This window comes from Zingiber officinale, chromosome 1B, assembly GCF_018446385.1.
Source record: "Zingiber officinale cultivar Zhangliang chromosome 1B, Zo_v1.1, whole genome shotgun sequence".
NCBI classification, from domain to species: Eukaryota; Viridiplantae; Streptophyta; class Magnoliopsida; order Zingiberales; family Zingiberaceae; genus Zingiber; species Zingiber officinale.
In genome coordinates this window covers 12,331,976-12,476,154 of record NC_055986.1, presented here as the reverse complement: position 1 = coordinate 12,476,154, position 144,179 = coordinate 12,331,976, and the positions used below count along the sequence as shown (strand labels likewise).

General features: G+C 40.3%; 4 protein-coding genes and 2 long non-coding RNA genes across 7 annotated transcripts; 1 reads left to right on the top strand and 5 right to left on the bottom strand.

Annotated features, from left to right (window-relative positions):
- Window positions 1–10,850: 10,850 nt before the first annotated feature.
- Window positions 10,851–11,170, top strand: LOC122040799. Its single transcript, XR_006128730.1, has 3 exons — window positions 10,851–10,927; window positions 11,010–11,067; window positions 11,152–11,170. It is a non-coding gene; the product is annotated as an uncharacterized LOC122040799 (long non-coding RNA).
- A 49,813-nt stretch (window positions 11,171–60,983) lies between these two features.
- LOC122040708 lies at window positions 60,984–62,453 on the bottom strand. The gene has a single exon (XM_042600168.1). The coding sequence runs from the start codon at window positions 62,357–62,359 to the stop codon at window positions 61,187–61,189; it is 1,173 nt and encodes a 390-aa protein (XP_042456102.1). The 5' UTR covers window positions 62,360–62,453; the 3' UTR covers window positions 60,984–61,186.
- Window positions 62,454–81,863: 19,410 nt separating this feature from the next.
- LOC122040659 lies at window positions 81,864–83,932 on the bottom strand. The gene is made up of 2 exons (XR_006128692.1): window positions 83,208–83,932; window positions 81,864–82,503 (listed from the first exon to the last, which is right to left on the bottom strand). It is a non-coding gene; the product is annotated as an uncharacterized LOC122040659 (long non-coding RNA).
- A 7,790-nt stretch (window positions 83,933–91,722) lies between these two features.
- Window positions 91,723–93,577, bottom strand: LOC122051137 (heat stress transcription factor B-4c-like). The gene is made up of 2 exons (XM_042612095.1): window positions 92,903–93,577; window positions 91,723–92,814 (listed from the first exon to the last, which is right to left on the bottom strand). The coding sequence occupies exons 1-2, from the start codon at window positions 93,164–93,166 to the stop codon at window positions 92,026–92,028; spliced, it is 1,053 nt and encodes a 350-aa protein (XP_042468029.1). The 5' UTR covers window positions 93,167–93,577; the 3' UTR covers window positions 91,723–92,025.
- A 4,457-nt stretch (window positions 93,578–98,034) lies between these two features.
- Window positions 98,035–101,499, bottom strand: LOC122051127 (CST complex subunit TEN1-like). The gene is made up of 4 exons (XM_042612088.1): window positions 101,331–101,499; window positions 99,693–99,837; window positions 98,417–98,570; window positions 98,035–98,337 (listed from the first exon to the last, which is right to left on the bottom strand). The coding sequence occupies exons 2-4, from the start codon at window positions 99,797–99,799 to the stop codon at window positions 98,227–98,229; spliced, it is 372 nt and encodes a 123-aa protein (XP_042468022.1). The 5' UTR covers window positions 99,800–99,837; window positions 101,331–101,499; the 3' UTR covers window positions 98,035–98,226.
- Window positions 101,500–102,844: 1,345 nt separating this feature from the next.
- On the bottom strand, window positions 102,845–143,449 carry LOC122051113 (probable serine/threonine-protein kinase SIS8). 2 transcript variants are annotated; one of them, XM_042612074.1, is made up of 13 exons: window positions 142,680–143,440; window positions 140,564–141,001; window positions 137,193–137,296; window positions 109,296–110,620; window positions 109,120–109,160; window positions 108,468–108,536; window positions 107,190–107,290; window positions 105,331–105,409; window positions 105,119–105,217; window positions 104,874–104,942; window positions 104,154–104,203; window positions 103,886–104,062; window positions 102,845–103,491 (listed from the first exon to the last, which is right to left on the bottom strand). In XM_042612074.1, the coding sequence occupies exons 1-13, from the start codon at window positions 143,184–143,186 to the stop codon at window positions 103,374–103,376; spliced, it is 3,177 nt and encodes a 1,058-aa protein (XP_042468008.1). In that variant the 5' UTR covers window positions 143,187–143,440; the 3' UTR covers window positions 102,845–103,373. The 2 variants fall into 2 exon arrangements, 1 of the variants encoding a protein (XP_042468008.1); XR_006131328.1 differs by lacking the exons at window positions 102,845–103,491; window positions 103,886–104,062; window positions 104,154–104,203; window positions 104,874–104,942 and having other exon boundaries at window positions 105,149–105,217; window positions 105,331–105,438; window positions 142,680–143,449.
- Window positions 143,450–144,179: the final 730 nt, after the last annotated feature.

Below are 144,179 nucleotides of genomic sequence, written 5' to 3'. Positions count from 1 at the left end.
TTGGACTAGGTCCACCTGCAGGGTTTAACATGACAATCCTTATGAGCTCCTCTTGGGGACATTCTCAACCTAGATAACTAGGACACAGATTCTTTCTATAATCAACAACACACACTATAAGTAATATCATTTTCCAACTTATCGGGCATATTGATTTATCGTGCTAAACCTCATCCTTTGATAAGTCAAAGAAATAAATATTAAATATATGTGCTTGTTATTATATTAGGATTAAGAGCACACACTTCCATAATAACTAAGGTCTAGTTCTTTTATTAAGTCAGTACAAAAAGAACTTACCTAAATGATCCTACTCAATACACTTAAAGTGTATCAGTGTAATTTATTAATCAAGATAAAATAATAATTAATTACACTACGACTATTCTGATGGTTTGTTCCTTTCCATTTTAGTCGTGAGCAACTTGTTTATAATTTATAGAGAACCGACAACATGATCTTCTGAGTGTGACACCACACTCCATGTTGTCTACTATATAAATTAATTGAACAATTGCATTTAACAAATAAATGCAGATATTGACCAATGTGATTCTTTTATTTCTACAAATAAATGTTTACAAAAGCTAGGCTTTTAGTATACACTCTAACAGTTTCCACGTCGCAAAGTCTCCGTCGAACTTCGGGGGATCAATGCTTGTTTCTGCCATCATCTTGATCTTCGTGCTTCAGTCAGCAGTTAGTCCTTCTGAGGCGGTCAGGCTCTGATACCAATTGTAGGTGTAGCAGGGGCCGGCAAGAGAGGCGTGAATTGCTGAAAACAAAAATAAAATATACCCTCCTCGTGCTTTCAACTCAATTAGTGCAATAGTAAATAAAGCAGTAAAGTAATAAAGCAGTAAACAGAAAAGAAACAGGAATTTAACCTGGTTACAACCAAGGAGATTGTTAATCCAGAACAATGAGAAGTGCACTAAAAAGAATCTCCTTTACTGAAGGTGGAGAAGCCTTTTACACTTTGGAAGCTTAGAACTATTGCTAGGAATGACTACACAATTGATTGATTAAGTTGTTGTTGAATTCCTAGCACCAGGGGCCTTTAAATAGCCTCTGGAAATCTGATCTTGAGGGTCCAAGGCGCCTCCAACAGGGGTCCAAGGCGCCTCCATCGAGTAGGCGGATAAAACTTTATCCGCAGCGCAAACGGTCACTTTTGACCAGTCGGAGGCTCCTTCATCAAGACTGCTCCAAGCTGGCAGCTCGAAATTCCAGCTTGTTTCTTTGCTTCGCTTTGATTTCCGTCGCTCCGATCTTTTGGGTGATTGCGGCCAACCAGAATAGGGCTCATCCGAACCCAATTCCCGGCCTTCTCCTCGAGCAGCCTTCCGTCCTGGCTTAACGTCCCTCGAACGCCGCACACGTTCTTCACGCCCACCAGAGTACTCTTCCGCAGCTCTCTCATCCTTCGGACGTACCGAGCCCGTCGGCTCCCTTCCCGTGCCGTCCTTCTCGCTAGATGCGTCTTCCGCTCGACTTCCTGCACTCCTAAGCTCCTGCACACTTAGACACAGGGATCAAATACAAAGCAGGACCTAACCAACTTGGTTGATCACATCAAAACTACCACGGGGTCCAACACAATGGAGGTTGAGCACACTACTTTTAATGATCTAGTAGAGTAATGAGTAATACTCTTAAGAAATCACCTATGTGAGAAAGAAGTATGTGTTGGTGCGGTTAGCACTAACGGTCTAACTCAGGTTTTGATGAATGACAAATCGGCTTAAGTTAGGTTTGTTGTGATCTAGCACTCTGACTGAGTGTGTAGACGAAGTCCAGACAGGTCGACGGGCTGACCGGATGTCTGGCAAGAAGTCTAGCTAGGTTGACAGGCTGACCGGATAGCTGGCGAGAAGTCCAAGCGGGTCGACAGGCTGACCGGACGCTTGGCGAGAAGTCCAGACGGGTCGAAGGGCTAACCGGACGTCTGGCAGGTGAGTAAAGGTAAGTCACTGGAAGGGAGTGACTGTGAGGACGCGTTCCCGGGAAGGGAACATTAGGCGTCGATCCGACTTAGATCCATTTCGGATATCTAAGTCGAGATCGTGACTAGATTCCGGTCTCGGAAAGACGGAATCTAAGTTATACTCTTTTTTGCTAAACTATAAATTGAACTAACACTCTGTTTTACAGGTTATAATCTATATATTTGCCTCGGACTAACCTTGTTTTGCAAGAAATGTGCTCCCTGGAAAAAGGTGGTCCGGGCGCCCGGGAGGCAAGTTTTATCCCGATCGCGCGTCGCCACGTGGAGCTCACTGGTTGGACCTGCCACGTCCCACCAGGGCGCTCGGAGGGGATTCGGGGCGCCCCGAGCTTCATATAAAAGAAGGGGCAGGGGTGGAGCTTCAACAGTAACTCAGAATCCAAGATCTGCTACTCTGTGCTCTTGCGACGCCACGAAAAGCTTATTTTCTTTACCTGTCAATTCTTGTACTTAACTTTGTAATATTCGAATTGATAGTGATTGCCCACCGAAAGCGGTTAATGATCGTGGGCCTTGGAGTAGGAGTCGACACAAGCTCTGAACCAAGTAAAACCGAACTGTGTTAGCCTTGCCTTCTTACTTTGTCTTTTCTTTTCCGCTGCGCTTACTCGACGAAAGTTTTATTCGATATTCACCCCCCCCCTCTATCGAACGCTTACGATCCAACAAGTGGTATCAGAGCAGGTACCGCTCTGATTTGGTGCAACGACCAATCAGACAGGGGGTGAACTTTCTGTTAAGTTTTTTTTTGGTGTTTATTTTTTTTTTCTCTCACATAATTCCAAACCGGTAATCTTACCTTTTTGGAAAGATTTTTTTCCGTTATCCAAATTGGTGCAACACTCATTTAGATCATTCTATCATTTTTTTTTCTTCCCACACTACTAATCCAAGACCAAGTCTTGGGACTTTTTCTTGTCTATTTTTTTCTTGTGTGCAGGATTAAAATGTCTCAACTTGAAGGATTCAGCACAATGCGTCCTCCCCTTTTCAACGGGGATTACTTCCCGTATTGGAAGAAGAGAATGAAAGTCTATCTCAAAACGGACTTCGACCAGTGGATGAGCATCACCAGACCATATAAAATACCAGTAGACAGTTCCGGAAATCTACTGGACCCAGAAGATTGGACGTCAGACCTAAAGAAGACCAGAGAAGAACTGAACCGGGTCGGACCACATAAGAACGTCAAAGAACTGTGGGACAAACTGATCGAGCTGCACGAAGGAACAAGCGACGCTAAGGTAACAAAACGAGACTTATTATTAAATAAATTATTTAATATAAAAATGCAGGAAGGAGAAACTGCAAGTCAACTTCACGCGAGGATCAAGGACATCCTCAATGGGCTCCACGCCATCGGCCACCAAATGGAGAACCGAGACTTAATAAGGTATGCATTAAATGCATTTCCACGTAATAGTTTGTGGGCATCTATCGTAGATGCCTATAAAATTTCTAAGAATTTATCAAAACTTAAATTAAACGAGTTGTTTTGTGAATTAGAACTACACGAACAAACTAACGTCGGGGCCGAGAAAGGAATTGCTTTGTTTGCAGGTCCCTCCAAAGAAAAGAAGAACAAACTTGAGCCTGAAGCAGATTCTGACCAGGACTCTGAAGATGAAGAGCACCTGGTGAACTTGGTAAGGAAAATGTTCACCAGGAGAAAGAGGGGCTTCACCAAGAAAGACCTTCAGAAAATCAACTCCCCCGAATCAAGGAGCGTGATGTGCTTCGGATGCAACAAAAAGGGTCACTACAAGAACGAGTGTCTGAAACTGAAGAACGACAAACCGAAGCTGATCAAAAAGAAGGCGCTCAAAGCGACGTGGGACGACACTTCCTCGGATGAATCGGAAGCCGAAGAACAAAAGAACCAGAGTTACCTCGCACTGATGAACCCGAATCAAACCACGAGTCTGTACTCGTTTCCGAAGGTTCCGAAGAGGTATACCGATATCTAAACAGAAAATTTTTTAAAATTATTTCCTGCTTAAATAATAAATTAGTAAAAATAGTAAATGAAAATAAGTCACTCCTCGAGGAAAATCAAGACCTCAAGGAACAAATAAAAAACTCAAGTCCAACTCAAGATCTAACACTTGAGGAGGAAAATCTATCACTAAAAATAGAAATGAATAATTTAAAAGAAATATTAGAAAAATTCACAACGAGGTCAAAGAACTTAGATTTAATTTTAAATAATCAAAAAGCAAGTTACAACATAACTGGACTTGATTACAAATCAGGTTCAACTAAAACTTTTAAATCATTAATAACCCAACACAGACCAACAAAACAAGCTTGGGTTCCGAAAGCGTGTTTAATCACGCAAGTAGGACTTAATCAATACTACATCCCTAAAGATAAAATACATTATATAAAGTCAAATAAATCAAATAAACCAGAATACAAACCTAAACCAAAAGGGTTAAAATCTAAACATATTAAAACTCAACAAAATGTAAACTATCATCAAGTGAAATTTAATTATAAAAGAAATAGACACAAACCGAGAACAAAGTTAAAATAAATGATAATCAATTCAGGGGGAGGCTCCAGAGTAGCTGGCACCTCCAAAACTAACCTACCCGGCAGGGTAACCCTAACCAACCTACCCGGCAGGGTAACCCTAACCAACCTACCCGGCAGGGTAATTAGGATTAGTTTAAAAGGATTCAAGTTTAACTTGAAAAATGGTACTGGTGAAATATTGGATGATAGTACGTTAGGGAAGCTTAGTCTATGCATGTCTAGGAAGATATGGCTTCGACCTGGTGCATTTGGCTAAGTGGAACTGACCAGTTAGACCAAGGTTTTGTATTAAGTCCAGTGGATAGGACTATTTGGAAAACCTCGAAGGCATGGTTACTTTAATGATGCCCGAGTGACTCACCATAGCCCAGAAGTTTATCCAGAGAACGTCTATTTGTTGAACCCAAAGCTAAACCTGAATCTAACACAAGTTAAAATGAAACTCCAAAATTGAATCTAATTCATCTCACAAAATTATAGGATTCCCTGATTGAAAACATAGATCGGGTGAGATGACTAAGAAATTTAAAATTAAAATTAAAATTAAAATTAAAATTAAAATTAAAATAAATTGAATTGAATTGAATTGAATTGAATTGAATTGAATTAAATTAAATTAAATTAAATTAAATTAAATTAAATTAAATTAAATTAAATTAAATTAAATTAAAATTAAAATTAAAATAAAATTAAATTTAAAATTAAATTAAATTAAAATTAATTTTTTTAAAATTAAAACTTAATTTTTTTTTAAACCTAAATTTTTTTTTTAATCTTAAAATTTTATTTTTAAACTTAATTTTACTTAATTTTTTTAAACCTAAAATCTTTTTTAAAACTTATTTTTTTAAACTTAAAAATTTATTTTAACTTAAATTAAAACTTAATCTTTTTTAAACCTAAACATTTTTTTAATCTTAAATTTTTTTTTAAAACTTATTTTTTTTAACTTAAAATTTTATTTTAACTTAAATTTTTTAAAATTAAAATTTGTTTTAAATTAAAACTTAATTTTTTTTTAAACCTAAAAATTTTTTTCTTAAAATTTTTTTTTAACTTAACAAGTTATTAAAACTTAAAACATTTTTTTTTCAATAGTTAGACTAACCTCAATTCCTACTTGTTGTAGGAAACTAAGTGGATTTTGGATAATGGTTGCTCCAAACATATGACTGGAGATCACACACAATTCACTCAACTCACCTACAAAAGCCTAGGAGCAGTTGCCTTTGGGAACAATGGAAAACTCAAGATAATTGGTATAGGTAACATAGAACTAAAAATTGACTTTATTATTACAAATGTTTTACTTATTGAAAATTTCAAATATAATCTCTTGAGTATCGGTCAACTGTGTGATACTAGGTATAAGGTTAGGTTTTTATCTACAGAATATTTAATCAAACACCTAAACAATCCTAACATAAGCCTAAAAGGGTTTAGAAAAGACAACATCTATGCAATCAATTTAACCACTTCTTCAATTGAGTGTCACTTAACACAAAAAGAAGAAACCTGGTTATGGCATAGAAGGATGTCACACACAAATTTTAGAAATATAAGTAAACTAAATGGATTAGTTAGAGGTCTACCAAAATTACCTAACTTAGACTCAACCATATGTAATGCTTGTCAACAAGGTAAACAGACAAAATCCATCTACAAACCAACTGATCAATCACAAACCAACTCAATACTAGAACTATTACACTTAGACCTATTTGACTCCCATGGAGTCAAATCAATAAATGGAAGCCTATACTGTCTAATGATAATAGATGACTACTCTAGGTTTACCTGGGTAAAATTCTTAAAAAATAAGGATGAAACTTTTGAAATTTTTTCAAACTTTTGCAAACAAGTTGAAAATGAAAAGGACCTTAAAATTAAAAGGATTAAAAGTGATAATGGGGGAGAATTCAAAAATCATAATTTCAACAAGTTCTGTCTTGAAAATGGCTACCATCACGAATTTTCGTGTCCTAAAACCCCCCAACAAAATGGGATTATAGAAAGAAAAAATAGAACCTTACTTGAAGCCTCTAGAACGATGTTAAATGAATACAACCTACCTAAATACTTTTGGGTAGAAGCTGTCAATACAACTTGCTACGTACAAAACAGAACAACTCTAAATAAAATCCATAACAAAACATCTTTTGAAGTTTATCATAATAAACAACCCAATATAAAATGCTTTAGAGTATTCGGGTGTCCCGTTTTTATCCTAAACACAAGAGAACACTTAGGAAAATTCACCTCTAAAGTTGAAAATGGAATCTTTCTAGGCTACTCCCTAAATAGTATAGGCTACAGGGTTTACAATAAGGTTACCTTAAGAATTGAAGAAACCACTAACGTGAAATTTGAAGAATCCAAACAAAATCCAGAACAAACACAACTTCAACCAATTGAATGTGTTCAACAAAATAATAATTCTGAAGGAACTAACCAAACTCTAAGTCCTGAAGAAGAAGAACAACCTCAGGAAAGTCAACCCCCTAGAACTATAAGAGTCAACCCAAATCACCCAACTGATCAAATAATTGGTGACCCAGATCTTAGAGTTCAAACTAGATCATCCTTCAGAAATCTAAGTCAAATATCTTTAATTTCAAATTTTGAACTCAAAACCATAGCTAAATCACTACTTGACCCAGACTAGGTCATAGCTATGCAAGAAGAATTAGCTCAATTTGAGCGAAATGAAGTTTGGGACTTGGTACCACCACCCAAAAATAAGAAAATAATAGAAAAAAATGGGTATTTAGAAATAAATTAAGTGAAACTGGAGAAATTACACGAAATAAAGCCAGGCTAGTTGCTAAGGGGTTCAGTCAAGTAGAAGGACTTGACTATGATGAAACATATGCCCCAGTAGCTAGACTGGAATCCATTAGAATGCTACTAAGTTATGCAGCACACAAAGGGTTTAGACTATACCAAATGGATGTTAAGTCGGCATTCCTAAATGGACTAATAAAGGAAGAAGTCTACGTAGGACAACCACCTGGGTTTGAGAGTCTAGAACACCCTGATTATGTCTATAAATTGAAGAAAGCCTTATATGGACTTAAACAAGCACCTAGGGCATGGTATGAAAGATTAACATCTTACCTAATTTCTAAAGGATTTAACCAAGGACAAATTACCCAACCTTATTTGTCAAATTAATAAAGGAAGATATCTTTATAGCATAAGTTTACGTAGATGACATATCTTTGGTTCAACAAATTCAAATTTCCTAGATGAATTTACAAGTTTAATGGAGCACGAGTTTGAAATGAGTCTGGTAGGCAAATTAACCTACTTTTTAGGATTACAAATCAAACAAACAAATGAAGGTAACTACATTTATCAACAAAAATATACTAAGGAATTACTTAAGAAATTTGAAATGGAAAACACCAAAGAGATGAAAACACCTATGGCAGTAAACACAATCCTAGACGATGATCCCGATGGAAAACCAGTTGATCTAAAGCATTATAGGAGTGCCATAAGTAGCATACTATACTTAACTGCAAGTCGACCAAATATCTTATTTGCAGTTAGTATGTGTGCAAGATACCAAACTTGTGCTAAAGAATCCCATCTGACTCAAGTCAAAAGAATCTTTAGATACCTTAAAGGAACAACAAATGTAGGCATTTGGTATCCTAGGACTAATAACTTTGAATTAATAGGGTACTCTGACTCAGATTATGCTAGATGCAAGTTAGACCGCAAAAGCACAAGTGGCGGATGTCAATTATTAGGTCCATCACTTGTCAGCTGGTTTAGTAGAAAGCAATATTGTGTTGCCCTTTCTACAACTGAGTCAAAATATATAGCAATAGGAGAGTGTGTTGCACAATTATTATGGATGATGCACACCCTAAAAGACTTCAACTTGAACTTCACAAATGTCAAAGTCTTAATTGACAACATTAGCTCAATTAACCTAACAAAAAATCCAGTGCATCATTCCAGAACTAAACATATTGAAATTAGGCATCACTTCATCAGGGATCATGTTACTAAAGGGGACATTGAACTCAAATACATTGAGTCAAAATCCAATTTAGCTGACATATTCACAAAACCACTCCCTGAAAGTGAATTTAGCAATCTGCGTAGACAGTTAGGAATGTGTTTAATAGACTAGAATTTTCAAAATTCAAATTTGCTTTCAAATTGACTGTTTTAAATTCTAGGTTAAAATTATTTTCATTCGTTTTAAAACCTTCCAACTTTTAGAATTTCAAAATAACTTTAGCCTTAGTCTAGAAAAATCCCCTTAGAAATCATGTTCCCCCAGGACTAGTATTTGAGCATCTCACCAACACCCTAGGATTACCTTGCTTGTGATTGACAAACTTAGAAAGGGGTGAGATGTATAGGCCAATTGCCTGGATTTAAGATGCTTATGTCAGTGCATCGATATAAGTCTGGGCGTTAAATACAAAACCTACATTAATCAAGTTAAGTTATTCAGCTTAGTCAACCACTAACTGATCACAATGAACTTAACTTGACTAACCAAGTGAAAGCTGTCATCTTCTGATAGTTAGTAAGTAACTAATTGGTTAGACAGCTATTTTAAATGTCAGGTTTAGGGGGAGGATTAATTTTTCCTTTACTAAAATTGATTTTTGAAAAATACTTTCTTAAAAATATTTTAACAAATTTGACTTATCTTTGTTAACTCTAATAAACTTGGTTTTGAAAATCTTACTTTTACAAAATTATCTTTATAAAACTTATGTTTAAAAAGGTGTTTTAACTTTACAAGCTTACTTTGAAAATTTCAATAATTGGATCTAGCTTTAAAGTTTGATTTGAGAATTAAACTTCACTTCATTTTGAAAATCTGGATTTTGCAAACTTTGACTTGAAAAATAAATTAGCTTTGAAAAGTAGATTTTTTCAAACTTAGTCTTAAAATAAACTAAGGGTTTAGTTTTGAAAAGTAGATTTTCAAACTTAATTTCCAAATTTTTTATTTTGAATGGTTGTAAAGAATTCCAAGTTAAAACTTATTTTGAAAATTCAATTTCTTGAAATTTGGATACTTATACTTGAAAATTAGCTTTTAAAAGTTTGCAAATTCATACTAAGCAATGTTGCTAAATAAATTATTTTTCAAAACCTAGTTATGTTACAAATATTAAATTACTTGGTGAAATTTAAAACTCCCCCAAGTTAACTTGACATCATTTCCTACATTTTTTTTATGTAATCTGTATTTTTGAATGTTTTCCTTGTTTGATGAATGTCAAAGGGGGAGGGATAGGTGGTTAAATTAGACAAACAAAACAAAAATCACTACAACAAAAACCCTCATAGACATCAGTGGAACAACAACGGTTTTAAGCAAAAATCGATGTCTTTGAATATTTTACACCGGTTTTTCCAAAAATCGGTGTCTATGAGCGCAGATTTTCGCTCATAGACATCGGTTTTTTAGGCGATGTCTATGAGCGTCCGTTTTTTCATTAATAGACACCAATTTTAACATCGATTTTTAAAATCTGATGTCTATGATAATTTTCCCACCAATACTTAACTAAAATTTTCAACTCTAACCTAACCCTATATGATGCCGTCCACGGGAGGCAGAGAGAGAGAGAGCCGTCTTCGGGCGACTCACCTTCTCCGCCTCTATCTTCTCCTCCCCTCCCATCGCCGACCCAATCTCGACCTCTTTTATTCTCCCAATTCGAAGCAGACAGAAACAGAGATCGAAGATCTGTGCTTCCGATTCACCGCTCGATCCGCCAAGATGCAGATAGCTTCCGAGAAGGCGTCGTCCCTTGATCTCTTGTCGGTCGTCGTCGCCTCCCTCTCCGACGGATATGGGCTCGATTCCAGCACCGGGGATGCGTTCGTGGAGAACCGGCTGCTGATCACCGTCCTAAGCATAGTCATCGCCGTGCTTGTCGGTTGCGTGGCAATCTTCTTCGTCCGGCGATCGAGCGGAAGGAAGCCAGCCGAAGCCGCTAGTGGTGAAGACCCAGATGGATACAGAGGAGGACCAAGGGAAGAAGAAGGTCACCGTCTTCTTTAGGACGCAAACCAGGACGGCTGAGGGGTTCGCAAAGGTTAGGGTTTTTATCCGAGTAGTTCATTTTTTGAATTTTTCTCCCATGATCTTAGATTCCCCCCCCCCCCCTTCTAGGCGATGGCTGAGGAGGCAAAAGCACGGTACCCTAATGTCATATTTAAAGTCATGGATATCGTAAGATTATCTTCCTTCTGTTTCAGATCATTGGAAATACTACTGATTAATTGACTGATCTGTAGTTAGTTTCCTCAATTATAGGACGAATATGCTACTGAGGATGATGAGTACGAGGAGAACCTGAAAAAGGAGAGCTTGGCTTTGTTCTTCTTGGCTACGTAAGTTGAAAGCCAGGAATTTTTTGTTTTTATAAACGATAAGTTTCCTCAAAGTTCAAGCTGATCCCTTTGTTTTCTTTAGGTATGGAGATGGCGAGCCTACTGATAATGCTGCCCGGTTCTACAAATGGTTTACAGAGGTTCTGGAAACATGCACATTTAGTTAATCTATTCTACCAATAATCCTTTTGCCTTGATCGATTGCTGATTATTAGTTTTTATAGGGGAAAGAAAGAGGAACCTGGTTGGAAAATCTTCAATTTGGTGTGTTTAGTTTGGGCAATCAGCAATATGAACATTTTAATAAGGTTTGGCATGATGAAATTGTCAGTATTCTTTTTGTGGGAATTGCTTGGCTAATATATTTGTGTATTGTGTCCTTGCAAAGGTTGCTGTGGTGGTCGATGAACTGCTTTATGAGCAAGGTATATAGTTGATTTATTTAGTTTGTGATTTGACTAAGTCACATATGCTCCTAAAGCTGATTTTAAATCCTATCTTCAGTTGCAAGCTCAAAGTTCATGCATTTCATTTTTCTAGAGAATTTAACTTGTTTTGTAGACTAATTGTTACTCTAAAAACTTGTAAAGTCAACATGGTATGAGGAGTTACTAAGAAACAGTTGAGTAGTCATGTTATCTGTGAGTTTCATACATACAACTGTAATGTAGTAGTCATGTGCAAGTTTGTAGATGTGTTTAATGAATTTAAGCATCATTCGTACTTGGATATTCTTCTATATTTTTTTTCCTCTGCATAGGCGCTAAGCACATTGTCCAAGTGGGGTTGGGAGATGATGATCAGGGTATTGAGGATGACTTCTCTGCATGGTATGTAGTATCAGCAAACTTTTATGCATGCCATCCAAATTTCAATGTCGGCTACTGCTATTTTTTAGTTTTCTATTTTTTTTCTCTTTTGCCCATCATTATCTCATTACTCCTGTGTGGAATATGAAATATCAACTGTACTTTCAGGAGGGAGCTTCTTTGGCCGGAGTTGGATAAGTTACTTCAGGATGAAAATGAGACGGGTGCATCTACTCCTTATATAGTTGCCATTCCTGAATACCGGGTTGTATTTGTCAAGCTTGAAGAAGTTCCATATCTGGACAAAAGTTTGAATTTTGCAAATGGCCATGCTATTCATGACATACAACATCCATGCAGGTAGAGATGCTCTTTACAAAGACAAATCTGTTGGGTTACTCTACAAGCCTTTGTTGTCATTGCTAGTCTTTTGACATCCTTTGGTATTCATGCTAGCCTCTTGGTTCATCTTCAAGTCAGATGTATATGAATGCTTACTCTGTGATGCCAAAATTTGACTGTCTTGGTAATAATGCTAAAAGAATATAGCTTACTGAACTCCATTTTGCTTCATCATGCTTTAGTTATTCAGATGGTATAGCTAATTTACTCCTTCAGCACACAATTTTATGGAAGGTGGCTGGAAAACTAATCATGCCAAAACCAAAGGGCTTAACATCTGAGATTAAAAAAGCTCCGTCATCTGGACTTAAGTGGTCCTTTTCTCCTAGGACTAACCTGCTATCAGGTGGTGCTGCAAAACTTGAAAAAGAGTCTAGGCAAAAACTAAATGAGTTTTCCAAGGAACTTAGAACATTCAGAAGTGTTGACTTGTCAAGTTAGCACACTAAACTTGTTAGAATGTATCTACAGCAAGTGATTACAATTGTTCACTCTATAACTGATTATTTCTAAATCTAATATTTGGTAATGAATATGCTGAGATAACTTTTTCAGGGGATTAAACTTACATTTACTTTACCAAGGTAATGGAATACTTGTAGATATTTAACAAATTCATGATTCTATTAGGTCGTAACTTTGGTGATGATGGTCTATTTTTTCTTGCTGAAAGCCTTGGTTACAACAGGTTAGTTCTTTTCCTTCCTTTTCCATAACCTTACTTTTTTCTTTTTCCTACTTGTAAACTATTACTGAACCAGACTCTTAAAGGTATGACATTACTAAAGCAAGACATTTAAGCATAACTTTTTTTTGTGTCGTTTAGCATCTCATTAGTTTTTTTCCTAGTCTCAGGCAGCAGAGGAAGTTGATTTTTCTGGCAATGGGATTACAGCAGTTGGCCTAAAGGCACTTTATGGTGTTCTTCAGACGAATACCATGCTTAAAACTCTGAACCTATCAGGAAATAATATTGGCGATGAAGGAGCTAAGGTAAGTCCATTTTTTATTTTTAATTTTACTAATTTTTATGTTTGCGCCTATTCATCTGGAAATAAGAAATTTGATTCTGCTGGAAGTACAGTAGTGTATTGGAATACAAGAAAAATTAAAGTTCATTATCACCATTAATTGATAATTTGATATTAGATGATTTCTTTGACGGTAAATGACAAAATTCTTTAATGGTATCAGAAAATATGCCTTTCTGTTTTTTTTTTCTCAAAAGGTCTCATTCTTCTTGAAGATTTATTTCACATTTTATATGGTTTTAGTATTTGTTATCTACTCTAGAATGTTAATTGTTACATGGATAATTAGACCTTTGATGAGGTATTGACATCATATCGTGTCAGCTATAAAATGTATGTATATATGTCATGGATATCCTTTACACAAGACTCTATTTTTATTATTCTTTGTGTCAGTTTAGCAGTCAGTAGAGGCACTGTACTATCAATAATCTTTTCAATTTTGGTGAATGTTGAAGTTTACACCTGCTTTCTTTTTCAGGAGAATGTGGATATTAAAATTTTAACAAATGATGATGTTCTAGGTGATGCAATACCTTATGATCAGCAAGATGCAATACGCCACCTCTGTTACCAATTCCTTGATTTAATGCCGCCTACGGTATGGATATTTCACCTTGTAATAGTTGTTATTTCTTTCAATTATATTATACACATTAAATGGTCATTAAATAATACTGCATCTGTAATAGGAAGTTGCTGCAATTACACTGGAATTTTAGATCATAAGCTCTACTTTTTTTCCCTTCTTCTAGCACCTCTTGATTTATGATTCAATTTTTTCTCAGTTTGCCACTTTTCTTTTATGGTCTTTCTTTATGAATTTTATTTTTCAAACCTTTATGAATCTCTTATACATAATCAGTCAAGGAGCCTCTGTTATTTATTGATTCACAAGTACTTGTTATTTTGGTAACTAATATAGTTATACTTTAGATCCAGCCCTACTAAAATTTTCAATTAACAGTCACATTTTCACAATGTGATTTGGTCTTATTTGCTGTAGTTTTATTTGATCGTATTAACTCATTTATATTTTATTTCTTATTAGTTCTCTGTTTCTTTTTCTTGGTTATTAGGGAAGAACAAACCCACAATTTCCTGGTTCACATCCAGTTTCTCTTAACAGGTGTGTCTTTATCCTTGTCAATATATATATATATATATATATATATATATACATACCTTATTTATTTAACATCTTTAGCCTGACGTGAAAGACAGCTAGTAGTTCATTGTGTTTCAATGTTCAAATCTGCAAAATTATGAATGTATATTTGGATTTTTGGAACAAACAATCTATTGGTTTACATATATTGTGTTTCCATCTTAAATTCCCATGTAACCATGTTTTGGCTGGTTTGCATTTTAGAATGAGCAACCAAAAGCTTTTATCATTCCTTCCCTTTGAAACATTGATGTAAAACATGTATTTTAAAACATCTCCAGATGTTTGTAACTTTGTGTATTACTATATTTTGCTATGACCTTACTGTTCTAGCCTATGACCTATTTAGTTATCATCTAGTCTCGTGCCATACAGTTTTCATTTTTATCCTTCTCTACCAGCTCAAATCCTATTCTTTTCTAGTGATTACAATTTCAATACATGTCTGTGTCATGAATTTCCACTGTATATGCTAAGTGTGTCAAGAGTTATCTCATGTTGCTTTTTCTGGGTGGTGTAGTTGTCGTTTTCTGAAAGGTGGAAACTACTTGAAGAAGAAGTAATTCGACCAAGGAATTATGAGAGAAAGCAATTAGAATCTGACAGCAAGGGACATCCCATTTATAGATATGATATGGAGCCATTTTCAGTATGTATATGTCAAGATACATGAGTTAATTAGTATGGCATGTTATAGATATTAATTAGTATGGCATCAGTTAATTAGTATGGCATTTTCAGTAATAAGTTGGGAATTTTAGGCAGGATCATGTTTTGGGTGTTGGAGGATTTGGTAGAGTTTACAAAGGTTTGATCAGTGAAGATCTCAGGGATGGGCTGCAACCCCTTCAAGTAGCAGTGAAAGTCCATGATGGTGATAACAGTCATCAAGGTCATAGGGAATGGCTGGTATCCATCTCCAATAACTCAATTGTTGGTTCTGTCTCATTGCTTCCGATTCCTTCATCAAGGTAAAAGCATCGCACTCTCGATTCCGGTTCCTGCTTTAATCTCTTTTAGTCTTGATTTTGATCATTTACTTGCATTGAAATCATTAAACTATTCGTGAATTATCGATCTGCTGTAGTAATGCTGGTGAACTTGATGAAGGACTTGTTTTTATGAGGTCTTGTTAAGTGATGAAACCTTCTACATTGATTTAAATGCAAGCAGTTGGTTGATTATTCAATTAGTGCCCTGTAATTTGTATACGGTTCATTAGTACCACAATGATTATGCGAGCATAAAAATGAAACAATAACATATTTTCCAACTTGTCCAGTAATTTTTCATTCTTTAATTTGTTGGATACAAGTTCAATTGTTAATTAACTTCTATAATAGAGGAACAAATGGCCATCTTTTGGATTTGCAATTCTATTTGACGTCAGCTATCATATTACTAAACTTTCATTCTGATAATGCCGAGGCACAAAACTTCCAGATTGCTAGTTTTTTGTTTTCTCTCTATATATTTTTTTCATGGATCATGAGTTACCTTGGACTTTTGTTATCAATAAACTCTTGCAATCTCCTCAAATACTCCTTATTATGTTGTTATGTATGTAGAAATATGAGCGGACAACAGGAGAACGTTGCAGCTCCAAAGTTGAATGAAAGGATATTGTCGTCATTGTCCAAGAGATCAGTGGCTGCCCATCCTTGGCATGATCTTGAAACAGGTAACCGAAAACGAAAGAAACAGTTCCACTAATATTTACACATCTATTAATTTGATTTGTCTCAGTATCTGTTTCTGAACATGAATTTGCCTCCAGGTAAAGAGGCCCCTGTTGTGTTCAATGTGGTAAGTGTACTTTTTTCCTTTTAACTGATAAAATGTACAAAATAAAGTATCAGAAGTGATATTGTTTTTTACAAATGCAAACTAATTTTGAGTAAATCATCTTTTTGCTCATTTATCAAATTAGATTGCCTCCCAAAAGGATGTAAGGGTTAGATTTGAACTTGTTATTCATAGATCTATCACTATATGATGTGGTTGAGATAATTGATGAATGTTTATCTTTTTAAGCATTCCAATTAGTCATCTTGTTACCTGGTGCTCTTATTGCATTTTCAACTATGATCTTTGGTCTTGGTTTACTAATATATTATTTATGTGTTTTTACAGTTTACAAATCTCAAGTACTCCAGAGTTGAAATTGATGAAGTGCGGTTCGAGTGGGTTGAATGCATGCTAGATTACATTTGAAGTGTGGTTCTACCTTGATGTGTTAAAGGAATGTTCTACCTTGATTTTGATATCTATTAGCTAGCTTTTGATGTAAAAAGAATGTTTGAGTATTTTATGGATACTGTTGTAAGAAGATTATTTATATAATTTGTGAATATTTGTATATTTTATGGATATTGTTGAATGAAGAATATTTGTATAATTTACGAATATTTGTGTTTTTTTTTTATTATTGTCGATTTTTCATTGTTTCGGAAATCAAATTTTTGCTGTTAAAAATATACATATTACATCTGTTTTCCACCGCTGTAAAACCGATGTTATTAACTAATATTACATCGGTCATTTACCACTGCCAAAACTGGTGTTATTAACATACAATATTACATCGGTTTTACACCGTTGATGAAACGGTGTCGTTAAGTGATACTACACCGGTTAATAACCGATTCGAAGACCGGTGTCGTTAAGTGATACTACACCGGTTTTAACCCGATGTCTAAAATGGCAGACTTTTAACATCGGCTTCATAGACATCGGTCGAAAATGAAATAGACACCGGTGGAAAACCGATGTCTATGAGGATTTTTGTTGTAGTGAATTAAAAACTAACTTAAACCTCATGGTAGAACAAAATGTTTTAAATTTTTTCTCGCATATTTTTACTAACTTAACCAGGTTGTCATTCCATCAAAAAGGGGGAGATTGTTGGTGCGGTTAGCACTAACGGTCTAACTCGGGTTTTGATGAATGACAAATCGGATTAAGTTAGGTTTGTTGTGATCTAACACTCTGACCGAGTGTGCAGACGAAGTCCAGACAGGTCGACGGGCTGACCGGATGTGTGGCAAGAAGTCCAATTAGGTCGACGGGCTGACCGGATAGCTGGCGAGAAGTCCAAGCGGGTCGACGGGCTGACCGGACATCTGGCAGGTGAGTAAAGGTAAGTCACTGGAAGGGAGTGACTATGAGGACGCGTTACCAGGAAGGGAACATTAGACGTCGATCCGACTTAGATCCATTTCGGATATCTAAGTCGAGATCGTGACTAGATTCCGGTCTCGGAAAGACGAAATCTAAGTCATACTCTTTTTTGCTATAAATTGAACTAACACTCTATTTTGCAGGTTATAATCTATATATTTGCCTCGGACTAACCTTGTTTTGCAGGAAATGTGCTCCCTGGAAAAAGGTGGTCCGGGCGCCCGGAGGGGATCCGGGCGCCCGGGAGGCAAGTTTTATCCCGATCGCGCGTCGCCACGTGGAGCTCACTGGTTGGACCTGCCACGTCCCACCAGGGCGCCCGGAGGGGATCCGGGGCGCCCCGAGCTTCATATAAAAGAAGGGGCAGGGGTGGAGCTTCAACAACAACTCAGAATCCAAGATCTGCTGCTCTGTGCTCTTGCGACACCACGAAAAGCTTTCCGACTCAGTGCTGGTTTTGTTTTAATTCTATTGTCGGTATTTTCTTTACCTGTCAATTCTTGTACTTAACTCTGTAATATTCGAATTGATAGTGATTGCCCACCGAAAGCGGGCAACGACCGCGGGCCTTGGAGTAGGAGTCGACACAGGCTTCGAACCAAGTAAAACCGAACTGTGTTAGCCTTGCCTTCTTACTTTGTCTTTTCTTTTCCGCTGCGCTTACTCGACGAAAGTTTTATTCGATATTCACCCCCCCCCCTCTATCGAACGCTTACGATTCAACAGTATGGTCACTTCGAAGAGAATTGGAGATACAATTCTTAGAGCTTTTCATCGAATTAGGCATGCTCATGGCCAAGAACGAACACACTCATGAGAACTGAGTTGTATCAAGGAGAGTCTTGGGTGAGATATATCAATGTTTACACAGACGGCAAAACAATTCAAAGACATCGCGTCTACTGTCAACTAGTAAACAAGCAAATCTTCATAAGGGAAAGTTCAAAGGGAAAAACCTATCTATCCTATACTGGACTCAACTGCTAAATGCTATCACATACCCTATTTCCATTCATATGGGGGGTTATTGAATATATGTGAATGGAGAAGAGGTGGAAGAGGAAAGACGCTTCATTGTGAGTGGGACTTTATTCCCACATTGGGAGTTTCAAGGCATATTGGTTGATTTATATTGATTCACATGCATCGATGATGTGAACAAATGAGAGAGACTCTCTCTCACGCGTAGGTACGCAAGGTGGTACAAATCTCGGGCCCGAACTGCACTGAACCAAATTAACTCATATGTGAGCATGACCTGCACGGGCCTGCACACGCTGAATGTCGGACCGATTAGGGCAAAATTTGTCCAAGTGGAACAACCAACAAGGTAACATAAGCATTAACTATTGTTAATGGCGATTGTATCCTGCTCGATGGAGTACCCGTGATAGCAGTCGGGTATCTCTCAGTTCACTGTGACCACCACGGTTAACCATTGTATCCTGGGAAATAGACTACCCGAGAAAACCTCGAAGCACAGCCGGAGGTGGGGTGAATCTATTTCAAAGAAACTGGGTCCATTGCAGGCCTCGGTTCGCTTCACCTGCTCAAGCTACTCTGCCTTTAGGCCACCCTATCTTCTACTGTTTGGCCTGATCGATCGCTCTATTGCACTACCTAGTCGGCTGATATACTCAGTCTGATCTGTGACTTAGCCGCCTTGCTCACTTGGCTACTCTGCGCCACTCAGCCTGATCAGACACTCTACTGTACTACCCACTCGGGAGCTTTACTCGATCAGCGACTCTGCTCCACTCATCCACTAAGACTCATCATTCGGCGGTCTCCACTACTTGACCTCTTAGTTGCCTGAACGTTAGGCCAGTTCAGCCGATCTATCCGCTCGACCGTTCTATCCATTTGACTATCATGTAATTTGCACTCAGTACTTAATAGAAATTAGTCTCCGTTGATAATTTAAGGTTATTTGTTTAAATCAGACGGATAAATTTAATTTAATTGAATGTAATTTAAATTTGACTTCGACGGATTGTCCAATAACATGTGAAGTAATTAGAATGTTCAGTTTCGCACCTTTTCCCTTTTAGCGCATGGTGAAGCAAATAACCACATGTTCACTGGCAAGAAAATAAGTACTGCCGAAACTGGTGAAGGAGAACGACAGTACTCTAAGTAGCAACCAAGACCGATAAGGTATTACGATTCCTATCTAGCCAATGCAAAACAAAGTATAGGCATTAAATTAGAATATTCGATTTGAAGCATATAATCAAGTGTTCATTGGAAAAATACTGCCGAAAGTGGTGAAGGAGAACGACAATACTCTAAATGGCAACTAAGATCGACATGTTGGACAATCGGAGATATAATGGAAATTTATTGAATTGGCCTGAGTTGGCTTCCTTAAACCACATTCGTTCTACTGTACTTAAGGTTAGGACGACTATTTTTCAAAATAGCATAATCATATACCCAACCAAATACTGATGGTTCACTATGAATTAAGAAAATATCCAATATGAATTTCAACAATTAATATTCAATGCGCACAAGTCATATGATGCGGTGATGATGAAGGACCCTACCCTCTGCCATGGCGGAGATTAAAAGAGGTCAAAGTTAAGGCGATCAACACACAGATGGCATCGGCCGGTCGGGCGAAGTATGCTCCGACCGGGAATAAGGCTCCGACCCGCCGTCGCCTTCCACACGGGGAGCAATCAAACAACCGACGTTCAAGGGAGACAATGTACAGAAGTCAAGCCAAGTGGCTACCCCGCTCGGTCAGACAACAGAGATCAATGTGTACAGAGTTCAACTTCGGTCGAGCGGCTATCCCGCTCGGCCTGGCAGCAGGCTTCAACCGAGCGGCTACCCCGCTCAGCCTGGAAATGGGTCTCGACAGTGGCAAAATGGAACTTCGGCCGAGTAGACACGCACGAGAGTAGCAAGGTTCTGATCGACCGGACGGTGCACCAGAGCGGCGAGATCCAGGCCGAGCGGTCATCCCGCTCGGCCAAGCAGTACAGTACATTGATATCTATCGACATCCTTTTGGGAGTTGGTGCCGCCGACACCGGGCATGGGGCAGTCAGAAGATTGTACGGCAGAAGCTTCCATTGTCACTTAAAAGATATGTTTGCCTTGTTAAGATACTGTGTCAGGGACACTTTACTGACAAGCCTTTTCAGGAGAAGCTTTGAGAAGTGTGCTCACCTTGAGAAGCGTGTACACGCGCTACTAGAGCTCTATATAAAGGGTGGCCAAGCATCAGCGAAGGTACACAATACATGTGCTATTCACTGTTTGAGCTACAATTTTCTTGTTGCTCCGCTTTCCACTTCATCATCGGTGACTGACTTGAGCGTCGGAGGGCCAACACCGGGGACCCCTTCCCTGGCTCGGCACTGACATGGTATGTGTTGTAGGTCCGTGCGGAGTCCACCAGAGGTCAGCATGAACACCACATCCCCAGTTTTCCGTCTCTTCGACATTCGGGCATGATCATATTTGGCGTCATCTGTGGGAACGTCACCTAGATCCGATCCTAGAAGATGGAGGATGCTGGACAACTTACCACCATGACGCTCACCCAAGAAGAGCTCGAGATGCTCATTCAAACCCGAGCGGCGAAGATAATCGAGCAGCAACAACAACAGGTGTTAGCCAATTGGTAAGCACCGCAGCCTGCAACATCTGCGGCCGATAGACAAGCGGGCCCGGAAGACCGAGTGGAGAAAATCTCCGTATATGGGAAGAACCGAAGGCCGACTGGCACACAGGGGGAAGCGTCGCCCGCACCGATCCCCTTTCATCACGCTTTGTTCCAAACCCCCTCGGAGATAGCCTAGGCGCATCAAGAGCGGGGATCGTCTTTGGATGATACTTTCATTCGGGATGCACGGAAAGGCAAGGCGCCCCGAAACAACACATCGCCAGAACGGATCAACCGACAGTTCTCAGAGGAGATCTTAAAGGACCCTCTACCCATGCACTATACCTCGTTAGCGATCGGGACATGCAACGAATCAACCGATCTAAAGGATCATTTGGATCGGTTCGACAACGAGGTCACGTTGCACCAGTATACATATGGGGTGAAGTACAGAGTCTTTCTCACAACACTCTCCGGATCGATGCAACGCTGGTTCCGAAGACAGTCGGACGGCTCAATACGAAGCTTCAAAGATTTTTGAGACACATTCAAGCATCATTTCGCCAATAGCCGACGCTACCAGAAGATGAGCGTCAGCCTCTTTACCCTAAAGCAAGGGCCTAAGGAAGCGTTCCGAGTGTACATCCAGCCGTTCAACCAAGTGGCCATAGACATCCCCTCAGTCTCATCCGAGACAATAATGAATGCCTTCACCCAGGGGCTCGTTGAAGGAGATTTCTTCCAATCGCTCATCAAGAAGCGACCCAAGGACTTCAACCACATGCTCAAGAAGGCCAATGAGTATATAAACGTGGAAGAAGCCCAAGTGGCCAGAAGAAAAGAGGCGACGACTGAACGCCGACCGATAAGCAGCCATCAGCCGCCCAAGGGGCGCGGGCGCACCAGGAGACCAGAGTACATACCGTACAGCATGTGGCGTCCGGTACACCGAAGGCGTGTAAGGGCAAAGTATGGACGCCGATGTTTTGCTCTTTCCACCAGTCGTCGACCCACAACATTGTGATTGTCGCGGTCTGACACCAATCGTCAGCCGACCGGCTCCAAGAGGACACCGCCGCCGATCTCCTTCTCCCGATCAGCATCAAAGACATCGATCTATCGGGCGACGAGGCGAAAGAAAGACGCTCGAGCGGCACAATTAGCACCAATGGAGGGATAGTGTCGATCTGTCCCGAGGCCCGGCCGAGCAAAATAGATACTCCACTCGGGAAGAAGAGAATAGAAACAACGTCGCTCGAGGAGAGATAGGCATGATCGCCGGTGGGTCGACCGACGATGACTCCAACAGAGCCAAGAAGTCGTACGCTCGGCGGCTGGAGATCTATGCCGTAGGATGCGGCATGGAGAATGCAAAAGGGCCCGAGATCAGCTTCAACCCCAACGATTTGGAGGGAGTGGAGATCCCTCACGACGACGCACTGATCATCCGAGAGGTAATTGCTAATTATAGTATTCACCGAACTTTTATTGATATAGCGAGTTTGGTGAACATCATCTTCAAAAAGATGTTTAACCAACTACAAATGGATCGAAGTGAGTTGCTGCCCATGACGACCCCACTTTACGGCTTCACGAGCAATGAGGTACTATCACTCGGACAAGCCTGACTGACCATCTCGCTCAGAAAAGAGCCACTGAGGAGAACCAGGACCACCAACATCATCGTGGTGGACGTCTCGTCGGCTTACAACGTCATCTTGGGCCGACCGGCCCTCAACGAATTTCGAGCGGTGGTGTCCACCTACTGTCAGAAGATCAAGTTCCCGGTGGATAACCGAGTGGGTGAGGTTAAAGGCGACCAACTGGCTGCTCGACGATGCTATGTCGAGATGGTCAAGACCGAGGCGAGAAGCGCTCGGAAGATTCTGCGACTGGAGGTAAATGCAATCACCGAAAAACCCCCTACCTTGGTGTACAAAGAAAAGGAGGTGATTCAGATCCACCCCAGCCGAGCGCAGGCAACAACCTTCATCGTCGCCGACCTGGAGGAGGAGGAGAAGGCAGAGCTAGTCGCCTGCCTTAAGCAAAATCATGATGTGTTCGCCTAGTCAACACATGAGCTGCCCGACATCTCCCCGAGCGTGGCTCAGCACGAGCTTCATGTCTGACCGGATGCTCGGCCAGTGAAGCAGAGAAAAAGGGATTTCAACGTAGAGCAAAATGTGATCATCCGGGTGGAGATAGAGAAGCTATTGGAGGCCGGCCATATTAGGGAAGTTCAATTCCCGAGCTGGCTAGCTAATGTTGTGTTAATCTCCAAGTCAAGCAACAAATGGCGAGTCTGCATTGACTTCCACGATCTGAACAAGACCTGCCCAAAGGGCTTCTATCCACTGCCCAGGATAAACTAAATGGTGGACTCAACGGTGGGATGCAAGCTGATCTGCATGCTCGACGCGTACCAAGGATACCACCAAGTGTCGCTCGACTGCAAAGACTAGGAGAAGGTTAGCATCATTACAGCCGACGGAATGTACTGCTACAATGTCATGTCGTTCGGACTCAAGAACACCGGAGCCAATTACCAAAGGCTGATGAACAAGGTGTTCCGATGGCAGATGACAGTAATATGGAGGTATATGTCGATGACATATTAATTAAATCCCTCCGAGTTGCTGACCTATGCGCAGATATCAACGAGACTTGCCGGACGCTGAGGACTTATGGGATAAAATTGAACCCCGGTAAGTGTCTGTTCGTCACGAAGAGTGGTCGCTTCCTGGGTTATATTGTCATCGAGCGGGGCATTGAAACCAACCCGAGCAAGGTTAAAACTTTGTGAGATATGTCGCCGCCTCAGAACTTGAAGGAAGCTCAAAGGCTGATCGGTCGGATCACAACCCTATCCAGATTCATATCCAAGTCGTCCGATCAGAGCTTGCCATTCTTCAAGGTGCTGGACTGAGCCACGAAATTCCAATGGGATACTGAGTGCCACCGTGTGCTGGAAGAGCTGAAGGAATATCTAAACTCGTTGCCTATATTAGTCAAGTCAGTTGTTGGTGAGCCACTTTGGATTTACCTATCATCCAACGAATATGTCGTTGGATTAGCTCTGGTTAGGCAGAACAGCCAAGAGCAGTAGCCTATATATTTTTTGAGCCATATATTGAAGGATGCTGAATTTCACTACACCGGTCTTGAAAACTTGGCGTAGGCTTTGATTCTAGCCACTCGGAGGCTTCATCCGTACTTCCTAGCGCACACAATCATCATGCTAACTAACAGCGCCCAGGGACGAGTCCTTCTTAACCCAGAAGCATCAGGAAGGCTAATCAAATAGACGACCGAGCTAAGCGAGTTCGACATTCAATATCAACCCCAAGTGACAATCAAGGCTCAGGCCCTGGAGGATTTCATCATAGAGGTCCAGAGTGATGAGCCGGTGGCAACATAGAAGATATATGTGGATGACTCGTCCACTCGGCAAGGCAGCGGAATCGGCATATTTCTTATCTGACTTTGGGAGGACCGGATGCAGCTATCCATTCGGTTGGACTACAAAGCCACTAATAATGAAGCAAAGAATGAGGCGTTGATAGCTGGCCTACAGGCAGCTCGGCATGTAGGAGCAGTTAAAGTCTTCATCCACTTAAACTCCCAGCTTGCCGCCCAGCAGCTATCTGGGACGCTCTAAATAAGCAACACTCAGCTGAGCCTCTATGCGGAGGCTTTCGAGAAGCTGAAGACCAACTTCCAGGAGGTCATCATTCAAAAGATCCCCCGATTGGAGAACCAAGCGGCGAATGAGCTGGCAAAATTAACTAGTTTGCTGTCCTCGATCGTCATAGGGCAGTCAATCGAACAAGTCTCGCTCATGGTGCACATCGACCGGATAGAAAGAATAACCTTCCCGAATAACTGGAGGGCGATCCTAACAGAGTTCCTGCAGTCTGGAGCTACACCTGCCAATCCGGAAGAAGCCCGCTTGTTAAAAAAGAGGGTCAGGCAGTTCACCTTAATCGAGGACCAGCTTTACAAGAAAGCCTTCTCCAGACCCCTCCTCAAGTGCGTTGGATCGGAAGATGTCGAGTACATCCTGCGGGAGGTGCACCAAGGCTCTTGCGGAGGTCATCCGAGTGGCCACGCACTAGCCCATAAGATACTCTTGGCCAGATGTTTTTGGCCGACTCTCCAAGAGGACGTCGCTTGGACAGTGGCCACCTGCTTGTCCTGCCAGAGGTATCACAACCTGCCGCATTGACCGACCGAGGAAATGAAAGCATCCATGGTATCATGCCGGTTCGACCAATGGGGCATGGATATCGTTGGGTAATTCCCAATGACGGTCAGTCAACGGAAGTTTCTGCTCATCGCGATTGACTACTTCTCTAAGTGGGTGGAAGTCGAGCCGCTTACGAGAATAACTGACAAAACATCATTTGCCAGTTTGGTATCCCATGCCGACACGCCGACTAGTATCCGACAATGGAAGACAGTTCGTCGATCAGAAGCTCAGAGAATGGTGCAAGGGCTATGACATCCAATAAGTCTTCACCTCTGTGGCCTACCTTTAGGGCAATGGGCAAGCCGAAGTTGCCAATCGGGAGATCCTCAGAGTTTTACGTGCTCAACTTGGCCACATGGGAGGCAGTTGGGTCAATGAGCTCCCCAGTGTGTTGTGGGCCCTCCGCACGACCCTGAAGGAGGCGACCGGCATAAACCCCTTCCATCTGATATACGACGGCGAAACAGTTGTCCTTGTGGAGGTCAGAGTAGAATATGATCGAGTGCAGCACTACGATGAAGGAAACGCCGAACGGAGGCTCATGGAACTTGACTTGGTGGACGAAATGCATGCAAAAGTCGTGGTTCGGATAACGGCGTACCAACAGTAGATGAAATAGAACTACAACCGGAGGGTGATCCCGAGGTCCTTCCAGGTCGGCGATCTTGTCTGGAAGAAAGTAAAGCTGGTCGGCAACGTCACCAAGCTCGAGGCTCCATGCGCAAGACCTCTCAAGATCGTGCAAAAGCTCCATTCGGGCACCTACTATCTGGAGGATGAAGAGGGGAGGCAACTCGAGAGGTCATGGAGCACGAATCATCTTCAACTCTACCGGGCAGGATGAGAGGTGCGCGAGTGAATACTGTATTTTTTGCATTTCTTGTATGTCTCACGAACGTAGGGCACAATATGAATAAAAAGTGAAGGCCTCTTGAAATGCATATTCCTCAACGGTCGAACGACGACCTTAAACCCGGGTCTACATCGGGTCTACATCGAGTCTACATCAACGATCGAGCGACGACCTTAAACCCTTGTCTCGATCGACGGTCGAGCATCGACCTTAAACGCGTGTCTCCACCAACGGTCGAGTGGCGACCTTAAACCCGGGTCTACATCGAGTCTACATCAACGGTTGAGCAGTGGCCATAAACCCTTGTCTCTATCGACGGTCGAGTGGTGACCTTAAACGCATGTCTCCATCAATGGTCGAGCGGTGATCTTAAACCCTTATCTCCATCGATGGTCAAGCGGCGACCTTAAACCCTTGTCTCCATCGACGATCGAACGACGACCTTAAACCCGAGTTTTCTTCAACGATCGAGCGGCGACCTTAAACTCGAGTCTTCATATATTCTTCATCAACGGTCGAGTGGCGACCTAAAACCTGGGTCTTCATCAACAGTCAAGCAGCGACTATAAAACCTTGAGTCAGAGACTCCCATGTCGATCGACCGATGATCCTGTCCAAAAGTCGATGAGATGAATGTTGGGGATGTGACGCTCCTGCTTACAACACAAGCAACGTCAGTGCGAGCCAGGAAAGAGGTCCCTGGCAATCGCCCTTCGACGCTCAAGTCAGTCTCCAGCGAAGTGAGAAGAAGGAGAAACGAGAACTGTAGCGCAACAGTAGAAATCATGTGAAAAACATACCTCCGCTGATATTTGGACCTCTTTATATAGAGAGCCCCAGAAGCGCACGTCCATGCTTCCCTAGGTAAGCACGCATCTCCAAGCTTTCCTTGAAAAGATATGTCAATAAAGTATCCCTGACACAGTACCTTAACGGGTTGAGCATATCTTTGAAGTGACAGTGGAAGCTTCTGCCGTACGATCTTCTATCAGACCATGCCGCCTGTTAGCGACACTAGCTCCCAAAAGGATGTCGAAAGATAGCCACTCGGCGGAAAGCCCGCTGTCCACATGTTCAACTGTTGCCCGAGTGGTATAGCCGCTTGGTAGATAGTTCAATGTCTGCGTGCTCCGCTGATGTTGAGTTTGTTGCTAGACCGAGCGGAGGAGCCGCTCAGCTCAGCTTCTGATCGGCATATGACTCGCCCGACCGGCCAACACTGTCCACCCGTTTACCATCTTGACTTTGACCTCCCTTGTGGCAGCAGGGTGGGACCCCTCATCATCACCGCATCACAAGTCTCCCCTTCAAGTCTAGTCGAAGGAGATTGTAGTCCGACTGACTTGATAATTGTGTGAGCAGATTCCCTCTCGATTGGCCTTTATCACCGCAAGGTTCGGGGTGGATTAGATCCTAGCCAATCGGCCTGCTGGGCATGTTGAACTGACATAAGTACGCTCCTTCTATCCAATCGGTAGGACGGAGGTTTGTACTTGTAGAAATTTTCCTGGGCTGTCTTGGGCGAGCGCGATGACATCACCTAAATTTCTTGGAAATCATGCAAATCCCTGCGCATTAAGGTTGAACGAGCTTCCATGTCATTCCGTCATTAAATGTCGACCCGTGGTGGCGTGACATGTGTTGTGTCTGTCTCTGTCGCATGCCTGATGAGACAGGCGTGATGCGACATTTGGCGGTTTGAACTCAACAGTGAGAACATGGCCTGGATTTTCGTGACCTAAATCAGACATCTCCGGTCGATCGAGCCCGGGCCTTATAAGCCCACTGCACCACTTCCTTCGCACCTTTCGCATGCGAGTTCCTGGCGTCCAAGTTCTTGCTTCTTTCGATCTCCGGCAATCTTTGGTGCTTCTTCTTCGGCGATCCCAATTTTCTCGATGACCCTTCTCCCGTAAGCTTTCTCACCATCGCATCTGTTTCTGATCCTTTTTCGGCTTTTCTCCTTGCTTTGACGACATTCAAGCAACCTTTTTCTATCTTTTTGATCGCCTTTTTTCCTTTTTGCGTCTATTTTTGCAATGGCCAACTCCTCTCAGTAGCTCGCTCTTGTCACCGGACTCTGGTACACATCCATGGAGTCTAGGTTTGATGGGGGTGACGCTGAGAGCCTAAGAGACATTTTGAAATTCCTTCTGATCATCATATCATCCTACCTTCTTCGTCTGATCTGCCCAACTACCCACCGACCGACTGCATTTATTTCTTTCGAGACCAATTTATCACCGGTCTTTGGTTTCCCCTTCATCCCTTCATTCCCGTAGTGTGTATATATTTTCACATCTCTCTTAACCAACTCATGTCGAACTCCTTCCGACTGCTGTGCAGCGTTGTTATTTTGTTTCAGCTGCACGACATCCCTCTTACCCCCAGATCTTTCATTATTTTTATTATCCCAAACTGTCCGATCCGGGAACTTTCCTTTTCCAGTCTAGAGTAGGTCTAGTCTTCTTCGACAAGATGCTGACCTCCAATAAACACTGGAAGGAATACTTTTTCTTCATGCGCCTTCTTGAACGGCTAGATTTTTCGACCGACTGGTAGCTCGAGGTGGTGCCTCAGCCCCCTCTGAAAAGCTACAAGTGCCAATCGGATTACTTGAACATCACCTCCATGCTGGTCAGTTAAAAGTATGGCATCCATAAGCTATTGCTGGAGGGCGTCTTGTACATCTTTGGCCTGAGTCCGATCTGCACCCGGTTACCAACCAGCCGAGGTATGAAGCTTATTTAATTCCTCCTTTGATGCTAACTAATTTTTTTCTTTTCTTTTGCAGCAGCTGTCATGATGCGAGCATGCATGCATCGACAACGCGAAGCTTAAGGACGTCGTGATCAATGCGGTGGCCACTGAAGAATTGGAGAGCCAAGGCCTTTAGCCGATCGGCTCCCACGAAGATCCGCTCGACCTGAGCAAGGAGACACCCGTGGTGGTGGGCAAAGGTGAGGCTAGCCGCGCACTGAGCGAAGGAGCCACCCCGGGATCGCAACCTTCGACTGGGCAACACCCCCTATTCATGTCAAGGAGCCAGCGAGCTCGGCCTCCTTTGACGTGCCTTGAACTGGTGCAAGAGGCGCCGAGCCAAACCTTCATCGTGCTCCACCACTTCGGGGGTGTAGTCGACCAAGTGGGTAGAGACATCGACCCCAACTCTGGTTCAGTAAACGGTGGCCTCCGCGTCATCTGATCGGACGTCATCCCTTGCTGAGCTTCCACAAGAAACTCTTGTCGTGCCATCGGTGGCCTTCATGCCGCCGACATCGAAGCCATCAAAGGTAAAGAAGTCTGGCATTAGTCTGGAATCCACCTCCCGACCGTCCGAGTGGGAGATTATCATACAGGGGCCGCTCGCCAAAATCTAGGAGGACGCCCGAGCTCGCGCAGCGATGATGCTGCCAGGCGCTCTTGTAAACAACCACACCAAAATATCCACTAGAGTAAGTATTTTAATGTAAATTCAGAATTTACCTCCGATCGGCCTTCACAAACTCCTTATTGCTTGTCCACAGTACTGGGTGGAGAACCTGGCCATATGCCATAGGCTTGCATGTTTGGAGGAGGAGGTGAAACAGCTGAAGGCGTCGAGCGGCCAATCCTCCACTGCTCAGGAAAAGACCGAGGTCGAAGTGGCTAGACTCCAAGCCGCTATGGAGAAGAGCGATAAACTGCTCGAGGCCGAACGACCCAAGAGCGCCAGGCAAGCCACCATGCTGGAGCGGGTGAATAAGTAGGTCGCCACCGTTGATAACAAGATCGAGTCATCGATTGCAAGGAAGAGCCGAGCCATCGCCGACCTGGATGATAAGAATAAGGAGGCTCAGGCCCTCGCCTAGAAGCTGAAGGAGGCCGAAGACTTTCTAGTGGTCGAGCAGGATAGTAGCTCGGTCGAAGAAGCGGCCCTTCGCGGCTAAATTTCCTCCGCCAAGGATGAGTTGGAGGGCTCTTGGGCGTCATTGATGATTTACCAAGATGCCGAGGGGAGTAGGTTTGAGGCATAAAACAAGCCTACATCTGCTCGGATGCATTCTATGATAAGGTCACTGACCATGCCCTCCGACTGTTCGACTTGACGATCAACAGGATGATCGATCAGCTTCGCGAGGGAGGTCATCTGCCGGCCGATCTTACTAGCAAGATTATAAGCCGGGATAAGCTTACAGCCACACTGCCCGACATAGTCCTGAATTTCCTTGAGTGAGGCTGAGGGCTCTATCCTTGTAATCTCCCTTTTATAAATTTTGAAGTATTAATGCATGCTCGTCCGTTCGGACGAGCTCTTCTTCCTTGCACATTTTTCGACTTTTGATTATTTGTCAAAGCTCCAAGCTTTGCTCATAATTTTTCTATCAGCCAACCGACCCTCTGGTAGCCAAAGTTTGTGTTTACGTGACCTCTCGCTCGGTTGAGGCGTGTCCCGAAGGCTAGTGTCAAGCGGCTTCCGCATTCTACGAACTTAGGTCGCCGCTCGACCACTGTTGAAGGATTCGTGCAAGACTTGAGCTTAAGGTCACCGCTCGACCGCTAATGTAGACATGTGTTTAACGTCGTCGCTTGATGATTTGATGTACACTACGTTTTAAGGTTGCCTCTCAACCTCTGATGGGGACAAGAGTTTAACGTCGCCGCTCGATGATTTAGTGGAGACCCGCGTTTAACATCGTCGCTTGATGGTTTGGGGGAGACCCATGTTTAACATCGTCTCTCGACGGTTTGGTGGAGATTCGCGTTTAATGTCGCCGCTCGATAGTTTGGTGGAGACTCGCGTTTAACGTCGCCGCTCGACGGTCGGTGGAGACAAGGTTTTAACGTCGTCGCTCGACGGTAGGTGGAGACAAGGTTTTAACATAGTCGCTCGACGGTCGGTGGAGACAAGGTTTTAACGTCACCGCTCGACGGTTGGTGGAGACAAGTTTTTAATGTCACCACTCGACAGTCGGTGGAGACAAGGTTTTAACGTCGCCGCTCGACGGTTGGTGGAGACATGGTTTTAACGTCGCCACTTGACGGTTTGACGATGACTCGCGTTTAAGGACACCGATTGACCGTCAAGGGAGGTGCATTCGGCAAACATACAACAGATACAAAGTACAGGATTCACTTGCGCACCTCTCGTCCAACCCTGTAGGGTTGAAGATGGTTTGCACTCCATGGCCTCTCGAGCTGCCTTCCCTCTTCATCCTCCAGATAGTAAGCGCCCGAACGGAGCTTCTGCATGATTTTGAACGGTCTTTCCCATGGTGCCTCGAGCTTGGCAACGTCGCCGACCAGCTTTACTTTCTTCCAGACGAGGTCACCAACCTGGAAGGACCTCGGGATCACTTGTCGTTTGTAGTTCTACTTCATCCGCTAATGGTACGCTGTTAGCTGAACAGCGACTTTCTCCCGTGCGTCGTCCACCAAATCGAGTTCCATATGCCTCCGTTCGACGTTCCCTTCATCGTAGGGCTGCACCTGATCGAACTCCACTCTGACCTCCACGGGACCACTACTTCGCTGTCGTAGACCAACTGGAATGGGGTTACATCGGTCGCCTCCTTCAGGGTCGTGCGGAGAGCACATAGCACACAGGAGAGCTCGTTGACTCAACTGCCTCCCATGTGCTCGAGCCGAGCGCGCAAGAATCTGAGGATTTCTCGATTGGCAACTTCGGTTTGCCCATTGCCCTGAGGGTAGGCTACTAAAGTGAAGGCTTGTTGAATGTCATAACCTTCACACCATTCCCTAAGCTCTCGACCGGCGAATTGTCTTCCATTTTCGGACACAAGTCGACATGGGATTCTGAACCGACAAATAATATTTTGCCAAACGAATTTGGTGACTATCTACTTCTTGATTCTCGCAAGCGACTCGGCTTCTACCCACTTCGAGAAGTAGTCCACTACAACGAGCAGAAACTTTCGCTGACTCGTAGCCATAGGGAAAGGTTCGACGATGTCCATGCCCCATTGGTCGAACAGGCACAATACCGTGGACATTTTCATTTCCTCGATCGGCCGGTGTGACATATTGTGATACTTTTGACAGGACAGGCATGTGGCCACCATTTGAGTGACATCTTCTTGGAGGATCGGCCAAAAATATCCAGCCAGAAGTATTTTTTAGGCTAATGCATGTCCACCCAGATGACCTCCGCAAGAGACTTGGTGCACCACCTTCAAAATGTATTGAACGCCCTCTTGTCCGACGCACTTGAGGAGGGGCCGGGAGAAGGCTCTCTTTTAGAACTAGTTGCCGATCAAAGTGAACCATCCGACCTTCTTTTTTAGCAAGTGAGTTTCCTCCGGATCGGTAGGTGTAGCTCCTGAACGCAAAAACTCAATAAGGGTCATCCTTCAGTCGCTTGGGAAGGTTATTCCCTCCATCCGGTCGATGTGCACCACAAGTGAGACTTGCTCGACCGGCTGACCTATGACAATCGGCGTCAATGAACTGGCTATCTTCGCTAACTCATCCGCTGCTTGATTCTCCGATCAGGAGATCTTCTGTATGATGACCTCTTGGAAGTTTGCCTTCATTTTTTCAAAAGCCTCTGCATAGAGTGTTAACTATGTGTTCCTTATCTCAAAGGTCCCAGATAGTTATTGGGCGGCGAGCTGGGAGTTCGAGTGGATGAGGACTTTGAATGCTCCAACGTACTGAGTTGCTTGTAGGCCGGCTATCAGTGCCTCATACGCTGCTTCATTATTAGTGGCTTTGTAGTCTAGTCGAACGGACAACTGCATCTGGTCCTCCCAAGGCGAGATAAGTATTATACTGATCTCGCTACCCTTCCGAGTGGACGAGTCATCCACATATATCTTCCATGTTGCTCTCGGCTCATCATTTTGGACTTTTATGATGAAATCCGCCAAGATCTGGGCCTTGATAGCCGATCAGGGTTAATACTAGATGTCAAACTCGCTCAGCTCGATCGTCCATTTGATTAGCCTCCCCGATGCTTCTAGGTTGAGAAGAACTCGTCCCAGGGCACTATTGGTCAACACTATGATTGTGTGCGTTAGGAAGTAAGGACGAAGCCTCCGACCAGCTAGAATCAAAGCGTATGCAAGTTTTTCGAGACCAATGTAGTGAGATTCAACATCCTTCAATATATGGCTCAGAAAATATACAGGCTGCTGATCCTGGACGTTCTGCCTAACCAGAGCTGACCCGACTGCATGCTCATTGGATGACAAATAGATCCAGAGCGGCTCACCCACTACCGGTTTGACTAATATAGGCAAGGAGTTCAGATATTCCTTCAGCTCCTCCAGCGCTCGATCACACTCGGCATCCCATTGGAATTTTGTGGCTAGGTGAAGGACCTTGAAGAATGTCAAACTTCGATCGTACAACTTGGATATGAACCAAGATAGTGCAGTGATCCGCCCGGGATAGTGCACTTGATGGTATCCTTGATACACGTCAAGAATGTAGATTAGCTCGCAGCCCGTCGTCCAGTCCACCATTTGATCTATCTTGGGCAACGAATAGAAGTCCTTTGGGCTGGCCTATTTAAGATCACGAAAGTCGATGCAGATCTGTCATTTGTTGCCCTGCTTGGAGACTAGCACAACATTAGCTAGCTAGCTCAGGAATTAGACTTCCCTGATATGGCCAACCTCCAGTAGCTTCTCTATCTCCGCCCGGATGATCACATTCTGCTCCGCGATGAAATCCCTTTTCCTTTGCTTGACCGGCCAAGCGTCCGGTCAGACATGAAACTCAAGCTGGGCCACACTCGGGGAGATGCTGGGCAGCTCATGTGTCGACCAGGCGAATACATCGTGATTCTGTCTGAGGCAGGTGATCAGCTCTGCCTTCTTCTCCTCCTCCAGGTCGACGACAATGATGGTCGTGGCTTCCGATCGGCTTGAGTGAATCTGAACCTCCTCCTTTTCTTCATATACTAAATAGGGAGGTTTTTCAGTGATAGCACTAACCTCTAGCTATGGAGTCTTTTGAGCGGCTTTGCCCTCAGTTTTGACCATCTCCACATAACAACGTTGAGCAGGTCTGTCGCACACCATGATCGTCGAACTTCACCTTCCACACATCGTGAAGTCAACACTACTTCTCGGAATACCTTGGAGGCCGGTGACAAGATAATATTATTGTCCGTCACGCTACTTAGTAGTTGGGTCCTCCTCAACGCTCCTCTCCTGGAGATGGCCAACCTTGCTTGGCCGTCGAACCTCGTTCGTGTGGAAAGTCGTAAGTGGGGTCACCATTGAACAGCTCGTTGTCAATCATGAAGGTTCACTGAAAATTTTGAAAATGATGTTCGAACTCCCACGAAGGTTCCAGTTGAAAGGTAAGTAGTTGGTGATCGTGAGTAATTCTTTACTACTACTACTCTCTAGTGACCGCTTCTTAACTACTAACTCTACTTAGCAGTACTACTTAATCTCTAACTAACGAAAGTCTATCCAAAAATTTGACGCAGAGTCTCCCTGCACTGTGACAAAATATCAATACAACAAACTATACTCACCACGTGATACCTTCACAACCACCATTTAATATCACAAAATAAAAGAAGCATACTAAACATGTAAAAAAACTAAAACTACTAAACATGTAAAGCTAAACATCTTGAATAATCTAGTAGCAACAAATAAAACTACTACTCGTACTTGAATAACAAGAAACTAAACTTTCTAATTCTAAAACAGATTTGAAGCTCGTTTCATTTGTTTCAAAACTTATACTTTAATACTTTAAAATAATAATAAACTTCTTTTGGGCGAGGCATTGTACCACTTAGCGCATTCTTAATAAGAATCGAGGGTAGCTAATCCCGAAACTACTAAGATACTTCTAGGCCTTGTGCAGGGCATCTTGGAGCCCATCCCTTGGACCTTGTGTCGGTGACATGCCCCTTTAAAAGTAAAATACTTTCTTTTAACTATAACTTCTTTATACTTGCCCTTACTTGGCATTTAAGCAAACACCTTGCGTGCGCTTTTGATATTCAATCTTAGAATGAAATCAAGTCTAGACCTTAGTTTTCTTATAATTCTTAAAAAACTCATGCTTATGTAATAGCAGAAACTAATAATTGCATGCTCAAGATATTCTAATAGCAAAAGAGACTAGAAAGTATCACCGTGCACATCTAATGGCAGGAAATAAATCATGCTTAATTATTAGCAAATGGAAAATTCATGCTTTACTAACAACAAGCGAAAACTAAGCGACAGGAATAATCTAAATAGCATAGGAAAATCTAAACAACATGCCAAACCCATTCAAATTCTTCTTCTCTTCTTTAACAAACTCATGGCGACAAGGTAGATTAACCAAGCTAGCTAGGCGTGAAATTAACCAACAAAGAAATTATCATTAATAACCAATTGACTCGAGACCGCCATAAAACAATCACATAGCCTAGATTCATCTGATGCCTACCGCCTAAAACCTATATCTACAAGCTTTGGTATTGGCTGAAGCAGTAGATACATAGAACAGTAAAGTCTATCTTGCTTAAGCTACATAGTATAGAACAAATCACCATTACAACTAACTTATCACCAGTTAATTCATAGTGGGATCCTCAACTGCGGCTCAGACGGCCAGAGAGGGGCGTACATGTGAATCAGAGTCGTGAGATCTAGTCCTCGCTGAATAGTACTTCATCTCGTATGTTGATCTCCTCGCTTCTTCCTGATCTGATTCATATACATAGGATTTTATAGAAGAAGAACTTCTTCCTACCAAACCGAGGATATGATGCGAGGGAAGGATGTAACTCAAACTCGTCGTTAAGAGCTCCTACCTCACATTGTGAGTCGATTATCTCCCGTGTCAATCGTGGGTCGGAGGTGGAGTCCCGGTAGAGGTGAGGTCCTCCTACTCCTTGATGAGTCCTGGAACCGAAGAATACAATATACTTTGTGGTTGGAGAACTTGCTAACGCAGCACACAAGTACAAGAGGTACACGGTAGAGTGGGAACAGACACTGAAAGCACTTAATCTTGTCGAGTCCGACGACCGGAATCCGGTCCGCGCTCACTCGCAGCTACGTACGAGGCAATGCATGAAAGCTTGAATCAGCTCACAACACTCGGACTCCGAGGAGAAGAGAGAGTTGTTTGTCCCCAAGATGCCCCTCGCTTTTATTGAACCATGGACACAAATCCTTTTATATGGCCGTTGCGTTGACAATACAAAGCAGGGCGATCAGCAGCAACGGCGCCTCTGCGCTGCTCGATGGAGACTATGCTAGATGATCAACCTGTGGAGCACCGTGAGGAATGCTTGTGGAATGCCCGGGGTGGCGGTGCTCGCCTCACGCGTGCAAACGTCTATGTTGCAGCTCCTGCGCCGACGGTCGGGTCTTGTTAGAACCTCTCAGTCCCAGAGATCGCGTCCTTCACGCGAATTCTGCGTAATCGTCCCCCAGTGACAGGATGTCCACAGCCGAATGGGTCTGTACGAATGCTGCGGTCTACGATACCCGATGGAACATGCACCGCCGGCTCAGACCAATGGTCGACGGATATGGGTGATACCCAGATCTATATCGGATCGGTAGGCCGGCTGCCCAGCGATCGACTCGCAGTCTCCTCTAAGCCCAGTCCGTCGTCAACGCGGACGGAACTTTATATCCTGCCGACCTCGACCGCTAAGACTCTCCACCAAGTGTCGGTCAATCCTTTGACCTACTTGGACTTTTCCACACCATGTGTCCATCATCCCCTGATCCATCCGGATTTTCTTCTTCGTGCCAAGTCATCCGATCACTCCCTTGACCTACTTGGACTTTCCAACACCAGAGTCCGATCATCCCCGATCCATCTGGATTTTCCAACACCAAGTCCGATCATCCCCGATCCATCTGGATTTTCCCTTGCTGGTTTCACTCACCGGACTTTCCAACCCTAACATCCCGTTAGGACTTTCCCACCGCTCGCTTCACTCACTGGACTTTCCACACGCCTAACATCCAGCTTAGGACTTTCCCACCGCCTGCTCCACTCACGGGACTTTCACCGCCTAACATCCCGTTAGGACTTTCCCCCTCTGCTCCACTCACGGGACTTTCCACCGCCTAACATCCCGCTTAGGACTTTCCACGTGCAAGCTCCTCGCTTGGACTTTTCCAGGCCAAGTCTCCATACTTGGACTTTTCAGTGCAAGTCTCCATACTTGGACTTTTCCGTTGCCAAGTCTCCATACTTGGACTTTTTCGAATCAGGTCAACCAGTCAACCTTGACCTACGGTTGCACCTACAATCTCCCAAACATCTATTCTTGTCTCACATCAAGAATAGAACTCTCTCACGAGTGTCAAACATCAACATGCAACTCAACTAGGTCAACCTTGACCTAAAGTTGCATCAACAATCTTCCCAAGTCAAACATCAAAATACAACTCGAGTCAAGTCAACTCGAGTCAACCTTGCGACCTAAGGTTGCACCAACAATCTCCCCTTTGATGTTTGACAAAATCATAATCAAGTTAGGTTAACCCGATAACCCAACTTAGGTTTTCCAACCATCTTCCAATGTCCAATGTTCTTTCCTTGAACATTCTCGGACATTCTCCCTTAGGTTAACCCGATAACCTAACTTGGGTTCTCCAATAATTCTCCCCCTTTTTGACACACATCAAAAAGTATTCCAATGTTCTTCCTCGAACATTCCTTGACATTCTTCCCCTAGCTTAGGTTAACCCGATAACCTAGCTTGGGTTCTTCAATAATTCTCCAATGAACACTCTCCCCTTTTTGACACACATCAAAAAGAAAAGGAGGATATCAAGGTCAAGAGTTTCTTCCTAATGAAAGTCCCATACCTTTCATTGAAACTCTTAATTTCCCCCTTGATACTAAACTCAACAACCAACTTAGTGATAATTCCATATCACTCAAGTCTTTAGGAGTAAAAACTCCCCCTAAAAGTCAACTCCCCTTGACAATTAGGTAAAAACTCCCCCTAAAGGTCAACTCCCCCTTGACCATTGCACCAACAATGTCTTGGAGAGTTTCAAACCTTTAGAAACTCGAAACTCAACTCCAAAAACTGAAATTTCAGACACCTGCTGAAAATCAGAACCTGGCACGCACTGATCGGTCCCCAGACCGATCAGAATCCCCCTGGATCGGTCCCCAGACCGATCCACGCTTCACTGATCGCACTGGATCGTCACTGATCGGTCACCAGACCGATCAGAACTTCCCTGGATCGGTCCGGTGACCGATCCATACTCTGAAATCAGAGATTTCTGATTTCCCTTCCCGGAAATTCAGAAACTCCTAATAAATTCCAGAAAATTCCAAAAATCGTAAAATTTTGAGGATACACTCCTCATACCATATACTATCACGGAAAAATAATTTTCTATGAAAATAGTTTCCATTTTTCAATCTTGATACAAAGTTCAAAAACTTTAAAATAGTTCAAGTTTAACTCAACTTTGTATCACAATGTTCAATGATGAATGCTATCACTAGGAAAGCTTCATCAAGGTTTTTCAAAACAATTTTGAAATGATTTCAAACCCTTTAATTTGGGACCACAATCTTAGGGCTAGATGTACATGACTTGTACACAAGCGTTCCCTATGATCCCCATTTCTTGAATTAGGCTCATCTAGGTACAAGGACTATGCACCTTGATCCTAACTCATGATCCTAATATCTCACACACATCTAAGGTGTATCAAACCACATTCAAGTCAATTTGATGTGAGATATGGGTTTAGGTATCTTAGACTAAGGTCTCATGCATTTTCTAAACACAAATTTGATCTCAATATCAAAATGTGTTTTTCATCCTTAAATCAATTCAATTGATTATTAATGCAAGAGATGATGACATGACATAAAATGGTATCATAAATGAAAACATGTGCCAATGTCATGATGTCATGGCATAAAGTTTGAAACTAAACTAACACATGACATATAGATAACCTAAGCATTATCATATCATGACATTTCAAATGATAATAAAATAAATATGATGTCATGGCATGGCATATGGCAACCAATCATGGCAAGTTAGCACAAATAAAATACCTAAATTCCCTATCTAAGTATCCTTAGCCTTAGCTAACTTAAAACCTAACCCTAGATTGCCCATATATCCCTAAGAGAAAAACCAAAATCCCAATTATGGTATTTCTCTAGGTTTTCTTAAATTGTGCCAAATAAGATTAAAATATTCTCACTTTGGCACACTTTACTCTTCCAAGGAGTGAATGATAAAGATTATTCCATTTCATTTTCAAAGGTTCCAAAAACCTTGAAAATGTTCCTTGAGTGTCAATTTCCTCAAAGTTGAGTTAACTACCCTTCTTATTGGAGTTGACACTCTCTAACCCATCTATGGGGTAGAGAAAATGCTCCTAGGAACCCAATACCTATTAGAGCTCATTGGGTTCACTAAATATTCACTAGGGATAACTTCCCTAGCAACCTCCCAATCGACCCTCTTAGGCTTTGAAGCCTTGGTCATTTGGGTCTCATCAAGGTCAACTATAGGGGTGACTCCCCTTGTAACCTTGGTAATGGTCTTCCTAGCCCTAGGTTTTGTTCCATAATCGAATGGAACATTGTGATAAGTGGGCTTGACCATTTGGGACTTAGGTTTGTGACCCAAACCCTTTTTGTCCTTGGACATTGGTTTTTGACCCTTAAACCCTAGAGATGACTTCTCCATGTTTTTAAGAGCCTTTTCTAAATTATCAAGTCTTGACCTCAAGACTTGATTTTCCCTCTCTAATACCTCAAGTTTTAATTTGTCATTTTCTCTTGAGATATTCCTAGGCATGTGTCTAGTCTTCTTGGGATTTCTACCTAGGTTTTCCTTAACCTTAGAAGTGTTAATCCTAGGGTTAGCATTCCTAGTAGTATCCCTATCTAGGTCGACATGTTTAGCACCTAAGCACATGTATTGATTTCTAGTGTTAACATGCTTGTCATTATTGACTAATGCAATAAAATTACTAGCATGTATCCTACTAGAATTGCACGAATGAGCCTTAAAAGATACCTTAGGGTTTGCCTTAGCTCCCCCTATCGATGTGCCCGGTCTCTTGCCCTTGTGAGGTTGCCTCCCCCTCGGACAATGGCTCCTATAGTGTCCCCGTTGCTTGCATTGGAAACACACCACGTGCTCCTTGCCCTTGCGTTTTGGGACTCCGACTTCCTTGATCTTTGGCGCCGGTGGAGTCTTCTTAGTCTTCTTTGGACATTTACTCTTGTAATGTCCAAATTCCCTACACTCAAAACACATTATATGCAATTTACTTGAACTTAAAGTGTTTGAGTTACCTAGGGTCGAGGATGGATGGATGCTCTTCTTCATCCCTCCCGGAGGTAGAAGCTTCTTCTTCGTGCTCCGATCTTGAAGAAGAACTCACCTCCTCTTCTTCTTTAGATGTTGAGTAGCCCTCAACTCCCAATTCGCTCCCTCCATGATGTGAGCTACTTGGCTCACTTAGCTCCTCTTCATGGCTTGAATTTGAGCTCTCCTCATGGAACTTTGCCAAGTTGTTCCACAACTCCTTGGCATCGTTGTATCTACCTATCTTATGCAAGATATCACTAGGTAATGAAAATTCAAGGATTTTCGTTACCTCGTCGTTGATTGTGGATTGGTGGATTTGCTCTTTCGTCCACTCCTTCTTCTTGATCGGTTTTCCTTCCTCATCCATCGGAGGGGAAAACCCTTCTTGTACACAAAACCAATTTAACATATTAGTCCTAAGAAAATACATCATCCTTACCTTCCAATATGTGAAGTTGTCGTGAGACTCGTAGAAGGGTTGAATTGTGACATCTTCTCCATAGAGATCCATCTCTAGCCCGTGCTCCCCCGGGTGTTGATCCGACGAAGAGCGTCCTCGCTCTGATACCACTTGTTAGGATCCTTCAGACGGCTAGAGAGGGGGGTGTGAATAGCCGACCCCAAATCTCGTTTCTTCCTACAATTCGTTAGCGCAGCGGAAAATACAAAGAAACGAAAGAGAAGAAAACCAAACCTTAACACGAGGATGTAACGAGGTTCGGAGATTAGGGCTCCTACTCCTCGGCGTGTCCGTAAGGTGGACGAGTCCAGTCAATCCGTCGGTGGATGAGTCCCCGGAGAACCGGCTAATACAATATACTCCTTGTGGGTGGAGAAACCTCGCCACAAACGTTTGCAACAGCAAACAAAGAGTACAAGAACAAAGAGTAAGCAAGAAATACAATAAGAATACACAAGCACTCTACCAATCTTGCTTTCGTCGATCTGGAGTCCTGATGAAGCAAATTCAAAACTCTAACAGCAAATTCTGATGGAAGCTCACGCGAAGCTTTGGACGAGCTCAACAAAACTCAAAACCTCAGGAGGAAGCAGGAAGGAGGAAGAAGAGTTGTCCCACGAAGATGCCCTCGATCCTTTTATACCGCCAAGAAGAAGAGAAAACTAGCGCGCCGCGCAGTCGGTGAAATCCTATCGGTCTACGCTGCCGATCGGGAGGAAGTGGATCGCCACCGATCGTCTGCGGACCGATCGAGTGTGGTCTGATCGGTCCACCGACCGATCAGCGCTTTCTCCGAACTCCGCTATCGTGCTCGACGCGGTCGCGTGGGGCCGAGGCCAGCCATCTCGGGGTCCCGGGCCGATCGAGAAAGGCTTCAAGAGTGCCCAACTCTCGTGGAATCTGATCGGTCCTCGGACCGATCCCACTCGTCACCGATCGGTCCCGGACCCAGAATGCCTCGATCGGTCCCCGCCGATCAAGCCTGTAACCATGATCGCATGTTGTTATCCGATCGGTCACGCACGATCGAGATACCCAATCAGATCCATGATCGGTGCAGACCGATTCGAGCTGTTTTGCCCAAACCAAGTCCCAAGTCTCCCAAGCCAACATCCGGTCAACCTTGACTGTTGGTATATCATGCTTAGCATCCGGTCACTCCCTTGACCTAAGACTCTCCACCAAGTGTCGGTCAATCCCTTTGACCTACTTGACTTTTCACACAGATGTCCGATCATCCCGATCCATCTGGATTTTCTTCTTCGTGCCAAGTATCCGATCACCCTTGACCTACTTGACTTTCCAACACCGAAGTCCGTCATCCCCGATCCATCCGGATTTTCCAACCCAGTCCTGATCCAGATTTTTTTCCTGCCGTTTCACTCACCAGACTTTCCAACCGCCTAACATCCAGCGATTAGGACTTTCCAGCTTCACTCACGCCACTGACTTTCCACACCGCCTAACATCCTGCTAGACTTTCCCCTGCTGGCTCCACTCACAGACTTTCCACACCGCCTAACATCCCGCTTAGGACTTTCCCCTGGCTCCACTCACGGGACTTTCACCTTCGCCTAACATCCCGTTAGGACTTTCCCACGTGCCAAGCTCCTCGCTTGGACTTTTCCGTCCCAAGTCTCCATACTTGGACTTTTCCAGTGCCAAGTCTCCATACTTGGACTTTTCCGTTGCCAAGTCTCCATACTTGGACTTTTTCCGAATCAGGTCAACCAGGTCAACCTTGACCTACGGTTGCACCTACAATCCCCCAAACATCTATTCTTGTCTCACATCAAGAATAGAACTCTCTCACGAGTGTCAAACATCAACATGCAACTCAACTAGGTCAACCTTGACCTAAAGTTGCATCAACAATCTTCCCAAGTCAAACATCAAAATACAACTCGAGTCAAGTCAACTCGAGTCGGGTCAACCTTGACCTAAGGTTGCACCAACAGTACAATCAGTGACCAAGTTTAGTATATATCAATCAAACAATGTAATATTTTCAATACTTCTTTTATTTGTTATAGAAATTGTAGTTAATTCCTCATCATGATCAATAATATTAGTTCTACAATAAGATCAGAAGGTCAATGATATCAAGATGATGGAAGGTTAGTATATTAGAAAGGCATCCCTGTCATGGTCAAGAGTTCCAACTAGCCTATCCACATGGATATAAAATTTTGCATTAGCTTCAGAGTTCTGAATATACAATACTAATTACAAGGCTTGGAAGGAATTCTAATCCACCCGCTTGAACTGAACTAACCCTTCCCTTTCTTTCTTTAAGGATCACGGCAGCAAGCAAAAACAACAAAAGCTCCATGAAACATGCTCCGAAATCAACACAAGAACTAACATAAATTCGAAACCACTCCTACAACAACTCAGTGAAACAAAATCACCCAGTCCGAATGAATCTACCAAAATCAAACTACAAATCCCGAAAGCAAACAAAGAAGAATCAAAGCTCGCGGAACTACTCCTACTGCAGGTGAGAAGCAACTCACCGGGATTTGCTTGGACTTACAATCGAAGGAGAGGAAGAAGATCTAGGGCTCGGAGGCTTGAAATACTCGGCTTCTTCTTGTGCTCGCGCCTCTTCTTGACGAGAGGAGCTCGGTGGTGTGATGACCTCTCGGAGAAGAGTGCTCGCCGGCCACCGCAATGCCCTAGCTTTGCTCGCTGCGGTTTCCCCCGTGGAGAGATGCGCCGTCGCGTGAGAAGAGGAGAGGAATCGAGAGTTTTTAGGTCACGGGTGAAACTTAAGTCCTCTTCTTATAACTAGGGTTTTTATCATCTAACTACTGCTTAAGTATTATTCACTCTTTCCTTAATTAACACCGGTCGCTAGCCCAGTTGGTCAGCCGGCTTTTAACCGAATCGAAGGGTCTCGGCTTCAATCCCTCAGCCGCGCACTTTTTCTCAATTTATTCTCTAATCATTAACTATGCTATAAATTTAATTCTCACCATATAAGGTTAACAAAATCGTGTAGCTCAGCTGGTTGGGCCGGTTTTGCTTGGGTCAGTCCAATCCGAGGTCGTTGGTTCGAATCTCACCTTCAACATTTTTTTTTAAAACTTCTTTCTTTTTGTAACCCTACTAAACGACCTCCAAAAATTACGTAAAAATACTCTAAAAATTCCTAAAAATATCTAGAATATTTTAAAAGTATTTCCAAATATTTTTATGGACTTTTAGAACTTGAAATAGGGAAAATTGGGTCGTTACAGATCGCCGCTCAAATGATCAGAGCATCGTCATGAGGGATCTCGAACCCTTCCAGATCTCTGGGGCTGAAGCTGATCTGAGGACCTTCGGCCTTCTCCTTGCTGCACCCTACGGCATGGATCTCCAACCGCCGAGCGTACGACTTCCGGGCTCGATTGGAGTTGCCGCTGGTCGGTCCTTCGATGATCATGCCTATCTCTCCTCTAGAAGTGTTGTTCCTATTTTCCTCTTCCCGGGCGGATGGTCTGTTTCACTCAGCCGGGATCCTGGAGGGATCGACTCCTTCCCTTCATTGATGGTGACGGCGCTCGAGCTCCCTTCTTTCTTCCTCTCGATGCCTGGTCAATCGATGTCGATCTCATCGATCAAGGGATGGGGAGCAGTAGCGATATCCTCTGGGGGCCAATTGGCTGACGATCAGTGTCAGTCCTCAGCAATCCCGCGTGTTGTGCGTCGTCGAATGGTGGAATGAACAGAACATAAGCACCCATACCTTTCCCTTTGAGGCCTTTGGTAGACCGGACGCTACATGTTGTACAACATGTGTCCTGGTCTCCTAGTGCGGTCGTGCTCCTTTAGCCCTCGGTCCCTTAGGCGACAGATGGCTGCTAGCATATCGACGATCAGTCGGCGCCTCCTTTCTTCTAGCCGCCTGGGTTTCTTCCACATTGATGTACTCGTTGGCCTTTTTTAGCATGTGGTCGAAGTCCCTTAGTGGCTTCCTTATGAGTGACCGGAAAAAATCTCCCTCGGCGAGCCCCTGGGTGAAGAGATTCATCATGATCTCAGACGAGATTGAGGGGATGCCTATGGCCACTTGGTTGAAGCGCTGAATGTACGCTCGAAGCGCTTCCTTGGGCCCTTGGTTCAGGGCGAAGAGGCTAACGCTCGTCTTTTGGTAGTTTCGGTTGCTGGCGAAGTGATGCTGGAAGACTGCTCGGAAGTCTCTGAAGCTTTGTATCGAGCCATCCGGTAGTCTTTTGAACCAGCGCTGCGCCGATCCAGAGAGGGTCGTAAGAAAGACTCTGCACTTCACTCTATCCGTGTACTGGTGCAGCGTAGTCTTATTGTTGAACCGTTCCAGATGATCATCTAGGTCGGTCGACCCGTTGTACGTTTCGATCGCCAACGGGGTGTAGTGTCAGGACAATTGGTCCTGCAAGATCTCCTCTGAGAACTTCCTGTTGATCCGTTCGAGAGACGTGGTGCTTCGGGGCGCTTTGCCTTTCCGTGCATCCCGAATGGGCACATCGTCTGAAGATGATCCCCTCTCCTGATGCGCTTGGGCTATCTCCGAGGGGGTTTGGAACAGAGCTCGATGGAAGGGAATCAGTGCGGGCGACGCTTCCTCTTGGGTGTTGGTCGACCTTCAGTTCTACCCCCACACGAAGAGTTGCTCCGCCCGATCTTCTTGCCCCGCTCGTCTATCGACCGCCAATGTTGTAGGTTGCGACGCTAGCTGATCGGCTGGCGCCTATTTTTGTTGTTGCTCTATCATTTTTGTTGTTCGTGATCTCAGAATAGGTTATAGTATCTCGTCTTCCCTTTTCCATTTTCTCACCAAAATTCAACGCAAAACAATGACTATAAATATATTGTGATCATTGAAGCAGTCAAGATAATATTCTAAACTTCTTCTAACCTTCCAATATTACAGTACCACAGATTGAGACTAATAAAGTGTGGAAATTCTTCCTTTAAAGCTCTCCCTAGAACCACGTAATTGTCTCTTATAAAAAATATATATAAAGGCAGGGTATCCATATAATTTCCCAAGACGCATGGTAGAAAAGTGTCTCTGACATAGTACCTTAACGGGCTGAGCATATCTCTGAAGTGATAGTGGAAGCTTCCGCCGTACGATCTTCTGTCTGACCATGCCGCCTGTCAGTGGCACTAGCTCCAAAAAGGATGTCGAAAGATATCCTGTCATGCCTATTGCTTGATCGAGCGGAATGGATGCTCGGTCGGAATTCTGCTACCCCTGCGTTGTTTGTTGCCACGCCGAGCGAGATAACTGTTCGGCTGAAAGTCCACTGTCCAAGTGTCATCCGTTGCCGGGTCGAGCGGAATAGCCGCTCGGCCGGAAGCCCATTGTCCACATGCTCAACTGCTGCCCGAGCGGGATAGTCGCTCGGTGGGCAGTTTAATGTCTGCGTGCTCCACTGATGTCGAATCTGCTACTAGACCGAGCGGAGGAGCCGCTCGGCTCGGCTTCTGTAGGTCCCTTGAGCGTCGGTTTGATTACTGCCTATGCCAAAGATGATGGGTCAGTATTCAATCCCCGATCGACATATGACTTGCCCGACCGGCCAACATTGTCCACTCGTTGACTGTCTTGACTTTGACCTCCCCCGTGGCAACAGGGTGGGGCCCCTCATCATCACCGCATCAGCCGAATTTGAGTTTTATTAAAGCCACGGGATCTAGAAGAGCAATCTTCACTGGTCTTGAACCAGCATATTAGATTTCAAATCTCCCCTATTTGGGGTCGAGTGGTCTCTACTCGGATTTCTTACCTCCCCCGTTCAGCGTCGAGTGATCTTCACTAGTCTTGGACCAGCGTCTGATTTCAAATCTCTCCCATCCGGGGTCGAGTGAGCTTCACTGGTATTGGACTAGCATTCGGATTTCAAATCTCCCCCGTTCGGGGTCTAGTGATCTTCACTGGTCTTGGATCAGTGTCTGATTCAAAATCTCCCCCGTCCGAGGATGAGTAAGCTTCACTGGTCTTGGACCAGTATATCGGATTTCAAATCTCCCTCGTTCGGGGTCGAGTGATCTTCACTGGTCTTGGACTAGTCTGATTTCAAATCTCCCCCATTTGGGGTCGAGTGAGCTTCACTGGTCTCGAACCAGCACACTGGATTCCTTATCTCCCCTGTTCAGGGTTGAGTGGTCTGCAAAAAGTTCGTCTTTAAAATATAGTGACGTTCGTCACTATTCTTCGAAATACTCCAGGATCGATCAAAAATTCGTACAATTTTCTCGTAAAAGTGGAAAACATACAAAGAGGTAAACCTTGTCCGAACAGACAAGCATGCATTTAAACTTCAAAAAATTTTGACATTTTACAGGGACTCTCGGCCTCACTCATGGTAGTCTAGGACGTCGTCAGGCAGCGCAGTCGTGAGTTTATCCCGGCTGATGACGTTACTGGTCAGAGCTGTCGGTAGGTGGCCTTCCTCGTGAAGCTAGTCGATCATCCCATCAATGCCCAAATCAAAGAGGCGTAGAGCTCGATCGGCGACCTTCTCATTGAAAACATTCAAGCGGAGGTAATACTTTTTCATAGCCTCGAAACGGCTAGGCTAGGCTTCTTGGTAGGTCTTCAACATCGCTCGGGAGGCCTCTAGCTCATCCTTGGCGATGGCCAATGCAGTATCCTTGGAGGTGAGTTGGCCGCAAAGGGTCGTTTCTTCGACCGACCGGCTATTTCGCTCGGTGACCAGGAAGTCCTCATCTTCCTTGAGTTTTTGGGTGAGGGCCCGGGCCTCCTTATTCTTCAAATCTAGATGTTCGATGGCCCGATTCTTCCTTGCATTGGCCAACTCAATTTTATTGTCAAAAATGATGACCTGCTTATTGAGCTGCTCCAACATCATGGCCTGCCCAGCGCTCTTGGCTCGTTCGACCTCGAGAAGTTTGTTGCTCTTCTCCAGAGCGGCCCGCAGTTTGGCCACCTCGGCGTTTGTTTGTTCTTGAACGATGGAGGACTGAGCATTCGACGCCTTCATTTGCTTCACCTCCTCCTCTAAAAAGGCAAGCCTTTGGCACATGGCCAGACTCTTCACCTAGTACTGCAAACAAAGCAAATATAAGCGCCGATCGGAAGTAAACTATGTAAATGTTTAACTTACCCCAGTAGCCATCTGGTTGTGGTTGTCCATGAGTGCCCGGGCATCTTCTCATATTTTGGCGAGTGGCCCTTGGATGATGATCTGGTGCTCCGGAGCTCGGGACTCGGCGTTGGATGCGTGCCACTCCTCGGTCGGCAGATGTAGGATCATCGTAATGTGGCGCTCGCCGCTTGGGGCTGACTATGCAGAAGTGGCACGCCCAAACCACCGTGATGAAGAAGCCGGCCAGATGCCTAACTTCTTGGTCTTCGACTTTGGTGGCAAGAAGGCCACCGATGGCGCACAGACTATCCCCTGAGGAAGACCGGATAGGGAGGTAGTCTGATCCGACAACTCAGGGGCAGTGGACTCTTGAATGGGAGCAGGGGTCGACGTCTCCACCCGTTCGGTGGACCGCACCCCGAAAGTGACGGAGCGAGATGAAGGCTCCGCCCGGCGCCTCTTGCACCTGGCCAATGGCTCGTCTGAGGAAGCTGAGCTCGAAGCCCCCTTGACTTCAACAAGCGACTGCTGTTCAGAAGGTTGGGAGCCCCCGATCGCTCCACCACTCGCCAGAGAGGGAGCCACCTCACTCTCATCCTGCGGCTCGTCTTGCGAGCCGACCGACTGCAGGTCGCGGCTCCCTAGTTCTTTGACAGTAACCGCGTTGATCGTGGCGTCTGCGAGCTTTGCCTTGCCGGCTAGACGTGCGCGCAGCATAACTTCTGTTGCACGAAAGGAAGAAAAATCAGTTAGAATCAAAGAAAGGAGTGAAGTAATTTCATACCTAGGCTGGTCGACAGTCGGGTGCAATCGGACTCAAGCCGAAGATATAAAGAACACCCTCCAGCAGCAGTTTGTGGATGTTGTATTTCTGACCGACCAACATTGCGGCTGTGTTGGGGTAGTCTGAGGAGGCTGAGGCGCCACGTCGAGCTGCTAGGAGATGGGAAAGTCTGGTCGCTCGGGAAAGCACACGAAAAAGAAGTACTTCTTCCAGTGTTTGTTGGAAGTCGGCATTTTATCAAAGAAGACCAAACCCACTCGGGCTTGGAAAAGGAAAGTTCCCGGCTCGGAAGATTTGGGGTAATAAAAGTAATGGAAGAGCCGGGTGAGGGGAATGTCGTGCAGACGAAAGAGAACCATCACTCCGCATAGCAGCCGAAAGGAGTTCGACACTAGCTGATGGAGGGAGACTCGGAAATATTTACACACGGAAGAAAAGAAGGGGTGGATGGGAAATCGCAGACCGGCAGTAAAATGATCTTGAAAGAAGGTGATATAGCTGGGCGGCGGAGAATTCGAACGATTGGAAGGAGAAGGAATGATGACTTCATATTCAGGAGGAAGCTCAAAAGCGGCTTTTATACTCTCAGCGTCGCTAGCATTGAACCGGGACTCGGTAGAAGTATACTAGGGCCCCGGAATGCCGGGGGGAGGCTGCGATGAACTTGTCATTGCAAAACAAGAAAAAAGGAGAAGTGGAGTGGCGGAATGGTCACCGGAACACATAGACGCTGAAAAAGACGATGGCGAGGAAACACAGAAGTCAGAAGACACGAAAGCAAAGGGTCGGCGGAGGGAGCTTACTAAAAATGGGTCGTCGGTGACACAACGAAGGAAGAAAAATCGCATGAGAACAAGGCCGAAAGGTCGCCGGAGGCCGAAGGAAACACAGAAAAATCGTTGGAAGATGGCAAAGCATAGAGGAGGAACACGACGTAACTGGCTTATAAGCCTCGAGGTCGGCCGACTGGAGCCGTCCGATCTAGGTCTCAGAACCCTAGGCTAAGATCTCACCGTTGAATTCAAACTGCCAAACGTCACATCAATACCTTGTCGCGTCAAGTGTGCGGCGGCAGCGGGTGTGACACATGGCGCATCGCCATGAGTTGGCATTTAATGAAGGTGTGGGAGTGTGCCCAGCCTTAATGTGCAGAGATTTGCACGATTTCCCAAAAATCTGGGTGACGTAAGCCTTGCTCGCGCTCGCCCAAGACAGTCCAAGCAAAGATTTACAAGTACAAACCTTCGTTGTGCTGATCGAATTGAGGGAGCATACCTACGGTCGAACGACAAACTTCAACAAGCCAGTCAGGAGGAAATCTACTCAGACAATTGTCCAGTCAGTCGGACTTACAGCCTCCTTCAACTAGACTTGAGGGGGAGGCTTGTGTTGCGGAGATGATGAAGGGCCCCACTCCGCTGCCATGCGGAGGTCAAAGGACGTCAAAGTCAAGGCGGTCAACACACAGATGGCATCGGCCGGTCGGGTGAAGCATGCCCCGACTGAGAATAAGGCTCCGACCCGCTGTCGCCTTCGACACGAGGAGCAATCAAACAACTGACGTTCAAGGGAGACAATGTACAAAAGCCGAGCCGAGCAGCTACCCCGCTTGGCCAGACAACAGAGATCGATGTGTGCAGAGTTCAACTTCGACCGAGCGGTTATCTCTCTCGGCCTGCCAACGGGTCTTAACAGTGGCAGAATGGAACTTTAGTCGAGTAGACACGCATAGGAGTAGCAAGGTAATGGCCTACCGGACGGTGCACCAGAGCAGCAAGATCGAGGCCGAGTGGTCATCCCGCTCGGCCAAGCAGTACAGTACGTTGACAACCATCGAGATCCTTTTGGGAGTTGGTGTCGTCAACACCGAGCATGGGGCAGCTAGAAGATCGTACGGTGGAAGCTTCCACTGTCACTTCAAAGATATGCTCGACCCGTTAATGTACTGTGTCAGGGACACTTTACCGACAAGTCTTTTCAGGGAAAGCTTTGAGAAACATGCTCGCCTTGGGAAGCGTGCACGCGTGCTACTAGAGTTCTATATGAAGGGGGGTCCAAGCATCGGCGGAGGTACATAATACACACGCTATTCACTGTTTGTACTACAGTCTTCTTGTTGCTCCGCTTTCCACTTCATTGTCGGTGACTAACTTGAGCGTCGGAGGGTCAACGCCGGGGACTCCTTCCCTGGCTCGGCACTAACGTGGTCTGTGTTGTAGGTCCGCGCGGAGTCCACCAGAGGTCAGCGTCAGCGCCACATCCCTAGCTTTCCGTCTCTTCGACATTCAGACAGGATCATCGTATTTGCACATGAATTAATTTAGTTCAGTGCAATCTAAGTTCTAGATTTACATCCCATGTAGCTCACGTGTGTGAAAGAATCTTTCCTCGTACATATGAATTATTATAAATTAATCAAATTTGACGCCAGACGGGATAGTGATTATCATTTGGGCTAATGAAAATGAGGATTTGAAAAGAAAACAAGAAGAGAAACTAGAAAAACAAAGAAAAATCGATCGTTCTCTATGTTTTACCAAAAAATAAAATTTTATTAAGAACAGAGGATAATCTCTCAAACAGTTAAAGAGATACTTAATTGGATAAATCCTTACTAATAATAATAAGTAAAATGGCTAAAAATAACCAAAATACTAAAAAAAATGATCAAAAAAAAATAGTAAAAATAATGTTTGGACCTTCTGAAAAGGAACTACATGATATTTTTCGAATCCAAAATTTAGGGATCACAGTCTAAATTAGCTTCATTTCAAGACAAGCATCACTTAGTTCTAATTAGCGGTGTAAATACACATGCTCGCTCAGGATGCTGTGATTTACCTCTCTCGTGATGACCTTGGGTCGGGTGCGGCGGGCGCGCTGGGGGCGAACGATTTCACCTTTTGCCACATGATTAGCAGTGTAAATAAATCAAATTGAGTCGACATGAAGATATTGATATTTGAATTCGAACTAATATATATATATATATATATATATATATATATATATATATATATATATATATATATATATATATATATGTTGGATATTGGGGCCTTAAATGGACCAAAACGATTTTGAGGAAGGAAGCCATCAATTGTTGAAAGTCGTAATTGACTTCAAAATTGAAATCTACGATTCGCGTAGATAGATTTAGACTATTAATTTGCTCAAAACCGATTAAGGGTGAATGAGAAATTAATGTTTAAAGTCGGCCCAAAATAACATTTATTATTCATTAATAAAGTGCATGGGAGAATAGTCCCACATCGGAAATTCTCGATGTGTATTCTCTACATATTAATGAAGATGTATTAATGGAGTCAACACAAAAATAAAAGCGGTGCTCCCTTAGCCTGGCGGCAGGTGTCGCATGGACCGGCCCGCAACCCGCCACCCAACCGCGCACGTCTTCCTTTGCTATCAGACACCAGTACAGATTTGTGTGTCGCGTGAGGAGCATTGAGGAGCTTAAATTTATGCTCCAGACATGACAAGGCCTCGTGGCACCCTGTGACGTGGTCGACGTACGACATACGGCTACGCATCCTCGTGGGCAAAGGGAGATTGACGGTTGACTTAGGAATGGATGGCTACCGTTCAACGCTGATCAAATAGGTATGATGGATCGCTTGTGATGCGATCTAGAGCGTTGGATCGCAAAGAGTAACGATCCTTGGGATGAGACTTGATCTGAAGCGTCGAATCAATGGATCCAGATCCGATGGCCGATGACAATAGGCGGGATCTGAGGGTCACAACTCCTCAGATCTGATGGATGAGATTGAAGTGGGCACTCAACCTCTTCTTTCAGTATAAATAGAACCCTCCAGATGATGGAATACTCACTCAATCCTCTCTTCTCTTCCTCAAGCATTCATCTCATCTTGTGCATTCAAGAGTCCAAGAAGTCTACTAGAAGGTTCGCTGGTCTCGGAAGTCGGAGTGCTAATTCGTTAAGCACCGTAGCGGAGCAATATCGTTTACGGAGATAGTGTCGAACACTAGCCTCGACGATCAGTTTACATACTCTAGAAGCTACCCTTAGACAACAGTCGTAAACGATATTTCCTGCAAACTGATATGGCTACCAACGACATTCCGACGGCCGTTCCGACCGTCGTTCCGACAGCCATTCCGACAACCATTCCGCACGGAGAAAAGCCGGAGAAATTCACCGGAACCGACTTCAAAAGATGGCAACAGAAGATGTTGTTTTATCTAACAACGCTAAACCTTGTACGGTTTTTGCACGAAGACACGTCAGCCGCTACGGAAGGAAGTAAGGCTGCTAGCGATGCGTGGTCTCATGGAGATTTTCTGTGCCGCAATTATATACTCAACGCCTTGGACAACACGTTATATAACGTATATTGTTCTCTGGAGACGGCAAAATCTTTGTGGGAATCCCTTGAGAAGAAATACAAGACCGAAAATGCTGGATTGAAGAAATTCATCGTCGGTCGATTTCTGGATTTCAAGATAGTGGACTCAAAAAGCGTCTCATCTCAAGTCCAAGATATGCAATTAATACTGCATGATCTGGACGCCAAGGCATGAAGTTGAAAGAGACATTCGCAATTGCTGCGGTAATTGAGAAGCTCCTCCGTCATGGAAGGATTTCAAGAATTACCTAAACAAGCAAAAGGAGATAGGACTGCAAGACCTGATCCCGAGGCTACGAATAGAGGAGGATAATCGAAAGTTATCCGACTCAGAGGAACCAAGCGGACTATAGACGAAATGTCCAACCTGGTCGAGCCGAACGCTAAAAAGCCGAAGCAGTTCAAAAGAAGGCTCAAGCAAAGAAGTTCAAAGGCTCCTGCTACAACTGTGGTAAGGCAGGACACCTGTCCAAGGACTGCAGACGCCCAAAGAAGCCAACCAAGGGGCCAAAGGATGCTGCGAATCATGTCGCAACCTCTCTTGAGGACTTGGATCTCACTGCAGTTGTATTTGAAGCCAACTTGGTGGATACCAACCCGAAGCGATGGTTCATTGATACTGGAGCAACTCGTCATATCTGTTCCGATAAGGCGGTGTTCTCCAAGTATACTCCGATAAATGGCAGGAAGCTCTATATGGGTAATTCCACGACGTCGCCAATTGTTGGACTCGGAAAGGTTGTTCTGAAGATGACGTCCGGAAAGGAGCTAACACTCATTGATGTACTCCATGTTCCCGACATCAGTAAGAACCTAGTTTCTGGAGCGGCATTGGTCAAGGCCGGATTTAGGCTAGTGTTCCAATCAGACAACTTTGTACTTACGAAGAATGGTGTCTTCGTAGGAAAGGGGTACCTAGAAAAGGGTCTATTCAAAATGGTTGTAATGCCTGTACTCCGAAATTTTGATGGTAATAAAATAAATGCTTCCAGCTATGTTGTTGAGTGTTTTAATTTATGGCATGATCGACTCGGACATGTGCATAATAATACTCTCAAACGTCTCGTCAAATTAAATTTATTACCAAACGTCAATGTTGACGGAACACACAAATGTGAAGTGTGCGTGGAAGCGAAAATGACGAAACTACCTTTTCATTCGATGGAAAGGACAACAACTCCTCTAGAGTTAATACATAGTGATCTATGTGACTTGAAATTTGTGCAAACTAGAGGAGGTAAAAAATATTTTATTACTTTTATCGATGACTGCACAAAGTTCTGTTATGTCTTTCTTTTAAGAAGTAAAGACGAAGCCCTAGAGGCGTTCAGAACCTATAAAACAGAAGTTGAAAACCAACTTGACAAACGAATTAAAATAATTTGAAGCGATAGAGGTGGAGAATATGGTGCACCGTTTGATGAATTTTGTACAGAATCTGGCATTATCCATCAAACAACGGCGCCTTACTCACCTCAATCAAACGATGTTGCCGAACGTAAAAATCGGACACTAAAAGAAATGATGAATGCTTTGTTGATAAATTCAGGCTTACCTCAAAACTTATGGGGGGAAGCAATATTATCGGCAAATCACATTCTCAACAGAATCACTCATAAGAAAAATGATAAAACTCCATATGAACTATGGAAAGGTCGCGAGCCATCGTACAAATACCTGAAAGTGTGGGGGTGCTTGGCAAAGGTCGAAGTACCTAAACCAAAGCAAGTAAAGATCGGACCTAAAACGTTCGATGCGGTATTTGTCGGATATGCCCATAATAGTAGTGCATATCGCTTCCTAGTTCACAAATCAGACATTCCTGATATACATGTGGGAACAACCATAGAATCTCGGAATGCGATATTCTTTGAAAACGTATTCCCAAATAAAAAGGGAAACGTTGAAAGTGATAACAACGGAAGTTCAAACAAAAATGACGTTACCGAACTTAGCTGTTATAAAAGGACTATTGACGATCAAAGTGAAGAGCCACGTCGTAGCAAACGGGCTAGAGTTGAGAAATCGTTCGGGCCAGATTTCATGACTTTCATGTCAGAAATGGAACCAAGAACATTAAGTGAAGCTCTCTCTAGACCCGATGCTCCAATGTCGAAAGAAGCTGTCAATAGTGAAATTAAGTCTATCATGAATAATCATACTTGGGAATTAGTAGACCTTCCTTCTGGTAATAAACCATTAGGTTGTAAGTGGATACTAAAACGTAAGTATAAAGCTGATGGATCAATTGACAAGTATAAGGCCAGACTTGTAGCCAAGGGGTACAAGCAAGAGGAAGGCCTTAATTACTTGATACATACTTACCGGTGACAAGGATTACGTCCCATACGAAAAGCAATAGCCTAAAGCCTTGACGTATGACCTTGAAATACATCAAATGGATGTTAAGACTGCGTTCTTAAATGGTGAGTTGGAAGAAGAAATTTATATGGAGCAACCCGAAGGGTTCATGGCTCTGGAAATGAGAAAAGGTGTGTCGACTTGTTAAGTCGTTATACGGCTTAAGCAAGCGCCTAAACAATGGTACGAAATTTTTGACAAAGTAATGTCAAAAATAAATGAATGTGACAAATGCATTTATGTCAAAAACACACACCGAAGACTATGTAATTGTCTGCTATACATAGACGACATGCTAATGGGCAGTAATCATGATGTAATCATGACTACAAAGAAAATGTTGACGAAATTTTGATATGAAAGATATGGGTCAAGCGGATGTTATATTGGGAATTAAAATTCTCAGGACATCGAGGGATAGTTTTAACACAATCCCATTATGTAGAATCAGATTGAAAAAATTCAATGCGACGATCTCTCTGTGAAAACACCTATGGATCTAAGTCAACACTTAGCGAAAAACCATGGTGAGACCATATCACAGAATATTCTCGAATAATAGGCGCGTTTGATTTATCTCATAGCACTGCCAGATATCGAATATCTGTCAGACGTCAACAAACCGAGTCGTTTACGAGTAATCCAAACGACACCCATTGGAAAGCATTGATGTGAATTCTCGGATATTTGAAATATACTATGAACTATGGATTACATTATGGAAAATATCCCGATGTTGGAAGGATATTGTGATGCTAATTGGATATCGGTACAAAGACTCCAAATCCACTAGTGGATATGTATTCACGATCGGTGGGGAGCAGATCTTGGAAATCCACTGCGGACTTGCATTGCTCGATCAACTATGGAATCCGAGTTTATAGCACTAGACAAAGCAGAGGAAGTTGAATGGTCGAAATTTCTGAAGATATTCCATGGATGAAACCCTGGTTTCCCGTACATCCATGTGGATAGTCAATCGCGATTGGAAGGGCACGAGTAATATGTATAATGGGAAATCACGACATATACGTCGTAGATAATACCATTAGGCGGTTGATCTCGAATGGAGTGATTGCAATCGACTATGTTAAGTCCAAAGATAATTTGGAAGATCCTCTAACGAAGGGGTTGAGTCGAGATCAAGTATCTGCTCATCAAGAGGAATGGGATTAAAATCTACAACTGAAAACGATCAGAAGCGGTAACCCAACCTTGTTGGCTGGAGATCCCAAGATCTTGGTTCAATGGGACAACAAAGTTACAGAAGTTGTGGTCCACCATCAGATAGATTATCTCTATCCCAATCCTAGGATGAATTTGTGCTGTCCTACCTCATGTAGTGATGTTAAGCTTATGCTTTTAGTGACTTCTATACCGATAAGGTGGAGTATGGTAGGATACTCTTGATAGAAGTGTCACCTTTGGAGTGTGAAGACAGGCCGCTTCAATGAAACACTCATGAATCCAAGATTGTATCCATGGTCAAACGGAACCAACCATGAGAACCTAAAGTAGGTGAGATAGATCTGTGGGTGTTATTGTTTAAGTATATACCAATAATGAGCGCTCAAGACATCATCACGCACCTAGTATACCGATACGATGCATTTCACTACTGAAGGTTCAAAGCCACAAGCTACCTCTCCGATGCAAGTGACTTATCGATTGGACTCTTGTAAAGTCGATGCACATGCATACACACAGCATTAATTTCCATTTACGGGGATTGGATATCGGGGCCTTAAATGGACCAAACGATTTTAAGGAAGGAAGCCATCAATTGTTGAAAGTCGTAATTGACTTAAAATTGAAATCTACGATTCACGTAGATAGATTTAGACTATTAATTTGCTCAAAACCGATTAAGAGTGAATGAGAAATTAATGTTTAAAGTCGGCCCAAAATAACATTTATTATTCATTAATAAAGTGCATGGGAGAATAGTCCCACATCGAAAATTCTCGATGTGTATTCTCTACTTATTAATGAAAATGTGTTAATGGAATCAACACAAAAATAAAAGGACAGGTGCTCCCTTAGCCCAGGGCGAGCAGGTGCTCGCACCTGTGAGCCCGCCACGTGCGCAATGGGCGCTTTGTAGGCGCACTTTGCACTTCGCATGTATCGGGTGACGTGTCGGCTCGTGCATGACGTGGCGATGCCTATCTGGCATCCTCGTGGGCAAGGGAGATGACTGGACAGTTGACTTAGGGAATGGATGGCTACCGTTGATCAAATAGGTATGATGGATCGCCAGTGATGCGATCTAGAGCGTTGGATCGCAAAGAGTAACGATCCGACGGCTTGGGATGAGACTTGATCAAGCGTCAATCGAATGGATCAGGATCCAGATTCGATGGCCGATGACAATAGGCGGGATCTGAGGGTCACAACTCCTCAGATCTGATGGATGAGATTGAAGTGGGCTTTGGAGAAGGGTTACAACCCTTCAGAATGGATGATCTAGATCGATCCAGCCCAAGGAACACATCCACTCACCCAAAGGACACTCAACCTCTTCTTTCAGTATAAATAGAACCCTCCAGATGATGGAATACTCACTCAATTCTCTCTTCTCTTCCTCAAGCATTCATCTCATCTTGTGCATTCAAGAGTCTAAGAAGTCTACTAGAAGGTTCGCTGGTCTCGGAAGTCGGAGTGTTACGATTCCGAGACGTTCGTCGTCGTTGTATCTTGGGAACGAATTGCAACAATCCGTTAAGCACCGTAGCGGAGCAATATCGTTTACGGAGATAGTGTCGAACACTAGCCTCGACGATCAGTTTACATACTTCAGAAGCTACCCGGGATAAATAATATATATATATATATATATATATATATATATATATATATATATATATATATATATATATATTCGAACCTCAAACATATAAATAATTTTAACTCGAGTTGAATTCAAAACAAAATTCTAGCTAAACTTAAATTAAGCTCCGAGCATATTCAAACTATAATTTAAAATGATTTAAATTTAAATTTAGTTTAAATTATTCAAACCTTAATTGAAATATATTTAAGATAAAATTATATAAAAATAATTAAAATTTAATTTGAATTTGGACTTATGAATAATTAAATAAAATATTATAAATTTAAATTAGACTAAAAAAATTATAAAACATATTTAAATTCGACTCAAATTCGATAATTTAAAATACGAATCGAATATCTTATTTAGTTTTCACCTTAGTTTTAATATTCGAATAAAAAATTATAACCTCTGAAATTCCGTAAGGCATTTAGTTAATGTCAGACTAAAATTCTCAGACACATCTCTTCCATTCATCTGTCATTTCCATTTACATTTCTAGCATGACATACAGGGAACAGGGAACAGGGAACAGGGAACAGCTGTCGGAGATTTTGCTGTTGAGCTTTAGTGATGAGTTGGTGATCAGTCCATACTCCGCGTTTGGGTAAGTGGCGCATAGGCTCGCTGGTCTATGGCCGTCGGTTAGCTGCAGCTGAAGCACAGCAACAATGTGGATCCGCCTTGCGCGAAGTCGTTGTCGACCGAGCCCTGCTTACACTTCACCTCGTCGTACGACTGCAAGGCGAGGAGGCAGATTGACAATGGGATCGTGATGGGTCATGTGAACGAACCATGCGCTGTGAGGATTTCCCATGAGGTATTAAGGTGGTCGAGAAGGGGGGGAGATGAGTGTAACTACTCTCTTATTCCGTATTTCACTTGATTTAGTTGGATTTGAGATAACCGTATTGTTTTTAGTCGATTCTATAGATTGGCACTTTGAGAATCACCAAAAGGTTTAGTTTGTTTGCATTCCCACATGTAATCACGATTGATTTTCCTGCATATGAAATGTCCTATTCGACATGACAATCTATGCATCTAAATACTCCCAAATAGACATAGAAGAAGTGAACAAAATAACGTTAGAACACATTTTTTTATGGGTCTATATGTTCTGGCAATAACTTCTTTTAATAATTTTTTATATCCTTTTTATAGACACTTTTCTCTCTTTGTAAATGGTAATGAAGAACTCATGCATTTATTACGACTGTTTCTGTTATTTTCTGAACTCTATTCAAATTAGTAACAAAAAACAAGAGCGTCAAAATTAGCCACCAAAATTGCCTCAAATTTATATATCTATATTAACTTAATTCTTTCGTAATTTGCTAATTATTTGGTTAGATAACTAACACATTGTCTTCCTAACCATTAAACTCCAACAGTCTTATTTGAATAAGATTTTTGAGCAATACTAATTTCTTTATATTAAACTTAAATATAATAAAAAAAATTAGAGAGCTATTATGTAAAATTTTGAAGCATGTATTTATCTTAATATGAAATTGTATCTATATTCAAATGTCTTTAACAAGGATTATACTTACATCAATGCTTTCCAGAGGAGTTAAAGTTCTTAGACAGTATGATATGTTCTCATCGGGCCTACTTATTTTTAGTGTCATTCTTAGTTTGATAAGATTGAAAATATACACACAAGCAAAGGTCTTGTACCATCTATAGAACACACATTTTTAAAATTTAAAAATATTCAAATCCAAAATCAAAATAAGCAATTGGAAAGTGTGTTAGGGCACTTTGGGAGCACAGGTCCTATCTTTAATCCGAAGTCAGTAACAGAAGAGATCAAAACAGGAGAGCAAAGATGATTACCTTTTAAGATTTGCAAAAGTGTGAAATAATGAGGCAATCCAGCATTCCAGTAGTATAGAGGGCGCCTTTGAGAGAGGGCATATAATCGTCGCAACGAGAGAGGAAGGCGCGATGAGGAGGGCTTCCATAAGGAGAATCGTGAGAGCACTTCAGCGAGAAGAATGTGGGCACTTCAGCAAAGAGAATTGTGGAGGCTTCGGCGAGAACTTAGAGAAGGAAATGAAGAAAAAATTAATTAATGATATATATATATATATATAAACTAATTAGAAATGACCGTAGGTATTTATAGACCCTTAGTAAGAGAGCCTTGGTAGCCATGGCCAGGCCGAGAGCAGATCTTCTTGTCCGTAAATTGTGGACCAGGAGATGGTCCATTACATGAGGACCTTTGATTTGAATGGACCTCATTTATTTAAAGATGGGGGCCATCCAAATCAAAGGTCCTCATCAATGGACCATCTCCTGATCCACAATTTAGGGACCAAAGAATCCCTACTGGGTCAGGCCGGCTCTATACTATATGTAAGAATCTAAATATCTAAATTTAAAAAAAAAATGAAATATTCATGTTTAATGAACCAGCTTAACAGCGTCACTAGTTGTCCTACAATGGTATATGTACGAACTCCATTGGCTAAGGAATTGAACATATGTTTAATGATGACAGTTTGTTTCTATGCAAATACTAAATCCACTTCAAATTTTTTTACAATGACATGAAATATTATTAGTTATTAAAAGACTTCTATGTATAATACTAGTCTTGCTCGTTTTTTACTCTATTCCCACTCCAACCCGTCGACCGTTACAAAACACCTTTGGAGAGAAAAAAAAAACAAAAGGATAATTAAAAAATAAGAAAAGCAAAATACTCCGCGATTGAGTCTGCCCACTGCGAGTTAGGATCGGGCCACGGCCTCCACCAGCTTCTCCAGCTTAAGCGCGACCGCAGGCGGTAGTTTCACAACCGGCGAGCATCGCTCCCTTCCCCTCGGCCGGAGGAGATTGAGGTCCAGCGCATCGGAGATGTCATCGGAGCTCCACCCTGCCAGGCGGAGCGAGTCGGAGCACCAGCCCGCTTTCACCAGCAGAGCGTCGAGCACCACTTCGGCGTCGATTGCGGACGACGTGTCCGGCTGGTCGCCACTGTCGAAGACCCTTGAGGCCGGCACGTGGACCATCTCACGGATGTCGCATTCGCCCCACCCACCTTGCCTCAATACGGATCCGATGCCATCGAGGTAACCCCCGACCCAGTCCGGCAGCCTCGGGGTGCGGATCTCCACGAAGCGCTCCGGATCTGGAGGAGACGATGGCGATGAAGACGAGGAGACCGCATCCGAAGCTGAGGAGGAGGACGAAGAAGAGGAGTTACGGCGGCGGCGGTCGGATGCGGCGTCGCTCCAGAACTCGATCCAACGGCAGGCGTCGAGGCTGGGGAGAGGGCAAGAGAAATCTGCGTGCGGGGAAGTGGGCCAACGACGCTGGAAGAAGTCGGCGAAGTCGAGGGCGCAGCAGAACACACGAGAGTCGTCGACGTAGAAAACAGGGTTCCCGGCGAGAGACGGGAGGCAGGGGATATAGCAGCGGCCGAAGAGCGGTAGGAGAAGAGGTGCACGGCGGAGAGCGGCACGGGCCCGGCGGAGGGCCCGTGCAGGGTCGGCAGGGCGGGAGCCCCAGGAGCGCGGCCATAAGGTTCCGCAGGCGACCTGGAAGGCTGCGGCTGCGCGAGGGAGGCAGAGGAGGCGACCGGGGCCGGGGGCACGCCAATCCGGGAAGCCAGGGCCCGAGGGGATCCCTAGGGCGAGGAGCGCGCGGAGGTCCGGGGGGATGGAGAAGGCGAGGTCGGCCTCAAGGCAGGCGAGCTCTGGCTCGGAGAGTCCTGGGCAGAGGGGGACGGAGGCGGCGCGGAGGTGGGAGAGGACGCCCTCGGCGATGGGGCGGAGGGATAGGATGCCGAGGCGGTGAGTTGCGGCGGCGTGGGATGCTGTGGCCGCGCGGACGGAGAGGCGGCGGAGGCCGGCGGCGTGGGACGGGCTAAGGGCGGCCATCCGACGGTGTACGTCGACCATGGAAGGTACGTTGGTCCGTGGCGATGCCTTGGCAGCTTTTGAGGAGGTAACTTCTTCCTCTTTCGAAAGCTTTTGCTGTCCACACCGCGCCGGGTGTCCTACGGAACAAGATGAGCTTTTTAAAAAAGTAGGGAGGAACGAGGAGCGTGGGGGATAGCGTTATATAGGCGCCGCAGTGCCAGTGGGGCGTGAGTTTGTTGCATCCCATGGCCCTGCCGTTTCTCTAGAAAAAAATATTTACCACCGTTAAATTTTTTTTTATATAATCGTCTATTTGTCACCCTTTCGACAATTATCAGATTGATATTTTTGTGCTATCAACAGCCTTCTTGATGGAACTCCATAAAGGGCAAAGGTTCCTCCTGGTTTATCCAACGTGGAGCTCATTGATAGAGATCGGAGATGTTAATTGTTATGCACTTTCTTTAAAAATATAACAATATCCATATGCATCTTAAACAAATCCAAAAATTTGAAACCACTGTACTTAGTTTACATGAATAAACAAGGTACCTCAAATTATAAGACCTATGAGCATCCTAGTAAGGCTCTGCACTCCGCAGAATTTATTTAACCAAATGGGGGAAGCATGGGATTTCGGTACAAGGGAATTAGCCAATTAATTAATTTAGTGGGCTTTATTTCACTGGACTGGAACGCCAGTGTGAAGCGGTTGAAAAAGAAAGCAGGCCACGAACAGAGCAGGTAAATTGATCGCAGCAGTCATTTATGACACCGCCCTGCACGTCTTTTCAATGCACGCACGCACGCACGCCTCGCACGAGGGATCGCGTGGACCAGTTTAAAAAAATTGCATTACTTTCTCCTTCGCCACCAATTTGTACGCATAAACTTCTTAATTAAGATAATTGTACATCTCCTTACCTGGGAGGTCAGTCCCTAACGGTTGTTTTTCACCGGTTATGATCCTAGAGCACCTATCCATCTATGTATCAATTGTGTTATTCTTATCCCCTCGTAATGGTACAATTATTAAGACATAAATAATTATCCTATTAGGTTGTAGAGTTGAAATTCGGTATATATATTTTTTCTCATATTTTGACCACGGCACTAATGATTAATAACTATCCATAATTTATCTCTTTCGTGTTGACTTAAAAATAAATTGATAGAGATACTGGGATGAATGAATGACCTTTTATCACATCAATTATGTCAATCTTTTTAAAACAACTTTTAAATATGAAGCTGAGTATATATAATTGATGTGCTAAAGAAGGGACTCAGTTAAAAGTCAAATTTAGCTGAGTCAAAAGTAGAGATGACAACGGGATGAATTCAGACCAAGTTTGACCAAGAAGGGGTTCGGTCAAAAGTCAAATTCGGTTGGGTCAAAAATTAGGGACGACAACGAGGTGGATTCGGGCTAAGTTTGACCAATCCCATAACTCGCCCTGCCAAAAAAAAAATGAATCCAAATCTGGACCTGTCCCGCCTACTTTTTCAACCTGCTTGGCCCCGACCCTGCTTAAAATCCGACGGGTTCAGGGCGGGATATATATATATATATATATATATATATAGACAAGTTCATTGAAACTCACAACCTGCCCTGAATCCACTTCTAAACCCGATCAATGGGTTTAGACCTGCCCTATAAGCTATTTTACCAAGTTTAAACCCACCTCGAACAGGGTGGGTTTAATGCGGGGCCGGGTTTAAACCCGGTCTGTTGCCATCCCTAGTCAAAAGTAAGATCACACCTCCATTATCAAAGAGGGGGGCCAAGCTAGGTCAAGCCAAGCCCGAGTGTGACCTGACCTTCACACCCGGCTCGGCAAACGATCTGACCTTGACACTTGGGTCAATAGAAATCCAACTTCCCAACATTCGGTCATGTTAGAGCCCGTGGTAGTTTTGATGTGATCAACCAAGTTGGTTAGGTCCTGCTTTGTGTCTGATCCCTGTGTCTAAGTATGCAGGAGCTTAGGAGCGCAGGAAGTCGAGCGGAAGACGCAGCTAGCGAGAAGGACGACACGGGAAAAGAGTCGACGGGCTCAGTGCGTCCGAAGGACGAGAGAGCTACGGAAGAGTACTCCGGTGGGCGTGAAAAGCGTGCGCGGCATTCAAGGGACGGAAGGCTGCTCGAGGAGAAGGCCGGGAATTGGGTTCAAGTGAGCCCTATTCCGGTTGGCCGCAATCACCCAAAAGAACGGAGCATAGGAAGCCAACGCAAAAGAGCTGGAAAATAAGCTGTGCTGGATAAACAGCTCAAGGCGCCTTCATCAGCCTACGTTGCACCTACAGGTCACTCCGTACTCCGATACCACTACCACTCGGCGCTCAACTCCTGACTCCAATACCAATATCTCTCAACACTTGTGTAATGAGGATGAGGTCAATCAAGGACATGGAGCACGTGTGTAGGCGATACATCTCCTCAACCTAAACATGGTTATATGGGCCCGCACCCCAATGATGGTGTGAAACCCCTTCAATCCGAACGTGGAGAAAGTGAAGAATGTGGGCTCAGATTCCTTCCCTAGGGTAAGAGTATAAAAGAAAACTCACTCCCACTGACATAAGTATGCTTTCACAATTTCGATTATTGCTTTACTCGATATAACACTTCTCCTTCATAATCCAATCATTGAATTCTGACTTGGGCATCAAAGTGGCCACACTAGAATCCACCTTAGCCTCAATTCTAACTAGGGGTACAAACAAGCTAAATTCAATCGAATAATATGAAAATATTGGCATTTGAGTTCAAACTTGAATATATATATATATATATATATATATATAATATTTGAATTCGATTCAAAGCTCGAAAATACTAATAATTTTGACTCGAATTTAATTCGAAATAGTATTAAACTCGAGTTCGGTTCAAATTGTTCAAACTATAATTCGAGTATAATTGAGCTCAATTTCAAAATGTCTTAAATTCACGTTCAATTGAATTATTTAAACTTTAATTTAAGTATATTTAAATTAAAATAGTATAAAAATAATTAAATAATCGAATAAAATATTATAAGTTTGAATTTACCTCAAAAAAAAAACTATCAAACATATTCGAGTTCCGTTTAAATTCGATAATTTTAAATATGAATCAAATATTTTTGAAACTGGCTCGAAAATCTCACGAACATGTTCAATTCGTTTGCATACTAATTCTAATTCTCTTTAACAATCGCAAAGATTCACCTCGAAGACCTCGGACCCGTCACCAACCTTCTCATTAGTGGTTCCCTCATCCTTGATCTCGGACTGGATCATTAATGATTGCTTAACGCATGCTTAGTTGATAAATGAAAGGTCGTTGTTAAGCCTGTTAATTGGCTGCGGTTTTTACTGCTAGTTGGAGCTTCTGAGATAAGACAACGACCTCCAAAGGATTAAAGATACCTCTTTATTGGTAGTGGGCATGCATTATAAGAGATATATTCGTTGCTTCTCTAATATTTCTGAAATATTCTAACTTCACTATCACTTAATCCTCCCTATAAGAATTAAGGCACTGGTACAATATGAACTTTGCTTTGAGTTGAACTTTCATTTACGTGTTTATGATCATAAGCTTATGGCTTTTAGCTAAACTCAAGAAGTCTGCAATCATTACCCCCTGTGTGCTTCTACAAGAGCAGGTCAGCTTTATCTTGTAGCTAAAGGTCTAAAGCATGCTTGGAATCTTCAAATAGAAGACAAAAAGGGTTTACAGAGTTGCATGGGGATATGGAAAAAATGACCTGACTATAAGATTAAAGTAGAGGACTTTAAATATTTTGTCCATTTATAAACATTTAGACATGCAATGCAGGGACCATAGTAGCTTCTTATCCAACTAGTCATCTCAGGCATGACCAGAAAGCAAAAATGGTGTCAAGGTCCGATAAATTAACTAACCTAAGTTCTAGCTACAGATCGTACCCACTCACAAAAGTAATAATTCAGGGAAATTTAGAGTGATTTTTATACGAGGCCTAACGATATCATGCAACTATAAGATGAAGCCTTGCACCAAGGGAATTGTTCGTAGAGGTGAATAACTTTCAAAGGGTGTGCTTGTGTAGACTTGTCCAAGTAGCTCATTGTGTCCCTAAGAACATTGTTTCTCTCAAAGTTGCTATTCTATGCTACTACCTCAAACTGTCTTTTCTTACTTTGTTTCTGCACGGCAATTAGCTAGATTAATATTCTATTATTGCCAAATATAATATAATTGGTAGACAGCAATCTATCAAGTCCAAGAGACCGGATAAATTATTTTGAAACATATGGGAATAGAACAGATATAAACCTACAGAAACCAGGAAAAAATTTTACTGAAAAGCCCTTGATGGATTTAGAATGGGAGAATCTGAAACCTGCAGCACTAGTAAAAGTTTTATCTATTAGAGATGTGTTTATGAAGAGTACTAAGGCTTGTTTAGCAGTGCTAATCATATAAACATATAGAGCTCCAAAGTGGGAAAGAGAGATATCACTATCAGACACCTGATCAAAGAGAAAAAAGAAGATGCTAATTCACTTTCTTTTTGTTGGTTTGTATTAAATAAAGAAGTGTGTTACTGTGGTACTGAAACTAAATGATGCCTTCTTGAAGGCGCAACTTAAAGTTCAATTCATGCCTATTTCTTGTGCAATCCTGATAATGGGAAGGAAGCCCTCTGGGCTCTTTATTTATGTTAGAAGATAAAAAACACGATGATGATGACAAGGACACATGTCACTGGAAAAGGATCTTACTGCTAAATCTTTATGGCGTCAGGGAAAAGGTAAATTAAGCTAGGTGGTGAATGTTCACTCAAGTCCTTTTCTGCATGAGTAGTACCATCTTCAAAGTGTTTTTATCGTTGTGTTTGATACTGAAATCTACTTTTTTTTTTTCCTGTCTCACTGATGTACTGGGTCACCATTAAAAAGCTTTCTAATGCTTCGTGGAGGATGGATTTTGCCTGAACCAAGCGCACTAAAACGATAACTTTGACATCTCAGAAATGTAAACCATACAATATAAGAATTTTATTCTACCCTGGTATAAATGATAAAATGGTAAGGTCAAGAGAAGTGAATTGATGGAAGTAATCTACTATCTTATTTCCAATATCTTACTGTAAATCGGTGCTGGTCACTTTTACTGTCCTGATAAGGCCTAAAGTACTGCACACTGATAAAGGTCTAAATAAAACTTTGGATCCTAAAATATGAAGATTAAAAAGGAGTTGAGCAGTTGCAACTTGCTGATGAAAAAAATGGCCTCAGTTTGATCATTCAAATGGTGAGCTGCTGTAGCAAGTTGTATCAACATTAAAATTAAGGAATTCTTATTATTTTCCAATGCTCTATAAAATTTAGGCATGCAACAGCATCTCATTCTGCTCCCAAAAAGTAAAAGCAACCTCTTTCATGCACGACTAGGAAACAAAAACGATGGTAAGGCCCACTAATAACTTACCTATGTTCTAGTTACTGACGCCCACTGATAAAAGCAATAAAGATGGAGGTTTAGGCTGATAAATTATATCTGAGTTTCATGGTGACAAGCTGAAGCATTTCTGCTTAGTGCTCAATACCTCATTGGACAACATGTAAGTATATTCCAAGGGAATGTAGTCTGCAGAGGCTAAATAACTTACAAAATCTGTTGTGCTAGTTCGCCAACGAGACAAAAATCTTTAGCCAAAGATGCGAGTAATAAAGAGAATAGACATATTGAGTAGTGATTCGACTTCTGTAATTTAATTCTTGAGCATCAGATAGTTGATCAATCCATTAGCTTGTGAGTATTAACAAATGTAGGTTGGCTGAAATTTAAAATGAATAATCAAATTTGCATCATATTAAAAAACAATCAAATCCAGGACACCAATCAATATTTTCATTCGAGAGAAACAAGAATAAGATACACCTACACCAGTCCATGTGAAGCTTTACAAGAACCTTCTTAGTGTGGACTGGAGATGGAAGAATATGACGCTTATGGCATGAACCGTTGAAGGTGCTCTGGAAAAGTACCAAGTAGGGTCGGGGTGTCATGAAACACCCCATTACATGACGTGCAAATAATCAACGCTTGAGAAAGGTTTTGGATAGAGATGAGTGACTGCGAGAGTGTGCACTAAGGATAGAAGTCACATGTACTAATCATATATGTTTAGCTTGGAAGTGGGAAATAGAGATTTCGCTATCACACAAATTTAAAAAAAAAACACTTGATCAAAGAGAGGAGAAGATGCCAATTTACTTTTTGAGTTGGTTAAAGAGGTATCTTCGTGCAGTGCTACAACAAAATGATGCCTCAGGTTATAAAGATGGATTGATGGAAGTCTCTTTTTTTTTTTTTGCTTTTGAAATCCCGATGGTGTGCGAGAAGTTCTTTTTGTTCTTTAATAGGATAAAGATGATGATGCCCAGAATATTTCATTGTAAAAGGATATTACTGCTTAATCTTGTTGCCTCAAAGAAGAACTAACAAAGCTTCATTTACTGATGACGGTTTACTAATTTCAAGTTCCTAATCCTTTCCAGGATTTGGAAAGGTGTATTTATTGATACAAACCGCAGGAACTTTGAATTCTTGGCAGTTTTGTCAAATTCTGCTCAAGGAAATACAACAACAACAATCACAACCAAGTCTTATCCCACTAGGTGGGGTCGGTTATATGGATCCTTTTACGTCATTGAGCTCTATCTCCTACTATATCATCATCTATACTTAAATAAATTATCTTATTTTATTATTGCTAACCAAGTCTTTTTTTATCTTCCTCTTCCTTATTTGATATGCGTGTTTGTTATAGTTTCACATCGCCTAACTGGAGCATTTATTAGTCATCTAAGTACATATCTGTATCATCTTAAACGTGTCTCTCAGAGTTTTTCCTCAATAGATGCAATTCCGACTCTCTCTAATACTCTCATTTCTTATTCTGTCAATCATCGTATGTCCACACATCCACCTTAACGCCCTCATCTCTGCAACTCTCATTTTCTGCTCATGTGCTCAAGTCATAGCCTAACATTTAGCTCCATATAACATAGTAGGTCTAACTATGATTTTATATATCTTTCCTTTAAATTTTAGAGGTACTTTACGCTCAAGAAAATCTTAGAGCAAAAATAAATGTCCCCTAAAGAATACAACAACAACAACAACCAAACCTTTTCCCACTAGGTGGGGTCGGCTGTATGAATCCTTTTACGCCATTGAGCTCTATCTCCTATTATATCATCATCTATATTTAAATAAATTTTATCTTGTTTTATTGTTGCTAACCAAGTCTTTTTTGGTCTTCCTCTTCCTCGTTTTATATGCATGTTTATCATAGTTTCACATCGCCTAACTGGAGCATTTATTAGTCGTCTAAGTACATGTCCGTACCATCTTAAACGTGTCTCTCTGAGTTTTTCCTCAATAGATGCAACTCCTACTTTCTCTCTAATGCTCTCATTTCTTATTTTGTCCATCCTCGTATGTCCACACATCCACCTTAACATCCTCATCTCTGCAACTCTCATCTTCTGCTCATGTGCTCGAGTCATAGCCCAACATTCAGCTCCATATAACATAGCAGGTCTAACTGCGATTTTATAGAACTTACCTTTAAGTTTAAGAGGTACTTTACGGTCACATAAAACACTCGACGCTCCCCTCCATTTCACCCATCCTGCTTGTATTCTATGTAAGACATCTCTCTCAATCCCTCCATCATTTTGTAAAACGATCCTAAATATTTAAATCTCTCGGTTCCAGTGCAACTCGTCCTCTCCTATCTTAACAATTGTTTCATTACTTCTAATATTGCTAAACTTAAATCTATATATTTCGGTTAGTAATACCAACTGTTTGTTTTTCTTTTATCCTGTTTGTTGGAACCTTGTTCACTGGTATTCCCTCTTTCATAGTTCTGATCCTTAAAACACCAGGACTAATCTCCTCCGCTTCCTTTGCTCAGGAAGCATCTATCTCTAAACTTCTCTTAATGGCCATCTAACCACAGGTTGTGCACCCTTTTGTCAATCAGTTTCAAATACTTGGCTCAAAATTTTCAAATCTTAAATATTGTTTTTTATGACATTTTACCCTTGCTGGTATGAAATGGTTTCAATGTTTTACAATTGAGTCTCAATGTGAAACCAAACAAAGATCAATATTTGTATCTGTATTTTTATAGGATTAAATGCAAAATTCCAGAGTCCATGATGTTAATCTTAAAATTGCTTCTTATATCGAATTTGTTCAGTTGATAACATGTCCAAGGGGAAATGTGTAATGTCGATCATGAATGTCTATTCTGAACAATTATGTGTTCCTTGACCACAGTTAATATGGAGGCATAAATTTTATATGTCTCCTTTGTTTTTATATAAGGAGACTACAATATTTACCCTCCACTTATCAAACACTTTTTCTTTTTTAATATCAAATTGAATAACTTCGTAAGTCATTGAATATCCTACTTTTCCAAGACTTCCATACCTCTATCACAAATATCATCTGATCGTACTACTACTTTTCCATTTTGTATCTCATTCAAAGCATATTCTAGTTCTGAAGTTTGAATTCTATGATAAAAATTTTAATTTATATACTTTTTTGACCTACTTAAATTACCTAAGCTAAGTTGGTCACCTAAACTTCATTAAAAAAATTGATGAAAATATCACTTCCATCGCTCTTTTATTTCTTCATCATTCACTAGTACCTTATTATATTCATCTTTATTGCATTTTATTTGGGCGAGATCTTCCTTTTGATTCACTAACTACTCTCTTGGCCACCATTTTCAACATTAATATCATTTTATCCCATTTTGTATTTCTCCTAATACTTGTAGTTCTACTCTCTCCTTCAAAATACTTTGTTTCTCATCCTCTGACTTTCACCACTTGATTCTAAGAGTTATGCATGTGTTCTTATTGATATTATACTTGAGACGCATATTTGACACTACTAACCTATGTTAGGTAGTGAAGTTTTCTACAAAGATGACCTTGAAATATTTACAAATCTTTCTATCCTTCTTTCTGATTATAAGAAAGTCAATTTATGATTTACTGTTCCCACTTTTAAATGTTCAATATAGTTTTTCCTTCTTTATTTTTTATTCCAAAACCATAACTGCCATTATATTTTTTTCATTTCTTACTCCTACATGCCCATTTAGATCTACTAAAATCATTTTGTTTGATAAAATTTTTGTACTACCTCATCTAGATCCTTCCCAAACCTATATTTGGTGTATTCATGTAATCCTACTTGAGTTGCATATATGCTAATTATCTTTCTTAAAGCGATTAGCTAATATAAGGCCATACGCTATCGGAAAATCTAATATAGTTTTCCTTCCTCATTCCTCGCTCCAAACTCATAACTCCCATTATACTCTTCTCATTTTTCACTCCGACATGCCCATTTAAATCACCTCCTATTAAAATCCTTTCATTTGGTGGAATATTTTGTAATATTTCATCTAAGTCCTCCCAAAACCTTAATTTAGTAGCTTCATCTAATCCTACTTGTGGTGCATATACGCTAATTATGTTCATAGTTTCTTTCGCCACTATTATCTTAAGGGTTATAATTCTATCCCCTTTTATAACTACTCCTACAACTTCATCCTTTAACAAACTATCTACAATAATACCCACTCCATTTCTTGCTTTACTCTTTCCAGTGTACCATAACTTAAAACCCGAGTTCTATATCATCTTTGCCTTCTCACCTGTCCATTTTGTCTCTTGTACACATAAAATATTAATTTTTCTCCTAATCATTATATCTACTACCTCTATTGATTTACCAGTGAAAGTTCCTATGTTCCATGTTCCAAATCTTAGATTATTAGTTTTCCTATCATATTTGTTCTTATCTAACCTATGGTGTGAGAACTCTTGCCTATTTAACACTACACCCAAGTTCTCATGGAGATATAGCGGTCCTTGCTGAGACGTTACAGTCGGACCCTGTAACGCGAACTCTTGCATATTTATCACTACACCCGAGTTCTGGAGATGTAGCGGTTCTTGCCGAGACGTTACAGTCGGACCCTGCAACGCGTTCCTTCCGGGGAACAACCTAGCATTAGCACAATAATTTAATGGATTCATTCATGAAATATTTGTCATAGTTTGACGCTGGCTGACAATCTAACGCAACCCTCCTCCTTTATCCGGGCTTGGGACCGGCCATGACCGGTCATCATTGGCGGAGTTCCCTAAAGAATCCAACAACAATTTGAGATTTACCCTTTCTTCTTCTTCTTCCTATATTTGAATTTTCTCAAGGGAATTGGGTGTTAAATTTGATGGAGTAATGCTACAAACTGAAAAGGAAACTCATTTCAAATGGTACTAAAATGAGAGCACTACACTTAACGATCTATCTTAACTTAAATTCTTGTCTTTCTAGTTGAGATAGATTGAGATAAATAATCATATCAAGTATTACTTTTCTATCCTATCTCGAAAAAGTTAGTTTGCTTAATCATACTTATCCTTTTCTATATTGTTGTGCAGTTGACACCAATGATCAAATTTAAGTTTAGATAAATGATAAATAAATTAAAGTTAGATGTTGTGTGATTTAACCTTTCTACCAAGTGTGCAGGAATTGATGGGTCTGACACCAAGCTGAAATCCAGTTAGGTCTAGAGGACCTGATAGCTGATGTAGAAATCCAGATAGGTCAAGGAATGGCGGAAAGTTCAGCTGGGTCTGTGGGAACTGATAGCTGGTCGAAGTCCAGTTGGGTCTGCGGACTTGACAACTAGCGGGAAGACCTGATGGGTTAAAAGGGAGTCAAGCGATTCTGCATAGTAAATAAGGTAAGTCACGAGGAGAATGTCTAGTGAGGGCAAATCCCAATTAGGGACATTAAGCGCAGGTCCAGTTTAGGTCCATTTTGGAAATCTAGACTGAGACCGTGACTAGACCCTGGTCTCGGGAAGACGGGATCTAATTAATAATGCTTATAAATTGTGCTAACTTTGTTTTACAGGTTAAATAATTTTCTGTTAACCTAACATATTTTTGCAACAGCAAAAAAACAAGTTAACCCTTGAATGAATAGTATCTGAGGCGCCTCGAAGGGTCTTGGAGGCGCCTCGGAGTGGCTGGGAGGCGCCTTGTATCCAGTGTAGACGCCCTCATGCGGATAGACTTTGCGAATAAAGTTTCGCTGCAAGGAAATGCTCTAGATAGCGCTAGAGGCGCCACAGAGTGCTTCGAAGGCTCCTCGGAGAGCATGGAAGGCGCCCTCAAGTGGATAAAAGCCGCAATTCGGGTGACTTATCGCAACCGAAGTTTTGGCTATCAGATTTACTACTGGAGGTGTCTCAAACGAAGTTGGAGGCGCCCTCAACAGCCTATATAAGCCTTGTTCGAGTAGCCTTCAAGCATTATCTCCTCTACGAGCTGCAAAGACCATTCTGTTGCTGTCGAATGTGTGAACACATTCGACTGCTACTTTGCTACTACTCTGCGACTTCCAACTGCTACCGGCAGACCGCCACCAACTCCTGAGCGCTTTCGGATCTTCTTTATGTGAGTTGGTAATGAAGTTAAATATTGTTTTTTATTATTACTTGCAAAAAGGGAGTGTAGACTGTTACACTTCCCTTCCTTCGGTATTCTGTATTCAATTCTCTCTTTCGACGATTCTGAAAGAGGTTTATAGTGGATTACCCAGCGATATTGTCCGAGGGATTGTGGGTCTTGGAGTAGGAGTCACCGGAAGCTTCGAACCAAGTAACTCCTCGAGTACTTGTGTTTTTTCAGTTATATTTCGTTTTATTCCGCTGCGTACTTAATCTTTAATTTCGAAAAAGAAGAAAATTTTTCTTTAACACATGATTCATCCCCTCCTCTTCCCCTCCTCTCACGTGCCACTGATCTTACAATTGGTATCAAAGTCATATTCGCTCTAATTGGTACAACCACCAATTGAACAGGGGGATTCTTTTTGTCTTCTTTCATTTCGACTTTTTCAAATCTATCTAAATTGGTATAATTTTCTCATTGCAATTTCTTTGAATTGCTCAAATTGGTGAACACCAATCGAGTTTTCTTATCTTTATCATTTCCCACATTACTAATCCAAGACCTAGTCTTGAGATTTCTTTATTGCATATTTTTTTTGCAAGGTTCTAATGGCTCAAAGCGAAGGCTTTAGCACCGCGCGCCCTCTACTCTTCACCGAGGACTACTTCTCGTATTGAAAAAGGAGAATGGAGGTATACCTCAAGACGGGCATTGACCAATGGTTCTCGATCCGACGCGAGTACCAGGCACCGATTGACGAAGCAACCCAAGTACCTCTCGACCTAGAGAATTAGAACCCAAACATGAAGAAGAAAGCCCAGATCAACTCCAAAGCACTCAACACCCTCCAGTGCGAACTGACCAAGGAGGAACTCAACCGGGCCGACCCATTTAAAAATGCAAAGGAGCTCTGGGACAAGCTAATTGAACTGTATGAGGGCCCCAACGACATAAAGGTAACAAAACGAGATCTTTTATTAAATTCATTATTCAATATTAACATGCAAGATAGAGAAACAGCAACATAACTTCACGCAAGGATCAAAAATATCCTCAACGAGTTGCACCTCATCGGCCACGAGCCTCAAAATCGAGACGTCATAAGGTATGTTCTAAATTCGTTTCCCCGAAATGCACTGCGGGCATCTATAGTAGATGCCTATAAAATTTCGAAGAATTTAAATAAACTTAAATTAAATGAATTATTTTGTTAACTAGAACTGCATGAACAAACTAGCACCCAAATGACCGAAAAAGGTGTAACTTTTTTTACAGGTTCTACAAAGCAAACAAAGAACAAGACCAAGCAAAAGGCAGAATCTAAATCTGACTCATACTCAAATGCAGAAGAGCAATTGGTGAACATGGTAAGGAGAATGTTCACCAAGAAGAAGGACTTTAGCACAAAGGACCTTCAAAAGATTATCAATCTCAACATTAACAAATCAAGCATCACCTGCTTCGGTTGCAACAAAAAAGGCCACTATAAGCATGAGTGTTCGAACATTAAGGAAGATAAACCCAAGAACTTCAAGAAAAAGAAGGCACTCAAAGCATCTTGGGACGAGTCGTCTTTGGAAGAATCGGACAACGACGAATCGAAGCAACACAACTATCTTGCACTGATGACAACCGGACCAAAATCAGAAAGTGAATCGGAATAAGACAAAGAGTTAGAATATGAGTCGAGTCATGAGTCCGCACTCCTTTCCGAAGGTTCCATCGAGGTAAACACTACTCTTAGCTCTAAATTTTTTAAAATTATGGCATGTCTAGATAGAAAATTAATTGTTGCTGAAAATCAAGTAAACATACTTAGCAAATAAAATGACAAACTAAAAGAACAACTTAAATCAAACCTCGAACCAAGTCGGCTTGAAAATTCAACTCAAAATATTAAACTTGAAGAAGAAAACTCAACACTAAAATTTGAAATTGCAAACCTTAAAAGTTTACTAGAAAAAATCACAACAAGATCCAATACCTAAATATGATACTTGGATCACAACTAGTTGTGTACAACAAATCCAAACTCGGATACAAGTCCAGCTCAACAAATAAAATATTTATATCACTAGTAAACCAAAATAAAAAACTAACCAGAACTTGGATTCCAAAAGCTTGTCTAAGTAAAACCAAATCAAAATCAATACTACGTACCTAAAAATGAAATACATTATATAAGAACAAAACGAGAAAATATCTTAAATAAATCTAATAAACTAAAACCAAAATACAAATTTAAATCAGCTAAACCAAACTTGGGTTACCAGTCCAAGTTAAAACAAAAAGGTAAAACTCACAAACCAAACTATAATCAAGGATACTATAACTATAAAACAAATCGACATAAACCTACAACTTAAATCTAAGTTCAATAATTCTAGGGGAGACACTACACTAGTTGGCACATCTAAAACAATAGTCTATCCGATAGGATAATTAGGACTAGACAAAAAAGATAACTTGACTTTTGCCCAACCTGGTACCAGGGTGGGGCGAGATGATAGTACATTAGAGAAGCTTAGTCTAGGGAGTCAATTAGGGTAAGGCGTACCCTTCTTGGTCTACTTAGCTAAGAGAAACTAACTGAAGCTACCTCGCCAAATCCTAAACTAGTTATACCAAGGTTTATTAATAGGAAAATTAAATGTCTAATTTCTTAAAAAAGCTTTGTCTAGAAATGGTCGTTGCTCCGATATCCAAGGACGCCCCTGTACTTCGCCACAGTCTGTAAGCCGATTTTTGAAATGCGCATTTAATTGACTGAAAGTTAAACCTAAATCTAACATAAAATCAAACTATTTTCAAATAAATATTCAATTAATTCATCTCACAAAATTATAGGAATATCTTGGTTAAACCACTTGACCGGTGAGATGATTAAGGTCAAATGAAAATTATAAATAAAATTAAAACTTAAAATTAAAATTAAATTAAAATTAAAACTAAAATTGAAACTTAAATTAAAAATTAAAACTAAAATTGAAACTTAAATTAAAACTTAAATTAAAATTAAAACTGAAATTAAAACTTAAATTAAACTTAAAATCAAAAACCAAAAATTAAAAATTAAAACTTAACATCAAAATTAAAATTAAAACTTAAATTAAAATTAACAACTAAAATTAAAACTTAAATTAAAATGAAAATTAAAGTTAAAAACTAAAATTAAAACTTAAATTACAATCAAAATTAATAAAACTTAATTTAAACTTACTTAAAATGAATTAATACTTAACTTAAAAAAAATAAAAAAATATCAGAAAAGACAAAGGCACCTCCAGTTGAGTCCAAGGCGCCCCGCAGTAAGGCGGCAAAACTCTCGCTAAAACACTTGAAGGCGCCTTCATCAACCTTGAAGTCACCCTCTATACCATCAGTTTGAAAGCGCCTCCAATCCCGATTTTAACAGCGAACGGAGGGTTTCTCTATTCAGGAAAACAACTTCGAGAAGGAGCCTCCAACCGATTTCTTCACCTCCTTTTTCCCCTTTTCACCTCCTAAACTTCATATATGCCTCATAGGTATCATCTAACTTTATCTAAATATTCATTTCTTTATATTTGCATGTTTTCTTTGAATATTTATATGTATGTATCACTTTAGGAAATGACGAAACATTAATCCGTCCCACACTAAAATTTAGGTACCTAAGTAGGACATTTTTTTCTATTATTGTACCCCTATTATAAAAGTTATAGACTACTATAAGTTAGATAGATTGGTTTACCGTAATCATTCTGTCAACTTATGTCCAATTTTATAACAATTTAGTTAAGATAGATGACTTGACATATTCTACCAGAGTAGCCGGTAAGGACTTTAGGTTCTCACCTACTCTACTGTATGATAGTTTGGGACTTAGGCCGTCCACATGTCTATTTTTGTGTTACCCTAGTAGGGACTTGCCATTTGGCGAACCCTACTCCCATATTATATTAGATATCATCTATATATATTTTTTTTAGGAGGAAAGAGTACCCATTATGATAGACTGTAGATCTCTTTCTCTCTCAAGGTTTAGGACTATGCCTTATATAGAGTCCTTACTACCTACATTTTGCCGATCACATCTCGTGATGTTGTGACGATGCAACCATCACATTCTTCCTTCCTTTATGCACTATGCAAGAGACTAGACATCGGCATTGCATTACATCAATTTCAAAATGTCATTCAGGCATTCAGTCTCATCACTAGGGGACGAGTTCATATGTTCTACTGCCACATTTTGGCATTCATATTTTCGACTATAGGAGTAGACATGACCTAGGGTACACACAATCCCCTTAGCGAGTATGATGAGATTGGTTAGCATCAGTTTGCATTAGTACACATAGAGGTTACCGCTCAAGGGGGACTGACTTGGAGAGCAGGTCCTCAGCCAGCCATTCTGGACGAGGTCGATGAGGGCATCCCACCAGTCATTCCAGCCAAGGTCGACGAGGCAGCAGCAGCTATGGAGGAAGAGATGCTAGAGTTTACATTTGACAAATTCTTTGCACCTCTTACAACCACGACCCAACCTTAGACCTCACTTTCCATAGATGAGCGTCTTGCTAGACTGGAGGAGTCTTCCACACAGATCCGACAGTCAATCTCGAAGGGATTCACCTCTTTTCGCAACGAGATAACCATTGGATTTAAGCAGATAGACCAACAGATGCAAGCCGTACTTCAAGCTTTACGTGTGACTGATCAGCCCCTCCACCTGCCGATGATGATTAGACTTTATTTTGCTCAATGCTCATGTATATATTGTTTGCTTGACTTGATCTATCTACTTGACCTATTTAGTTACTTATTGATTACTTTCTTTGGATATTCTAGTAATTTTTTTTTAAATTTAATTAAAGGATAGGATGCCTTTTTAAAAATAATAATAATAATTTCAAAGTTCTAGGTCACTTCTACTTCTACTTTTTTAAAAATCCCCATTTTTCTAGTTTTCAAAAAACTATTATGGACTTAGACTATGTCTTCCCTTAGACAGCATGATCCTATAGCTTTAGCAACCAGCATCTCACAAGCACATTAAGGTTATCTTGCTTGTGTATTCAAAAACATAGAATGGTGTGAGATGCTTAGGACTTTGCCTTTATATCAGTGCATCAAAATAAGTCAGGGCATTAAATACTAAAAATACATTGATCAAGTTAATTGGTCCATTTTAGTAAATAACTAGTTAAATTAACATACTTGACTTGACTAACCAAGTGAACGCTACTATTTTCTGTTAGCTAGCTAGTAGCTAAAGGTTAGACATTTAAGGACTATTTTTAGATGAATATTATTTTCAAAGTAATATCAGGTTAAAGGGGAGGATCTATTTGGACAACTTAAAAATATTTTGAAAATTTATGTTTGAAAATTACCTTGAAATTATTTTGAAAAAATGTCTTGCAAAATGCTTTTAGAACTGGCTTTCAAAACTTGCTTTGAAAATACTCTTATATTTTTCACATATATGTTTTGGAAAAATGGTTTGAAAAACTCTTTTAAAAATTTGCTTTGAAAAAATTAACTTTCAAAAATTGCCTTGAAAATTAACTTTAAAAAATTACTTTGCAAATGTTTTCAAAATTATTTTACTTTAACAAATTTCTTTGAAAACACTTAAAAAAAATGTGTGCAAAATTTCTACAAAGTGTTTGAAAACTACTTTAAAATTTGGGTGAAATATCCTTTGAAAAAATGTTCAAAATTTACTTTAACAACTTTCTTGAAAATTAGTTGCAAATTCTAAAAGTAAATTGTTTTTCAATATTCTTTTACTTGAAAACCAGTTACTTAAGGAAAGAACTATCAAAATTATTTTTTTAAATTTCTTTGCAACAATGTTATCTTTGAATTTTTAAATCCTCCCTGAAATAGACCTGCAAATTTTTTAATGAAAGAAAAAAAAAAGCTTATTGCTTGACATGCTTACTTGCTCTATTTATCTGTTATACTCTCTCTTACTTATTTGCATGTTTTTTTGATAAACGCTAAAGGGGAGGGCAAGGGTTAAGTAAGAAAAACTAAAGGTAAATCTAACTAATTTGGATATCTTAACCCTAAAATGATCAAGAGAATAAACATAAATTGAAGTTACTTATTTTTTCTCTCTCTCTTGAATCATTGTTTATTGCTATTTCCTTTTGCATATTTTTATAACTTTAACGCAGGTTGTCATTGCATCAAAAAGGAGGAGATTGCTGGTGCAGTTGTCACAAATGATCAAACCTAAGTTTTGATGAATGACAAATGGATTAAAGTTAGATGTTGTGTGATCTAACTTTTCTACCAAGTGTGCAGGACTTGATGGGTCTGACACCAGGCTGAAATCCAGGTAGGTCTGGATAACCTGATAGCTAGTGTAGAAATCCAGATAAGTCAAGGAGTGACCCGATATCTGGCGAAAAGTCTAGCTGGGTCTGAGACCTGACAGCTAACCGAAGTCCAGTTAAGTCTGCGGACCTGACAACTGACAGAAAGACCTGGTGGGCCAAAAGGGAGTCAAGAGATCCTGCATGGTAAGTAATGTAAGTCACTGGAGGAGAGTGTCTAGTGAAGACGAGCCCTAATTAGGGACTTTAGGCGCAAGTCCAGCTTAGGTCCATTTTAGAAACCTAGACTGAGACTGTGACTAGTCTCGAGAAAACAGGATCTAATTAATCATGCCTATAAATTGTGCTAACTTTGTTTTGCAGGTTAAATATTTTTCTGTTAGCCTAACATATTTTTGCAGGAGTAAAGACCAAGTTAAGCCTCGGATGAACAATGTCCAAGATGCTTCGAAGGGTCTTGGAGGCCCCTCGGAGTGGTGGGGAGGCGCCATGTATCCAATGGAAGCGCCCTCGCATGGATAGACATTGCGGATAAAGTTTCGCTGCGGGGAGACGCCTTAGGTGCCTCAGAGTGCTTCGGAGGCGCCTCGGAGAGCATGGAAGGTGCCCTCGAGTGGATGGAAGTCGTAGTTCGTGCAACTTATCGCAACCCAAGATTTAGCGATCAAATTTGCTGCTGAAGGCACCTCAAATGAAGCTGGAGGCACCCTCAACAACCTATATGAGCCCTGTTTGAGCAGCCTTCAAGCATTATCTCCTCTACAAACTGCAAAGACCATTCTGCTGCTGCGAATACGTTTGACTACTGTTGTGCTACTACTCCGTGACTTTCAACTGCTACTAACAGACCGACACCAATTCCTGAGCACTTCCAGATCTTCTTTCTGCGAGTTGGTAATGAAGTTAAATATTGTTTTTTTATTATTACTTGCAAAAATGGAGTGTAGACTATTACACTTCCCTTCCTTCGATATTCTGTATTTGATTCCTTTTTTTGACGGTTCCGAAAGAGGTTATAGTGGATTACCCGTTGATACAGTCCGAGAGATCATGGATCTTGGAGTAGGAGTCGTTGAAGGCTCCGAACCAAGTAACTCGTCTCCTCATGTAGTTGTGTTTTTTTTGTTCTATTTTGTTTTATTCTACTGCGTACTTGATCTTTGATTTCGAAAAAGAACAAAGTGTTTTTTTTAACACGTGATTCACCCCCACCCCCCACCCCCCTTGACGTTATATGCCACCGATCCTACATATACCCTGGGTAATAATACCCCTCTAACACAGCATGCTCCACCTATATGGGTAGCTCAATTTCGGCAAACCTAGTACACGTGACCCTGCTTCAAATCAGAATTGGGCATAACCCATACACAACCTATGATACACAACCCTAAAGATCCAATAACTTGTTAAGGTTTTAGAGAAAGATTCTCTATAAATAACACAACTAATAGTGGTATTAGAGGAAAATCTCTGGTATCTAAACCTAACCTTAATTTTTTTTCTTTTTCTACATTTTTATTGTTCTATTTCTTCATGACATCCATGGTGCCTTAAACATCAAAGAGGTGATTAACTCAAAAAAAAATCAACATTAAAATCAAATAATAGGGTATTGGAATTAGTTTTTTTTTTTAGTATTTATAAATATATCGTAGTTACTAGTTTTAATACATCTCAACTAAATATGTAATACTCCAAGATATTGGCACAATTGGGTCTAGAACACTTACAAATACATGATATCAATACATTTCTTTAACTTTGACTTCATTTCTCCCTTTTATTGTTGTAGGCAGCATTCTTTGTGCTTCCCCTCTCCTCTTGTTTACGTTGTATTCATTTTCATCCCATGATCAATAAATGGATAAGTTTGGTTAAGCCACAAAATTGATAACAATTAGACACAAAAAATATATGTTTTAGTCTAATCAATCGATAACACTTGAAACAAAAACAGATAGTGTGTGATCAATCTACTACAGATCACACGCAATATCCGATAATATGATATCACTATTAGAAAAATATTTAAAACTACTTATATTGATGCATATGACTAACATAACACGCTCGAAGGAATATGGAAGTTACTTGGGAACACAGCAGAAATTAAAAAATGCATCAATAAGGAAAGATGTAGATGTACAAAGGAAGTCATTTATGTAACCTTTTATTCTGCAACACTCCACAGTGGCATAAGATCGAACACCTCGCCAGCGCATGCGTCAATGCCTACGTTGCACCAGCTTGGTAACCGAGAAGGCCGCCACTTCCAATTAAGCGAAAGCTTTGAGCCTGAACGCGGAGGCCGTCCCAATAAGAATAAGGGCCGTGATCTCGATGGAAAGGAGAGCAGAGGAGAGGAAGGGAGACAGCGGTGAGAGAGGACGTATCCATTTCGGCACTTGGGCTCGAGCGTTTGGGCCATTATAGATCGTTATCTTATTGGGTCGGAGATCAATCCGAATGGATTGACATGATCTTATTGATATTCTTTCAATAGTTTAGTTAATATTGCATATTATAGAATCATTTTCTGTAAAATATATTATATGCTATCTTTTATAATTTTTTATTAGTCCCATAGGTCATTCAAATTGTCATCCAGAAATTAACAATTTAAATCACAATTATAATGTATTTATAGAAATATTTCCTATAAATAAGGACATAATCAAAAGATGTTAGACTTCTGGATTGACCGTCACATTCATTAACTATTTTTTAAAATTATATTTTTTTTAATATGATGTTAATTTTAATAGGCTTTGGTTGGATGATGACAATTGGATGAAATAAAGAAAATTATTAGTATAGAGGATATTCGAAGTATGTGTATGAGTATAGATATGGGTATGTATGGAAATAGATATTCGATCTCCGATGGATATAGAGACGAGGATGAAAATAATAAAAAATAAAAAAAAATCTGATGAAGATGAGGATGAGGATAGTAATAAAGACAGATATAATAAATAGGAATAGAAATGAAATCTCACTTAAATTAGATCCTTTCATCCCCAGTGCTGGTGCATGGTTCCTTGATCTGATCTCTTCTCTGGCACAGCATACAAAAGCATTCAGTTAAGCGAGGCCTCACGTATGCTTCCAAACATCACAGACCTCTACGCTCAGGCGTTTTTCTACTTTTTGATGCATGCGGTACAGGAGCTCTGTCATGCACCTGTTCAACGGCTTCACATGCTCTACACATCCAATTCCAATCCATCGATCCTTTTATGATCTTCCCTTCCATATGCTTCATCCACTTTCACTACTACTTTTTTTTATTCTTCTTTTCCCTTTAGATCATCATTTAGTTCCCCATGAGCTACCATCGATCGACTTTTTTTTTTCTCACTCCCTGGCTTTGGCGCGCATATCCATGCGTGCCTGTGACTTGAGGAGAAGAGAAGAAGACTCCGTGGAGTCCACTCCAAAGTCCAAAGCTTTAGTGGCATAGTCAACTTTAATCACTCCCTTACTGACTTTACAACATACGATATCGATAAAGCAATTTAACTGCTTTAATTTTCAGCAAAAGGCACCTCTCTCACTCTCTCACTTTGTCAATGGCTAGCTCCTCGATTAATTTGGATCTCGGGCCGAGAGAAAAGTAAAGAGAACCTGATGAGATGACAACGATCAATGGAGAGCAAAGATCCGGCAGATTGCTAGCCATACTGATACCGCACTGTTGTGTGCCATGGCACGTTGAGGCAGCAGGAATAATATACCTCTTTTTTTTTTTTGGCACTCTGCCCGACGTAGTGTGGAAGGGCCAAAACAATAATATACACCCTGATTATTCATGATTCATTGCCATTACTAGATGGAAGGTTCAAAAGGAAATTAAAACGCTAAGAAGAAGGCGAATAATTCCGGGAAATAGGGGTCTGGAAGCGTACATGTAGCGAATTAAAATCGACTGACACGACTGAAGGTTGGTGGTCAGATTTGAATTAATTGGGCACATGCATTGACTGCTGCCAGCAGCCTAAATTGTTCTCTCTGCTGTTGGTTCGCTTTCTTATTGCGTTGCTCCTTGGCATTTTGTGTGGACAGAGAAATGGGGCAGCGCCGGGACAGGGAATCTCTGAGAACTATCACGTTCCCCAGGCGTCGATCGGTTTGGTTTGCCAAAAAAAAAAAAAAAAAAAAACATCGGCGAATTACCGCGTAGGTAAGTTTTTAAATATTTAAATCATATAAGTTTTAAAATTATATCTCATACCTATTTTAGCCCTCCCTCCGTATTTAATGAATTGCTATAGTTAGCTTGATTTTTTTAAAATAGATTGTTTTTTAAAATTAATTTAAATTTATAAAATTATTATTCTCATATACTATGTCAAATTTATATTTGAGAATACATAAAATCTGTTTTTATATCATTCCAAACCAAGTCCCATGTATTTTATTTAGTTCTTCTGATTATATTCATACTCAAACATTAATTTCATATATATAGTGTATCAAATTTATATTTGAAAACATAAATATAATCAAGAGGAGACTAGACAAATACATAAAATTTTATTTTATGTTATTCTGAGCTTTCTATATTCATCCATTTGATGTCAATCTCCATATCGTCGTTCTTAAATTCTCCTCGAAGTGGTGCGGTGGTTAAGACATGGGGTATTGTCACGTAAGGTATTGGGGTCGAAATTCGATGCATCTGAGCATGGCTTCCCCCATGCCTTGGCCATCTGCACTAAGAACTAGTAGTCATCCGTGATTTACCTCCTCCGTGTTGACCTAAGAGCGGGTTAACAGGGGAGCTGAGGTAAGCGAATCACCTTTTGCCAAATTAAATTCTACACTAGGTGCGAGATGATGATCCTGTAATAAAACTGATTATGCTAATACAATAATCTATAATTGTACCAATAAATGACGAGCATGCAATAAACAGGTAAAATGAGTAAAAGTTAAGAATTTGTGTATCTCCGGTTGAAGCGTCGGGCGTGCCGACTGTCTTTAGAGAATTTGTTGTTGCCCACGGTGCAGAGGCTCTCCGGCAAAATCCTCCCAAGATCCGACAACCGCTCGCGTCGTTCGTAGGTGCACTCCAAGACGAACGCCGCACTCGGACTCAACCTCAAATCGCAAACCAAGCCTCAGAACTCAGAACAAGGGGAGAGAAGAAGAAGCTGAAGGCAGAAGAAATGCTTTGCTTCGGTGTGTTTTCAGAAGGAACGGAGGAAGTGTATTTATACACTTCGAAACAGCGCACACACCAAAGTGTACGTCACTTTGCTCCTTCACGCGAACAGAACCGCGTCTCTTCGTTCACGCGGACAGAAACAGTGCGTCGCGCTGTTTTGATTCCTCACGCGGCGCGGAAAAGAACCGAACCGGAATAGATAAATCAGGCAACAAAACCGAATGGAGTGAACCAAACCGGACTGGCAAAAACAGACCGGGCCGCCCGAAAGCGCGAGGCCCACGAGCTGGGGATTTGCACCCCCCCCCTGCGTGCGATAATCGCGTACGTGACGCCCGGTTTATGGATTTCCGGCTTGAACCCCCCAAATCCATTCGATTTGGGCTTGGCCCGCGCATGCGTGTAGGCCCCCTTATCATTGCTAAGCAAGGATGGAAGGGTTCCATATATAAGGCCTTCCAAAGTTCTTAGCTTGGCAATGTGGGGCTAAAAACTAAAGGGAAGGGAATAGTTTGAATTACAATTCAACAATCCCCCACTAATTCAAATTATTTTAGAAGAAAAGAAAGATATGTTCTGAGGCTTGGTTGCAATGAGCTTTCAGTGAAAATACCTTCCGGTTTGAATTTTCACCTAAGTACACCAATTTTATTCACATAGGTTTGAAGAGAACTAAGTCTTGATCTTAAACCTTTTATATGTGAAGATCAATTGGTAACAACTCATCACTGGCGACGGTTGAATCCTTCTGGGTTGGTGCATTACGGCCATGCCACCGAATCTTGTTTCATAAGTGCTAAGGAGAGTTGCTTAGAACCCCCCACACTGCGGCCCCACAGTTACACTTACATAGGTGAGTTCTCCAAGGATGTACTGCAAGCATCCTGTCATTAAAACCTTGAACTCATTAAGAGCTCCTAAGCTCATCCTTACTAGCAGTCAAGCATCTATCCAGGGAAGAGACTATGAGATTACATCTCAATCAATTTGATGCTTACGTTTCACCCTTATATCTTGTTTGTACCACATTGAACCTACTTTTTGGGATCTCCAATCAGATAGGTTGGGTTGCCGCTATAGATGAAACCAGGACAGGCCTCAGTCTCATTCCCTAACTGGATCTCTTGATTTTCTCATAATCAAGTCCTTTAGTGAGTGGGTCAGTAATATTGTCTTTTGAACTTACAAAGTCCAATGACACTACTCCAAGAGACACTAGCTCACGAATAGACTTTAATCTTATTCGTACATGTCTCTTCTGTTTCTGGTTATACTTGGAGCTTCTAATATGAGCTATTGTTGTTTGATTATCACAGTGTACTGAAATAGAAGGTATTGGCTTCATCATCAAGGGAATTTCATAAAGAAGACCCTTAAGCCAATCAGCTTCAGTTACTGTGGTATCCAAAACACACAATTCTGCCACAGATATAGACCGGGTTATAATCGTCTGTTTAACAGACCTCCAAGCAACTGCACCGCCTCCAAGTGTAAAGACATAACCAGTAACGCCTTTACATTCAGCAGTGTCAGCTATCCAACTAGCATCACTATATCCCTCCAGGACTGCAGGGAATCTCCCGTACCACAAGCCCAAGGATATAGTGCCTTTTAGATATCTGAGTACTCTGTCTAATGCATCCCAATGCGTTCTGTCCGGACAGCTGGTAAACCTGCTCAATTTCGATATAGCAAAAGAAATATCAGATCTAGAACAATTAGCTAAATACATTAAACTACCTATTATTTGTGAGTATCTTAATTGAGACACTGCCACACCACTATTATTCTTGTGGAGAGTTTTTGAAGGGTCATATGGTGTGACAACAGATTTAACTTGGCTATAGCCATATTTCTCTAATACTCTCTCAATATAGAGTGACTGAGAAATTGCTATTCCATCAGTTGATCGAGTCAACTTCAGCCCTAAAATCATATCAGCACAACCCATATCCTTCATATCAAACTTACCACTTAAGAGGGTCTTAGTCTCATTTATAATAGATAGGTTAGTTCCAAACAGTAGAATATCATCTACATATAAGCATAGAATAATACAATTATCACCTTTCATTTTAGCATACACACATTTATCAGAGTCATTCACTTCAAAGCCAAATGATAGCATAGCTCTATCAAATTTTTCGTGCCACTGCTTTGGAGCTTACTTCAAACCATAAAGAGATTTGACTAACCTACAAACTTTGTTCTCATTTCCAGAAACTACATATCCCTCAGGTTGATCCATATATATCTCTTCTTCAAGATCTCCATTAAGGAATGCTGTTTTGACATCCATTTGATGGATCTCAAGATGATATATGGACGCCAATGCTATTAATACTCGGATTGTAGTAATTCTTGTAACAGGAGAATAAGTGTCAAAATAGTCAATCCCTTCTTTCTGTTTGAATCCCTTAGCAACTAGGCGGGCTTTGAATTTATCTACTGACCCATCAGGTTTTAGTTTTCTTTTAAACACCCATTTACATCCTATAGTGTTATACCCAGGAGGTAAATCTACTAACTCCCAAGTGGCATTAGAGATAATAGAGTCCATTTCACTTTTAATGGCCTCTTTCCAGTGCTTAGCTTCAGGAGAAGTCATAGCATCTCTATATGTCACAGGGTCACCTTCTATATTATAGGTGATAAAGTCCTGGCCTAAATCCGTATACACACGTTGTCTCTTGCTCCTTCTCGGTTCTGTATACTCACTAGATTCATCTAGTCTAGAGTGACTTGAGGAAGGTGTATCCACTACGGATAATGGGACCTCTACAGAAGAAGGCTCATTTCTAGTAAGAATACTAGATTGAGGTGTTCTCGTCTTCATAAGAAATATATCTTCAAAAAATGTAGCATCGCGAAGTTCTACAATAGTATTTGCATCTATTCCAGGAATTTTTTATTTAATAATCAGGAACCTATATGCAATACTATTTTGAGCATAACCCAAGAAGATACCATCTACGATCTTTGGACCAAGTTTTTTCCTTCTGTGTTCAGGTTTATAGTACCTTTTGCATCAAATACCCCACTTTTTCAAACTTAGTCCTTGCATAGCTCATATGGGGTTTTATCCATCTAGATCTGGCATATTTAGCAGCATGCGTTAAGAGCCTCCCCATAAAGTTGGGTATAACATGCTAGGAATTAATCATTAAGGGTTCGATTTTTCATTTCATTATCTTATTGCTATATGATTGGCATTCTCATATTATACAAGCTGAAGATATGTGTTTCATTTTTAAAGGTTCATAAATTCTCCACATGATGACCTGGAATCAACGTGGGAGAAGAGGCTGGTGAAAAGATATTATGATAAACTTTTCAAAAATTATCCTTTTTGATAAACATAAAAATTTGATGCCTTTTGTCCTATAAACTAGCAATGTGAGTTTGTCATATCAATGAATTTGCACTTTAGTCTATTCTCGTTATACTTGAACATCTGAAATCGATTTTTTTCACAATTCATCAATGCATATTTGAATGATTTACGGGGTTGTTTATATTGCACACAAATTTCACATTTTTTTCTTATTATTTATAGCATGCTTAGGGATCATGTCAAGATTCATCATCCTTTTTACGGTATTAAAATTGACATGTCCTAATCTGTCATGCCACAAATCATAAGACTCAATGTTATATGAACAACCAATATCAGAAGTTTATTTAAAGTAGCATTTTCTACATTGAGTTTAAATAAACCTTCATTAAGGTAAACTTTTCCAATAAAGGTTCCTAAATGTAATATTACAACTTTATTACATTTAAAGTTCAACTCATAACCAGCACGGACTAACTTTGATCCGCTAATCAAATTCCGACGGACCGCTGGAACATGATGCACCTCATGCAGTGACAGGACTTTCCCAGAGGTGAACCTTAGGTCAACTTGTCAGCAGAATGGTTCCCCATGGTCACGGAAGTGCCTTCAATTACCTGATAAGTAAGGAAGGCAGAGCGATTAGCACAACAGTGTACATTAGCACCTGTATCAACTAACCATTCATTGGGTTGATAGATCAAGTTTAGTTCGGGTTTGAAGGTAACAAACCTATCGTTGGTGTCGTCACTAGCAGTTACAACATTTACTTGTGCCTTGGTGTTGCACGTATTGTTTTGGTTTTTCTCCTTGTCCTTTCGCTTAGGGCAGAATTTGGCATAATGTCCAACCTGTCCACATGCCCAGCAAGGCTTAGGTTTGGTTCCAGTTTTCTTTTGAACCTTTGGTTTAGGTTTCATCTTGTTTTTCATTTTCTGATTTTTGAATTTCTTCTTGTCAGATGAGACTACTACATTCGCCTTTGGAATAAAATCCATAGGCATTCTTGTATCATCATTTTTATGTTGCTTCCGATGTTCTTCTTCGATATTTAAGGCAATCATCAAATCTTCGAGAGAGATTTTACCTCTTCGATGTTTAAGAGTCATGCCAAAATCTTCCCAACTCCGAGGCAATTTTTCGATGATTGACAAGACCTGAAATTTTTCAGGTAATGGCATATCTCCTTCAGCAAGACCATGAATTTGGACTTGGAATTCATGTGTCTGCTCTATCACAGATTTGTCTTCAACCATTTTGAAGTTTAGGAATTTTGCCACAGTGTACTTTTCTAAACCAGAATCTTCAGAGTTGTATTTTTTATCCAAAGATTTCCACAGCTCTTTAGCTGAAGCGGTTGAACAGTACACATCAAATAGTGCGTCTGAGAGAGCAGATAGGATTCTCCCATGACAGAGATAATCTCTTTGCTTAAACCTCTCTAAGGCAGCACTACGGGCAGGTTCCTCTTCATTAGGTGAAGGAGGGTCTGTTTCTATAACGGAGAATAGCCCTAGCGTAGTAAGCCAAAATTTCATTCGTTGTTGCCAACGTCTGAAGTTTTGCCCGAAAAATCTTTCGGGTCGGGCGCTAGCCTCATCAGACCCCATTACTCTATCGTTCATCATGTTTATTGATGCTACAACAAATTCTCTAAAATTGTAATAAAACTGATTATGCTAACACAATAATCTATAATTGCACCAATAAATGACGAGCATGCAATAAACAGGTAAAACGAGTAAAAGTTAAGAATTTGTATATCTTCAGTTGAAGCGTCGGGCGTGCCGACTGTCTTTAGAGAATTTGTTGCCGCCCACGGTGCAGAGGCTCTCCGGCAAAATCCTCCCAAGATCCGACAACCGCTCGCGTCGTTCGTAGGTGCACTCCAAGACGAACGTCGCACTCGGACTCAATCTCAAATCACAAACCAAGCCTCAGAACTCAGAACAAGGGGAGAGAAGAAGAAGCTGAAGGCAGAAGAAATGCTTTGTTTCGGTGTGTTTTCAGAAGGAACGGAGGAAGTGTATTTATACACTTCGAAACAGCGCACACACCAAAGTGTACGTCGCTTTGCTCCTTCACGCGAACAGAACCGCGTCTCTTCGTTCACGCGGACAGAAACAGTGCGTCGCGCTGTTTTGATTCCTCACGCGGCGCGGAAAAGAACTGAACCGGAATAGATAAATCAGGCAACAAAACCGAATGGAGTGAACCAAACCGGACTGGCAAAAACAGACCGGGCCGCCCGTAAGCGCGAGGTCCACGAGCTGGGGATTTGCACCCCCCTGCGCGCGATAATCGCGTACGTGACGCCCGGTTTATGGATTTCCGGCTCGAACCCCCCAAATCCATTCGATTTGGGCTTGGCCCGCGCATGCGTGTAGGCCCCCTTATCATTGCTAAGCAAGGATGGAAGAGTTCCATATATAAGGCCTTCCAAAGTTCTTAGCTTGGCAATGTGGGACTAAAAACTAAAGGGAAGGGAATAGTTTGAATTACAATTCAACATATCCTTTCCTATTTTGCCCTCGGGATTATGGTGCAATGAAAAGATATATAGTTGTCACTCAGACAGCTACACTTGCTATGATGTATTTATAGAGATTTTTTTTCCAAATTAAACTCACAACCAAAGGATACTGGACTTTTAAATCACCCGCCATGAGTGCTTTCTAATTTATCATAACGCCAGATGGAAAATTTATGTGAAATCAGATTGAGTTACCTACCTGGTTAATATTTTTTTAAATTCCACGCTTGCTCTTCTAGTGATTAGCTTAATCATGGGTTTAGAACCGTGTCATGGTCATTTGTTGACCGAATTAATTTAGAGAAAGTGACTGCTATATATATACTTTCTTTCTTATTTTTTCAGTGTAGTATTTTAGAAATCGGATCAATAAGGATCAAAATTAATTAACTAATTATCCAATCTTAATATATGACATATTTAAATGACATAAAAATATTATAGTCTATCGTACATGCATTAATTAAAATTCAAACGTTTCTTTTTCATGATAAATTTGTTATAGAATCAAAAAGGATACGATACATTTAATGATTAATCCTTACATAGTGATTACTTAAATACTGGTTCCATGCACGGTCCATGCACGGTCCAGTTACGTTCTCAAAATAGATTAGTTAAGATCGCTATTTACATTAATTAACTACTCTCAATAAACACAGGAGAAAAATTAAAAGCTAGCAACATACACTACGAAGAAGCTCGCTAATTAATTGACCAACAAAGATTATAAACAAGGAATTAAAGACGTCCCAAATTAATCAAGAAGATTAATGGGGATCATGATGACGGCGTTAGATTTAATTCCAACTCGTCCTTTTCTACCACGAGGCGTAGCTTGGTCGACGGCGGTGGCTCGTCGTCGTCGACGACTTGGAAGCTAAGTCGCTTAGAACGGCCGGCGGAGCCTAGGGGCACCCCGAACAGCTTCGGCTCCGTGATGCTGCTCTCCAATTCGTTCTTATTAGCGTCGTCATCGAGCTGCGGCGGCGGCGGCGGCAACGGGGACGTCGGCTCCTCTGCGATGGTGAGGGAGCTGCTCGAAGCCGGGCTTCCGGGGTGTCCGCCCGTCGCCGCTATGCGGTGGTTGGAGGAGAAGAGCAAGCCGGAGCTGGGAGCCACTGGCTGCACGTGGTTCTGCACGAAGTAGATGATGTCGTTGTAGAGCTTCCGCATGTGCGCCAGCTCCGCCACGAGCGCTGTGTTGCTCCTCTGCAGCCGATCGTTCTCCTCCACCAACGCCGCGGCGCTCGTCGCCACGGCGGCCGGAGGCGCTCTGATGGCATTCCCGGAGACCTCATTGCCGCCGCCGAGGAGGAGGAGGCGGGAAGAGGGAGCCTCGCCGGCCGGCTTCCAGCCGTGTGCGGCGACGGCGAGGCGGTAGTCGTCGAAGTGGGAGTAAAAAGGGAACAAGCTGGAGGAGGACGCCGCCAAGGGAAAGACGGAGGAAGAAGAGGAAGCGGCAGAGCAGGTCTTCCGGCGGTGGATCTCACAGAGGAGGTGCTTCTCTCCTTTACGGAAGAACTCGTTGGCGAACTCCCATCTTTCCGGCACCACCTTTCGAAACCCCTGCAATAACAACAGCAAATCAAATCATAACGTATCTACTCAATCGGTCGATGAATCAGAACAGAGTAATGCGGTATATAGATCATACATAAGTGTTGAGTTGGCGGACGAAGCTGGAGAAGTTGTTGTGCTTGAAGAAGTTGGGGAGGATGTCGCGGGCGAACTCGGGAGGGCGCCACACGACGAAGGTCGAAACGCGGTCGTCGCCCCAGGAGACGATGTGGTCTGTGGCGGGATCGTCCACCAGCTGATACGTCTTCGTCAGGAACGGCGCCGGAACCGGCTTGTGAGCCGCCTCCGCTCCTCCAGCCGCCTCCGCCGCCGCCGCCGCTTCCCAACACCGCTCCATCATCGATCAGTGCCGTTTACTTGGGAGCGGGTTTCAATATTAATACTGCACACGTCGGCCGAGGTGGGAACGGGAAGGGGGCGGAATGTGTGTCCTTGTCGGTGCTGTGGAGACTTGAGACTTGAGATCAGAGAGATCGGAGAGATGGAAACGGAAATGGGTGGAATGTGCCGTTGTTTGGGGTTTGGGATTCAAGTTTCAAGATAAGCCCGTGAAGGAGGGCGGGATTTCCTTTTTATTTAATTTTATTCTACCTTTCGTGGTGAGAAGTCGTTCGTGCTTTCGAATTCGTAAGGCTTATAAGATACCTGATATGAAGATTGTAACAGTCGTTTTATGAGATAGGCATAGATTGTGCTCGGTTGGCTCATCAAAAACTAAGCTGTAACCCTCCCAAATCTCAGATCTCATTTGAGATTGTGCACATGGGAGTAATCATTTTATTACTCAGCATTTTCTCCTTGAATAACAATAATTTCGAACGCCGAATCTTTTAAGAAAAAAAGAAGTAGAGAATGATGATTTTTAATTACTAATTAAATACTTTCAGTCAAGGCCTATAAATTGCATCATAGGATCGATCAATGGCCACGTTCGCGGCACACAACGCTATCTATCCATTGGTGGGGCAGCAGCACACAGGAGTGGCTTTGGATGCTTACCCTAATCCACTGTGCGTGCATTCATTAAGAAATGAGAGGAAAGGCGCGCTTCGCAGAGGTCAGAACAGAGCATGTGTGGTGTGGAGGAGCTACGAAGGCAGAAACAGCAGCAGCAGATGTTCCGTCTCCCAATGCCAGTTCAAGCTTGAATCAGTACTGGGGATTCTCTCTGAACTACAGCATCCATGGCATGTATGCAACGTACTGTAAACACGATCAGAAAAAAAAGAAAAGAAGGCATCTTTTCCAAAATGCTTCCTGGGTCGACTCTTTTCAGTATATTATTGAGGTTTTTTTATTCAGCGTCTGCACAATTCAGAAAAAGAATATCTAGTGTTGAGAATTAATATATTTTTTTTCAGTATTGTAGCATATTCAGTCAGTGAGTCTATATATTGAGGATCATTTTCAGTCCTTCCTTAAAAGTTACCTAAAAAACGGAGGTTCATTAATTTCAGTAATGCGCGTTACATACTTAACCAAAAGACTATTAAAGAGCAGTCCTTAAAGATTAAGGCTCACATATATTTAACTTTGTCAACTACAGTGCAGCAACAAGTACATTTATGTATTTATTTTCATGTTGACCCTGCCTAAGATCGTAGATAAACGAGTTCAATGACGGAGCCACGTTCAACCCTACCCGAACTGTAGCTCAGGGGCCCGATAGCAGTTAGAAAGGAAAAAACCTAAGTTTACCATGGGAGAATGAAAGAAATGCGAAAGAAAGAGAAAGCAGTCCGAGTGATGTTGACGCCAACATAGCCCACAATCTAGGTAGATCATCCGAGTTGGCTCCGTCGATGGCTGAGTTAGCGTGGGCATTGACTTTGTCATCGTTCACCTTTACACAACCAGGACTTGTCGAAAGATCCATTGGAGCCTGGGGAGAGAACACTAGAAAGAGAGAGTTATAATGACAGCCGGGGTTCCCAACACAGTTATTCTGACATTCAAATAAGTTTTTGATAGGGCAAAATAAAAAAGGAGAACAACAATAGTTTCGCATTTTCTTAAAATTTGTGAATGTGCATGTATAGTTGCACTCATATGAGTGAATGACCTTTTATAAATTTGTTGTTATACCATCACGTTCTCTATATGTTCCGAGATTTCAACTTACATTACCTACATTTCCTCGCATAAACAGATATATTTTTCCACGTTCTTCAAAGAAAATGACTATGTTGTCCGTATATTATACAAGCAATGGTACAAATACAGAGTCTGCCCGGAATCAGGAGCGGCACAAAGTCAAGAACAACATGGAGTCATTCACCATAAATGTAGTAGCAAAAGAAAATTAATTTTCCATGAAATTAACTAAAAAAATTGAAAAGTAATTTCAGCTAACGAGTGTTGAATTTATAGCACTGTCTTTTTTTTATATATATATCTCGGTACATTTTTTGTTTTTATAGTGTAAACAGGAACAGAGGAGCTTCAATCCATAACAAAATTCATAAATACCTACTTAAATATTCGATATAACACGCATTCATGAACTTTTGATTGTTCTGAAATTACTATTGTTTTGACAGAAGCACGCTGTGATATCTAACCAATTACCCACACGATTAACCCTAGGTAAATTAAGAAATCAAATTGGCCATTACTTGATCAGATAAATCCTACCAACATGTTTCCTATTTAGTACAACATAAATCATCTCGATCAACACCAAAAAAGAAATCGTCTCAACCTTTTTCTTTTATATAACTTTCGTCCATTAATATAGATTAAACAACGAGGTCCACAAGTACATCCAGCTAAATTCTAGAATCCTACATCAATCTTGCTACCACTCTTAGGCACAATTAATTGGATGTTTTGTTTCAACAAAAGCAATTAAGTATGCATATGACGTGTTGTATATGACAAATCAAAATACAAAACTATGCCATAAGTATAGACATCTATTGTTCTGAAAAGGCTGCCTTCTTTTGTGTGTGTCAGCATATATATATATTATAATGAAGTGACACTAGCAAGTGGGAACTTTGGAATCCTACCGGCTATCAAAGGCAGTGTTATAGTGAGGGAGATGTTCTCATCGGTATCCTGTCGCTTTACTGGCTCGTGTCGCTTTCCCTGCTCTTTGCCTGTGAGAGGAACACGAGAACTGCGGCAGTTTTCTATAGTTGGCTTGTGTCTTTGCTGCAAGATGCCCATCCTCTGAGCCAGCGTTCTTATCTCAATAATTTTTATTGGGTGCATGGTTCACGAGATAAAAGAATTGCATGCAAGATATATTCTGCTCCCACCGATGCTTCTCGTCTTTTCCTGTCAGAAAACAAATCGTATATGTATGTGTACATGGTAAAAAGTTGTCACTGTACAAATAAAATTATCAAACCTTGGCCACGTGATGTGTTTAGTTTCAGAAATGAATTTGATATTGCGAGTATGAGATAATCAAAAGGGAGAAGGGAAGTTGGGCAATCACAACGGTGTCAGATCCAACACTAAATAAGAGGGCGATGGGGTTGCAGGCAGATGAATAAAGAGCGGAAAGAGTTGAGAAGAGGAGGAGAAGTGAGCTCTAATGCCGAGGGAGGGAGGCACAAAGGCTGTTGCCATCACATGCTCATCACATTGTTCTCTTCTTCTTCTGCACTTCTTTTTATAATTCCGTCACTGGAGTTGACCCCACCTTCTTCAACCCCACTGCCATTGTCCTGCGTCGCATTCAATTCTTCCTGCCCTTCTCACCTGCCTTTTTCTTCCTCCAACTTGCTTTTCTTAGACGGACTAAATTACAAGGGGGAAAGGGGCGGTAAATAATGGAAAAGGAAAGAAAAAGAAACAGGACTCTTCCATACATCTTATATACTGATGTGAAGCCATTGTCCACATTACCTTGCAATGTACTCATCTATCAAATATGTTATTCATCCTTGTATGAGGCCATAGTCCTGATAGTTGGCAGTTAACACTACAACCATGTTGTATTAACTCTACAATGATACAATATATACATACTACACATACATGAAATTGGGGAAGCAATTCATTTGGGATATTATAATGCCAAAGTAGCTCTAGTAACTTAGGGTCGAAAGTGTAATTGTATACAAATGAACATGTGACAAAAGGCGATATTGCTCGCCCCCAGCGCTCCCGTCGCACCACGCCCAAGGTCTTCACGAGGAAGGTAAATCATGGTAGCTGGAGAAGTTTCTACGCACTAACCGCTCCAGATAATCCTGTGGGGCGTATACAAATGAACATGATATTAGACTGGGTGTGGATAGGGAAGAGGAAAACTGATGAAGTCTTGGTGATTATTCTCTGTCATGAGAAGAAACCCAGACGCTGTAATTGACGACTATGATAGAAATCATCAAAACCAAATTATCCGTCACAAAACCCCTCAATTGAAGATGTTCAGCACGTTCACAATTTGGATCAAAGATAAAATAAATTGCTCTTGGCAAATTTACCAGTAGGCGCCCGTGGGGGTTAATTTCAAAAGAGCACACCACAGTATTCATTGTGGGAATGGAGAAGATATGCGTGAAAGGTTTCAAAGGTGTTGAAAATATTAGAGTGAATGATATCAAAGGTGTTAAAAACATAATTTGAAAAGGAAACATGTGCTAGATATTTGGTGTGAATGCATATAATACTGGAGAAACTATGCCTAAAATACCTTTATTCAATAGAGGAGAAAGCTATGACATATGTGACATGCTACTGTCAATACAAGCACTAATAGTTTTCAGAGGATAAAATATTGTGAAACATAGCGCAAACTAAGAGGAAATTCAGTCATAATAGAAATAAACTAACTAAATTCACATCCTTTCCCTACTAGCTTACCGTCAGCGTGGAAGAAAACTAGTAGTCAAAGCATGGATGCTTCACTAGTTGACCAATGGAAATTAAATTCACCTGTAATTTGGAACATAATTGTTTCAAGTGAACTTCGTCAAATAAAGTTGCAAATATCAAGTTTACATGTATCGTTTTTTTTTTTTTTGTGTGAAAAGGCTTAGTGTGAAATGCCAATAAAAAATCATAATAAGCACAAATTTATTTTTATCTAAATAGTGAGGCAAATATAACTTGATGTGCGATGACTTACCAAATACATAACTTGCATGGTAAATTTAGGTTTGGATGTTTTCCATCTTATTTACTTTCTCGATGATATATTTCAGGACAAAGGTTCTGCACCTCTATTGCTATGGAAGCCATGGAAGAGGAGACACAAAATTAAATGGAATATATATCAAACTAATAAAATTCGATCAAGACCTACATCCATTGAGAAATCATGTAGCTGAACATAGAAAACTAGCACCAGTCTTATAAACTTCTTTTACAAACATCATAAAGTCTTCAGCCTAAGGTCACAATTTCATTGTTTGATGTCTCCAACAGAAGAAATCATGTGACTCAGGAATTAACAAATTCAGATTCAAACTGCCTACGAAGCTGAAGAGATTGGTTGTAGAGATTAGGATCAAGGCCATCAACAATTCTTCCTACACGTGCCTGCAAGATTGCCTGGATATAGAAAATAAAGTTGTGTCAAAGAATCAATTTCAGGGTGCCATAAATTAGAACTAACTCAGGAAGATCATACCACATCTTCTGGCAGAATGTGAAGTTCTCCAATAAATTGGTAGTAGGAACCAATGCGGAAGCTGAGGTCCCTCAAATGCACGGTATTTATCTTAAAGCTGATGTTTGCATCGGCAATGACTGCTATGGCAGTGTCCTCATTATATGCATCTAGCCTGAGGAGCAGGTAAATAATAGTCGGAATTGCATGAATTTTGAAAGACTTCCAATCACAAGCATCAAACAATAGCCAGAAATAACAATGAATTAAAACATTCATAGAAACAAATCAACTTGATGTAATGTACCAAAGTCTAAAAAGTAGAAACACTAGATAGATAATATTCAGGAAAGGTCAGACTAGACTGAAGCATTAAATTGGCAAATAGAAACGGTAAACATACACATCAGTTCTCTTGGAAAAATAGTGGGGGCATCACACACCCATTGTAGTACATCTTGTTGCCTTTTAGCACTAAATGAAAAACATGAAGATCACTTTTAAAAGGCAGCCACCTAGGAGGTATCGGCAAGGGACTATTTCACCTAATTGCTAGATGGCCCTGTTGGGTGACCCTTTTAAAAAGCTACTCAAACAGACTGCCTAGGTGGCCTAAGAGGCTTAGGAGGTTCGTTGAGGCAGTGCAATCAGGTCTACGGAAAAGAAATGTTTTTTTTCATAAGTTGTTAGTTCATTTGCTCAAGCATTCCACCTCATGCAACTTTCACTTCCCCTTTTTCACCTGATATCAACAGACTACGTTGATTTTTTCACCATTTCACCTCATGTTCAGCATTCCTTATCTATCTCCCCTAAGCATGTTCACCATTTTCTTGTCCTTATATCATCACATGTTTAGTGCTTAATTATTAATTGTGACTCATTTTAATTAATTAAAAATATAATTGTCATATATATATATATATTCCTCTCATCCATATTTTAATATTATTTTAAAGAGACCGCCTAAGCAGCCACCTACTGCTTATGCATTAGATGGTGAGTCCACCATCTTCTACAGTTCTACCTACACCTACTTTTAATAGTTTTCTTACTACTTGACTTAGCCGAGTCGAATTTCAGGAATTAGAAGTTTATGCAACCTATGAACCCATTAATAGCTGCAAACTGATCACATATACTCATGTACCTAAAAAGAGTGAAATAAGCATTTTGTTACTTAGAAGTCCACATCTACTACTCAACTCACTGAAATAGGTTGAAAATACATGACTATCAGATTCTCAGAGGTTTAAAAAAATGATTAAAAAGAATGTTGTCACTTGTCAGTACTTACATTCCAGTAACTCGAAGAGAAGCGCCTTGCTTAAAAAATTGTGAACCTGATTCTATTTCCTTCAAAAGAACTGGAACAGCAGGTTTGATTATCGATGTTGCCATCATTCAAAATTTTCAGAAGTCTCGGAACAGAAAATAGGCACCTGATAATTAATGTTAGGTAGGTTACAAGACATTAAATGCAGAATCCTTTTAATGAAAATTTAGAAGTGATCAAATAATTGAGTACCTAAAGTCTTAAGCTACATAAAATACACCAATCTTGAGTTTAACAGTTACTATGATATTTCTAAGGATTAGAGCACAATATTGATTAGCATTACTCTATTTCTCAAACATAATAAAAGTGAATCGATGAGCATTCACATGTTGAACAATGCAAACTGGATACTGAATGATTCAATTTCTATTTTAGTCAATCAGAAAGCAACAATATGGCATCAATCAAGCTTGACTTACAAATCGGTAGCAGGATAAATCATATGCCTATGGAAGCAGGAAGCTATTACCACACTGATCTTTAGGCTATGCTTTCAATTGTTATCGAAGATGAAGCATATTATGCACAAAGGTATAAAACTAATATTAAAGATTAATTCAAGATTAGTTGGATAAATAAACTAACCTATAACAAGAACACTAGAGGATGGTAATGTTGCAACATAGTTGTTTAAGAAATGAAGAAGATAGAGTGCCCCTACATATTATATACTTAAACTAAGGTTATATAAAATGTAAATCCTGTACTTAGAAATAGTAGACAGTTGGCCGTAGGAGAAAACTTTCCACCCAAGATACGCTATGCAAGATCCAAAACAAGGGAATAAATTCTAAAAATGAAACTATACCGTTGCTCTCCATTGCTTGAGCTAGCAAGGACTTCCTCTTATTCCTCTCTCCTTTGTTGCCCTTCTGTGGGGCAAGCACATCATGTGTTGAGAGGGAATAGGGGACCTTTCCGTTATATAGATGCAAATGGAAACTCTAAAATAACCGCCATAAAAAGCTATCAGAGATTTAAGCCTACATAGTCATCCATCACATCACAATGAAATCATTCCTAATCACACATGCACACCGTATAATTTAACACTTAGGGTTGAGCTTATGTAGCTCGATTTTAATTAAAACAAAATTCAGTTATTAATAAATATTCGCCAAAAATCATAGAAAATTCCAACATTGGCACCATTATTAAAACTGTTGTCAGCTGGCAAAAGTAGCTAACCAAATTATTAACCAATGTACCATGAAAATGTTTGAATGTAGAAGGATAATCACAGCAGCTCATGCTGCATGGAATACGACACCCGGAATGCTTCTTCCAGTATCGAATATATAATCGCTGTCTGTGCGGTGATCACTGATAATGCACTTACAGCTTGTAGTAAGTTTTTCCCATAAATCGAACATGCAATTACGGATGAAAGATCTTAGAGTCTAGTGCAACATAATTAGGGATTTCCGCCCCTATCTAAACAAGTTGCTCGATATTTCAACTGTAATCTGAAAAGGACAAACTACTAGGGTGGCGAGCAATCCCGTGGCGTACTGCTACACAGAGGAGGAGGAGGAGGAGGAGGATAGAAGAGCAACAAAAAAAAAAAAATAAAAGAAATGGGAGTTCGGAATTTACACGTTCTTGGATGCCGAGGTTACCGATCGATTGTAGATTCGGCAGGGGGCGTTCTTGTTTCTGGGCTCTTTGGCAGCTGGATTTCCTCTAGGGTGGAGCCAGTGGAGGCCGGGGGGAGTTAAAAGATAGTGATTGAAAGCTGGATCTCCTCTAGGGTGGAGCCAGTGGAGGCCGGGGAGTTAAAGAGACAGTGATTGAGTAGGTTTTCTAGTGGGCCGGATCTGGAAAATCCTTACAACGCGCTGTCGGGCCTCGTTTCTCGCAGCATTCGGTCCAAATAAGTCAATATGAATCACCCATGATTTGGGGCGGTCTAAAAGATTTGGGCAGACTATATTTGTTTTCCTCAGATTAAAGGAAAAATATCATTTTACCCCTAAACTTTACCTTTTTTTCAAATTGAACATCAAAACTTTAAGATCATCAAAATGTTTTCCAAGTTTAAAAAATATTATATCACTTTACTCCCTGACATAATAATATGTGGCAGTTCTTAACTCCAATAAATGGGATCATATGTATATCATGCCAATTAAGTTAATATTGTTAGCAATTGGAGGTAAAATAAAAAAAATTTCAAATTCTGAAAGTATTAGGGCTGAGACCTCAACGGATCATTCTTAAATATCATGATTTAATAAATAAAAAAATTGAATATAAAAGGAGATCAAATACCAGTAGTAGGGGTGAGCAATCAACCCGTCAAATCGACCAACCCGCTTATACCGATCCGAACCGAATCGAAAAAAAATAATCTGCCGGATATAGAGTTGGATGTAGGGTCCTAATATTGCATTATCTGATCTAGTAGGGCCGGATAATTTTTTATCCCAATAACTGAACCAACCTGATCCGTGATCATCCATACTTGTAGCAACTAATGTTGATAAGCTGTTACACGTTCCGATAAGCTACTACACGTTGTAATAGCTATTTCCAACTAACTGCTATAACGTGTAATGAGTGATGTCTATTATCATTTTAAATTTTATTTTATTTTTGTTATATTTATATTTATATTTTATATTTCATTGGATATAGGGTCGGATATCCAAATAACTGACAATCTGTCGGATATCTGATACATAAGAATCACCGGATATAAGGTCGGATGTAGGTCCCGATTTTACATTATCTGATTTAATAGGGTCAGATAATTTTTTAACCCAATAATCAAACCAATTCGATCCATGATCATCCCTAAATACTAGTAGCGGAATCCGATGGTTTCAAATGAACCTTCGTGAAGGCCGGGTCCCTATAGAATTTCCTCCCCAGATAATCACCTCGCGTCCAACTATGCTGATTCGGAACAGTAAGCAGTGATCCAGGGGAATATAGACAGCAAACAGGGACGGATCCAGAAATTAAAATCAGCAAACCCATAGCAGCTAGTAGGAGGCAGAAACTGACGTGGGTCAGTTATGCACAGAGAGCAATATTCAACAATCAAATTTGAACCCACTATAATATGCTACCATAAGTCAACGACGGAATCAAGAAACCATAGGAACAAACATTGAAATCCCTTTCCGCATAAATTCCATGTCTTGAAAGAATAATACGTGAATACATTACAAATATATGTACAACATTTCGAATAAGCTGGACTTGATTCAACAAAACGAAACACAGAACAAGAAAAATTAGAAAACAACTGGAATAGCTCATCCATGTTGCATTGACAAACCAACGAGTTCAAGTAGCTCAGTGAGTTACCGTTACTCCCAACTCCAATCAAGTTAGACCAATTACTTTTTTCTGCATCATGATTTGTTCATAATCAAATTCAATTTCCCTGGGTGCATAATGTCTTTTCATGTTTTGTTGATGTTCTTCTCACATACCAGTGTTCATGATAAATTAACCGTGTTGGACGTCAAACAGACTTGGCAATTGAAGTTCTTCCCTCACAACTTCTCAATCCCGAAGGGACTGCTGGATAACAAACATTTGAACAACCTCCCCCAAGCCATATAATTTCTTATGAATTGAATTTCAGAAATTCAACCTTGTTTTTCCTATAATACTGCCTTCTCCGAGCTATCTGCTATCTGCTACCTGCCTCTTTTGTCTGAGACCTTGGTTGCTGGACGCAGGTTTCTGCAAAGGTCTTAACGCAGCCATGATCTCTGAAAATGAGGGCCGCATCTTTGGGTTTCTGCAAAACGTACAAGTGAAAGGTTAATGGAGGAAAATATATTAAAGCAGGGCAAAGTATAAGATGAAAGGAATACCATAGAAGGTTCTCTCTTTACCATTGACAAGCATGGTGTCATTACTACAGGTCAAGAGGAATACTACTATATTTATTCTCAAAAGAAAAGAGAAAAGATACAACTAAATTCATAGTTCAAAGCAACTGCATTAAGTTACAAAACCATTTGCTTATGCTGTCCAAATCACAGTTTGGAGGAAAGCATGTGGGGAAAGATGTCATATTCAAAGGTAGTGAAACCATATAACTTCATCTGCTCTTTAACGATACCTTTTAGGTATCACTAACTTGTTAGTATAATCAAACACATACATAAATAATTGGTCTTCCAACTCACATTTGCCAGCACTTCTTTATGATCCCTGCTATGATTGGATCTATGTCATCTGGAATATCTAGACAGCGGTCCTGGAATCCAACAGCACCAACAACCTGCATGGGATTCAAACCTTCCCATGGCTGTTGCAAGGTACAGAGCTCCCATAAGATAACTCCAAAGCTAAAGACATCGCATCTGGATTGTGGAAAAAGAAAAGAAAGCCAAAAGCATGGTGTGAGGCCATATAATGTAAAAAATTGCAGCATCATGCATGAGTTGAACATACTTCTCATCTGAAGGTTCATTGCGTAGAACTTCTGGTGCCATCCACTCAGCCTGAAGCAAAGTAATGTCAATATAAATTGTTGTGGTACAAGTTACAACTGAACATAAAGCACAAGCACCATGAGCATAATAATTCGCAATAATCATATCTGATATTATTTAAGGAGGATCTGTTTCTTAGTGATAAAAACTGGGTTCTAAGTAGGAGCAAATGAGCTCAGATAACTTCTCGAAGAAAAGATGTATAGAGCCATCATCTTACTACTAAGCATAGGATAGAATATATCAATATAGTTTGGTAAATTGTCAAATTTGATACTAATGATATTTCAGTTGGTTTATCACCAATGGCATAGGTATAGGGCACTTTTCTAGCTTCAACAAATATAATTATGTGTATTATATTATATGACAATAATATGCCATATACTACACAATTCCAATTAGTTGCTAATGTCAGCAGTTTCATGAGCTGAACTCACTCCATACAAATTTGAGAAGGTATACAAAGAAACTAGATGATCCCATTCCTAAGTTTTCATGGTTCTTCACACTACAGTTGGTAAAGAAACTGCCTAAAAAAATAAACATGCTGAAGAATCAGAAAGGAAATGAGAAGAAATTTGCAACTATACTTAAAAAGTGAATCTGCCAGAATCTGCAAATATACATGTATATATGTATATGATTATGGGAAAAAAGTGGATGGCTGTTTGCTTACTGTTCCGGCTGTTGACCTTGAAGAAAGGAAGGTATTGTGCTTTATTCGAGATAAACCAAAGTCACAGACCTATAACATGAGTACGTTGGCAACAAAATTAACTGAAACAAATTTAAATAACAAGAAAATAGCAAATTCATGATTTACAAACACACTAATAATAATAATAATATATATATATATATATATATATATATATATATATATATATATATATCAAAGGAACACACAGGAAGCTAGGTTACCTTCACAACCCAATTCTTGTCCACGAGAAGGTTTGGAGACTTAAGATCACGGTGGACTATAACAGGAGTACAGTTGTGAAGATAATTCATTCCACGGGCCTTGTAATAAAAAAAGGGGGGAAAATTAGTAGGACAAGATATCAGATTTACAGCACACCAAAATCTAACTATATGATACAAAATGATACTGAGACTGAGTTCTGTAATCATACAATATCAAGAGCCATTCTTAAGCGTCTCCTTTCATCAAGTTGATTATTGGGACGGTGAATTAATCGGAACAAACTGCCTCTGCAATGCAGATTACATGCTTCAAAACACTAGTAACATCAACACAGTTAAAGCTTGTTAAACAAAGCAGCTATATTAGATAAAAAAAACATACCATTATGAGTATAACAAAAGGAAATATGAATATGGAAAAAAAAACAAATTGTACATTAAAAAAAGGCCTGGCAATTGATCATGTTTACATTGCAACTCTACCATTAATGGACAATAAGCACCCTCATATTTAGTAACCACATATAATTCAAAGAAATATGGTCATGCCACATTTACCAAATATGACTAGTGAGTCAATTTTAGCACAAAAATATAACTTACTATTAGATTTCTTTAGTTAAACCAACTAGGATTCAAACAAATGTCTTTGACATTTTTGACCTTTTGGGATGTCAAAGTATGAACTTCACCATAAGACAACATCCAGTATGTATGACTCAGTAACTACCATCTGAGCATGCTCATCTAGGTTATCCATATGAGATTATCATGTCTGCAAAAACATTATAAATTCCAGAGCAGTGAAGAACAATTCCAGCCAAATTTAGACGAGCGATCAGTTCTTCTACATAAGCACTTCAGAAACCAACAATTCTAAAGGCATGTATTCCTATTTTCCCAAGCCAGAAAATGTTGAGAGAGAAGGGTTAAAAAAACTCTCCCTTGAAAATTTAAAATCCTTGCACAAGGGGAGGTTCTTCAAATATTAGGTGCAAAAAGAACTTAGCAGCAACAAGAAAATGGAATTGGAGCAACCACCTAAGCAAGAACATATCATAGACTTCAATTCCTCTCATTAACTATAGATGTTTGTGTCAAAGAAAACATGCTTTAGATCATTGAGGAGTGCAAGTAGCCCTTTTTTTAGTCTGAGATCTAGATATTGGGCAAAGCAACACAAGAAAATTTTGTCAAGAAAAAAGTAACATAGGAAAATTAACAATCCCCATACCCGATATTGTATATTCATAATATGCTAGGTTTCCAATTTGTCTGAAATTTGAGTGTTCTCCTATTTGGAAAGGAGCCCATATTCAATAAAACTTGCTTCCAGAATAGCTAGATTCCTAAATTTGGGGCATAGCCCCATTCTACTAATCCTTCTAAGTTCTAACTCATCCTAAATAAAACTTGGCTGACTTTTAGGAGTTCAAGTTACCACCATGACATTTCCTGAGACGCTCCAAATGGATTTTTAATTGCAGCCTATTCAAGCCCTCTAGTTGTTGAGGATTAACAGGGCTATAAGATACTAATTTCTTTCCTCCTTACCGTCACACAAATATATGCGTGTTCCAATGCTTGTTTAATATGGAGTAAGAATAATATATTGGAATTTACTGTGATTTTTTTCCCAAGTACAGAATCCAATGTATTTGTCATACAGAAAATAAGTTGCAAGGATAATCTTTTTGTTATAGAAATTAAAACAGCCAATAGGATACACATGCAGCTCATGGAATAATTGATAAACAGGAGGATTCACATGCTAACATTTACGTTGATCGTGTTTCCTGTTAATTTTTCTTTTATTAGTGTAAAATTGAAATTTATTGAATATGAAGCCTAAGCTGCTGCCATATAAATTTGTCCAATGAACCCCAGCTTGGAACAAGTCATATGAAACAAAATATAGAACATTGTTCATCGAGTATAATCTCAAAAGCAGACATGTAGAAACCACTACTGTCTGAAATCTTACATGGCATATTACATTAGTAGGTCACAAAATTACTCAAGCTGACAAACGAACAAAGACAATTATAATCCTGAAGGAAAAAGGTACCTATGTAGAAATTCAGTAACAATTGACAGATTAGGTACACGAGTTATTGCACCCATGAATAGAACAACATTTGGATGTCGTAACCGTTTCATTATTCGCACCTGAAATAAAAAACAACATCAACATACATGTTAAAAAATGAAACTTGAACTCAATGCAAGATAACAGCAAATGCACATCCTTTTTTAATTATCATGAATAAAGTTTTCTTTAAATAGAAAAGAGGTTAGAAGTGGTGTACCACAAACACAACCTAAACTAGACTAGCTGTCAATGATAGGAACCTATTCTACACTTGTCTACAAGCTGGAGCAAAATATCTGAGGGACTTTCACAGGCTTTCAAAAGATGCCCCATGTCAAACTTGTTAGCTTAACAGAATGATAAGCTCCCAGAGGCACAGTGCAATAATCAGCGAAGTCATTCTTCACTAAAAGTACAGGTATTGACAGAATGCAATCTAAATGAAGTGACAACAGACAACCACCTCAGACAACATCCCCGGTGTAGGGTTGAGTTGGCTAATACGGGGCAGAGTTGCTACCATAGGACAAGAGTTTGAATCTCGGCAAAGCCGAGAATAAAAAGCCCTCCCCGCACTGGCCAACTACAACTTCCTGATTTATCTCCTCATAGATGGTCGTGAGGCTGACCGTGGCGAATTCCACCTTTTCCTACCATTGATATATTCATAAAATACAGGATTATTAGAGGTATAAGTTGTATTTTATCATCACATTATATAATCAAAGGTTAACAAATTTTATTGTTAATTGTTCCATTAGGAGCTTTACTCACACATCTCACAACCCTTCAGCCTAGAACAAGCAACAACTATTTCATTTTAACATTTCTGAGTGCTGGGCAAATCAGTACGAGATCTGTTTAATCAAATGGAATCATCTTCCCCAAACAATCCCTATAGCTAAATCCCAACACAAGTGGTCAATTTTTATATACAATACCAGGGATTTTACTGTCTTCAAAGTCTCAAACTTTATATTATCAAAAGATTGTAGAGAATTACTTCCAGCAGCTTGGAAAATGGACTTCAAGGAAGCTGAATTATGTATTAACAGATATTCAACATGAAATTTGCCCCAAATGTCAAACAGTAAGATAACTTGAATCATGTCAAAACATGAAACTGGATATAGCATAACGTGTGCTATGAAGCCCTAAAAGTAATACTCAGGTTGATCAACACTAACATGAATAGGGAGTCTAGGTCTATTCAATAATTAACAACACAGCAATGAAAACTTGAGATATCTCTACCTCGCTTATAAATTCTTCAAGTGCATCGCTAGAGATATCTTGATGCAAAAACCTTTTAACAGCAACTTCCTTTATCAGGTCAAAGATAAGCACATCAGTAGATACACAAATAAATAAGTACATTAAAACAAAAAGGAATATAAGATGGATGTTTTCATAGAACAAGGCTAGGAAAATATTTCTGCCTATAAGGCTAGGAAAATATTCATTGTCGATTCTAACAATATAACAAAGAATTTTCCAATTCAAGAATGAAAAGTTCATTTTCAGATTTGTCAACTATTGATAAGGCATATGAATAGTTCTGAATGTTGAAATTATTTCCAATATTCATCTATTTTTTTGTTACTTCAAAATTGTGGCAATAAGTTTGGTAAAAAATTGTCAGAGTTTTTCCTTGAGGAGAATAAATTACTTCCCTTAGTAAGGGTTAAGGTATCATTTTGTGCAGACTTTTGGTCCCTTGTCAAAACACTATGATTTCAGCAAGTAAAAGAAATTGAAGATCACATGCAAGTTATAAATGATTTGAAGCTTGTAATCAGCTATTTTCTCCTATAGATATGTGACCACACAAATATAACAACATCAATGTAGCAACTAAGTTAATTTCTTGAAGAACAAAAACTACTTTTTCAACAAAAATACTTACTGTTCCATGCCAATCTCCGTGATACACCTCCCCAAAAGAACCTAAGTAGGAAAAAAGACAAATTACTAAAAGTAATATCAAAAAATGATTGGATGTTCTTTTCTTATTAAAAGTTCAGAGAAAACCAAGGAAAAGATGTAACTTCACATTTAATTAAGGGTTCCTCAGAAACATACCAAGCCCTATTCGTTCACCAAGAATAATATCTTCCCATATTATTTCAAATTCTACAACATCCTGCAGTGCATTTTCAGATTTTGTACTTTCTGTTCCAATGGATTTATCAGAAGTACAATCCATTTCTTGATGAGAATCACCAGACCTTTCTTTTGTATTAACTTCATAATTACCATGACAGCTTGCTTGCTGTTCATTGACAGAAATAACTTCATTCTTCTCTGTTAGATTTGGGCCATTGCCTCCAGAAATAGACTGCATCCTGGAACATGGTTCCAAATGTTCATATTGTTTGCTGACAGCAGCCGTTGTAGCCACAACTGCTGCAGCAGTGGCAGTGGCTGCCGCAGCAACAGGAACTTCCAAATTCATGTCAGAGTTTGATTTTGCTGCTGCAACTACCATTGAAGATGCAACAACAGCAGCTGTTGCAGCAGCAGCAGCAACAGGCATATGTCTAACAAGCTGCAATGGAGATTCCTGCAGCAATGGTTCATCAGAAACTTCATATACAGGATTGTTAATGGCTTCTCTTGAATCAAGATTGCGAGAAAGATTGAATCTATCTTCAGATTTAGCAGCATCCATTTGTGACCTAGAGAGAAATACTTTCTGATGGAGCATGTGGCTAGGAAGCTGAGGCAGGAAGGGCCCACGACAACCAGTTTCAATTTTCTGTTTTAACTTATGCTTAGTTATCTTCCTCTTGTTTTTATCTTCAATTGAATGCATTTCTTCAGCCAGTGGATCTTCTATTTCTGGAGTACAAATCTCAGTGAACAAGTTAGGGGGTGCAGCCACACCACTTTCCAACAACACATCCTGTAACTTTTGAGCTAATTTTGGATTTTCTTTAGCAGCATTAATCATGTATTCTGATACATTCTTCAATTTCATCCTTTGGACAGTTGAAGAACTAATGCCTTCGGTCCAAGAAGGTGACCGTGGATGCTTTGAATTACCAGATGTATCTGGAGTTTTTGACATGGCAACATTGAGAATAGTTGAAGATTTGGCTGGGTTATTCATGTCAGCTTGAATGTACCTATTGTTTTGATGACTTAAGTCACATGGGTTTACCCGAGCTGAATTTGGATCTTTTTGGCAATTAGACATTGATCCTTGTTCGATAAATGGCTCATTCTCAGTGCTACAGTCAGCAGAGTTTGCCACCCTACTACCTGATAAGGCTGTATCAGTTTCATTAGATAATTTTGTGAAAGATTGAATCGTAATGGTAGCTTCTTTTGGTTCACCAATCAGTCCTATACTATCTGGTGCGATAAGAGTACCAGGCTCTGACATCAAATCAACAATATAGTCCCTGTTGTGTGCAAAGTGAAACATGTTGATTATCAATGGGACCCATATTAGTATATGTAGCATTATACCCATTAAAAAACCAATAATCCATTTTTTAAAAAAATATAAAATAAAATCCACCATGCAAACAGCCTCAAGCTCTTGATTTCTGCTTGGAATCTTCATTTGAGATAGGAGCCTCCCCTTTACTTGAATGGTAACTTCATTGAGTTAGAGGACAAACCAATGGGCAATTGATCAAAAAGGAGAGTTGACCAAAGGGGGATATTGGTTGTGTATCTCATATTCAAATTTCACCCCTAAGTTGTGAGGTGTAACATGATAATTTGTCGACTTTTGTTAAACTATTAGTTGTGTGAGACATGTACATTGAGCACAAGAAGAAGTGAATGTGTATACCCAATGGAGAACAACGAATTAAGAGGAGGAAGTTTTGTATGATAACCTAAGAGAGACATTGTGGATAAGCTGTGAAGTTGGTAAATTACCCTGTTTTTGGTGGTGTCAAAATCCTAAATACCTTAAGCCAGTATTAACCTTGAGTTTAGAACATCTAGAAGGCCTTATTAAATCTTTAATTGGATTTGTGTTTTTTTTAAGTTTCTTAATATGAGACTGCTTCTTGATAATACTTTTGTATTCTTTACGCATATAAAATCTAATTTGTTATACTGATTTATCATGAACAAAAACTGAACGATTAATGAGGTATGATTAGATACATCTCACTATTGATACATGATTAGAAATGTTTTTCCCATACAATGATAATGAGAAATATGTACATTGACTTAATGACTTGACAGACCTATCAAATCTGTAATTTAAATAAGTTACGTCATGTTGGGAACCATGCCTTGTGTATGGTTGACTCTCTAAGCAAAAATATAATAGAGATCTCTTTGGGCACTAAGTTTAGGTTGATGTCAGTGGGTCATGCTATATCTAAGGATCATATTTTCAAAGACTGTAGCATGTGGGGTTATAGTATCTATCTAGCTCTAGTCCATATGACTAAAGATATTGTGGATTGGTGAGAGATGGGTGTTACTAATGTGCGTAGATTATATATATTTTTAGGCATTGTTTGACGCACATCTACTTGTATTTCATGAGTATAATCTATATTTATTGCACATTATTTCATTATTATGTCATTCTTTCATTCTATTTGTTCGGAGATCTGCTCATTGCTTGTTTTTATGGATAGGACATAAATTGGAGCAAAGACACATTGAAGCAATTTGTGAAGATCCAGCAACTTGGTCGTGCCCCTAGCACGGCCGTGTGCCCTCTCCCAAAGAAGAACAGGGCAGGTCGTGCCCTAGAGGCATGACCATGCCTCCATCAACAGCTGTCCAGGGGGCGGCCGTGTGAAACCACATGGTCATGCCTCCTTCAAGGCCACATTGTCCCTTCTGGCACAATCGTGCCCCTCATTTACAGGGAAGCACATGGTCCGGCAATGCCAAAAGACATGGTTGTGCCTCATTGCCAAAGAAGAACCAGGGGCAAATCGTGTTGTTTCACATGGTCATGCCTCTCATCCTCGTGGCATCACACGCCATGGTCGTGCCCGGAGGCATGACCGTGTGGCGGAGAACACGAGGGGGTAATGCCCGTACTATAAAAGGGGATTTTCTCCCCTTTTCACTCATCTTGGGTTTGGAGTTTCACCTCCATTCCTTGGGAAGGGTTCTCCTCTCTTTGAGGAACCCTAGGGCTTCCATCTTCGCTGATCTGCACGATCCGTCCACCACCGAAACTAGGACTTCATCCGAGGAGACCGACAACGCATGGATAAACATTCATCCCTTCTTTATCTTGTATTTTTATTGTAGGATGCTTTATTTCTTGTCTCTCAGTTGTATTTCCTACGCAATGGAGTAGATTCTCCGGATTCTAGGAGTAGGGAGTAATTATGATGTGATGTTGATGTATGAACTATGTATTTGATTATTTCTTTGTTCAATAATATGGTTTATAGTCTTATTCTATTGTGTTGTGGTTTTTATGTGTTTGACGAAATATGTGTGAGGTCAATACACTTAGATTTAGAGGATCGGTCACTGTGTAATGGAGGTATTCTGGATTGCATGACCAGGAGGCATTGTGACAAAAGGTATCTCACGGGAAATTATCTTGGAAATCGAATAAAACACCATTCTATTTAGAATCGTTTGTAGTTGATTTACTAACCTTTCTTCCAACGAAATTAATGCCTCAATGGTCTGATACCGATCACAAGCGGAAAGAGATCAATTCCCAGAATCCAAATGCTTAAATTGTGATATGATGCTTTGCCAAAAGAAAAATGAAGTCATGATGAGAAAAAAAAACTCTTGCTCCGTTTTTTTTCCCTATCTCCCTATATATACCATCCCGGGGCAATGGTGCAGTGGTTATACCTTTCAACGGATAAGTAAAGGATCTAAGGTTCAAATATCAACTGCAGCGTACAACCTTTTATTCAATTGACAATATTTGACACCCACCATGAAAAAAAATCTTGTATGGTCTCTTCCTTGAAATTCTTATTTTGGGATAAGATGGTATCATAGTTGAAAATAGTAGCTAAGTGTATTCGGTGAGTCAAAGGAACATGCACCACTAAGTAAGGAATTTTGGTGGTGGAATGAGAAAGTAGAAGAGCACGTGAAGGACAAACAAATAGCTTATAAGGAATTATATATTTGTAAGAGTGAAGAAAACCTAAAAAAATATACAGAAGGACAAACAAATAGCTTATAAGGAATTATATATTTGTAAGAGTGAAGAAAACCTAAAAAAATATACAATAGCCAAAAAAGAAGCAAAGAGAGTAGTGAAAGAAGCAAAGAGAGTAGTAAATGAAGCAAAGAATGAAACTTTTGAACGATTATATCAAAAATTGGATACAAAAGAAGGGGAAAGAGACATTTATAAAATAACTAAAATGAGAGAAAAGAAAACAAGAGATCTTATCCAAATAAAATGTATTAAAGATGAATATAATAGAGTACTAGTAAACGATGGAAAAATAAAAGAGTGGTAGTAGAGATATTTTCATCAACATTTTAATGAACGTTTAGGTGACTAACTTAACTTAAGTAATTTAAGTAAGTCAAATGAGCATAGAAATTCAAATTTTTATCGTAGAATTCAAACTTCAGAAGTAGAACAAGCTTTAAATGGGATGCACAATGGAAAAATCATTGGACGAGATAATATTCCAATAGAGGTATGAAAGTGCTTAGAGAAACAAGGTATTCAATGAGTTACAAAATTATTTAACATGATATTGAAAATGAAAAAAATATCTGATCAATGGAGGATAAATACTTTAGTTCCCTTATATAAGAACAAGGGAGACATACCAAATTGTGCTAACTATAGGGGTATTAAACTAATGTGTCATACCATAAAACTTTGAAAAAAAATAATAGAAAAAAGATTAAAGAGACCACGGTGACCAAAAAATCAATTTGAGTTCATGCCTGAAAAGTCGACAATAGAAGCTATCCATCTTCTTAGACAATTAATTGAAAAATATCGGGAGTGAAAACAAGATTTACTCATGGTATTCATTAACTTAGAAAAAGCTTATGATAGAGTCCTAAGAAAAATTATATAGAGAATTCTAGAAAAGAAGAGTGTTAGAATAACATATATTGAACTAATAAAAGATATGTACGAAGATGTAACGAAGTAACTGAAGTATTTTCAATAAAGATTGGGTTACATTAAGGATTAACTCTAATTCTCTATCTTTTTACACTAATTATGAACGAACTCAAGAGACATTACCGTGGTGTATATTATTTGCAAATGATATTATTTTGGTAGATAAAACATGTGAAGGAGTAAATGCTAAACTAGAATCTTGGTAGGAAACACTAGAAGAGAAAGATTTTAAGTTTAGTAATATTAGATATAATGAGACAATTGTTACTATTCAAAACAAAACCTAAAATCTTGTGATTTGAGAACCACGAGTTAGGCCTTTATATAGGAAAGAAGATATACGACAAAAGACAAAAATACCCCTATAATTATTCTAACACTCCCCCTCAAACTTGAGAATATAGATCATATGCTCCAAGCTTATTACATAAGTAGTCAATTCGGGGACCTCTAAGTGACTTAGTAAATATATCTGCTAGCTGATCATGTGAGTTGACAAAACTAGTAGATATTTCTCCAGATATGACTTTCTCTCTGACAAAGTGACATGACTTTCTCTCTGACAAAGTGACAGTCAATTTCAATATGTTTTGTCCTCTCATGGAAGACTGGATTTGAGGCAATATGCATAACGGCCTGGTTGACACATATGAGTGGCATTTGTGTAACCTCTCCAAACCTTAGTTCCTGAAGTAACTGTTTTAACCATATAAGTTCTTGACTGGCAATAGCCATAGCTCGATATTCTGCTTCTGCACTGGATCTTGCCACAACATTCTGTTTTTTGCTTTTCCAAGAAACAAGGTTACCTCCGACAAATATACAAAATCCAGAAGTAGATCTTCATCGAGGAGATCCCGCTTAACTGCATCGTAATACCCCACGATTCGAGTACGCCCTTTATCTTCATATAAGACCCTTTCCTGTGCACCGATATATCGAATAACGCGAGTCACGGCATCCCATTTGCATGAAGAGCTAAGAAACCGACTTACTACACTTACCGCAAATATCCGGACGAGTGATAGTAAGGTAGCTTAGTTTCCTACCAATCGCCTGCACTGCTCAGATCCGAAAGAGGCCCCCGATTCGCGTGAGCTCGACATTAGGATCCACACGCCTCGAGTTTAACATTCTGCTTCTTCCGAATATCCATCGATAATTCCTTCGGGATATAATGATCTCATCATTAGATCGTGTCACTTCTATCCCTAGGAAATATTTGAGTTCACGAGATCTTTCGTCGAAATGTTTGAAAGATATTTGGAAATCCAAGACGATCATTACCTGATGACAATATCATCAACATATAAAGATTTCCGCATGCGACATACAAGACCAGAAGACTTCCCCTGAGCAACCAAACACGGAGGTTGCTCCATGTAGACCTCCTCGAGCAAGTCACCATGTAAGAATGCATTTTGATATTCAACTTATAAAGAGGTCAATGTCAAATCGCAGCAATGGATAGGAAAAGACGCATAGAAAACATCTTGGCAACAAGAAAAAAAGTGTCTCCATAATCCAATCCAAATACCTGAGTATAGTCTTTAGCGATAAGGCGAGCCTTAAGCCGGTCAACCGTACCGTCTGCACCAACTTTCACCGTAAACACCCATCGACAACCAACCACCGACTTCCTAGATGGTAGAGGAACGAGGTCCCAAGTCCCACTACTCTGGACACATTTCATCAAGCATAGCTTGTTTCCATCCTAGATGGGCAAAGGCATCACCTGCATCTTTGGAAGAGAAACAGATGACAAGGAAGATGGATAATAATAATAGGATGGAGAAAGACGATGATAGCTCAAAGAAGCATAGTGAGGAGAAGGATTACGATTGGAACGCATACCCTTCCGAAGTGCAATAGGAACATCAGAGTCAGGAGATGGGACCGGAGGAAGAGGCGAAGGACTCGGCTCCAAGATATGCCCATGGTAGAGTCAGTGTTGGGTGCGGTAAAGCAGGGCGAGGACGACGTCGATAAACCTACAAAGGAGGAGACAGGGATGGAGATGATAGAGGCGCCCCTAGAGGAGAGGGAGAAATCTCAGCCTGTGAAGCGGAAGGACCAAAAAAGAAACCGACTCAAAGAACGTGACATCAGCAGAGATGGCACCGACGAAGAGTAGGGAATAACACTTGTACCGAGGGTATCCAAGGAAGACACACTTATAAGACCGAGAGAGAGTCACAACGCCGGATCAAGAGTACGAGCAAAACATATGTAACCAAAGACCCGAGGTCAGAGGATAAGAGGTCACGAGGATAAAGTACCACGAGGTATTTTACCCCTGGAGAGAGTGGACGAAGGCACGCGATCATGAGATAACACGCAGCGATCACCCCAAAACCGACGAGGTGAACGGAGAAGAAGAGTCCGAGTGGTCTCAAGGAGACGACGATTCTTGCCTCCATTCTATTGAGGGGTATGAGGGTAAGACGCATGCAACACACCATGAGATGTCAAGAAGATACGAATTCAAGAGATAAATACTGCGATTATCACTTCAAAGTTCAAGGAAGTACCAAATCGAGTTTTTATTTCTAGAAAAAGGATTCAAAAATAGAAAACAACGATCCTTCATCGATATAACCACGTATAACGGAAAAATCGCCATAAAAGTAACAAAATACCAAAAGAAGAAACACGACTCGGACCCCAAACATCGAATGAACCAAAGAAAAGGAGACATACACTACAAGGAGAAAAGAACTACGAACATGCTTACCTAATCGACACTCATAAGATAAAGACTCTGACTAGGATGAATCGCTTTAACTTATTAAGACGGACGTCCCAACCGAAATGAATAAGTAGTGGAGACGCCACCAACCAGGATATAGTGATTCACATCAATCATCCTCCTCCATCTTCTCTGTAAGGAAATGTATTAGTAAAAGAAATGACACAATCAGTAAGTCGACTTATCGATAATAAATTAAAGGGAGCGCCGGGAACACAAAGAACATTATGAATGGAAAGAGATGAAGGACGAACAATGTCAATAGGATCGAGTTTGGGAACCATCGCCGGTGACCATTGGCAAATTACCGTAGGAGGAAATTAGGATTTATTACTGATATACGATCCGCCCGTAATCAAGAACCCAACGACCTAAGAACAAGATACGCAGAAGGAAGTGGAACGACGATCCTCAAACCATTTCGTAAAGTCAAGATAGGTGTGTCTGAGTCGAATCCGACGTTAATCGGAAGTGCAAGAAGCAAAGCGTAACTCGAACGATCCACGAGGAGGACGCACCGTAGACTCCAAAGACTTATCAATCGCGTCCCGGTTGGCGATCACACCAAGGACGCCCTTCGCCCTCATGGGTGGAGGTCTTTTGCCGAGAGACCAAAGTCAGATGAGTCGCAGAATGTAAGAAGGCATCGCAAGACTTCGTCGACACGGAGAAGAGTCGCCAAGTATCGTCCATCGCAGGATCCGTCACGATACGAGAATAATCTCGACCTATAAAGCCAAAGATATAAAAATTTCTTCCGATTTTCAAGCTCTTCAACAGAATTGGCCGTGGGGGCAGTTCATCAAGTCACAAAGAATGCTAAAACCCGATAAGTCGACATCAATCCTTAATCGACGGGCGCCGAGGACGGCCGCGAGATCTTCACAAACTTGATAGAGTCGCCGAGAGGTGTTTCAGAAGAGTTGTTGAGTCAGGTCCAAACGTTTTTTGTGAGTACGGAAAACATTCCTAAGAGATGAATGGATGGTGGCTCGGATAATACAACACAACTGAGCGTCAACCTTCTTCCACATAAGAAGATCGGCGACTTGAACATCCTCTTCAGTTTGAGTGAGATGTGTCTCATAACCCTATCCAACAAGCCAAAGCTCAATGTGAGATGCCCAAGAGATATAATTTTTACCATCCAACTGCTCGGAAGAAAGAGGTGCAGTGATATGGTTGGTAAAGATTGAGGTATCTGGCTTTGGGGCGCCAGATGTAGCCATGAATAGAACTATGAACCGGGCTGCTAGAATAGATGAAGTGAGCTTGCTTACTGGAAGAGAATTCCTAGCAACCAACCACAGAAAAAGAAAAGGGAGGGGCTGCAGGTGCTTGCCCCCCTAGAAATTCCTCTTTTTTTTTTTTTTGGTTGGCGTCAGGCTTGTTGCTGCTGGTGGCAGAGGAAAAACAACAACGGCAGAGGCGAAGATCCGTGCAACAACGTCGAAGAACCGAAGCTAGGGCAGAAGAACCAACAACAGCAGAAGCTTGCTCCGTGCGTCCTCCGGTGGCAGCACTGCGGCCAAGGATTAGGGCAGAGGAAGAAGAGAAACGAGTGGAGACCTTACAGGTGGTACTCCGTTGCCACTGGAGAACTCGCGGAAGAGAGATGCGCCGTAAACCCTCGCGGAAGAAGCAGACGACGCGGGGAGGTGTAGGTCACGGCGTCGCGGATGACGTTCTCGAAAAAGATCTCCAGTACGCCGCGAGTCTTCTCGTAGATGAGGCCGCTGACGCGCTTCACGCCGCCCCTCCTCGCGAGGTGCCGGATGCCCTGGATGTTGTCTCGGAGGACCTTGCGGTGGCGCTTCGCACCGCCCTTGAGAACGGGTTGAGGCTGTCAGCGATGGAGGAGGAAGGGGACCGGGGAAGAAATTAGGGTTTTAACTTGGCTCTGATACCATGTTCAAAACAAAATCTAAAATATCATGATTTGAGAACCACGAGTTAGGCCTTTATATAGGAAACAAGATATACGACAAAAGACAAAAATACCCCTATAATTATTCTAACAGTTACGATAGGAGATGAAGAGTTATCCGGAATCGAAAGCTTTAGATATTTAGGATCATTTTTGCAAAATGGAGGGATTGAGAGAGATATCTTACATAGAATACAAGCAGGATGGTTGAAATGGAGGAGAGCGTCGGGTGTTTTATGTGACCGTAAAGTACTTATAAAACTTAAAGAAAAATTCTACAAAAGCGCGGTTAGACTTGCTATGTTATATGGAACTGAATATGAGAATGAACAAGATAAGAAATGAGAGCATTAGAGAGAAAGTCGGAGTTGCATCTATTAAGGGAAAACTCAGAGAGACACGTTTAAAATGGTACGGGCATGTACTTAAACGACTAATAAATGCTTCAGTTAGGCGATGTGAAATTATAACAAACACGCATATCAAACGAGGAAGAGGAAGACCAAAACATACTTGGTTAGCAACAATAAAATAAGATAAAATTTATTTAAGTATAGATGATGATATAGTTGGAAATATAGCTCAATGGCGTAAAAGGATCCATATAATCGACCCCACCAAGTGGGATAAGGCTTAGTTGTTATTGTTGTTGTTGTATCTCCCAATATACATGTTAGTGGGACCAAAAGGGGTTATTAGAAATAAAACCACTCCCTCCAAAACATTCAAATCCTAATATTTGAATGCAATTGGGTCAGGTCGGGTCAGTCCTCATAGGCGACCCATTTAGCCAATATCCTTTTTTTTCTTACATCTCCCATCCGCACAAGAGGGCTAGACTTCTTCAATTTCTATATATATATATATATATATATATATATATATATTCACAATTATGTTTTAACAACAAAGTTAAACATAATTAGTCGGCTTGTGAATATAAAACTATAAGTACCCTGTGCTAGTTTTGATGTGATCAACCAAGTCAAGTTAGATCCTGTTGTAGTTTGATGCACTGTGTCTGAGTGTATAGGAACTTAGGAGCACAGGAGGTCGAGCGAAAGACGTAGCTAGCAAGAAGGGTGGTACGGGAGAGAGTCGACGGACTCGGTGCGTCCGAGGGACGAGGCGTTACAGAAGAGTGCGCTGGCAAACGAGAAGGAGACGCGAGGCGTTTACGAGGGACGAGATGCCGCAGCGGAAGGTTGCTCGAGAATGCCGGAAAATGGGTTGAGGTGAGCCCTATTCCAGATGGCCGAAATCACCCAAGCGAGCAAAGCCAGAGCGAAAGACGTAGCTAGCGAGAAGGGCGGTACGGGAGAGAGTCGACGGACTCGGTGCGTCCGAGGGACGAGGCGCTACAGAAGAGTACGCTGGTAGATGAGAAGGAGACACGCGGCGTTTTCGAGGGACGAGATGCCGGAGCGGAAGGTTGCTCTAGAATGCCGGAAAATGGGTTCGGGTGAACCCTATTCCAGATGGTCGAAATCACCCAAGTGAGCAAAGCCAGAGCGAAAGACCCGGACGAAAAGTCAACTTCAGGTTGACTAAAGTCCAGGCGTCGGGAGCTATTTCAGACTCCCAGAGTCAGGCGTCCCGACCGGCTTGGTCCAACTAGGGCGCCTTGGCGACGCGCCTCTATGCGAAAGTGGTCCGGGCTCCCGGAACCCTTGCAGCGCCCGAACCAGAGATTTTATCCATGTCCAGGTGTCTGGACCCTTCCAGGCGCCTCGATCAGGACTATAAATACAGCCCTGATCCCAGTAGCTAAACACAACACTTGTAAATGTTCTATTGTAATTGAGTACTTTAGAGCAAGTAAGAGGCTTCTCCGTCCGAAGAAGATTTTAGTGGGTTTTTAACGACTTGGATTAGCAATCTTATGATTGCAAACCAAGTAAAATCTCTGTGTCTCTTTCTCTTGTTAATTTACTTGTTATTTCCTTTTTGTACAAATGTTTATGTTGATAAAGCTATAAGTCGAGAAAGGTGTTTTTTTTTTTATTTCAGGCTATTCACCCCTCTCTAGCCGGCCGCAAGGGACCAACAAGTGATATAGAGCAAGGACGCTTCAAGAGGACTAACCGCCGACCGAAACACAAGAGATGACCGAACAAGTATCTACCCACCGAAGTTCGAGGGGGAATTCACAAACTGAAAAAAGAAAATGGAGGTATTTTTTAAAACAAATTTTGAATTATTGATTATTATGAAATATGATTTTTTAGCACTGAAGGACAAAGAAGAATATCAGTGGATGAAGGAGTAAGCCAACTTCGTTGCAAACAGGCAGAGTTCCCTCTACTAAGCATTTTACCGCCACAAGAAGTCAACGGATCGAAGCCTACGAGTCAGCCAAGGAGCTCTAGAAGAAATTCCTGGAACTACACGAAGGGACCTCGGAGGCAAAACTCGCGAGACGAGACCTGCTCCGGAACCATATCAGCAACCTCCGGTTAGAAGAAGGCGAAACCGTCGCACACCTCCATTCAAGGTTCAAGGAACTCATCACCAGACTCATGAATCTCAGAAAATAAATAACCAACCAAGATTCGCTAAGGTACACACTTAACGCTTTTCCTATGACTCCCAAATGGTCAACCTTAGTAGATGCATATTACATCTCTAAGGATTTAGAAGTAAGTACATTAGAAGAATTATTTTCTACCCTTGAAGTGCATGAAACTATGTGTAGATCTGAAGGAGCCCAATCACAACATTGCCTTTGCAAAAATGGACGAATCAGAATCCGAAACAACTCTGATGATGATGAAGCAGCATTTATGGTAAGAAAGTTCAAAAAGTTCTTTAAAACTAATAACTTCAGTCAAGCGCATGGTAAAAGAAGGAAAAAAAAGATAAGATGTTATCACTGCAATGAAGAAGGGCACGTCAAAGATAACTGCTCAAAATTGAAGAGCAAGGACAAGGACAAGAGCAAGGATAAAAGGCCAACTCAGAAAAGGAATAAGAACCTAAAGGCGACATGGGACAAAACTTCATCAGAATAAAAAATCGAAGCCTACGCCGAACTTGCGCTGATGGCAAGTCACCAAGAAACAAGCTCTTTGGAAATGAGTATCGAAAGCATCGATGAAAGAACAACGTCAGAGGAAAGTAGTTCTACAGGGGGCATCAGAAATCGACAAGGTAAGTCAAGTACGGTCTCTACCTCCTGACCTGTTATTTAAATTTATAAAAATGTTGTCAAAATTTTTTTTGTAAATTAGAAATTGAAAATAGAAAACTTAAAGAAGAAAATGAAGAACTAAAACTAACATTAGCAACATTTTGTCGATTAGAAGATTTTGACAAAATAAAAATAGAAAATGAGAATTAAAAGAACAAATACAAAATTTGAAAATTTTTGCATGTTCAAATTTTTCTGCTTCAAATTTTAGGAACTATAAAGGACTAAACTGGTACTTACAATATCATCAAGGCCAAGTTAGAAAATTATCATCAAAATATATCCCTAGAAAATTTTTAATTAATCCAGTTGGAAGGAACCATATTGGGTCCCAAAATCATGTCTTAATTGAATTTTTATGCATGTCATACTTTTAATTGATTTAATTTTTGTTGCTTGCTTAGAATTATCAAATAAATTGTTTTGCATAATTTCTGTTAGAAATTAATTTGATCCAAATTTTTCTGACAAAGAAGATTTAACCACTCATCTATAAGAAAATTTTAAAAAAAAATTTTACCGTTGTATTATTTTTCTATGATTTTTTTTTTAAATTTGTATTTTTTAATTTAAAATTATTTCGTAGGGTTATTTTTGCAAAATTTATTTTTTGTGAAACTTTCTCATGTTCTCTATCTAAGAAAATATTTTCAAAATTTTTTTACCGTTAGTGAATTTTCTATGAATTATTTATCCAAATGCAAACTTTTAATATTAAATATTCTCGAAAAGTTATTTTTTGAAAATTTCCTTTTTCTGCAAAGCTACTTGCTATATCATCCTTGTGTAGAAAAATATTTTATTTCTACTTAAAGTATTTTTTTAAAAAAATACTCAGAAATTTTTTCAAGATTTTGCGAACTTAAAAACTATGTTTAAGAATTTTTTCAAAAATACATCCTTGTGTAGAAAATATTTTATTTCTGCTTAAATTAATTTGATAATTTAGTGAAAATTCTTTTATAGCCTTGATTATGTATGTTTTACCACTATAAAAATTTTCAAAATTTTTCTAAGATTGAAAATATTTTTCCAAATTTTTTTTTAAAAATGGTTTATAAATTATAAAAATCCAAATTTTCGAACTTTAAACTTAATGATTTTTTTTCTAGATGATAATCACCTTATTTTTATCCCTTAGACTCGGTTTGAATTTTATTTCAAGTTATTTTCATGGCATACCCTATTTTTAATGTGATCAAATGGGGAGATTCAGAGATTAAGTCTTGGGGGAGGGTACTTTTTTTTTTTGAAAATCATGCGCTTGCAATTTTTTGTTAATTGGTTTTGGTTTACCCTAACTTAACTTGGGGTTACTCACATCAAAAAGGGAGAGATTGTAAGTACCCCGTCGTAGTTTTAATGTGATCAACCAAGTCAAATTAGGTCCTATTGTGGTTTGATGTCATGTGTCGAGTGTGTAGAAACTTAGAAACAAAGGAGATAGAGCGAAAGACGCAGCTAGCAAGAAGGACGGCACGGGTTCGGTGAGTCCAAGGGACGAGGAGCTGCGGAAGAGTATGCTGGCGGATGAGAAGGAAGCACGCGGTATTTCCGAGGGATGAGAAGTCGGAACGAAAGGTTGCTCGAGAAGGCGGAAAATGGGTTCTGGTGAGCACTATTCCGGATGGCCGAAATCATCGAAGTGAGCGAAGCCGGAGCAGAAGACCTAGACGAAAAGTCAACTTCAGGTTGATTGGAGTCTGAGTGCCCAGAGCTATTCCAGACTCCCAGAGTCCGGGCACCCGGAGCTTCTCCGGGCGTCCGGACCGGTTTGGTCCAGCCGGGACACCTTGGCGATGCGCCCCTTTGCGAAAGCGGTCCGGGGGCCCGGAACCCTTCCAGGAGCCCGGACCAGAGATTTTATCTAGATCCGTTACGATGTGATCTGTTGCGATGCGATCTGATGCGACGTGGATAAAATTTTATCCACGTCCTAGCGCCTGGAACCCTTCCAGACGCCCCGATTAGGGCTATAAATACAGTACTGATCCCAGTAGCTAAACACAACATTTGTAAACGTTCTACTTTAAATTTATCTTTGTAATTGAGTGTTTTAACTGTTGTAAGAGGCTTCTCCGTCCGAAGGAGACTTTAGTGGGCTTTCAACGTTTTGGATTAGCAATCTTCTGATTGCAAACCAAGTAAAATCTCTGTGTCTCTTTCTCTTGTTAATTTGCTTATTATTTCCTTTTTGTACAAGTGTTTATGTTGATAAAGCTATAAGTCGAGAAAGGTATTCGATTTTTGTATTTCAGGCTATTCACCCCCCTCTAGTCAGCCGCAAGGGACTAACAAAAACAAGTGTCAAAATAAATCTTCCTTTCCCACTTGTGTATTTCAATCTTTAATTTTAGCTGCTTTCTTAGACATGTACCGTATTGCTAAATCATTCATAGCTATTGGTAGCATGCAAAAGTAGCATCACAATAAATAAATAAAACAATTGAAAGTCTTAAGGGTATTAGATTAGGATTGTATATATATCAACCTATGGATCTCACATAATGAGTTGGGATTCAACTACTCATTTTCCAAGTGGTCACTTTAGCACACGTGGTATGAAACACATGGTACGATATGTTTCTTCCTCTTTGGAAATGTATGTCATAATAAAATATTCACATGATGCAGATCTTAGTTCAAGTCTGTCTCAACACTTAACCTGAGTTTTCTCCCCGTTTATTCTTGAACATGTATCAATATAACGAAAAACTCTGATTTGGCTATTAGGCAAGTTTAATGGATTGTGGGAAAATCCATTTTGATTATAATAAAAAATTTATGAAGTAATCTCATCTTAGTAATATATTTACTAAGGCAACATAGGTATGGATTTGTTCACAACAAAATCAATATTGTCTCATCCATCTCTGCATGTTTCTTAGCATCAGAGGCGATTGCTCGTGTGAGAGAAACAATCTCAACTTGTCAAACATACCTTTAATGTGCAAATAAATGACTCATAAAGTAAATCGGTACACATAATGCATAATAAAACATTATTATAATAATGAGCACGATGTCTTAAATACTTATGCGTTCAGTTACAATCACATCCTACACAATCGAGATCTAACATGATTTATAAATATGTCTCTTGGTATTAGCTTAGTAAGAGGATCGGCCACCATCATTCGCGTAGGCATGTATTTCAAAATCACCTCCTGCTTTTCAACTATATCTCTGATAATGTTGTACTTCGTGTCGAAATGTTTGGTTTTTTCATGCTATTTAGGGTCTTTTGTATAAGCAATTACTGATTGATTATCGCAATAAACTGTTACCGCTCTCACTGGATTGGTTACTACACTCAAATGACTTAGAAATCTTTTCAACCAAACACTTTCTTACACTGCAGAAGCACATGTCACAAATTCTGCTCGTGGATAGAGACACATGATTGTTTCTTGCTTCTCCAATATGCATCCACCATTTATCAAAAAAGCATATCTTGAGGTGGATTTACGTTCATTTAAATCACCACCCCAGTTTGCATATGTGTATCCCATTAGTGTTAGATCCTTTCCTTAATAACGTAGGAAATAATTTATAGTGTCTTTTAGGTATTTCAAAATTCTTTTAACCGCACTCCAGTGTCTTCTTCTTGGATTAAATTGATACCTTCTGACCAAACTAGAGCTGTCAAATGAGTCAACAGGTGGCGGGGCGAGGCGGGTCGGCCCGTGATGGGGCTAGCCGGCCCAGGGCGAGCCAGCCATTTGGCGGGGCGAGGCGGGTCGACCCGTCATCTTAAAGGGTTGGGAAATTCCCAACCCAACCTAATTCAAGACGGGTTGTGGGTTAGGTGGGTCAACCACCTATAAAAAAATTTTAAAAAAACAAAAAAAGTTTCATATCTTCAACGTTTTACTTCGAAAAGATTTTATCAATCAAATATATCCCGAAACAGATATTCTAAAGGTAAATGGACATAAACGAGTACACATGTTCAATGAAAAGTATTATTTTTTATTTCACAATAATAACAAAGAAAGATAATAAATTGACATAAAACTTAGCTTAGATGTGTTTCTCAACCCGCGAGCCAACTCAAACCTGTGCCCACTGTGGGCCTAGGCAGGTCGGTCCGCGGCGGTCTTGGGCTGATAAAATTCCAACTCAGCCTGCTTAAATTGTTTGGCGAGATGGGCTAACCCGACGGGCCCAACTGAAATTGACGGCTCTAGACCAGACCCATAACATAACAAATATCGAGACGAGAACACATCATTGAATACATCAAACTCCCAACTGCACTAGAATATGGCACTTTAGACATCTCATGGATTTGTTCAACAGTGTTTGGGCACATCTCACGACTTAAGTTCTCGCCTTTGGCCACAACAGTATCAATGGGCTTGCAATTTTACATTCTAAATCGCTCTAGAACCTATTTAATATAAGATTCTTGAGACAATACAAGAAGTCTCTTAGAACGATCTCTGTGAATTTTAACAATTAGAATGTAATTTGCTTCACCCATGTCCTTCATTTCAAAATTCGAGGACAACCACTTCTTAATAGTTTCAATATACTTCGTCATTTCCTGCTAACAATATGTCATCAAGATAAAGAGATAGAATTACAAACTTTTTATTAAATCTTTTCACATAAACATAATGATCTTCATCAATCTTAATGAAGTCATATGAGATCATTACTTTGTTAAATCTCAAATATCATTGTCTAGAAAACTGCTTAAGACCATAAGTTGATCTATTCAATTTACAAACTTTATTTCTTGACCTTTAATTATAAAATCTACTAGCTATTTCATATAGATTTCTTCCTTAAGTTCTCCATTGACAAAAGCAGTCTTTACATCCATTTGATATAATTCTAAATCCAAATTAGCAACTATGGCCAACAACAGACAAATAGAAGTAAATCTCACTACTGGCGAAAAAAGTTTCTTCATAATCAATACCCTCTTGTTGAGTATAACCCTTTACCACTAGTCGAGCCTTATACCTCTTTATTGTTCCATCAACCTTTCGCTTAATATTAAGAACTCATTTGTTTCCAATAGTTTTACAACCATGTGGAATTTCAACTAGTTTCCAAACATTGTTTGATTTCATTGAATCCATTTCTTCTTCCATTGCATTCAACCATTTGTCCCTCAAAGGACAAGATAGAGTCTCGTCTATGTTTTTAGGCTCTTCTTCATCAATTGAAGATATGATATAAGTATGCCCCTCAATCTCATAATGACATTTAGGCATACCTTTCCTATTACTTTTCCGAATTTGAGGATTAGATGAATCAACATGATCCGGATTACTCCTCCTCAGATCATAAGAATCATCGTGATCAGAATTATTCCCATTAGGATTGCTCTCACTCGGATCAAATGAATTACTATGATCAGGATTTCTCCCACTGGAATCAAACAATAACTCATCCACTTGATCTTTTGATGATTCATGTGGCAACAACCCGTTATTTGAATCGGATAACCCAAATAAAGGTTCATTCCCCTTTATCACCTCTCTTAGAAAAATCATTCTCCAAAAATTTTACATTTCATGATTTAATCTCAGTAATGCTTCCATCATCTTGTTCACCAATGAACACGTAACCCTTAGAATGCTCAGAGTATCTGATCAAAATACATTTCTTTCCTTGAGACCCAACTTTCTGTATTTACTTGTAGAATCATAAATATAAGCAGTTGGTCCCCAAGTTACTTAGGTCCGGTTTCCGACCCATCCAAAGTTCATATGGCGTTGAAGGAATTGACTTTAAAGGTACCTTGTTCAAGATATAGATCACAACTAATAAAGCATCTCTCCAAAAGGAAATAGACAAATTAGCTTATGTCATCATGGACCTCGTCATATCTAATAATGTTCTATTCCTTCTCTCAGCAACACCATTTTAATCAATTGTCTAATTATGCCCTTTTCATTACATAGATCCTTAAATTGATCTGATAGATATTCACGTTCTCTATCAATTCTCAAAGCCTTTATTGTCTTATGCATTTGATTTTCCACTTCATTTACATAGCATCTAAAACATTCCAATGCTTCAGATTTATGTAAAATCAAATATACATGACCATAACGAGTGAAATCTTCTATAAATGTAATGAAGTAAGAGGCTCCATATCTAGCCCTCACACTCATTGGACCACATATATCTGAATGAATCAATTGCAAAGGAAATTATGCCCTAATTGTTTTTCCAAATGGTTTTTATGTCATTTTACCAGCAAGACAATGCTCGCAATTAGACAAATCAACTTTAGAAAGAGAACCTAATAGTCCTACTTCTATTAGCCCATCCTGTCTTACCCAATGTGACCTAATTTAGAATGTCAAATATAAGCATCCACATTTGCATTACTAGATGAACAAACGTTTAACGAAACACAACAATCAACATAATAGTTAAACATTTGTCTGGCACAAGCTAACACAATAAAACCACTCCTGAGATGTCCACAACCATAATACATAGTGTTATAGTAGATACGAACTAAATTACTACTAAAGTTCAAACTGAATCCTAATCCCAAAAGAACAATAGATACTAGATTTCGTCAAATTTTTGGTATATAGAGGACATCATGTGAGATAAAAGTTCAGCCTTCATGCAACTCAAGTTTGCAAGTACCAATGCCTTTGACTTCAACTTTAGCATTATTTCCTAGATATATCCATCTTATGCCACAAGGAACTCGGTGAAAATCTATAAACGTTTCACAATCTCTAATCACATGGTCTGTTGTTCCTAAGTCTAGAATCTGCACAGGATAGGATTCAGTTAGTAAAACAGTACTAGAAACACATATAGTACTCACAAAAGTGTTAGTAAGTGCTACCTTTTTAGGCTCAGGGCACTCACAAGTGAAATGACCAAATACTTGGTAATTGTAGCACTTTATTTTGCTCTTATCTTTCTTTTTCCCAAACCTCTTCCGCTTATTCTTTTGGTTTGGCTTGAAATTGTTCTTCTTGAACCCTTCCACAACATTCTTCCCTTTCTTATTTTTCTTCCCGCTCTTAAAGTGTTTAAAGCCCAAAGCTTTCTTGAAACTAGATTCAGCCACAAAAGAACTTGCTATGGACTCAGCAGCACCAAGCCGCTCATCCTCAAGTTCAACATGGCGAGCAGCATTAGAGAAGTCTTAATGCTATCATTGTAAGTCAGATTAACTTTCAAATGCTCCCACTTGTCAGGAAGAGAATGGATCAAAATTTGAACCTGTTGCTCATCAGAGAGCATATGACCAGTTGATTTCAATTCATGTATCATGTTTGACATAGTTCATAAATGTTGTTTGATGCTCTGGTCAACTGGTTTCTTGTAAGTGTCAAACTTGGTAGTCAATTGCCTCAAATGGATGACTGTAGTACCTCCGTACTTCTCCCTTAAGTACACCTAAATGTCATGAGCAGTAGGATGTTGCTCACATTCATAGATGAGATCATCAATTACAAAGCTAACTAAAATAGCACGAGCAGTGAAATCTTTCTTTTTTCATACCTGGTAAGCTTCTTGATCTCTCCTCTTTTGAGCATTGTTCCCCACTCCGGGACTTGCATGATTTGGTTGATACCCTCTAAGGCACTTTGCTCATCAAGCACATAGCAAATCATTGATCCGCTTTGGTTAAGTATTTCATCAATTATGCTCTTCCAACATCCAAGCAGAGAATCTTGTAGAATTTGAACTATATCATCATGTTCAAAATAATGATCCAAATATATAAGATATAATCATTTCTCCTCCCAAACTTTAAGATGTTGAGGTATTGTGTGCATATAATCCATTTCATAATGCTTAAACATATGCAACTTTGCTATTCTTTCCGGGGGCACTTTGGACTTTAGCTGCTCCCCGGAGGATGCTAAGAGTTTGTTTAATTCTAGTCATATCTATACTATGGGGAAAAAAATGTATTAGATTGGACACAAAACCAACCCTTAATGTCTATTTGATCGAATATAAGCCAAAACGCAATTAATTGAATCAATAAATCATAAAGTTTAATTCCAATTAAACCCGTGAATTAATTGAAACATAATATTTCATTGTTGCTGCAACATGCAATATTTCACTTCCCATTAAAATATAACACCTGTGAATTAATAATTCTAATCAATTGCAACATATTTAAAAAAAAACGTTTGTTTTTTTTTTTTGGAAAAAACAAAAAAACGTGGATCCAAAAAGATAATAAAAAATATGCCTTTAACATACAATAATTAAAACCCGTTATTTTGCTTGTACTGCCGAATCACGAAACCTCAAGTTTCATTTTTTTTTTCTCGCCATTACCAATGTTGTTTCATCTTCTCTGCCGCTAGCATCTACGCCTTTCACCCATCGGCCAATATCGGAGACAAACCCCATGACATTCTCTGCTGCACTCAATGCCCAAAGATAGCCGCCGATCGCGACTGCTCCAGTGATGGCAGCAATCGCGACTCGCGATTGCATCTAGTGAAGGCGATAGATCGCAACACTTGGCGACGACAACCGTAACGGTTCTAGTAGCGAAATCGAGTGCAGAATGTTTTAAAGATTTCAACACAAAACCCTTTTTTTCATAGCAAATTAGTAATGGGAAAACATAATCTGTGTTCAAAAATCAACATGCTCATGGCATCCTCTTGCAATCAGTAATGGGAAACACGCATATGAACATGCATATCATTCGAATCAACCAAAATGCATTTCAATGTATCAAAATCGAGTTAGAAATTCAACTAATTAATGCTTTGATACCAATGACGGAAAATTATCTTGGAAATCGAATAAAACACCATTCGTTTTAGAATCGTTTGTAGTTGATTTACTAACCTTTCGTCTAGTGAAATTGATGCCTCAATGGTTCGATACCGATTACAAGTGGAAAGGAATCAATTCCCATAATCCAGTTGCTTAAATTGTGATATGATGCTTTGCTTAAAAAAAAATGAAGTTACTGAGAAAAAAAACTCTTGCTCTGTTTTTTTTTCCTTTTCTCCCTATATACATGCAAGTGGGACCAAAAGAGGTTATCAAAAATAAAACCACTCCTTCCAAAACATTCAAATTCTAATATTTGAATGCAATTGGGATGAGTCGGGTTAGTCCTCATGGCGACCCATTTAGCCAATAACCTTTTTTTCTTACAATATCCCTTTAACTGGACTTTCTAGAGTATCACCTTGAAACGGAGGTCAATTCTCAACGAGGGAAGTTAATTAGAGTTTGATGGGTTTTCCCCAACTTAATGTTAGAAAACGACTTGTGCAATCTAGAGATTATATGATCGGGGGCCCTCGGGCATCCCTTTAATCGGACTTTCTAGAGTTACTTCTTGACTTAATGGCGTTGGAACTGGGTGTTGACTCTCTAGTGCGATCTTCGTGGGGTTGTGTCGGACTTTGGTTAGAATCCCTACAAGAGTGTAAGCAAGGGGTTCAGAGATGAACAATTCACAGGACATTAACTAGTATCATAGTGAAATCGAAATCCTAGAATCTATCATTCACCAATCCAACTTCACCTCCTTCTGTGTTCACTTATGCTCACACTCTTTCCCTCTCTCTTTCCTCCTCTCTTTCTCTTCTCTCAACAACTCTCTCTCTTTCTCAAACGCTCATGAACCAACTTTCAATTGTCTAGATAATTCACCGTACGAAATCAACTAGTGTTTAATGAACAATCTATGTGGTTCGATATCTTTTTATTACTGACGACGTGGTCATGCACTTGCGACTGTATAATTAGTTTTTGGCGTCGTTGCCGATGACTGTTTCTGATTAACATTAGTTGATTAGCATATGATTTACTCTAAATATTTTTTCTTTTCTTTTTGTTTTTAAATTCTACATTTATTTTTTTAAAACCAATCCAAAATTTGTTGGATGCCTTCATTACTTTATATCTTTTATATCCATGTGCTAGGTTATGATTACTCCCTGTGTCTGATGATTTTATTGTAATTATTTCAGGTGAGACCAGGTCGGTGCAACTTAATGCAATGTATAATTTAAATGACAAGCAAAATGAGAACATCTGTAGAGTTTGTGGTAGCTTATTCCATTCGGCTGCTATATATCAGTTCTTCCAAAAAACTGCTAGCTCTATAATGGAACTTTAGTACTTATTCCAACCTCAATATCAAGACATATATGATTCAGTTCCTAGTACTTCTAGCTATGACTAGGGAGATCAGCAAACTCAGAACTTTCAACCCCAACATACTTTTGAGCAAAATTACAACCGCGGCAACATATCCCTGACCCACCTCAGCACTACAATTAAGATTAGATGGATTATCAAAATTTTGATTATAACTGCATACAAAATGTCGAGCAATCTTCTCAAGTAAATTAGAGTCTGACAGAATTTCAAGATGATTCGCTGTTAGATGAACCACATCAATTTCAGCAAGGTGAGCCGACTCACTAGTAAGGACTCCAAGGCTTAGAAACTCCATCTCCGTCAAACGATGACAACATTTCAAGAATTAGAAGAGCTCATGGTGCAACGAGGGATCTTGTTTCTCCGATCCCTCGGAAAGTTAATGCCTCAAGTCCAAATTTGGAGTTCCAGTTAAATGATGTTTTGGAGGGGATGGATGGTAAAGTTGATGGTGATTCTACTTATGATTTTGCAGCTTTACAGGACTCCTCTACTGTTTTGCATGGCAATAATATATTAGACGATACTCCAGACATTGATATGACCTTTGATGTATGTTCAACCAACCTTGTTGGGATTATAGATGAGGCAGATGATGATATTGTGTGCAACCCTCTAAGTGGGAAGTAATGGATAGTTGGAGACCCAGAACTAGACACTCCCACTTTTGCATATGCCTCACTTTCTTCTAAACAAGGTCTCACCATCAACTATAATAATTGCACTCTTGGCCTGGATACTTAAACTGTACCTTCTCCAACCTCCCGAGAGAATCTTCAAAGAGAAGAAGAAAGAGAGAGTGGTTCCTCACAATATATTTCTCATGATGAAAGCTCCCTCCGCATTATGGGTCATTAGCAAGAAAGTCCGGAGATATCATACTCCAGCAAGATCGCGATTTAAGTGAACCAAATAAGGGGTCGAGTTAGCGCTTCTCAAGAGGCAACCCAAGTTCTTTCTTATTTTCATTTAAGATTTTCTTTACTTTACTTTTTCCTTAACCTAATCCCTCTATTTGGTTTTTCTTGTCTATCTTCTTTTTGTAGGATTCAAAGTTGTGGAGGAATGAGAATACCAAATAGAGAAGTATCTTCATACAAATGTCTCAACTATTTAGAGTTCATCACTTGATAACTTCTCTAACTTCAAAACCTCTTCTATATTACATTCCTAGTTTTCATTGGAACAATGAAAAATTTAAGTCAGGGAGTTCAGTTTAGTTTTTGTCATATTTCATTACATTCCTTTTCGCATAATAAAAAAAATTTTTGGATGCATCATACATCACGTTATGATTGTTTGTTCCTTAATGCAAAATTGCTAACATGCTTGTTCTAGATTTCATGCAGTTTATTGTTACTTATGATGTTAGTATATTTAGTGATCTATCTTTTTCTATCCATGCTAGCATAAAATGAGAAATGTTTTTATGGTAAGAGTTAAAGTATTGGCCTTGTTTTGGGATCTCCCCACACTTTGTCTAGTTTTGATGATAGATAATTCTGAAAATAGTCATAATTCATAGAACTTGATTAGTACTAGTGTTTCTTTAGTGATTTTTCAAACTATATTTTGATTTCTGGATGAGACTCGAATTATGTCAACTCATTTGAAAAAAATCAAAATATCCCTACATTTGCATTCATGTGCATGTGTTCAAGTGTTGCACCTTGCAATCACTTAGAGAAAAAAATGAATAAGAGATATAAAAAAATAATTATCGTGAGTGGAACCTAGTGAATTATCCCTTTGAGACTGAGTTAGGTTATTAGAGAAATAGCTGCTATGTTTCTCTTGATATCAAGCACGCCTTTGAGACCCTAGGTAGATTGAGAATGATGAACCATGCGAGTGGCAGTTAAAGCATAAGGATCATGGTCTTATGACGACTTGACTAGGCTTAGGGATTGAAATTTGAAAATTTTAGACCACTATTTACACTGAGCCTGGAGAACTATTTCTTAGACCATATTCAAACAACTTTTGTATCTTGCTCACTAATGAAATCATTTGATAGGATTAGACTGACTCGCTAGAGATTATGATACACTATTTAACCACATGAATCTAAATTACAAGTTTTTGCTTGAGGACAAGCAAAGATTTAAGTCGGAGGTGTGGTGAGCGTAGATTATATATGGCATTGTTTAACGCACATCTACTTATATTTTATGAGTATAATCTATTTTTTTTGCACCATATTTCATTATTATGTCATACTTCCATTCTATTTGTTCGGAGATCTACTTTTTGCTTGTTTTTATTGACAGAACACAAATTAGAATGAAAATGGAACAAAAGCACATATTGAAGCAACTTGTGACGATCTAGCAACCAGGTCATTCCCTTGGCACGGTCGTGTGCCCTCTCCCGAAGCAAAACAGGGCAGGTCGTGCCCTAGAGGCACGGTCGTGCCTAGATGCACGGTCGTGCCCTAGACGCACGGTCGTGCCTCAATCAGCAGTTGTCCAAGGGTGAGCATGTAAAACCACATGGATGTGCCCCCTTCCAGAGCAAGGCTCGGGTCGTGCCTTCTGGCACGATCATGCCCCCCATTTCCAGGGAAGCACAAGTCTCGGTCATGCCAAGAGGCACGACCGCCTCGTTGCCAGAGAAGAACAAGGGGCAGGGCTGTGTTGTTTCACACGGTCGTGCCCCTCACCCTTGTGGCACCACATGCCACGATCGTGCCTCCAGGCGCGGTCGTGTGCTGGAGAACACGAAGGAGTCGTGCCCCCGCTATAAAAGGGGATTTTTTTCTTCTTTTCACTCATCTTGGGTTTAGGGTTTCACCCTCATTCCTGGGGAAGGGTTCTCCCCTCTTTGAGGAACCCTAGGGCTTCCATCTTCACCGATCCGCACAATCCGTCCACCTCCGAAGCTAGGACTTCATCCGAGGAGACCGAGAACCCATTGATAAGCATTCCTCCCTTCTTTATCTTGTATTTTGATTGTAGGATGCTTTATTTCTCGTCTTTTGGTTGTATTTCCTACGCAATGGAGTAGATTATCTGGATTATAGGAGTAGGGAGTAATTATAATGCGATGTTGATGTATGAACTATGTATTTGGTCATTTCTTTGTTCAATGATATATGTTATAGCCTGGTTCTATTGTGTTGTGCCTTGTATATGTTTGACGAAATGCGTGTGAGGTCAATACACTTAGATGTAGAGAATCGATCACTGTGTAGAGGAAGTACTTTGGATTGTATGACTAGGGGCTTTATGACAAAAGGTATCTCTTTAACCGGACTTTCTAGAGTATCACCTTGAAACGGAAGTCAATTCTCTACAAAGGAAATTAATTAGAGTTTGATGGGTTTTCCCCAACTTAATATTAGGAAGTAACTTGTGTAATCTAGAGATTATATGGCTGGGTCCATGACAGATGGTATCCCTTTAATCAGACTTTCTAGGTTACCTCTTCTACTTAATATCATTAATCTACCGTTAGGAAGCACATTAGACAACTGTAGAGATTGTATGACCGGGGCTATCCATTTAACTGGAATTTCTAGAGTTGCTTCCTTACTTAATGACATTAGAACTGAGTGTTGACTCTCCGATATGATCTTTGTAAGTTTGTGCCAGACTTTGGTTAAAATTTCTACAAGAGTGTATGTAAGGAGTTCAGGAGATAAATAATTCATTGGGACATTAACTAGTATCACAGTGAAATCAAAACCCTAGAATCTATCATCCACCAATCCAACTTCACCTCCTTCTGTGTTCACTTGTGCTCACACTCTTTCCCTCTCTCTACTCTCTCTTTCTCTTCTCTCAACAACTCTCTCTCTTTCTCAAGCGCTCGTGAACCAACTTTCGATTATCTAGATAATTCACCATACGAAATCAACTAGTACTTAATTAGCAGTCCCTGTGGTTCGATATCTTTTTATTATTGACGATATGGTCGTGCACTTGTGACTGTACAACATTACCTAACCAAAGATCACATAACTGTAGATATTGTGAGCTTTGTGACAATTGGGCATTGATGCTTGATTGAAGATCATATGGTTAAAAACTTCTGACTTAACAGCCAAAACAATCCCTTGATTGATATGGGTCAAGCACACCTTTTTTGTCATATATCATTAGGATTCCCCATCTAAGAAGTGTAATATTGAGTTTGGTTCATTTTACAACGAATATGTATGAAATGTCATGATGTATTTGCATTGTCGCTTCTTATTTATATACTTGTCTACCTTTTGTTGGATTCTTCTAGCAGACTCTTGTATCAATTTTATCAAGAATCCTACTCTTACATTTTCCTTTGCAAATCAACCCAAGGCTAGTGGAGGACTTTGAATCAGGTTGTTAAGCTCATTGCTACTTTGTTTCTCTTAGACACAATGAATACTAGAATTGAATCTTTAAGGTGTCCTTTTTTAAATCTTTTCTGTTTTTACTATTTTGATGACCATGTGCTTATTATGTTTCAACATGCTGTATTTCCTTTTGCAACTATGAGATATTTTGTACTGTTAAAATATTATACTCTGTGTTTCATTTGTTAATGATATCCCATGATGTTGAGTGACAATGAGCTTTGAATGTTGAGCTTCGACTGTTGTCTATCATTCCAGAGCACAATCCCTTGACCAGGTCAAGGCCATTTATCAGAGTGGTCATCCTCAGTCATGAGAAGGGAACTCACTCGTGGTGTGACATGAAGTTAAAAACTTTGGTATGAAAATTGGCTTCCAATCGACATTTTGAATTTTTAAGCTAAGAAGTACCAAATTCTACCTAGCTCTCCTTCCCTCTCCAAAAAATCAATCATCCATATTGACTAAGCCATTCGTTACTTCAGAGACTTACTTCAAATGGCTACACAAGCAGAAGAATTAATAGAATGAAAGTGTCTTTTGAGCATGCAGGTGTTACCTTCCATCATTAAGTTTCACAGTAGCTAGAGCACCATCATCTGAACCTATATATTGCTTCCCTTTCATTAACCGACAAGAAATTCCCAGACTATCAGCCAAAACCTACAACACATAATATTTTAATTTAACAAACTGAGGTAAAGACTAAAACCAAGAAATCTAGCAACAAATTTAAAATTTTAGAGGCTAATCGCCCATTTTAGCAAGCTATGCATTTTTATGTCAATTTAGCTTCTGCTTGCTCACAATTCATGTCTATGATAGGAAATAAAAATTTTAAAAAATAATTTATCAGATTGTTCCTCAAGGAATCTACAGCGTCATATGATAAGGAAACATTTTTATTTTTTAGGGAATAGCCAAATAATAAATTTTCATTTATCCATATAAAAAGTGCTAGAACAAATTTGAACATCAAAAAGTCAACATCAGATCTGCGATACTAAAATTGTATGAGAGTAAGATTCCCACTAAATTTTGTGGTTCATCTTACACAAGCTAAATTGAGAGGCAACTAATGAACCAATTGAAGGACAAGATCATAACAGTAGAGAAATAGTGTTTTGTTATTGTTATAGAAAGGAGATTAATCAAAATCCATGAAAATGTAGCCTCCAAGTCCAATTAATAATCAAAATTATAGGTATGGGGAGTCTATTATTTAGACAGTCCCACTCAAGCTAGAGCATAGATATGCATGCTCTTTTTGTTACACAAATACAAACAAAACTTCTTTTCGCACTATTACAAGCCAATTAAGGGGCTGCGTAAAAAATCATAATTTATAATTCAAATGAAGTATATGTTATGAAGCATGCCGATCGTTTTGGATACAAAATATCAAGTGAAATGGCAATCAACTTTAATGTGTGTAGTGCATTCATAAACCATTAGACTACTTAAAACGTAAATGGCTGCTTGATTATCAAATGTATATTCAGTAGTTTAGTGCTTACAAATTTGAGATCGTCAAGTAAAGACTTAAAATAAATCATTGCACAGATTTTGGATATCCTTTCTCCATATTCTACTTCTCACTAAATTGAGATATAACAGTGTTGCTGTTTGTCATGTTACCAAATTGCCTCGAGATATATACAAAATTCTGAAGTAACCCTTCTATAAATAATAGATTTCAACATAATCAACAAAAAATACTTCAATATTTAGATTGTCATACTCCTTATAAAATAAATCTATCATTGAAGGAGAGTCTTGGCACAATGGTAAAGTTGTTGCCCTAAAGGTCACGGGTTCGAATCCTAGAAACAGTCTCTTGCAAAAAGCAGGGAAAGGCTGCATACAATGGATCCTTCGCCGGGACCCCGCATGGCGGGAACTTCATGCACCGGACTGCCCTAAATTGAACATCTTTTAATATACTACTAAATTCTTAATATTGCATCCCAGTAGCACCTTTTAGTCTTTTGTGAGAAATGAGCTACAACACCAATTACTAAATATCTATGATTCCCATCAATTTCTATTAAAAAAAATGGCATCAAGATAATTGTCAAATTACAATTCTGATAGTGTCATCAGACAAAAACTAAACTATCTGGTTTTCTTCACTTATAACAAACTTTGTAGTAATCACTTCACAAAACATTTCAAACTACGTTCAAGGAATTATTTGTAGGTTCCTCTGTATGAACTTCTCCAGAAAGATTGTCAACAACAACAACAATCAAGCATTTTCCCACTAGGTGGGGTCGGCTATATGAATCCTTTTACACCATTGAGCTCTATCTCCTATTATATCATCATCTATATTTAAATAAATTTTATCTTGTTTTATTGTTGCTAACCAAGTCTTTTTTGGTCTTCCTCTTCCTCGTTTAATATGCATGTTTATCATAGTTTCACATCGCCTAACTGGAGCATTTATTGGTCGTCTAAGTACATGTCCGTACCATCTTAAACGTGTCTCTCGGAGTTTGTCCTCAATAGATGCAACTCCGACTTTCTCTCTAATGCTCTCATTCCTTATTTTGTCCATCTTCGTATGTCCACACATCCACCTTAACATCCTCATCTCTGCAACTCTCATCTTATGCTCATGTGCTCGAGTCATAGCCCAACATTCAAGGTACTTTATGATCACATAAAACACCCGATGCTCCCCTCCATTTCACACATCCTGCTTGTATTCTATGTGTAATGGTTTAAATCCCATATATTTAAATCCCTCAATCATTTTGTAAAAATGATCCTAAATATTTAAATCTCTCGATTCCGGGCAACTCGTCCTCTCCTATCTTAACAATTGTTTCATTACTTCTAATATTGCTAAACTTAAATTTAAAATTTCGACTCTACCAAGCTTTCTATCAGACCTTAACCATACTTTCGGTATCTATCTTCCGTGCCATACATCTCGAAATAATATCATTAATATAACATGCTTAAATGTGTAGTGAGTTCGTCCATAATTAGTGTAAAAAGATAGGGACTTAGGGTTGATATGTAACCTATCTTTATCGAAAATTGTCATGTCTTTACTCTGGTTGTTACCTTCTATACATATCCTTAATTAGTTCAATATATGTTACGCTAACACCTCTCTTTCTAAAATTCTCCATATAATTTCTCTTGGGACTCTATCATAAACTTTTTCCCCGATATTTTTCAATTAATTGTCTAAGGAGATGTATAGCTTCTATTGTCGACCTTCCAGGCATGAACCCAAATTGATTTTATGTCACTGTGGTCTCCTTCCTTAATCTTTTTTCTATTACTTTTTTCCAAAGTTTCATAGTATGACTCATTAGTTTAATACCCTTATAGTTTGCACAATTTTGTATGTCTCCCTTGTTCTTATATAAGGGAACATTCATTAAAATAATTTTGGCAACTGAAAAAAAAAATTGATATCTATCTGAAACATTCATTAAAATAAGCGAATTAAGAAGAGCAATAAGAGAGAATGCTCAAAGTAATCAACACCATAAATCTGAGTGCAAATTTTGGCAACTAATTTTGTCAAGTCAATCAACAAACACCCAACAACAAGGAGTTGTGCACCACAAGAAAGAGAAACAAGCTCCTTAATCTTTGTCATAGCAAAGCACAAATCTTGATATCCATTGTCGATTTTTAGCAAGGAACTTAATGGCTTTGTATGCAAGTAGACTCAAAAGCAATTGTTACTTTTGCAGGAAATGAGATGAGTAATAAATAGATTCCATAAGTGAGGAATTATTTTTACCTTCCTAGATAACTAACCATGGTATTCCATTAACACAAGTTTTAGGTGTACTTAGCTAATCTTTTATTGCAAATTAAGATATATTTGTAACTATACCCAGTAAAGCTAAGACAATTTCTTATAAAGCTATTAAAAAGATTAAAAGGCAAAGAGATGCTAACCTTGAACATTAAAGCACGATGACGGGCTAAACCGACCGTCAGATGTCCAAGGGGAAGCACAATGCTTCCAGTAGTCGATATTAAATAGTGTCTAAGATTCTGATATGATTTCAACATGCTTTCAGGATCAGAAACTTTTCCACCCATATAGTGAGCTACTATAAAGGCAACCTTCTGCACCAAGAGACCACCTGATGAATCTGAAGAATCAGCCCCTAACTTTTTAGCCATTAGTAACACTTTCTGTTCAAGTTTGGAAAGGTCAGCGTCTTCTTTTTTGTTTACCAATGCAGCTTCCCAACCAATATTGTCAGAGATTGGTATTTGTTGCAAATACATAAGGGAAGGCATTTCCGAAAATGTTGACCCAATTGAAGCAGGATAAAGATCATAGAAACCATCCAAGATTTTGTCGTCATAATCGAGAACATTATAACTCTGTCGATGATAACGAAATCAGAAATGTCAATGATAGTAAAAGCTGAAAATGGATGATAGCAGTTGCATCACTAGGCACACATAAACACTAGCAAGAAATCAGTATAGCTGAAGAATATTTGCTTGCAATGATCAGAAAAATGCAATCATAAGGTGAAAAGTTCCATGAAAAAAAATAAATTAGACTAGCCACAAATAGTGGTATAAACTATAAAGTACATTGGCTTACACTGATCACACAACACACAAACGAGATTCTAACACATATGAGCACCAAATAAATGGAACCGGGAGTTACAAAAGTGAAATTAGGATATAAAATTTTTATAACATGGTCATGCAAACTAAATCATGCTAGAGCATAGATATACCCGACTTAATACATAAATTTGAAATAAAAAAATAAAAGAGCTGCTAAGGTATCAGACGAAGATATGGAAAATGACAGATTATGGGGAAAAGAAAAATTATAATTCTGGTATTTACTCTAAAAGTGAGAAATGGAAAATTGGAGAAAGTCAGCATGGGAGAAGATGCTAAAAGGGAATAACATTCTGATATTGGCATTGCTAAGAGAAAAATAAAAAATAAAAAGAAGCAACTGTTGGAAAAGATTAAGGGTAAAATCCATTATCAGGTCCATTACAACTTAAAAGAAAGCAAACAAGGCAAGGATTTGGAAAAAGATAAAGATTCAACAATTACTCCTTCAGAAGACAGAGGAAGAAGATATGTTGGGAGAGAAAGAGAGAGAGATTAATTTTCCTTTAATTTTGCAACTAATAAATAAAATGACGGATGAAAAAGAAACTAGCAACAAAGGAGAAGTGTTGGAATTTTCAAAAAAACAAATGTGTTGAAAAAGTTTTCAGAGATGGGAAAAAGGAAGGAGAGTTATTGGATTCTCAAGGGGAACTTTAGTACCATGTCTAGAATTTGGAGGGAGAATGAAATCCAACGCATGGTTGAAATCTCCTTCAATATTGTTCAATATTTAAGCTCAGTCCAACTCAGTTGTAAAGGCATATTAAACTGTAAAACTATAGGCTTAAATTTGTGCAAATAAACTATTGAGTAAGGTAATTTGCAATAAAACCCTAACAATATCTTGTGCTGATGATTGGAAATTCAACAGTGGTGATAGATATAAAATATGATGGTCATAGCAAACCGCACATGTCATTCACCTCAGTAACAGATTCATTGTCGCAATAGACGTCACATTTGAAACCTAAAAGTTTAGGACTTGAACATTTTAATTAGGAAGAACATAGTTTCCTTGTTAAAGAAAAGTCCATTACTCATCACTAGCTGATCAATATGGATGAAAATTCAATAGTGGGTGGAATTCATACTAATCATCAAGGACAACAAAGCATTGCTAGAGTGAGACCAAATAAAAAAGTTTAACTTGAATAAGAACTAAAGACAATAAGACAAATTGATTCATAAATCTTAGACTGGCTACCCAACAAGAACGATTCTGAAGTGTCAAATAAGAGCCTTGAAGCATAACAAAATAGAAAACGTCAACAAATAAATAAAAAAATAAACAAATAATAAGAACGCTATAACGGTGGCATGCAATTCTGAAACATTTAACGATGCGCAAACAGATAGAGCATGAGTAATTAGAGAGAACATAAATAATGAGACAAGAAAGCTCGTAGAAATTAACCCAGTATCGATAAGAAAGGATTTCCGCTGGGGAGTTCTCCGGTGGGCAGGAACCCAGACTAATCTGCTTCACAGCCTCGATCTGGGCCGCCTCCGGATCCTCTCTTGCGCTAAGCTCAAGAGCGAGCTGGATTTGGTACTCCTCGTCCATTTCCTGGTCCGTAGGCTTGCTCGACTCGGAATCTTCAGCAGGTGAATTAGATAGCTCTTCGGAAGCGACCAAGGAAACCACACTCGGCAATTCCCTCTGATCCACTCTCTGCCCGATAGCAAACGACGAGGAAGAGGAGGAAGAAGAGGAGGGAGGGGTAATGGCTTGCCTACCAGAGACCGAATTCAACCAGTTACTGAATCCGGATAAGGGCTTCTGTTCGGGTTGAGAGTGGGGTGCCTTGGCGCCAGTGGCAGAGGGGCAGACTTTGATCGGGGAGGAGGAAGGCGAGGGCGATGCTTCCCCGTCTTCCGAGTGACTCGGCACGATATGGAGCTTCTTGAGGAGGTTCTTCATCGTACACACGGCACGACTCCTCTCATCCCCAACTCACTCCTTCTTCAGTCCCCTTCTCCTTCTCAATTCGATCCTCAATCAGGCCTTGTTCATCTCCCCGATTGTAGCCGGCGGTGGGCGATGGCTATGCCGAATCCCTCATTGGATCTCCGCTTTCTTTTAATCGGTTGCTCGCTTTCCCGGTCGAGTGGGGAAGGAGGATGACAGCGTCAGCAGCAGACGACGAAAGGGGGAAAGCAGTAAGCGCCGCGGACATCAAAAGATGATGACTCTGCCGACGACGACAAAGTGGACGAGGGTGATGCGTTACGTACGCATTCCACTACCGGCTGTGCCATTGGATATGCAAGTGGGATCTCTTTCACTGAAAAGGTACGAAATCGCGTGCGACAATCATAGTGGTGGCAACGTTCAAGAATTAGGATATTATGTTTTCATCCCTGGGGATTAAGTGCTTTGAACGATGGATCACCGTTGCATGCGTGACATGACGGGCCCAGGGACTGATCCGACGTTGATCGAGAAGCGATAGCACCTGCCCCGGGAATGAACGCATTGGCAGACGCGCGACCACTTGAGCCTGCTGGCACATGCGTATCGCCACTTTGAGTAGTTTAGATTAGTCTGGACCCATCGGCTCCCGGATTGGATGTTGGGCGTTGCGATCCGTGTTGGCTAAAAATAGGCATATCCGTAAAAGGGAGAAGGCAGGTATAAAAATGCACGCCGAATCTTAAAATCGTCACATCAATGTTCCAACAACTAGTAAAAGTACGCTCAACTTCTTGTATACACAACTACCAGTCGTATTAAATATTAATAAGCCGTAAGCCGTTCCGGACAATGATATAACTAAGAGCTATAAAGTTTCAATTTTAGCTATAGTGATATTATAAGAGATTTTTTCTTTGGTAAAAATTAGATCTCGGTGCATCTGAATAATGAGGAGTTGTAGAAGAGTACATCGATGGACGTGAAGGACATGTATGATGT

Coding starts and splice junctions, on each gene's coding strand:
- LOC122040708 (XM_042600168.1), bottom strand. CDS start 62,359: ATGGTCGACGTACACCGTCGGATGGCCGCCCTTAGCCCGTCCCACGCC.
- LOC122051137 (XM_042612095.1), bottom strand. CDS start 93,166: ATGATGGAGCGGTGTTGGGAAGCGGCGGCGGCGGCGGAGGCGGCTGGA. Junction 92,815..92,902: donor TCCGCCAACTCAACACTTAT/GTATGATCTATA, acceptor TTGTTATTGCAG/GGGTTTCGAAAGGTGGTGCC.
- LOC122051127 (XM_042612088.1), bottom strand. CDS start 99,799: ATGATGGCAACATCGATAATCAAACCTGCTGTTCCAGTTCTTTTGAAG. Junction 98,571..99,692: donor TCTCTTCGAGTTACTGGAAT/GTAAGTACTGAC, acceptor CCTGCTCCTCAG/GCTAGATGCATATAATGAGG. Junction 98,338..98,416: donor ACATTCTGCCAGAAGATGTG/GTATGATCTTCC, acceptor TTCTATATCCAG/GCAATCTTGCAGGCACGTGT.
- LOC122051113 (XM_042612074.1), bottom strand. CDS start 143,186: ATGAAGAACCTCCTCAAGAAGCTCCATATCGTGCCGAGTCACTCGGAA. Junction 110,621..137,192: donor GTGAAACTTAATGATGGAAG/GTAACACCTGCA, acceptor TGCACACAACAG/GGACTATATTGTTGATTTGA. Junction 104,943..105,118: donor ACAAGAATTGGGTTGTGAAG/GTAACCTAGCTT, acceptor CTCATGTTATAG/GTCTGTGACTTTGGTTTATC.